The 121,896-nt window shown below is 35.5% G+C and overlaps 15 protein-coding genes and 3 pseudogenes across 23 annotated transcripts in view; 9 read left to right on the top strand and 9 right to left on the bottom strand.

Moving 5' to 3' along the window:
• Positions 1-255: 255 nt before the first annotated feature.
• On the top strand, positions 256-4,129 carry LOC147294230 (Major facilitator superfamily protein). The gene is given in 17 exon segments (XM_086232335.1): positions 256-462; positions 1,200-1,262; positions 1,350-1,439; positions 1,548-1,607; positions 1,709-1,774; positions 1,925-1,990; positions 2,096-2,171; positions 2,298-2,362; positions 2,478-2,570; positions 2,662-2,742; positions 2,847-2,931; positions 3,028-3,071; positions 3,154-3,321; positions 3,420-3,473; positions 3,566-3,625; positions 3,732-3,846; positions 3,984-4,129. Coding segments are annotated over 17 exon segments (1,539 nt in total).
• A 2,261-nt stretch (positions 4,130-6,390) lies between these two features.
• Positions 6,391-9,775, top strand: LOC147294229 (sugar transporter ERD6-like 16). The gene is made up of 18 exons (XM_086231181.1): positions 6,391-6,585; positions 6,807-6,869; positions 6,953-7,042; positions 7,143-7,202; positions 7,302-7,367; positions 7,508-7,573; positions 7,667-7,742; positions 7,868-7,932; positions 8,049-8,141; positions 8,234-8,314; positions 8,415-8,499; positions 8,596-8,639; positions 8,727-8,789; positions 8,884-8,943; positions 9,035-9,094; positions 9,194-9,253; positions 9,393-9,507; positions 9,618-9,775. Exons 1-18 carry the CDS (start codon positions 6,529-6,531, stop codon positions 9,773-9,775), a joined length of 1,362 nt encoding a protein of 453 aa, XP_086087307.1. The 5' UTR covers positions 6,391-6,528.
• Positions 9,776-13,918: 4,143 nt separating this feature from the next.
• LOC147294228 (LEC14B homolog) lies at positions 13,919-19,500 on the top strand. Of its 4 annotated transcripts, none has more exons than XM_086233809.1 (10): positions 13,919-14,053; positions 14,327-14,783; positions 14,925-15,044; positions 15,743-15,820; positions 15,997-16,170; positions 16,437-16,514; positions 16,958-17,130; positions 17,941-18,096; positions 18,561-18,621; positions 19,063-19,500. In XM_086233809.1, exons 2-10 carry the CDS (start codon positions 14,394-14,396, stop codon positions 19,252-19,254), a joined length of 1,422 nt encoding a protein of 473 aa, XP_086089935.1. In that variant the 5' UTR covers positions 13,919-14,053; positions 14,327-14,393; the 3' UTR covers positions 19,255-19,500. The 4 variants fall into 4 exon arrangements, with proteins under 4 accessions (XP_086089935.1, XP_086089934.1, XP_086089933.1 ...); XM_086233808.1 differs by having other exon boundaries at positions 17,938-18,096; XM_086233807.1 differs by having other exon boundaries at positions 16,958-17,133.
• An 800-nt stretch (positions 19,501-20,300) lies between these two features.
• LOC147294227 (Low-density receptor-like protein) lies at positions 20,301-21,034 on the top strand. Its single transcript, XM_086233963.1, has 2 exons — positions 20,301-20,509; positions 20,610-21,034. Exons 1-2 carry the CDS (start codon positions 20,362-20,364, stop codon positions 20,753-20,755), a joined length of 294 nt encoding a protein of 97 aa, XP_086090089.1. The 5' UTR covers positions 20,301-20,361; the 3' UTR covers positions 20,756-21,034.
• A 14,342-nt stretch (positions 21,035-35,376) lies between these two features.
• Positions 35,377-41,830, top strand: LOC147294226 (nucleoside hydrolase 3-like). The gene is made up of 12 exons (XM_086231540.1): positions 35,377-35,821; positions 37,093-37,272; positions 37,399-37,509; positions 37,945-38,280; positions 38,433-38,609; positions 38,780-39,064; positions 39,177-39,299; positions 39,475-39,672; positions 39,770-40,023; positions 40,218-40,422; positions 40,717-41,031; positions 41,378-41,830. The coding sequence occupies exons 1-12, from the start codon at positions 35,636-35,638 to the stop codon at positions 41,669-41,671; spliced, it is 2,664 nt and encodes an 887-aa protein (XP_086087666.1). The 5' UTR covers positions 35,377-35,635; the 3' UTR covers positions 41,672-41,830.
• Positions 41,831-43,006: 1,176 nt separating this feature from the next.
• AHP1 (histidine-containing phosphotransmitter 1) lies at positions 43,007-44,891 on the bottom strand. 2 transcript variants are annotated; one of them, XM_086231364.1, is made up of 7 exons: positions 44,610-44,891; positions 44,392-44,471; positions 44,083-44,213; positions 43,878-43,946; positions 43,589-43,660; positions 43,383-43,455; positions 43,007-43,287 (listed from the first exon to the last, which is right to left on the bottom strand). In XM_086231364.1, the coding sequence occupies exons 2-7, from the start codon at positions 44,449-44,451 to the stop codon at positions 43,228-43,230; spliced, it is 465 nt and encodes a 154-aa protein (XP_086087490.1). In that variant the 5' UTR covers positions 44,452-44,471; positions 44,610-44,891; the 3' UTR covers positions 43,007-43,227. The 2 variants fall into 2 exon arrangements, with proteins under 2 accessions (XP_086087490.1, XP_086087489.1); XM_086231363.1 differs by having other exon boundaries at positions 44,392-44,888.
• Positions 44,892-48,000: 3,109 nt separating this feature from the next.
• On the bottom strand, positions 48,001-51,336 carry LOC147294224 (2-oxoglutarate (2OG) and Fe(II)-dependent oxygenase superfamily protein). Its single transcript, XM_086231361.1, has 7 exons — positions 51,044-51,336; positions 50,892-50,949; positions 50,684-50,788; positions 50,392-50,449; positions 49,386-49,561; positions 48,830-48,905; positions 48,001-48,678 (listed from the first exon to the last, which is right to left on the bottom strand). Exons 1-7 carry the CDS (start codon positions 51,181-51,183, stop codon positions 48,383-48,385), a joined length of 909 nt encoding a protein of 302 aa, XP_086087487.1. The 5' UTR covers positions 51,184-51,336; the 3' UTR covers positions 48,001-48,382.
• A 934-nt stretch (positions 51,337-52,270) lies between these two features.
• LOC147294223 (Protein kinase superfamily protein) lies at positions 52,271-55,886 on the bottom strand. The gene is made up of 9 exons (XM_086231357.1): positions 55,580-55,886; positions 54,818-54,951; positions 54,244-54,732; positions 53,833-54,084; positions 53,581-53,735; positions 53,366-53,445; positions 53,144-53,279; positions 52,879-53,028; positions 52,271-52,759 (listed from the first exon to the last, which is right to left on the bottom strand). The coding sequence occupies exons 1-9, from the start codon at positions 55,645-55,647 to the stop codon at positions 52,565-52,567; spliced, it is 1,659 nt and encodes a 552-aa protein (XP_086087483.1). The 5' UTR covers positions 55,648-55,886; the 3' UTR covers positions 52,271-52,564.
• Positions 55,887-57,247: 1,361 nt separating this feature from the next.
• On the bottom strand, positions 57,248-60,433 carry LOC147294222 (PH-response transcription factor). 3 transcript variants are annotated; one of them, XM_086231359.1, is made up of 9 exons: positions 59,983-60,433; positions 59,823-59,891; positions 59,686-59,742; positions 59,528-59,609; positions 59,173-59,265; positions 58,795-59,016; positions 58,391-58,433; positions 57,800-57,878; positions 57,248-57,708 (listed from the first exon to the last, which is right to left on the bottom strand). In XM_086231359.1, exons 1-9 carry the CDS (start codon positions 60,259-60,261, stop codon positions 57,616-57,618), a joined length of 1,017 nt encoding a protein of 338 aa, XP_086087485.1. In that variant the 5' UTR covers positions 60,262-60,433; the 3' UTR covers positions 57,248-57,615. The 3 variants fall into 3 exon arrangements, with proteins under 3 accessions (XP_086087485.1, XP_086087484.1, XP_086087486.1); XM_086231358.1 differs by having other exon boundaries at positions 59,173-59,268; positions 59,983-60,425; XM_086231360.1 differs by having other exon boundaries at positions 57,800-57,856; positions 59,173-59,268; positions 59,983-60,424.
• Positions 60,434-61,525: 1,092 nt separating this feature from the next.
• On the bottom strand, positions 61,526-62,824 carry LOC147294221 (uncharacterized). Its single transcript, XM_086231362.1, has one exon. The coding sequence runs from the start codon at positions 62,628-62,630 to the stop codon at positions 62,073-62,075; it is 558 nt and encodes a 185-aa protein (XP_086087488.1). The 5' UTR covers positions 62,631-62,824; the 3' UTR covers positions 61,526-62,072.
• A 4,806-nt stretch (positions 62,825-67,630) lies between these two features.
• LOC147294220 (DNA topoisomerase 1 alpha-like) lies at positions 67,631-75,723 on the bottom strand. Its single transcript, XM_086232318.1, has 16 exons — positions 75,532-75,723; positions 72,555-73,714; positions 72,228-72,422; positions 71,284-71,364; positions 70,952-71,011; positions 70,705-70,799; positions 70,397-70,553; positions 70,156-70,281; positions 69,636-69,716; positions 69,443-69,533; positions 69,214-69,347; positions 69,019-69,087; positions 68,832-68,921; positions 68,485-68,588; positions 68,235-68,403; positions 67,631-68,011 (listed from the first exon to the last, which is right to left on the bottom strand). The coding sequence occupies exons 2-16, from the start codon at positions 73,677-73,679 to the stop codon at positions 67,943-67,945; spliced, it is 2,646 nt and encodes an 881-aa protein (XP_086088444.1). The 5' UTR covers positions 73,680-73,714; positions 75,532-75,723; the 3' UTR covers positions 67,631-67,942.
• Positions 75,724-80,371: 4,648 nt separating this feature from the next.
• LOC147294219 (protein DMP2 pseudogene) lies at positions 80,372-81,444 on the top strand (annotated as a pseudogene).
• Positions 81,445-85,884: 4,440 nt separating this feature from the next.
• Positions 85,885-86,942, top strand: LOC147294218 (protein DMP2 pseudogene; annotated as a pseudogene).
• A 7,458-nt stretch (positions 86,943-94,400) lies between these two features.
• Positions 94,401-95,471, top strand: LOC147294217 (protein DMP2 pseudogene; annotated as a pseudogene).
• A 3,367-nt stretch (positions 95,472-98,838) lies between these two features.
• LOC147294216 (protein DMP2-like) lies at positions 98,839-99,917 on the top strand. Its single transcript, XM_086233752.1, has one exon. The coding sequence runs from the start codon at positions 98,929-98,931 to the stop codon at positions 99,535-99,537; it is 609 nt and encodes a 202-aa protein (XP_086089878.1). The 5' UTR covers positions 98,839-98,928; the 3' UTR covers positions 99,538-99,917.
• Positions 99,918-100,415: 498 nt separating this feature from the next.
• On the bottom strand, positions 100,416-102,491 carry LOC147294215 (tRNA/rRNA methyltransferase (SpoU) family protein). Of its 2 annotated transcripts, none has more exons than XM_086233165.1 (4): positions 102,239-102,491; positions 102,039-102,140; positions 101,628-101,694; positions 100,416-100,973 (listed from the first exon to the last, which is right to left on the bottom strand). In XM_086233165.1, exons 1-4 carry the CDS (start codon positions 102,443-102,445, stop codon positions 100,747-100,749), a joined length of 603 nt encoding a protein of 200 aa, XP_086089291.1. In that variant the 5' UTR covers positions 102,446-102,491; the 3' UTR covers positions 100,416-100,746. The 2 variants fall into 2 exon arrangements, with proteins under 2 accessions (XP_086089291.1, XP_086089290.1); XM_086233164.1 differs by having other exon boundaries at positions 100,420-100,973; positions 101,628-101,754.
• A 3,815-nt stretch (positions 102,492-106,306) lies between these two features.
• PPDK (pyruvate orthophosphate dikinase) lies at positions 106,307-113,768 on the bottom strand. 2 transcript variants are annotated; one of them, XM_086230294.1, is made up of 21 exons: positions 113,624-113,768; positions 112,907-113,261; positions 112,537-112,593; positions 112,137-112,370; positions 111,627-111,764; positions 111,254-111,416; positions 110,916-111,151; positions 110,690-110,818; positions 110,396-110,575; positions 110,011-110,148; positions 109,411-109,575; positions 109,161-109,322; positions 108,986-109,075; positions 108,667-108,805; positions 108,281-108,458; positions 107,844-107,973; positions 107,506-107,634; positions 107,250-107,387; positions 107,048-107,125; positions 106,795-106,886; positions 106,307-106,636 (listed from the first exon to the last, which is right to left on the bottom strand). In XM_086230294.1, exons 2-21 carry the CDS (start codon positions 113,207-113,209, stop codon positions 106,585-106,587), a joined length of 2,931 nt encoding a protein of 976 aa, XP_086086420.1. In that variant the 5' UTR covers positions 113,210-113,261; positions 113,624-113,768; the 3' UTR covers positions 106,307-106,584. The 2 variants fall into 2 exon arrangements, with proteins under 2 accessions (XP_086086420.1, XP_086086421.1); XM_086230295.1 differs by having other exon boundaries at positions 113,548-113,677.
• Positions 113,769-118,072: 4,304 nt separating this feature from the next.
• The window catches only part of LOC147294213 (putative E3 ubiquitin-protein ligase RF298), a 4,596-nt gene continuing 772 nt past the window's right edge, over positions 118,073-121,896 (bottom strand). The window contains exons 2-3 of the mRNA XM_086230296.1: positions 119,604-121,896; positions 118,073-118,788 (exon numbers count right to left, since the gene is read on the bottom strand). The exon at positions 119,604-121,896 is cut by the window's right edge and continues 46 nt beyond it. Of these exons, the coding sequence (XP_086086422.1) occupies positions 118,246-118,788; positions 119,604-121,896 (2,836 nt within the window). The 3' untranslated portion in view covers positions 118,073-118,245. The remainder of the gene's footprint in view (positions 118,789-119,603) is intronic.

Here is a 121,896-nt window from a genome sequence, read left to right as displayed (position 1 = left end):
GTCCCACATGCAATACCCAGTTTCACATCAACTGCAACCTTCTAGCACATTTTATTTTAGTTCCTCAATCAATTGCTAGTAGACAAATTTGCAAAATATCTACATGCACTTTGACATGTGTATATATACCCCAGAAACACGTACATTACATATGCGTATCTACCACTGATCCCACCAAGTCCTAGCAGGGGCATACTTCTCTTGCTCCTGTTTTTGCTCACTTGGTGTTTGAGTTTTTGGAGCACTGAGAAAGATATGGCAATTGGGCAGTGCAGAGATGTTGAAAATGGGGGAAGTAATACTCTTCAGCATTTGGAACAGCCCTTTATCAGCCAAAACAAAATTGTTGTTGCCCATGAAGGTGATGACAATGAGAAGAGTGCTGTTGAAAGTGGATCCATTGGGATGGTTTTGCTTAGCACATGTGTTGCTGTTTGTGGCTCTTTCGAATTTGGATCATGTGTAAGTATTCTTAACATTTCTATAACTATATTGTGTTTCTAGGCAGAGTAGGCTATACAAAAAGTAGGCTTTCTGTGTTTGTTGTTAGATTTCCGTCATTTCCTGGTTTAAGAAAGTTTGTGGTGTACTAAGGTATTCTTTTTTGGTGTTTGTTGAGAGTAATGTGGAGCAATGTCTCACATCGGAAAACTAAGGCTTAGCATATGTGCTTATAAGTCTTGGGCCTCTCCACCCATTGCCAATTGGTTTTGGGTTGGATGCTCTAATTCTATCATGGTATCAGAGCTTGGTTATCCACGTGTGGCCGTTGGGCCTTACACGCGGATAACCAAGCTCTGATACCATGATAGAATTAGAGCATCCAACCCAAAACCAATTGGTTTTGGGTTGGATGCTCTAATTCTATCATGGTATCAGAGCTTGGTTATCCGCGTGTAAGGCCCAACGGCCACACGTGCTCCCACGTCACCCAATACAATTTGTTCACGTGTAAGGCTCAAAATATCGCCACACGTGCGGGGGCGTGTTGAGAGTAATGTGGAGCAATGTCCCACATCGGAAAACTAAGGCTTAGCATATGTGCTTATAAGTCTTGGGCCTCTCCACCCATTGCCAATTGGTTTTGGGTTGGATGCTCTAATTCTATCAGTGTTTGTGTTTTCTTCTGATTAAGGGGAAAAAAAACAAAATAACAAAAAAAAAAAAGGTTTGTTTAGCTTAAGTTATTCTTTTGGCAGGTGGGATATTCAGCACCCACTCAATCTGCTATCAGGGAAGACCTTAATCTCTCTCTAGCTCAGGTTTGCCTCCTTGTTCTTTTTGATAGCTTATGGAAATGAATTATAGTAAAGTGAGTGAGTTGTTAGTAATTCTTGGTCACATGGCAGTTCTCCATGTTTGGTTCTATACTAACTATTGGAGCAATGCTGGGTGCTATAACAAGTGGTCGGATTGCAGATTTTCTCGGCAGAAAAGGGGTATGGTAAATGTGACTTTCTGGTGCAAAAGAAAAATAGAATTGAAGTTTAGTAATCTCCATTGTACTAAACTTTGTACTAAGCTTCTTGACAATTTTATTGAAGCAGGGGATGAGAATGTCAGCTGGTTTTTGCATTACAGGATGGCTAACCGTCTACTTCTCTAAGGTATATATTTGCAACATTTTCAATCTTTTAATTTTTGTATAGATAATCAAACAGTTTCTTATTACCAAAGGTTTTACATATTTTTTATGAATCCTATGCAGGGAGCTTTGTCACTTGACATAGGAAGGTTTTTCACAGGATATGGAATTGGAGTTTTCTCTTATGTGGTAATTTTTTTTTAAACCCAAGCTCTTTTCTTTCCAATATCTGAGCAAGGCTATTTAATTTAGTCTAATGATAGCTTTCTTTCCAATATTTGGCATTATATATGATGACACTTCAAAATTTTAACAAAAATTGGAAAATTTGATGAACAGGTCCCAATATTTATAGCAGAAATCGCACCCAAAAATCTCCGTGGAGGGCTTACAACATTAAATCAGGTAGGAGAACTAAGAGCTTTCTTTGTACAAAATTTGGTCCCTCAATGAGAACTATATGATCATTAACTTACTGCTATTTATGTTTTCTTTATGCTTGTTCTGCAGCTCATGATTGTTACTGGAGCCTCAGTTGCATTCGTAATAGGAACAATTATAAGTTGGAGAACCCTAGCTCTGACTGGTAAATTCTGATTCCATTATCATAGGATATTTTGTTATTCTTAATAACAGAAGGTAGTTCAACTTAATTGCCTTCGGAAGGAACTGAAAATTTTGAAGGGACTGATTGTTGGGTTTCCATCTGAAGGAATTATTCCTTGCATTTTCCTGCTTTTGGGTCTATGGTTTGTTCCGGAGTCCCCTAGATGGCTGGTAAGAACTTAAATTAGATTAGCTTTCATATATTTTGTTTTCATGTTTTCACCACAATAGAGACAAAAATAATGAGAATAAGAAAGATATGTAAGGTTGAAAGCATTCTTTTCAGGCAAAGATTGGCCAAGAGAAAGAATTTCAAGTTGCACTACTCAGACTTCGTGGAAAAGATGCAGATATATCTGATGAAATGGCTGAAATTCAAGTACTTCTTGTCAACCAGGGAAACATTAATTGAATCATGTGTAAATTAAAGCCAACATGTCTAACAAATGGCCCTGTCTGTTTCTTGACAGGAGTATATTGTTACTCTACAAAGTCTTCCAAAAGCCAAAATTTCGGATTTGTTTCAAAGCAAACATATTCGCTCTGTGATTGTAAGAAACTTTTGTCTGTAAATTTTCATTATTTTCTTTAATGCTGCTAACCAAATGACTTCATGTTTTGTACTGAAACCTCTTGAACATGGTGATGGTTTTAGATTGGGGTTGGATTAATGATATTTCAACAATTTGGAGGGATTAATGGAATAGGATTCTATGCAAGTCAAACCTTTGAAGAAGCTGGTATTCAATCGGGGATTTCCTATACTTCATTTCATTTTATTTTTGTTGCTGATCTTTCCTGTGAAACTTACTCTATTTCTGTAATGCCAACTGCAGGAATTTCAAGCAAAATTGGAACCATAGCTTATGCATGTGTTCAGGTAGTCACTTTCTCCTATTTTCTGTTGAAGTTCAAATGTTTAAGTTTGTCCATCCATCAGTTCATGTAAAATATATTGACAGGTTCCAATCACTGTAGTGGGAGCAATTGATCTAGAAATCCTGACCTCTTAATATAAAATATTTCTATTGGAAAACCTTTTCATGATGGGTTTTTGTTTTCATATGAAGGTTTCAGCAACTGGAACATTCCTAGGCTGTTTTCTAGCAGGAACTTCTTTCTTTCTGAAGGTATCAAATGTTCAAAACCACATTCGGTAACAAAATATTTTCTGATTTTTCCTGCAATATCATGGTCTGAAGTTGTAATTATCATCTTTGTAAATCAGGGATATGGTTTGTTGCTTGATTGGGTACCGATAATAGCTGTGTCTGGCGTGCTGGTACGTTAACCATTACAACTGCAAACTCGAAAAGTATCATATATATAACTATCTGACTGCAGCTCCTCATTTTACTTTCCCTCCGAAATCAGATTTACATTGCGTTTTTCTCGATTGGAATGGGAGCAGTCCCTTGGGTGATAATGTCTGAGGTAATTTCGAAAAACCCGTGAGTTCGATCCTCAAAGCCATTATGCATAATGTAAGCATGTTGAACCAAATAGCCATTAAATTATACAACATGGTTCCCCTTTGCAGATCTTCCCAATCCATGTGAAGGGAGCTGCTGGGAGCTTGGTGGTGCTTGTGAACTGGTTGGGTGCTTGGGCAGTTTCCTATACTTACAACTTTCTCATGAGCTGGAGTTCCTCAAGTAAGTATATAGAACTTCTGAACTAATTTACTAAACACAGTACATGTTACTGATTGCTTTGCATTGTTTCAAAACTGAAGTCTGATTCCATATATATATATATATATATATACATATATGTTTGATTTGTTTTGCAGGAACTTACTGCATTTATTCTGGGTTCTCTTTATTGACCATCCTATTTGTTGCAAAGTTGGTCCCAGAGACCAAAGGAAAAACACTAGAAGAAATTCAGGCATGCATCAATTCATCAGATAGAAGAGAAGAGGATATCATCAACTGATAACACTTGAGAGTAGCTTAGCTGCTAAAAATAATTCTTTGGTACTATGGCTCTAATTAAGTGTCTTCTCCATTTTGATTTGGAAGTGAAATTATTTCACCTAGGAGAAATACAACAAGATCATTCCATGCAACCCCATATCATTCATTATGTGTCAAATTCTTTGGGCTTTCAACTTAAAATAGAAGATATGCAATGTAGCAAAATATGCTTGTATTCATGTTGGAAATTAATGAAATGAGTTATGCCTTTTTTTAAAATTTTGTTTTTTATTTTTGCTATGCATTCATTCTAAGAGTATTCTCTAAACACGAAATCAATGCAGAATGTGAGTGAGCCTATGCATGAAAGCTTGCGAAATAAGATTTCGCAACTTAAGCGACGAAGATTCTTCATCATTGTGGATGGGAGGATCCTACTAAACCAAGAGTTTAGGGGCGTGCTTAGTGTGATTTCATTGGGCTTATGCCACCTTAGTTTTGAACAATATTGAACTCTCCAAATTTTTTTTTTTTTTGCCTTTTGTTTTATCGAGCGGGGTCGTCGAAATTGGATAATAAAAGTCTGACTCGGTGACGCAGTTGCCGCCGGGATCGTCGAGAATGGAATTGAAGTCGTCTTCTTGTCCCATTCCTTACAATTCTCCACTAATTTCTCTCCTTCTCCAACCTCTTCACCCTTCAACTCAAACTAATTGTAAAATCACACGCATACATATATATACTCAATCAAATCACAACCCACAAAATTCCAACCCCAAATTTAAAGCAAGCAATTCTTTGCGTTAATCGAAGTAATAGGGGGATTCAATCGCCGCTAAACGTCGTCGTCGGGAAACCCACATTGAGGATTGCGAGTATTGCGTTGGGTGAGAATGGAAAATAAGGTTTGCTTGTTGAAGCTCTCTCCGTGTGCTTGTTTGTTTGCTCTTTCTGCTGCACTTAAGTGTTTCTTGAATTTATGCCACAAGCATGAATTTTTTTTTTGGCCTGCAAAAATGGAACTTATTTAAATAAAGAGCTTCTATAACATCCTCTTTCTAGAAAAAGTGATATATCTCATACTCGATTTAATGATTTAAACCGTCTATACTAATAGATTTTTAATATGACATTTTTTAGTTCGGAAGAAAAATTCTATTGTCATTCCAATTAAGCTATCCCAATAATTTAATTTTTAAAATGATTTAGATAATTAGACAATACTATGAGGTAGACTTTAATATCATTAGAAGGAAAAAATATTCGGTATAATCGTAATATTATCACATGACATAATCAATGTACCTATTGTAACATATGAATTGATTATCCCACGGACTGGTGTTATAGATATATCAATAATTCTTCTCCCATATGGGCAAGGCTAGTCCTACCATATGTATGTGATTTTGAAGGTTAGAGAAGATAGCAGAGCTCCTTATCATAAGGCTTTTAAAGGAAGTCCATGATATGGTTTGTTTCTTTTATTCGTAGTTTTCAAGACTTCTTCACAAATCTTGAAGGTCCCACTCCCAGTTGTCATATACAGTGACACCCAAATGGTGGAGGTTTGGCCAATTTGATGAAATGCAAATTAAGGATATATAAGGGTAGTGTAATACGAAATATCCAATGTTGTTGTGACAACCTCGAAATGATTGATCACTCAATAATAAAGCAAATAGTACACTTTGATTAACTTTATCATTCGATTTTAAAGTGTTTAATTTTGCTGACCACCTCTAATTATAATACATCTTTACCATTACTAATACACTCAAAGATGTTAAGCAAAATTGAACTCCAAATTCTGTTTTTGACAATATATCCAGTTATCACATATCCCCTGTCCAATATTTTCTTCTTCTTTTGGTCAGTGTTCTCCATATTAATGATTGCTTCATATCTCTAATAGCTTTTTAGTGATCCAAACATATTTTTATGATCTTGGTCCGATTCTACAAGTCTTAATGGGCTACCTTAGCTATAAGCCTATAATCACCATTTCAGTAACAGCTTTACCCCACATGCAATTCCCAGTTTCCCATCAAGTGCAACCTTCTATAGCTTCCAAATCATCCATTGCTAGTAGATAGATTTATCTACATGTACTTTGACATGTATGTATATATATATATGTACGTATATGTATAAGCACATTTTCCTATCACAACATGATGTGGGAGTTGATGTGTGCTTATTACCATTAGTTATACTGGTCAAGTGTTGGTTGGTCCTCTAGCATTACAATTTTTTTTTAGTACTGAGAAAGATGTGGCAATTGGGCAGTACAATGACGCTGAAAATGGGGAGATTAATAGGCATGATTTGGAACGGCCTTTCATTAGACGACAGAGAGTTGTTGCTCATGAAGATGGTGGCAGTGGGAAGAGTGACAAGAGTACTGAATCCTTTGGGATGGTTTTGCTTAGCACAGGTGTTGCTGTTTGTGGCTCTTTCCAATTCGGAGTATGCGTAAGTATCCTTAAAATTTCTGTGAACACTGTGTTTTTAGTCAGACTAGGTTATATAAAAATAGGCTTTCTGTGTTTTTTGACAATTAGCTTTCCTGCAGTTCCTGGTTTAAAAGGGTTTTTGGTTCACTAAGTGTATTCTCTTTTGTTGTTTGCTTTTTTTTTTTTTCTAATTAGGAGATAAAAAAAGGGTTTGTTTAGCTTAAGTTATTCCTTTGGCAGGTGGGATATTCAGCACCCACTCAAGCTTCTCTCAGGAAGGATCTTAGACTCTCTATAGCCGAGGTTTGCATTGTTGTTCTCTTTGCTTGTTTCTGGAAATGCTTTATAGTAAAGTGAACTATTAGTAATTTTCAGTCATCTGGCAGTTCTCCATGTTTGGCTCTATACTATCAATTGGTGCAGTGCTGGGTGCTATAACAAGTGGTAAGATTGCAGATTTTCTCGGCCGAAAAGGGGTATGGAAAATGTGATTTTCTGGTGTAAAAGAAACAAAAAAATGAAGCTTAGTACAATGGAGATTGCTAATTAAGCTTCTTGAAATTTTTATGGAAGCAGGCAATGAGAGTGTCTTCTGCTATTTGCATTGCAGCATGGCTAGCTATCTACTACTCTAAGGTATGTTCTGTTTGCAGAGTTTTGAATTCTTGAATTTATTTTAAAGATAATCAAACCCGGTCAGTATTAGTGAAGGCATTTGTTATAAATATTATGCAGGGAGCTGTGTCACTTGACATAGGAAGGTTTCTCACTGGGTATGGAATTGCAGCTTTCTCTTACGTGGTATGTGTGTATATTAAACCCAAGTTCTTTTCTTTGCAATATCTGAGCAAGGCTGTTTAATCTAATGGTGGTTTTTGCCATCATCTATATAATGATGATATTTCCAAATTTTAACAAAAATTAGCAAAGTGGATGAACAGGTCCCAGTATTTATAGCAGAAATAGCGCCCAAAAATCTTCGTGGAGGTCTTGCAACATTAAATCAGGTAGGAGAATTATTAACTTCCTGTGTATCATTGCTTCAAAACTACATGATCATTAACTAAACTGTTTTCCTTTTCCCTATGCTTCTTCTGCAGCTTTTCATTATTCTTGGGGCATCATCCACATTCATAATAGGAATGTTTATACACTGGAGAACACTAGCTTTAATTGGTAAGCCCTGATACCATTGGATATTTTGTTATTCTTAATTACAATAGGTTGTTCAACTTACTTGCCTTGGGAAGGAACTGTAAATTTTGAGGATCGGAGACTGATTGTTGGGTTTCAATCTGAAGCAATTATCCCTTGCATTCTTCTGGTTTTGGGTCTATGGTTTATTCCGGAGTCCCCTAGATGGCTGGTAAGAATCCAAATTAAAATAAGCTTTCATACCTTTGTTTTCATGTTTTTACCACAATGGATAAAAAAAAGAATGAGGATAATAAAGATGCATTAGGCTAAAAACATTATATTCAGGCAAAGATTGGCCATGAGAAAGAATTTGAAGTTGCATTACAGAAACTCCGTGGAGAAGATGCTGATATATCCGATGAAATGGCTGAAATTCAAGTACTTCCTGTCAACCAGAAAAACATTAGTTAAATCATTTGTCATTTAAAATGAACATGTCTAACAAGGCTAGTCTATCTGTTTCTCGACAGGAATATATTGCTACTCTAAATAGTCTTCCAAAAGCCACAATGTTGGATTTGTTTCAAAGAAGACATATTCATGCTGTGACTGTATGCGACTTTCATCTCTAGATTTTCGTTATTGTGCTCAATGCTCTTCACCAAATGACTTCGTTTTTTACTGAAACCTCCTGAATGGTGATGGTTTTAGATTGGGGTTGGATTGATGGTATTTCAACAATTTGCGGGTATTAATGGAGTACAATTCTATGCCAGTGAAACCTTTGAATCAGCTGGTATTCAATCGGGACTTTTCTATGCTTCATTTCACTTGGTTTTTGTTGCTAGTCTTTCCTGTGAAACTTACTCTATTTCTGTAATGCCAATTGTAGGAGTTCCAAGCAAAATTGGAACCATAGCTTATGCGTGTCTTCAGGTAATCACTTTCTTGGTTTCTCCTATTCATGTTTTAGTTTGCCCATCTAAACTTAGCACATGTAACTCATGTAAAATTTATTGACAGGTCCCAATCACTCTATTGGGAGCATTCTTAATGGATAGGACAGGAAGGAGAGTTCTTGTAATGGTAGAGATTGATCTAAAAACCCTGACCTCTTAAAAAGGAAATTTTATAGGCAAGCCTTTCATGATGGGTTTTTTTTTTCTTTTTGCGTATGAAGGTTTCAGCAGCTGGGATGTTCGTAGGTTGTATTTTGGCAGGAACTTCTTTCGCTCTGAAGGTATCAAAAATTCAATCTGTAACAAAAAAAATTCTGCCTTTTTCCTGTTACATCATGGTCTGAAGTTGTAGTTATCATCTTTGTAAATCAGGTACATGGTAATGGTATGGCTCTGGATTTGGTACCGATACTAGCTGTGTCTGGTGTGCTGGTAAGTTAACCATTACAAGTGCGAACTTGAAATTATCATGCAACTATGTCACTGCAGCTCCTCATTTTACACTGTCTATTTTTGTCCCTTTGAAATCAGCTTTACGTTGCGTTTTTCTCCATTGGAATGGGAGCAGGGCCTTGGGTGATAATGTCTGAGGTAATTTGGAAGAACCTGTCAGTTCCTCAAAGCTATTATTCATAATGCAAGCATGTTGAACCAAATAGCAAATAGACAGCAGAGCTGCAGAGAAATATTTTAACTGAATTATGTGTATATAATATGGTTTCCCTTTCAGATATTCCCAATTGATGTGAAGGGAGTTGGTGGGAGCTTGGTGGTGCTTGTGAACTGGTCAGGTGCTTGGATAGTTTCCTATACTTACAACTTTCTTATGAAGTGGAGTTCCCCAGGTAATTAAAATCTTTGAACCAATTCACACAGTGCATGATATATGCTGATTGGTTTGTATTGTTCCACAACTGAAGTCTGATTCTATATATGCATTTGATTTGTTTTACAGGCACTTACTACCTCTACTCTGTAGTCTGTTTGTTGACCATCGTATTTGTGTCTAAAGTAGTTCCAGAGACCAAAGGAAAAACACTAGAAGAAATTCAAGCATCCCTCAATTCAGGTAGAACTCAGAAGAGGACAAGATACAATGAAGCTAATATTTAGGAGTTTCACATTGGAGATACACAAGAAGATACCATGCAACCCATATCATTGTTTGTCAAATTCTTTAGGCTTTCAACTCAAAATAGAAGATGTAGTATAGCAAAATTTGCTTGTATTCATGTTTGAAAATGGTAGAAAACAGGTCTTATGCAAACTATAATAAAGAGTTATGCCTTAGCTTTGAATGACCTTTCCAAGTTTTTTCTCTCTGTTATTTTTGTTTTTCAAATTCTTACAAGGCATAATATCAACAGGACATGCTTACCTTTAACATTAGGATATCATATAAGTTGTATAATCAATGGGGGATTCAAGTTCTTTCTTTCAGATGGTACCAAAATATCTCTTGCTTCTACTGTCGAAAAATTGGCTTTGGCAGCTTCTTTCTATGTTCTATGGAGAGAGAAGTAATAGAAGATTCAGGGATGAGGCTCTGCCTCCTAATGTGGTTTTCAATTTGATTGTCTCTACTGTCTGAAGCAGAAAAAAAACTTACAAAATTTTATCCTCTTCTAAAAATAGCCAAAAAAAAATCGTACCAAACTAGAGGCATACGATATATTCATTTACGTACTAATTCTAAGGCTTAAATATCGATTTACCACCCAAAATTGTAACTCATTCCCACTTTACCACCTGAAAGTTTTTTTGTCCCAGATTACCACCTATAACTTACATCCGTGTCCCATTTTACCTTATTCCGTCAACAATTCCGTTAATGCTGACGTGGCGCGCTGGATGTGCGCCACGTGTCACATCTTTTTTGTATTTTTTGATTTTTTTGATTTTTCTATTTTTATAAACTTTGAAAATTAATTAAAAATAGCTCCGAACTTAGAAAAATACACGGAAAATTCCTACCGACTTGTCTTAACTAGTACTAATTTACTATGGGGTCAAAATGCCAATTTTCCCTCTAAAAATTTCCAAAAAATTTGGAAAGTCCAAATTTATTTCTAGAAAATTAAAATACTCTAGACTCTTTGAAAATTCATAGAATAATCTCCCGAACTCCAAAAAATATGAGGTCTGCACCGTTAGTCTTCTAAAAACTAACAATACCTTTCTCGTGAACACTTGCTACCCAAAAGACCTCTCGGTCTTAGAGAAAAATAAAATTCTCTATAAAATAAATTCTAGAAAAATTCTAAAATTTCTGTAAAGTCTCGAAATAATTCTCTAAAACAAGCTTTTAGTAAATTTTTAAAATATTTTTGAGAATTTGTCCAAGAGTTTACGAAAATTCTAGAATTTTTTCTAGAATTTATTTAATAGAGGAAAATTTATTTTAATTTTTTAGAAATAAATTTGGACTTTCTAATTTTTTTTGAAAATTTTTAGAGGGTAAATTGGTAATTTAACCTTATAGTAAATTAGTGCTAGTCAAGACGAGTCCGTATGAATTTTTTTTGTATTTTTCTGAGTTCGGAGCTATTTTTAATTAATTTTCAAAGTTTATAAAAATAAAAAAATAAAAAAATGCGAAAAAATAAAAAAAAGATGTGACACGTGGCGCACATCTAGCTCGCCACGTCAGCATTAACGGCCAGATCGTCAGCATTAACGGAATTATTGACGGAACAAGGTAAAATGGGACACAGATGTAAGTTACAGGTGGTAATCTGGGACAAAAAAACTTTCAGGTGGTAAAGTGGGAATGAGTTACAGTTTTGGCTGGTAAATCGATAATTAAGCCTAATTCTAAAGGCCTACGCACTAACGTATATGTTTTACTTGTTGCATGAGTGATTTAAATCATAGTATCAAGTGATCTGATGTGATTCATATAACATTTATCTTACAATATAATGTAATGCGTAAATAATTAGCGATAACATTCTTCTAAATATAAAGAAATCTAGTATTTATCTTTTACATTTCACTGAATTTTTTTTACTAAATAATTTAACAAAAAATGATATGCTATTAAGTTAATCACTTGATTCACCCATTGTAAATTTGTAATCACACAACAACATTATACATAAATTTACCTAACTAATAGGTTTAATTGATAATCCGACTGCCTTTCAACTCAGTAACAGTTTTATACACCCAAAAACACTAAACATGTCCTAGTCTCCAATTCTATAATTACTAAAAATAAATGAAATCTTCATTTGTGTTTCTAGTGAAGTTTACATAAAAGCATCTTCAAAAGGGCAGCCATTTTCCATTAGGGAGGTCAAGGCTTCATATATTGGTCAGCTTGTGAAGATATCAGGTATTGTGACGCGGTGTTCAGATGTTAAGCCATTGATGCAGGTTGCTGTGTATACGTGTGAAGAATGTGGTTTTGAGATTTATCAGGTAATAAGGGGCAAGCTTAGCTCAGATATCCTGAAATGAATCTCCTCAAATAAGAAGAGATTTTCCATGATAAATTTTTGTCCTATTTCCACCATAAACCAATATAATATTTTCCATTCAATTGCCAGGAAGTCATAATAAAGTGGGATTTAGAACTAGCTACAACACCAAACATATTCAGCATATTTTCTTACATTTCTTTTACCCTTCGGAATATTTTCTTTTAATGCCATTGGGTCTATACTTGGGTCTAGTTTCTTTAAAGCCACTTTTTTTATTCATTAATTGTTTTGTGCCTAACAGGAAGTAACTGCTCGAGTCTTTATGCCCCTGTTTGAGTGCCCATCCAGGCGCTGTTTTACAAATAGAACAAAGGGGAATCTCATTCTTCAACTCAGGGCATCAAAATTTTTGAAGTTTCAGGAGGTTTATATTTTATCCTATTTCATTCTTGAATTATACTATACCAAGGAGGACATCTGAATCTTTTGACAGTTTTACTATCTGCTTATGTGACATACATCTACATCAACTTGATTACTATAATCACCACAACACTGCCCATGCAGCCACTTTCACTAACATACATAAGAGATAATATTCACATAGAGGAGTCTGAAACAAACTAGGAGCAAAAATGGTGTAAAAAGTAAAACATGAATAAGTAAAATCCATTGTCTATGGGGTATCAATTGTCTTTCTCCGACATAATTTCAAACACTTAAACTGCAAACAAGCCACAAGCTAGCAAAGCCTCAAATTCAATAAACCTTTCACTCAATTCAATTACTCATCAATCATTTCTACACCAAATGAAAAGAAAACAAAAAATAAGATATGGGTTTTTTTTTTGGGAGGATTGTCAAACACTGCCATTCTCAGACATAATACTGCAAACAAACTACAACAAAGCAAAGCCTCAAATTTAATAACACTTTCTACATCTCAAACTAAACCCCATAAATCATCAATTCGCACAAAACCCATATGCACCAGAAAGATTCTTAATCATCCAATGCAACAGCAGCTGCTTATTAACACAAACACACTGCACTCACTATTGTAATGCAAGCACTAATTCAAAAAAACAAGATATGGGGTTTTTTTTTTTGGGAGGATTGATTGAATTTGTACCTGACTTTCTTGAGCAGGATGGCCTTAAGCTTGCGTGCTAGGTCTTGGGATATCAGCAAGCACTAATTAACTAAGATGAAATTCCCAAACAGAAATCAAAATTCAAACAACAAGCCTGGCCTCACTCACAGATATAAAAAATTTAGGAACCCTAAATCAAAAATTTAGGAAATTTTGACAGAGAGAGAGAAACATAGAGCACTAACCTATGGAGACGACGACAACAGACGATGGAGACGACGACAACAGACGATGGAGACGACGAGAAGAAAATGGCGATTGAAGGCTTTCAAGTTGCAGAGACTGTGAGAGAGAACGGTGGAGAAGACAATCGTGAAAATGTGAGGTATAACATGTAATTTTTCTAACATGATCGAGGGTATAATAGGAAATGTAAATATTTCATTAAATGACCGGTTTTTTGTAACTCACAGCTGCTTTTAAAAGCAGGGGAGGACCTGCTTTGCATAGTTATGGTCACTCACCTCCAACTTTCATACAAAGCAACTTAATTAATATTTACCAAACACCAATTAGCTGCTTTAATTGTGTGTCACCTCACAATTGTAATAAAAAGCTGCTTTTCCATGTTTACCAAACACACCCTAAACATGTCCTAGTCTCCAATTCTATAATTACTAAAAATAAATGAAATCTTGGTACCGTACATTTCCCGGCACTAGAAATCGGACGGTCCACATCCACAGCCAACGAACGTAATCACACAGTCGACAAGGGTGGTGGGTCCCAACGACCTCAACCTCAACGACCTCTCTAATTCACGCACAAACTCCCCTCTCCCAATTTCCAGGGCTCAAAATTCGATTGGCAGAGGTAAGTACGTAGCTCCGATTATCTTTCAACGCTTTGTTTGGTTGTCTTAGCCAGCAAATGGAAACAGGGAATTCAAAGTTCGAATCTTTTTTGGGTTTTCATTGATTTGGTTACTGACATGTTGGAATTGAGTTCCACTGTGCTTGGTTAAGCTGTTTGATTGAGTTGAATTGTGTTTGATTGCGTGTGTGAAATATGAATTAAGATTGTTCAGGTTTAAAGCTATGGCATTTTTAGGTCTCAACTCTGAAACATACACTACAAACTGTGCAGGGTAACCTTAGTCAAAACTAAATTATAGTGATATGAAGGCCAGTTGAGTATTGGGTAGAATTGAAAAATGAGTTACAGAACGAGGTTTGGCAAAGATAATAGCACCTGTGATAGTGGAAATGCTGCCGAAGGGTCTGGTGCAAGCAAAGGACCCAATGAAGTATCAAATGTTCTTGATCACGAAATTGCTCAAGTCACTAAGCTTAGATCAGAACCCCATGAACTTTTGAGCCGGGCCATGCCTGGGAAGTTGAGGTCACCGGTTTCAACAATGAAAATGTTGGTTGGCCGTGAAAGTAATTGTTCGGGACGAGGGAGATTCTCGTCAGCGGATGGTTGTCATGTTTTGAGCCGGTATCTGCCCATCAATGGTCCTTGGGGGGTGGACCAGACAAGAAGCCCTGCTTATGTTTCTCAATTTTCCACTGATGGTTTGCTTTTTGTTGCTGGATTTCAGGTATATTGTCATTTATTAGCTTAGTGATGTAATTCAGTTATTCTTGTTGTGATTTTCAATTGTTGTGCTTAAAACCCAATTTACCCAGTATACATGCATGCAGTTTTGTAGTCCTCATTTCCTTCTTTTTTAATGGAACAGGGAGGGCATATTAGAATCTATAATGTTGATAGGGGATGGAAAGTTCAGAAGGACATTCTAACCAAAAGCCTGAGATGGACAATTACGGATACATCTCTTTCACCGGATCAACGTTTTCTTGTGAGTTTGTGATGATCTATTGAATAAGAAGGAACTTGGGTAGATAACTAGGACTTTAAATTGTACGTTATCTTGGTTAATGAAGGTAGGTATGCTTCATGTTTTGTTGACTTGATAGAAAATTAATCTTTGTGATTGCTTACCCGATTCTCTAATTAGCAAATGCAAAATAAACCCATGTGGGCTCTGAATCATCATGTGAATTATTCTACTCAACTATTTTTCGTGCAAATACCTTAGCTTGTGCATATTTAGTTCTTTCTCCTCCCTTTAGAATAGTTTTAGACGTTGTGTCTGGGTTGATAAAGATAAAGTTATCATGATTTATTGGATTTTTCGTTTAGCTGTGTTATTGATAGTTATGATGATCTAACTTATCATTCCAGTCTCCAGACTAGTTGTAGAGGCTGGCTGTAAGGATAAAGATACTGCACTCATATTATTGGATTTTATGCTTGTCTTTTGTTGAATAGTTATTATCTGAACTTATTGTTCCTTGATCTAAACCTGCTGACACATACATGTGAATATTGTAAGATCTCCCTAGTTCTGAAGCCATATTGATTTTTAATGTATTATTGTTGCAGATTGATTGCTAATAGAAATTCTAGTCTTATATATAATTATCATCTTTTCTAGTGATTTTAAGCGTCTCTTCACTTTATTAATTACACTTGATTTGAATATAAAATTTGCAGGCTTATGCTAGTATGTCACCTATTGTCCATATTGTCAATGTTGGTTCTTCTATGACAAAGTCACTTGCAAACATTACGGTATGTGCCACTAGTGCTATTATCAATTACTTATTCACCTATAAATTGTAATAATCAAGTTTTTCTTTTTTCATTATATATAAAAGTTTTATGATGATGGTCTGCATCATAGAATCACTTTCTGGTTCATATTTTTATCTTTTTACATTAAAAAAAAAAACCACCATTTTGTTCAGGAAATTCATGAAGGTCTGGATTTTTCTGTTGATGGTGATGATGACGAATTTGGAATTTTCTCTGTTAAGTTTTCTACTGATGGACGAGAACTTGTAGCTGGAAGTAGCGATGCTTCAATATATGTTTATGATCTTCAATCAAATAAAGTTAGCCTCAAAATACCAGCGCACATGGTATGATTCTCTTTTGTTTTTGTATCATAAGACAATTACTTTAATTTACTAGAGCTTTTATTATTACTATTAATAACAAAGTACATGGTAGAATTTTCTTTGATCTCTCTTCTGTGATTGTTCAACAACAAATCAGTGCTTGTTGAATTTTTAATGATTTGTAAGATTTTGGGTTTAAGTGTAGAAACTGAATGTGGGGCTGGAGTTTGTATTTGAGCCCTGATGGCACTTAACAAGCATCAATTGATTATTTTTTTTTTCTTCAGTCGGATGTGAACACAGTATGCTTTGCCGATGAGACTGGCCATCTCATATATTCTGGCAGTGACGATTACCTCTGTAAGGTAAGCCACATGTTCGTTCCTTATATCATATTAGATATAGAAACCTTGATCTCTATGTTGTTTGGTACTCTTTTTTAATTGTGGCATTTCGTCATTAATTGTAGTCACTGAAATGCCATACTCTTACATATTGTTATGTTAAAGTAACTCTTTGCAAGAGTTTGGATTGAATGGCTCAATGTAAATCTGGCTCAAGAATGTTGTCATTTATGAGCACCCCTACGTTTTTTTATTACTAGTAGGACCAAGGTATTATAAAGATGTGTACTATTAACTAATGGGGCACTTTTTAGTTTAATGTGGTCATAAATGTTCTTTTTCCTTTTTAGGTGGGGAGTGTGGCTGCTTGCTGAAATTGACATGACAGAAGTTTTGATCTCTGCTTAATTGCTTATTAGATTGTTCAGTGAAGGAATTTTCGGCTTATTTATTTGCTTGTGCAGGTGTGGGATAGACGCTGCTTTGTCACAAAAGGACAAGCAGCTGGGGTTCTGATGGGACATCTTGAAGGCATTACGTTTCTTGATAGTCGGGGAGATGGGCGTTACTTATTATCAAATGGGAAGGATCAGACTACCAAACTCTGGGATATCCGAAAGATGTCCTCTAGAGCCATGTAGTATGTCTGTTTATGTTACTTGTTTCCCTTTTCTGCTCATGTTAATTTATTGGCTTTCCATTGTGGTGCAGAAATATGAGATATTTTCTTTTTATTGGCATGAGATTTACTATATTCTCATATTAATATCTGCCCTTTGTCATGGGTATGGCAGTCTTATTTCAATAAGTTGACCTATGATGTTATGTATGATCTTATGTCAGTAGTATAAAGAAGATATTTAGTTACAAATTTATAGAGTGCTGACAACGCAATAGAACTCATATCATGATATTTTCTGTCTAGGTGGCAATTGTGAAGCAATCCTGCCTCTCTGGAAAACCCATGGTTTAGGGACAGTTTCTTAATGTTTTTGCACCTTGTTTATATGGGTTGTGTTTCCAATTTGTCCTCCCATTCTTTTGCTTTTTCTGGATTTTTTTTTTTTTTTTTTAATTTAGGGCTAAGAATAAGAAGGTTAAGTGAGAAGGCTTCATGATTTGAATTTCTATGATACAAAAAGGTTAGGGGACAAGTAGAAGTGGTGAGGGAGGACCATTTGTGAGGTTAAGCGAGTAGAATTACGATTGTTAGAGTATGGTGGAATATATTTAATAACGCATGCAGTTCATGTATCTCAAGTTAATTTAAACCCTTCTTGTTCTTTTTTTTTGTTCTTTTTTTGAGTTGGAATGAACATTGTTGTCAAATGAGCTCGTTATTCAGATACTGGGTCAATGCCTAAAGTCTGTACCCTCTTTATTATAGTTAAATATTATGTATGAATTTATTTTTGCGGCCACTAATTTTTAATTCTTGAACCAGCAGTCCAAGGCTTAGAGATCATGACTGGGATTACAGATGGATGGAGTACCCAGCTCATGCAAGAACTTTTAAACATCCCCATGATCAGTCATTGGCTACATATGCAGGCCATTCAGTCTTGCGCACTCTAATTCGGTGTTACTTTTCTCCAGCATATAGGTAATTTTTATTAGCGAATTCTAGTTCTATATTTTGAATTTGGCTTAACATGTATGTAATTTCCAAAGACGCAGATAGTTATACTGGCTTGAGTTCAGTCAGTGCAACAGACCTTGTTGTAAATACAAGGTTGAATGTGTTGAGCTTTACTGTTCATGATGTCTTGACTTGAGCTCAGAGCTCAAGTGACTTGTTGAACTGCTGGACTAGGTGGATGCTTCAATTCCTACTTTTCAAAGTTGTATTCTGGTTTTGGTTCTTTATTATGTTTGATGCTAGAGGTCTGCCAAGTCCGTTTATTAGATTATATAATCACTTGGAATTGACCGAGCCCACAACCTTGTTTGCTATTGGTCTGCTTCTGGGCATCCATTTATCTTATGATATTATACAATCAGTTGGCTGTGCTGACAGTGTTTAGGAGTATTGGATAATATTTCTAATTTGTATTCTGCTTCTTACAGTACTGGACAAAAGTACATCTACACTGGATCTAGTGATCATTCAGTCTATATCTATGATCTGGTACGTAACAAACCTTTTACACTTCTCACCATCAAGATCATGTTTTTCTCATGCCATTTCTGTTAAATAGTTTATGTAATTGGATGAGATAGCCTTCATCTCATTAGTATCCGTCTGTACAACCCATGAAAAGGATGGAGATATACAATTGGTATCTTTGAGACTAGTTAGGATAAAATAAACATGATTTCAAAACTATACGATGGGATGAGAGTTCTCTGTGGCAAAAGAAGAACCATGACTGGCAGCTTTTCTCTTTCTTTGTCTCTAATAAAGAACACGACCATGAAAAATTCTACTACTTCAGCTTGTAGGCCTGCCATGACATGACTCATCACTACAAAGTCCAGTAATAGGTTATCGTGTTCGCTTCTTGAAATATGCTTGCTTGTGAACATGCATGTGATGCTGAATTTCTAGTGATTTTTTCCTTGTATAAAGGTGACCGGAGCTCAAGTTGCGAAACTTGACCATCATGAAGGACCTGTAAGAGATTGTAGCTGGCATCCTCTCTATCCTATGTTGATCAGCTCTTCTTGGGACGGGACAGTCGCCAGATGGGAATTTCCTGGGGATGACCAAACACCTACCCTGGTCAAGCCGAAAGTAAGACGGAGGAGGGATTTCTATTGAGACATTACAAGATGTTTTTGGTATTTAAACGGTTACATGGTTTTCACTTTTCATACAGTCTATAATGTTATACTGCCTTTTTTAAAAAGGTGCAGTCAGTACAGAAAAATTATAGGATCTTCACGGCTTTATAATGGCTGTATATATATGTAAAATATGCATGTTCAAACTCAAAATGTTGTATAAGGTTGCACTGATTATGTTCAGAATAATTTATCAGTGCTGATACATTTTCCTTCTAGCACATATTCACCGTATGCAGTTTTTGTGCTTCTTAGCACTCGTTCTTATCGTAATAGTCAAGAGGGGTGATCATTCTCTATACCACACGGTTTGAGTTCAATACAAAGTTAGTGAGTTTAGTGAGTTAAAATTAGTATTAAACACAAATAATTGATTTTTACGCAAACCATTCATATAAAAAATGACTAAATATTTTAAAAAGAAAAAATCTGAAAGAACAAAGGATAAAAAGTAATTCTATACAAGAAAAACTCTTGAGTGAGTTTAAAAAATAAATTTTGAGGTTGAAAGAATCACCCCATTTGGTTGTGAAATTTAAGTACTAGTTAACTTAAATTGATAAATTTAATTAAAAATGACTTAACACTAACTAACTCATTTATGGTGTTCAAACTTATTCACATATATTAATATATTATAATACTACAAAAGCATTATAAAACTCATATAAGGGTACAATGACTTATACAATAATAAAATAAAATTAGTCATTATTACACTAACTTGATCTATTTATTATTCATGTTAATACTTAGATTATGTTATATTTACTTTCATGTGAAACAATGATCGATCTAAATCTGCTAACTACCCCTACCTCTAAAGAAAAAGCAGCCATTAATAAATGACAATTGGCCCCTTGAATTTGATGAGTAAATGTAAATTCATTAGTCGTTTCTTCATTAAAAGTTAAAACTAAAAAACGCAAATTTCTACAAACAAATTTGATGTTGCTTGAATCTTTCTGCGGCTCGATGACCTGGCAATCGGCATAAAATGACAGATTGCAATCAAGCTTAGCGATAACTCAACCTTCCTTGTCTACTATCACACGCACACACACACACCAAAGAAGCAACGAAAATGGCGTCGCCTGCAGCAAGGGTCACATTCCGCTTGGCGATCGTAGCTCTGATTCTTCTCTTCCTCTTCTACATGGGTCGCCCTCTTTACTGGAAAATCTCAGCCACCATCCACGAGATTCGCGAAAACAGACAGACCGTTAAACAAGGTACACTCTTCACTATTTAGCTCTGTTTTCTGTTCCTTTTTCTTTCATGGGTATCAATTTTTCTGAGTCTTCTTTCTTTGGGCCGAAATGGGTTGTCCAGGTTTGTCGCAGATTGTTCTGGAAGCTCAGAAAACGGTGGGTTGGTACCACGACGAGTCCGACTCAGGGGCCAGCGAAGATCGGGTCGCGAAGAAGGTCGGGTTGGCCAAGACCCGGAGGCTGCTGCTGCTCCACCAGGTTTCATGAAAGCATGCCCCTTTATTTCATTCAATTACTGCCCTGTAATTCTGAGGTCTCTGTGTGAGGCAATCTCAATGGTGGTCCAGTGGGTTTGTTCAGATCTGGGTCACTTTTCGAATGAATTGTTGGTTAATTAAGTTAAATTAATATACATATCTTTGAGGAAAAGTAAAATTCTTCTCTCTTAAACTGGTAATTGATAGAAAAATTTGTACAACTGCAATGCTGGATATTGTACCGTTTTGGGCTATATATAGAATTGTACTGAGTTTGATTATGGGTGTATTTCATTGACTTTTGATTTAATTTTTTTTATACATTGGATTATGGCTATATCAACTTGTTTGTACATATCATTTATGAATGTCATGGATTAGAATACCAAGTTAACAGTGATGACTATGTTCATTGAAACAATTTCCATTTGCAAGTTGTTATGTTAAGATTAGGAGATTTTTCGAATATGAATGCAGTCATGTTCTCTTACTCATCCATGCTCACTCACTAACCATTGGATTATGATCCAACGGATGTAACTTACTCAAAAACTAAAAATACATATTGGCATTTGAATGTAATTGTTGGATTTTGATCCACAAATTTCGTGTTCACTGATGAGTGGGGGATCAAAATTGTGTTGGTAAATGAAGTGATTCAGTTGTTATTTAGGTTCCCATGATGGTGTCCTTTCCTATTGTGTTAGGGTTGCACTTCATCTAAACCCTTTTCGGGTTATGATTAATGAATTTGTTTTTTCTAATATATAATATAATTATACCAAAAAAAATCTAGATCTTCAGTGTTTTTTAGGCTGCTATCAGTCATATGGTTGAGTTTTGAAGTGATAAGCTTTTGACAATTACTATGTTCATGATGCAAGCATCTATAAATGTTAAGTTTACCCTTTAAACCGGGCTTGGTTTGGATGAGGCGCCTTTTGTTAACATCACATTGACTGATTGTTAGCTAAACCATAATTAGAAGCTTCATTTCCTGCAGTACAGAAGTCCTAGTGTTCTTTCCTTCATGTGGGTGCATGTGTAAACAATGCTAGATAGATATCAAATGTTTGGAGGCATTTTTTGCAAGACCCTCTTATATAGATTGGTTTTGAAGAAACTGAGGAAGCCAACGAGAAGTTACTAGTCTAGGTTGATGTATTATCTAGCTGTTGTACCTGTATGGGTAATGGGTTACCAATTTACCATCTACCTATTTATGCATCTTTTCTTCTCTCTGTCATTTTTTTTTTGGTCTGGAGGGAAGGGGCTTCCTTATATATCTTGGATTTCTTTAAAAAAAAATTTTCAAACATTAAAATGCGCACTTGACTAATGTCTTGGATGATATAACTCTTGTCGAGTGTTTCAAAGATTAATAAATTACTCCCAAAGACAAAAAATTTAAGGTTCTTAACTGGAAATCCACCTAAAACAAAAATTAAGTTAAAGGCCATTTTATTCGCAGATGCGCGTCTGGAGTGAGAAAAAGGCTACCAAGTGCTTGGCATGGAATGACATACAGAGCACTCGGCAGATGCAGATGTAGATGCATCCTTCATCTGCAACTACTAAGTGCTCAGCAAGAACTACCAAGCTCTTATCGAGTGCTTGGTAAGAATTTTGTCCTGAAAGTTAATTGGGCCGGGTGAATTATGAGATAAGTTTTTTTCTCATTTTGACCGTTTAGGTAAAGTATCCTTGAAATAACCTCTTCTGATCTTGCCAATTCTGCTAACTTAAATCAAAGAAAGAGTGAGCTTCTTGGCCCTTGGCCCCAAACTTTATTTAATTGGGTATATATAAAATAGTTGTGGCTTTTTTTTGTTTTTTGGCCACTTAAAATAGTTGTGGGCCTGTGGCTTAGAGATGAGGTTTTGGAGCCTTTTTCAGTGACTGTTAACTATGGGCCGTAAGGTACGTGGACTCAAAGACAAAATTAAGGCCTTGATTAGCTGTGAGCTTCATGGTAATATGAGTTTAGGTTCATTGGGGTATGGATCTTATACCCTCCCAAATGGGCTTGGACCTTTCCCTAGTCCCTTAGCTTGATTTGGATCTACCTAGTAAGTAGTAACTAGCATATATAGTATTAGGCTATTAGCTTTGGAATATGAACCTTTTATAAACACTCTTTTACAAATTATAGATGTGATCATGCGTATTCATTAAGCTCACAATGTTTAAGTGTCTAGAAGATAGTCAACTACTACGTCGTATGTGTTGATTTCGTGCATTAGTAGCAATACGCATGACTCCCCATTCACATACTAACCACATGCTTATTTGTTTCCTAGATTTCTTGTGGTTTATATAAAAAACTGAAAATGGATCTAAGTACATCTATATAAAAATGAATGGTGATGGAGACACCCATCACCCATTATCCATGCATTAATTGACTATGAAGTTTTGATTCTTTATCGTCACATTGTCAACGACTCAATGGGAACAGCTGCAGCTTGCCCTCGCATATCAGCTATATACTTGACGTTGACAATTTTCGAGTACTTGATGAATAGTACTAGGGGCTTGGTAGGTTTCGTGTCGCACATATTTTATTAAAATAGACTGGGCTGATATTTATTGTAATGCGTGAACTGAATTATTAGTCTTAATTTTTAATTAAATTAAAAAAAATAGAAAATTAGGATTAAATACTAAATTTCAATAATTTTTTGGTATAACATGAAGACCATATAATATTTCAATTGAATTACCAAATTTAAATGTAGTTTTTTAAATTATGCCACAAATATGTTGGCCCCTTTGATTTAAGCCTTTTCCATTTGACATTTTTATTCTTTGGCTCATATATGATGAGTGTTAGTTAAAATTTATAAGGTTTAGACAAAATTGTCTTTGAGGCTTTTATATTTTCTTGAAAATTTGCTAATATAGTCTCAACTTCACATTTAGTTGTGACTGTACGAGACTCACAACTTTAAATTTAGTTGTGACTAAACGACAGTCATATCTAAGTTGTGAGACAGTCACAGTTAAGTTGTGACTTAATTGAATTTTTTTTAGAGAAATTATACTACAATATAGTATAAATAGAGGTCAAAACAATACTTTTACTCAAAATAATATATATAGTATAGTGATGTGAGTTGTCTCTTTTAATTTATTAAGACAGTCACAGTTAAGTTGTGACTTGATTGATTTTTTTTTTTTTTATAATACAATATGGTATAAATTAATGTAATATTTGTGATGTAATATTACTTTTATTTTTTTATTGTAGTGGCATGTGATGTAATATTTGTAAATTCTAATACTTTTTACTTTATTAATTTGCTTGACTTTTCAACTAGTACCCAAAGAATAAAATTTCGGGTTTCGAGGAAATTTCGACGGAAATTTCGAAGATTTTTAAATTTCGACAGAAATTAAACGGAAACGATGAAAATTACTATCAAAATACGGAAATTTTGAATGAAACTTTATTATATGTTTATTTAACATATTATCTACTACATTGATAAAAAACATTGAAGAAACCAAATTATATAGTAAGTTTCATGTGATATAAGATGAATATAATGCGCGCTGAAGGTAAATACTATGAAATAAAATTAGTATAATGAATAAATAAAATTAATATATTATTTATACTCTATAATATATACACTAAATTATATATACTTTATAATCTATACTCTATATTATTTAAGATATCGTATAGAATATTAGGGTTTAGGTCCTTTAGGATATTTTTAATTATTTTTTATATAAAAAGGTATTAGAGTTTATTGGTTTAGAGTTTAAAAACAATTAAATGAAACCTCAAAACGGCCAAACGAAATCTCAAATCATTTTTTTTTTTCAATTGCCCAAAAACCTCAAACTAGGATATGATATATGATATTAGGGTTTAGGCTCTTTAGAGTATTTTAAATTATTTTTTATATAGAAATATATTAGAGTTTACAAATTTAGGGTTTAAAAACAACTAAATGAAACTCCAAAAAGGCCAAATAAAAACCCAAACTATTTTATTTTCTTTACAATTGCCCAAAGGCCCCAAACGGCCAAACCCCAATCTACCCTAAACCTTTTAATTTTTTTTCTCTTTCTTACTTTTTTTTTTTCTTTTTTTCTTCTTCTTTCTCTTTCCTTCTTTTTCTTTCCTTCCTTCCCTTTCCTTTCTTTCCCCCCCGAATCTCCAGCAAAACTTCTTCCACTGTTTTTCTTCTCTCTCTCTCTCTCTCTCTCTCTCGCCCCCCTGCCGCGCCCTCGATCTCCCTCCTGCCGCCCCCCCCGGCCACCCCCTACCGCTGCCCCTCCTTTCTCCCTCGATCTCCCCCTGCCGCGCCCCCCCTGCAGCCGCCGGCGAAAACTTAGGCGAAATTTCAAAAATTTCGCCGAAATTATTCCCAAAATTTAACAAAACTAGGTTTCGATTTCGACCCCTTCTCAAATCGAAAATTTTGGCGAAATTTTCGAAATTTAAACCCTTGCTAGTACCTAATTTAAAATACTATTTAATTTTAATACTTAAACTAAAAAGTTATTAAAATTTAGTAGTTAAAATCAATAGACCTAAAATAAACCCATTAAAAGTTAAAAATGTATTTATATGTTGTACTATTGAAATTTTCTGTTCAGCATCCAAATATAAGTGTCAGCTTTGCAACTAAATCCTAAACTCATGGGTCATCCCGTGTATGGATGGCAACGGGGCGGGTTCGCCAATAGCATACCCGACTTATCGGGTAATCGGGTCCCCATCGGGGGTATTCGGGGCCCTATTAATTTTTCTATAAATAATTTTTTTATTAATAACATACTAAATTAACATAAATATATAATTTAATAGATGAAATATATTAAAATTCATTATACTATATTATAATAACACTAAATCATAAAGATAACACTATTAAATTTTAAAGACATGCAACAAAAATTAAGATAATAAATTAAAATATAATTATATAATATAATATTTTTATTAAACGAGTATACGGAATGTGGCACGGATGAAGATGGTATTACCATATCCGCTTAATCGGGGCAGGCCCCACAGGGATTTTTGGGGGCGGGGAATTTTGCCATCCCTAATCCCTTGCAAATGAAATCATCATTGCCGGCATGCTCTTTAATGACCAATATTGTTCTTTCTACATTGCAATATATTAAAATGGGGTCATCTAGAAGACTATAACTGGATTGGCTAATCAATTTTTAAAAATTAATAAAAGTTAACGATTAATTAGGATTGGAGGCTTGGAGCATGCTACATATACAAGTGCTGTTGCTTTTTTGTGTGAAAAATAAAAAAGTGTTGTTGCTTTTTTGTGTAAACAATTAAAAAGTGTTGTTGCTTTTCTTTTATCTATAATGGCTTTTACATTGACTTTAAGCATTATATATATAGGATATATATATCAAAAATTTCTAAAATTAATGTGTGGATTTCCATATCTTTCTAAGCGTTTGCACGCTCTAAAATATCTGGAATTTCTAACGTTTGTTTTATAAGGTTTTATTATACTTTATTCACCTGAATTAGGATGTCGATCTCACTTTATCATTTAAAAAAAATTGTGTCAGTTTATCACCAGAATTATAAATTTGTTGCAATATACAACTTTTGGCTCATTTTGTCTAAGATTTTGTTGAAAAAAAAAGATGTTTTGATCTTTTCAAGTTAGTTTTCTATTGTGCTAAAACGGGTAAAATGTAATAGTTTTAACAAAAGTTTAGACAAAATGAGACATAAGTAGTACATTGTAACAAATTTTTAATTCGGGTGGTAAATTGATACAATTATTTTTAGGTGTTTAAGTGAGATCGATTCCATAGTTCAGGTGGATAAAATATAAAAAATCCATTTTAAAAACTGCCCATATATGTATATTAACTTGTATAAGTTAATTAATCACCCAATTGACTTAAGTATAAGATTTAATCTTAGTATTTTCTCTTATCTAATGTGGGATCAGTTATATAATCCACAACTCTTAACAATATGCACCTTGGATCAAATTGTGACCTTAATTTCCATTATTTTCAAGCATTAAAGCATACTTTCGCGTTCTTTGGAAAAAATGAAAAATTACAACCACATGACATTGTTAGAATAATCAACACAAGCTTAGAATAATTATTCAACTTCTTGAATCGAGGGATAATAATTTGGAGCCAACTCCACCTTGAATCGAATTTTGTGCTTGTTCCCTTCCATACAATATATAGGTTGACTTTCAATTCTGCAATCATCATGCACTGCTATTTTATTTAATCAAATTATTGTCTATAATTCTATTTATTGGGACTATAAAAGTTAAATCATCACGTTACTCTTGCTCCTGTTGGGATAAATTAATCTGACCCTTTCTTTGTTCAGGCTATATGAGATATTTTAAGAAGTGAACATTTTTTTTATTAGTGGGGTCCGAGAAAAAATAGGAAAGATGATTTTACTATATTTTTGACCAGAAATAGGACCTATTACAAGAATATTTTTTTTAATAGAGCAATAGTTCTGAAAAAATATGTTACGTGATGTTATAATCACATAAAAAATTCTCAATCAGCCCCTATTTTAATTACACTACTATTATCTCTAATTTAATTACTTAGACTTAAATGTGAGGTTTTCATTCAAAAAATGTACTTAAGTGCAACTTAAACAGGTGTCATCTAATATAATCCTCAATGTTGGAGGGTGACTTAAGAGTTAAGATTAATGATTCAATATTTTCGATTCATGGTTGCTAATTAGTTAGCCTTAAAGTTAATTAGGGTTGGGCCAAGGAGTATGATATCTATATATGTGTTTGTCCAAAATCGGTCAAACGCCATGGGCGTGCATTCTTTGTATTGGAATATAATCATATAAAATCACTTCATATATAGAATAACTAAGACCTGAATCCCTGTCTTGCTTCCCTGCAAGGTTGGTACCAGGTTCAAATCTGAGCCTTTGAAAACAATCTTTCTCTCTCTACTTTGTCTTCAAACATTCAGATTTGAGCCTAATATCAACCTTACAGAGAAACAAGACAGGAGATCCAGTTTCGAATAACTATATACTTGTTTAGCTATACTAATGAGATGCCCCATGAATAATGAATTGAATTATCTAGTTAAATGATAGATGTTTTGCTGATCTTTTTTTTTTTTTTTTTTGTGTGTGTGTTTAATGATGCTTATATTTAAAACTACATAAAGCATTTTTAGATACAACACAACTTGTGACTAAAAATGTAAATCTTATGACTAAATGTATTAATCATAAAAAGTGTTGTGACTATGTTGCGACTAAAATCAGTAGATAAAACTTAAAAGATATAATTGTGACTAAAAACACTATTAGTTACAAGTTATGCGCCTAAAAGTTTTTGCCACAACTAACGTTTGAGTAATGGAAGTATATTTGTCAGCAAATCTACTTTTACAGTTTTATCGACGAGCTAAAAACGCCTCATTTCATTTCGTTCCCTATTGTGACAAGATATAGCATTAGGTACAAGGTCTTTTAGCTAAACAATTAAGACTTTGTACCTAAATATCCGTGACTAAAACACTTTTTTTTTTTTTTTTAAGTGATACTAAACTGTATACTCAAAATAACTTTATTTGAACGTAAACATAATATCAACACAAAAAATATCAGTAATCCTATTTTTTCGGGTGGCCAAAGCTAACTCCATTTGAGCTACATGTCAACCTTAAATACATATGAATGGATGAAGATCCTCTGCCTTTCAAGGCATCTGAACCACTACATTAATCTAATGATCTTTATAAGGCCACCTCAGCATAAATTATTTTAAGATCGAAACTCACTCTTTGCAACACTTACCGATCTCCACCGTCTTCTCCATTCCTAGCTCTCTCTTCTAATTTTTAAGAGAACCTCTAGAAAAAGGAAATAATTAAAGCAGTAAAAAAACTTCATCTTGAGCCATTTTCTTCCAATATTCTCTCTATCGGATCATGAATGTTGATGACTTAAAGGCCATGTGAGAGGAGACAAAGATCCAAGAGAGAGAGTGAACATGGTAACTTGGTAACTGTTAGGTTGTAAAAGTAATTTTGATATAAAATACTTTATGCTGAGGTGGCCTTATTAATACCACTGGATTAATTAGCTGGTTCAGATACCTTGAAAGGCAGAGAACTGCACGTTTGCGAAAGGCAGAGGATCTTGATCCCATATGAATATATTAATTTAACCTAATTTCTTTTTAATTTATACGCAATATTGTTAATAAAGGGGGGACCAACGACCAACTTCGAATTTCTCATATTATTATATACATATGGATTGGATTTGTTTTGTAGTGGTGGTTTGGAACCAACGACTAGTCCTCACTTTCATAATTAATTTGTGACAACTCCATTGCCAGAGCCTAGCTAGAGATCGAGGTAGCTAGCTTCAATATTAGGCAACCTCAAATTATTCCAATTAGGTATTTAAACTATTATTTACTCTAATTTTATACCTAAATTTTTATTTTGTCTCACATTAGTATGTAATGTGACTTTTGTGAAAAATATTATCAAAATTAATTTGGTCATATATGTTGCTCATGTCTTATACCCATGATCAATTTGGTTTATTCATGATCTTATGTTGACTAAAATATCCCAATTTTGATGCATTATTTGAAAAAAAAAATATTATATTATATACTAAATTTATACAAAATAAAAGTTGAAGTATGAAATTAGGATAAATAATAGTATAAGTACCTAGTTGGGACAAGTCTCAAAGTTCAAGTAACATATATAACGGAAACTATATAGTATAAGCAGCTGGCATGACACTGTCACAAAATATGAATTATAAGTACTTCTAAAATTTCTTTACTACTAATGTTAAGGGTCACAAAATTTGTTCACAAACAATGTGGTAGTGTATGTTTTAATATTTTCTTAAAAATAACTAAAGTTTATATTTTATAGTTATAAATTTATATTTGAATAAATAAAATGTCAACATATTATTTGATAAACTCCGATACATAATACATAAGGGATTAATGCTATTTTGCTCCCCAGACTATTACACATGTATCACTTTGCTCCCCAGACTTCTAATTTGGAAAATTAAGGACCCTGACTTTTTCAATTTTGCCAATTAAGACTATTCCGTCAATTTATACATTTTTCATCTAAAATGTTGAGATGATCAACCAGAATTTAGCGAAAAATAAAAGAGGAAAAATGATGTATGAGGAAAAAATGATAAGATCTAAATGGAAGGGACCATTTTGCCCTCAAGATTTGGATAAAAAATGTGTAAATTGACGGAAGAACCTCAATTGGCAAAATTGAAAAAAGTCAGAGTCCTTAATTTTCCAAATTAGAAGTCTGGGGAGCAAACTGATACAAGTGTAATAATCTGGGGAGCAAAATGGTATTAATCCCTAATACATAATTGTGTGTCCGAATACCAATTAAATTTGAGAGCAAATTTGCTAATCACCCATATCTCCACATGGCATCTGTCCTATATACTGACCATAGTTAATTACTATTAATAAATTCATTTAAAGTGATGAGAGAGGGAATTATGAGACAATAAAAAATATAGAAAATTAGGATTAAATACCAAATATCAATAATTTTTTAATAAAGCAGTAAGACACTAATTTTTTTTAGTTTAGGTACTAACCTAGAGTAAAACATTTTGGATTAGGTCACAAATCAGTTTGTTATATAGTTGTGACTGTCGAACAGTTACAGTTGTAATTGTCGAACAGTCACAGTTGTGACTATTTAAAATTTATAAAAAATCAAAATTTTTAAGGGTTTCATACTTTTAATTTAGGTTTGGGGGATAAAGTCCTATAACCCAAAGACTAAATATTAAAGTTTAAGCCTTGCAAATATTGAAAAAACAATAAATCAATAAAAAAGTAATGACTGTTAGACAGTCACAGTTCGATATAACTATGTTTTTTAAAGTTGGTACCTAAACTGAAATTTAGTACATAAAGTGAAATGACATAAATGTTTTAGTAGTTGAACTGAAAAAATATTATAATTTGGTACCTAAAGTCAATGGACCTTAAAAAATAGTTATCTGAATTTTTTTTTTTGGTCTGAAAAAAGAAACTCTTTAGCTTCCATACCCATCCATGCAGGAAGCCCACTCTCTCCCATATCTCATCCCCTCTCTTCCTTTGTCGTCTATTTTTCTTCCTTTTTGTTTTGTTTTTGGTTCGTGTTCACCGCTAGAGGAGGGGCCGGTGAAGACTGGTCAAAAGTGGTAGAACCATAGAATTAAATTTTGAAAATTTTTATTTTTTGAGGTTTCAAAATATTACTAAATCGAAATTGTTAAAATTTTTAATTGTTTTAGTCTAAATTTCCAACAAAATTAAAATGCTTTTGAAATTTTTATATTTTTGAACCCTCGACATTTTCTCAAAATTTGAAATTTAATTCCTTAGGTAGACTGTAGGAGGAGAAAATGCATTTTGGTTAAAGCGCCTGAATTAAAAATTTTAAAAATTTTAAAATATGTAAATATAAAAATTTGACCATAGTTAGCTAACATGCCACATGTCAGTTTTTTTAATTAGTGCATAAATACTCATATCTTCTTTTCACTTAATATCTTATCAGAAGTGGGATATCTTTTTCTTCCCCAAAATCCCAAATCTTAATTAATTCTTCTTACTATTGCTTAAGCTCAAATTTAAACTTTTCATTCTAACAGTAATAGACCAATAATTTATTGGCCTAATTAGTAATATTGACTGATCAAGCCCTCCCATCTTTGAGCACGTACTGCACAAGATAGCTTTAAATATTAGCTGTTTCTTAAATTTTATAATTAATTAATTACTTTTTGCTTTGCTCATATATACATTAACCAATCACGTACCAGCTAGCAAGCTCAATAGTCAATATATATACATTCTACTTATCCAATATACATAATGTTAAAGTTTAACTTTTCATTCTGGAAAAATTAAATAATGGCAATTGGTGTGGGGTCTCCCTCAACCATGTAAAGTTCATGCCCATTCAATGGCTGCAAATTAAATAGGATCTTAGTGGTGGGGTTCCCCTTTCTCAAATAGGAGGTGGGTATATAACTATATATAGTGCATTATGTTATTATATATGTATGGAGAACAATTAATCAAGAATACAAGATTCCCGGCCAAAAAAACAAAATCAAGAATACTAAATGAGCCATATATGTGATGTGATGGGGTCACCTATATCTATTGTCAATCAAAATTTTTATAATTAAGTTTAAATTTGTTTAAAGTGAGAGAGAGAGGATGAAGATAGAGTGAATATTTTTGTACATTAATCTTTTTTTTTGTTATATTACGAGAGAATCAAACCCTAAATCTAATCTAATTCATACTTTTTATCTCACAAACTATCACTACTTAAACTAATCCATCACCTTAATAAGTCAATTCTTAGATTAGATTAGTCATCCACATTGTTTGACTTTAAGTACATTCTACGTAATTGCCCCAAAATATGTAAAAGCCACTCATTAATTCTATATATTCAAATTGGAATAGTCTTCTCAATCTTGCTCATTTGGTGAGTCCAATCATCTATCTCTAGACTCTAGCTCATGAAACATTAATTTATTAAATGGCATCCGTCCACGTGTCCACTCGCAATCCCAATTGATTTGAAAGGGGGATGACTTTGTCCTCTATGGGCCCGCTCTCAGTCACCGTTTTTCACTTTTTCATTAACTTGATTCGTCGCCGTTTTTGTCGTCTTTTTGGGGATTCTCTTGTTTGCACGGAATAATCTACTTTAGGATCCAAAATAGTGAATTCGTCCAATCAAAAGTCCTATTTGATTCTTAGAATTATAATTGAGTTCTTGAGAATATTTTTGAAGAAAGATAATGCAAACTTTCTATTGTTATTTTTAGCAATGCTAAGAAAGTAGTCAGGAAATTTCTTTTTAACAAACAAATCGAATTAGAAGTAAAAAATAATTAAGATAATAAGATGATCCAAATTCTTAAAAATTATGAGTCACATTCAAAAAAATTGTATTTACTCATTGGGATTAGTTCAAAACTTCAAATGGTGAAAAGTTGTGAGGTAATAAGTTATGATTAGTATAAATTAAGAATTTTAATTTCTCCAATGTAATAAAAAACATTATACATTTATACCTTTATTTTAGTATTTTGTTGAAAACACTGTGTTCAGTTGAGCAGTAAAATTGGAGGATATATATCTTAAGAAATTGATTTAAAAGAGTGATCCTCTGTTGGGGATTTTTGTGAAAGTTTATGTCTGCTACTTTTGGATCATTAATATCTCTATAGGTCCCATTTACTGTGGTGAATATATTACAGGCTCAATTATATTTACAACCACCAACTATAGGGTTCATTTTAAGTTGGTTCACAAATTATAAAATATTTCAAATTTTCTCATTAACTATAGGGTTTATTTCAAGTTGATCCACAAATTATAAAATATTTCAAATTTCCCCATTAACTATAGGGTTCATTTGAAGTTGGTCCACGAACTAACAAGAAACATACATAATAGTAGACAAAATCGGGTTGACAAAAAAATCGAACCGAATCGGATTATTTATATATTTTATTATATATTTTATCTTATATAAAAGTTTTATATATTGAATAAAAAAGATGTAAGGTGTTTTTTGCACATACTAGGGTTTGAACCCATGACATTGTGAGGAGAGTCAAAGTATGAATTCCTAGTACACCACTTAACCACTTATGAAATTAAAGCACATGCAATATATTTATAGGTTTACTAATACTTGAAATATAATAATTTATAAAATTAAATATATTTTATATATCATTCTTTTTTTTTAGATATTATTTTAGATTTCTATTTAAATATTATCATTACAAAAAGTCTAAAAATATTACTAGTTTATATTTTATATAATTTATAGTTTCTATATTGTAAAAATATTACTAAAAGTCCAAAACTATAATTTTTAATTTATATACTAAAATTATTAGAATATAGGGTTAATTTTTAAGGTATAAGTTTTCAGACTTTATGGTTTAGTGTATAAGATTATGGTGTAGAATACCAATTATAATTTTATAAATTATTATATTTCAAGTATCAGTATGTCTATAAATATATTGCATGTACTTAAATATTATAAGTGACTAAATGGTGTAGTGAGAATTCACACTTTCACTCTCACAAAGCTTTTATGGGACCATCTGATCAAATTTTATAAAAAATTAACACAATGACCTTTTATTTAATAAATATATATAGACCCCAAAATCTTTAATAAATGCTACTCCAAGTCCAAGTCCAAGTGCCCAACATTCATCAATTCAACAACCAACAACTAAGACAATGACAAGAGAAACTTTTTTATCACTGGAATAAGAAGAGGCGGCATCCTACTTTCTTTTCATTGACTCTTTCTCTTTTCTCTCATTCTATTTTTTTCTCTTTCCTCTCCTTTTTCTCTTTTTTTTTCTTTGCCGTGACACCAATCTGTCTTTATTACGGAAATATACAAGTTATTTTCGACAGTTACATAGAACTCCATATTTACATGTGTGAGGTGAACTTCTAGAATAATAAACCAAATGAGATACACACATTATTAGTACAATATGATCACATTTTTCTTGGTTTTGCAACCTCCACATAACGACATTATAAGCTGTTATCAATACAATTTGGCATTTTTTGTTTTTGCTGAGAATAATTTGGTATTTTACATTTTTATTTCTTAAAAGGTACGATATGCATGTGCTAATTTGGCTAATTAGATCGTTTTAGACTATAGAATTATCTTCTATATATCTTAGCCAACACATAATGTAAGAATAAGCATTTTAGGTGTGTTAAGTAGCATAATTATATAGAATTCTAAAACGATCTAGTTTTAAATGGGGTTATTTACAAAAAAGTCAATAAAATATTTCAAAATTATAAATAGGTCAATGAATATTTTCTAAATTCCAAAATAGTTACCATTAACTAAAATGAATTAAATGAACAAATATTAGAAATAACAGTCACTGCCATTATCATGGAAATTTCAAAAAATTATAAAAATGTCAAAACTAATCAGAAGTTGACATGTGTCTAAATTAAAGATAACGAACTAAAATAAAAACAATGAACTGAGGTAAAAGGGTAAAACGAACTCAAAGAAAAATCAATAATGAGCTGAAGCCCGTAGGGTTATTGATCAAAACATAATTTATGAAATTATGTGATTGACTAAAATGAGATAGAAAATTTGATATTAACCTTTTTATAATTTTGAAATATTTTATTGATTTATTTGTAATTATCTATTTTAGATATTATACATTTACACATGTATAGTATGCATATTGCATATGTGATACTTTTAATATTCAGAACGAAAGAATGAAATACTACATGTCTATAGGACCTCTCCAATGTTAACAAGTATTTTGTAGAGTTTGGTGGACTTTGAAAAATGAAAACACAGCAATAATTTGATTGGACCATTAGAAGAGTGTAAACGTTCTTGCTACCTTCCTTTTTGGTCACGTGACCCCGGCATGTGTTACGTACGTGTGTCCCATCCCTCATTCGTTTATTTGTCAACTTTGCTCTTGCAGCTCCCGCTGACCCCCTCTCTCTCTCTCTCTCTCTCTCTCTCTCTCTCTCTGTAATTCTTAAAAACTACTTCACTTGATGGGTATAACAAATTAACAATTGCTAGCTAAACCTCTCTTGCTGCGTTGAGTGTACGTCTTTGGTTTTGTTCATCTTTGCTTTTGTGTCTTCCTTTTGTTTGATATTGGTCTCTCAGGAATATTGAGCTCCTGATTTGATTGAAGGCTCAAAGCACAGTTTCATATATATAGAGATTTGTAGCTTGAATTAAACAAAGATTTCTGGGTTGTGGTTGAAAGAGACAGAGAGATAAAATGTTGCTGCAGAAGCACTTTTGGGTAGTGATACTTATTGCAGTAGTACTTGTTGGAGCTGAGAGTAATTTGCAGACTGTGGAGGGCAAGCCTCGCCGGATTCTGTTGGATACAGACGTCGATACCGATGATTTTTTCGCTCTCTTGTACCTCTTGAAGCTTAACAGATCAGAGTTTGAGTTGGAGGTAAGTTCATGATGTTGTGTTTGTGTTAAATAATTCATCTTCCAAATCCCAATATATATATATATATATATAAAATTTTTTTTGGCCAAAAAGTATGTAGTAGCCCAAAAGTTGGGTGTGTCAAAGCCTTCTGTTTAAGCTCCCTGGGTGAGTAAGTCAGAGTGCTATACCTTCCAAATCTGCAAATGCTTTGAGTTTTGAAATTTTACATTTGTATATTTATATATTTCATTGTTTACCTCATAAGTGTAAGCAAGTGATGATCAAACAGGAAAACTAATCCAAGTTTTGATTGTTTTTTATATGGTACAAGTTTTGGTTGATTTAATTCAAAAGAATCCTATGAATATTGTTGGCAGTGAAGATGCAAAGTAGTTCTTCCTTATTTTTGGATGGCTATGAGCAAAAGTTGTGCAGTTCATACTAACTATTAGTCCTTGAGGACTGAGTCAAATAATTCATTTAGTTGAGTGGATTCTATATTTGAAAAGGGCTCTACTATTGAAAACTCAAAACCATGTGCCTTTGACCCAAAAAAAAAAAAAAAAAAAACCATGTGCCTTTGCATATTTAGTGTGTTTTTTTGTTGGCTAAAGTAGTGCTCATGGAGTTTATTTTTGCAAGCTAACTTTTGATTTTTACCTTTTTGGTCAAATGGTAAGAGACAACTTTTTTTTCCTTGGACCATTATATAAAATTGAATATTTATTTCTTTTTTACTTATGGTAATTAACAGTTAAATGTACACTGTAAACTTGTGTTCCTACAGTATCACAGTAAGTCACTCTCTCTGGAGTCTGGACCAAATGTACCTTCGAAAGCTCTTTGTTTTTGTACCAAAAGTCTCTGGCTATAACTTTTTAAGGACTAACAGGCTTTCAGTACGTAGTTGTAGTACATGGTATTGTATTAGACTCTTAGCTGTTCCAAAAGCTGCTTTCTGCCAACTACACAATTTGTCCTCCTTATCATGCATGATTTTATGGACAGTGTTAGTTTCATATACATTGTTGCCCCATTCCCTAACAACTTAAGTTTTTGGGGATGTGGTTGTCTAACATGGTATCAGAGCCTTGTTTGCATATGGCTTGAGTTCGAATCCTCCATCCCCCAATTCTGTGTGTTTATGTCTGCTCTCCGCGTGCAGGTTGGGGTTGCATGTGAGAGAGGGTGTTAGCTTGATATATATTTTTGGCACATTCCTTAACAGTTTAAGCCTTTGAGGCCTAGTGGTTGTCTAACAAGTGACCCTGGAAATTTTGTTACCACAGGCAGTCACTATCAATGCAAATGCTTGGACCAATGCTGGGCATGCTGTGAATCAAATCTATGACATCCTTTACATGATGGGCCGTGATGATGTTGCTGTTGGAGTGGGGGGTGAGGGTGGAGTACTAGCAGATGGTACCATACTCCCAAATGTTGGTGGATATCTTCCAATAATTGAACAGGCATGAAATGATGAAATTGTCTCAAATCATAGATATGCTTAATTATGTGAATTGATCTTTGCATTTTCTGATAATTATGTGCAAGCATGACACTAATATACATATGAGTTCAAAATTGAATATCAGGGGACTACAACAGCAGGAGGATGCAGATATAGACAATTCATTCCTGTAGGTTCTGGAGGTCGACTTGATATTGATTCTAATTATGGCATTAGAAAAGCTTTCCTCCCTCAGGTATGAACAAATTACAAATCATTAAATTTTATGAATCATTAATTTGTTTTGGTTTTTTTCGAGTTTGCCTTTGTTACAAGTTGTTGCAGAGTGGGGTTATTCTATAATACTAGGCTGGTATTAATACATGGCTTTTATTCCACTCATAATTTGAACACACGTAGAAAAAGTGTTATGAATTCACCACTCTCTTAGTTACACACATATCTTAAGGCACACAATTCTGGGACACTTAAATGACCTTGCAGAGTGATAAGCTGAAGATATGGTGGCCCAAGTGGCTCTACATAGCAGAAAATATATATATTCTCTAGTTTATTTGTACATTCATACATGACAAGTGAAGACCTGTTTTTTTTTTCTTTGTTCTTTTTTTATCACTACATTTATGTATCTGGCTCAGAATTTTTTCTTTTTCTGTTTCAATGAAATTAGGGGAGCAGGAGATATACTCCTCTTCGACAACCTACTGCTCAGCAAGTGATGATTAACAAAATATCTGCAGGTCCCATCACTGTATTTGTCATAGGAGCACATACAAATTTCGGCATATTCCTTATGAATAATCCACACCTAAAGAAGAATGTTGAGCATATTTATGTCATGGGTGGTGGTGTGAGATCAAAGAACCCAACTGGTTGCTGCCCCAAAAATGCTAGCTCATCTTGTGTACCGAGGCAGTGTGGTGATCCTGGTAATTTGTTCACAGACTATACAAGTAATCCTTATGCAGAGTTTAATATCTTTGGAGATCCCTTTGCTGCATACCAGGTAATACAATTCCTTGCATGTGTATAATAATAGTGATCACATCATTGCAGTCTTTGAAGTGTATATTTTTGATTTGTTATAAAGCCATCTAATTTGACATTTTCTTTAGGAGATAAAAATGGCTGAGATTGAAAATGGTATTTATTTTTCAGGTTATTCATTCTGGAATTCCTGTCACCCTTGTTCCTTTGGATGCAACCAACACCATTCCAATTAATAAAAACTTCTTTGAAGCATTTGAACAGAATCAGGATACATATGAGGCACAGTATTGCTTCCAGTCCTTGAAAATGGCTCGTGATACTTGGTTTGACAACCAATTCTATTCGGTAAATCCTGGATTATTTTTTGTTTTGAGTTGCAGCAATAGTGTCATTACATTCTTCCTCTTTCAAGACTTTCCCTTATATATTAAATCACTCACATATACATTATATAATTTGCATACCATTTTTAAGGTATCAAAAGATTTGATATGACACAATTGAACGATTTGCAGAGTTATTTTATGTGGGACTCCTTCACATCTGGTGTTGCAGTCTCAATCATGCGTAACTCACATAACCCTCATGGAGAAAATGAATTTGCTGAAATGGAGTATATGAATATAACCGTGATTACTTCAAACAAACCTTATGGGATATCTGATGGCTCCAATCCTTTCTTTGATGGCCTTAAAGTTCCAAAGTTCAACTTAGAGAAAGGTGGTGTGCATAGTGGTCATGTTGAAAACGGACTTGGAGATCCATTTTGCATTGGGAAGAATGGAAAAGGGAAATGCAAGGTAGTTTCCTTGTATAGTTTTCTTCCTATTTTAATGTAATTAGCAGCATTGCTCATGTTGCATATTCTCTTCTTGAAATGTTAATGCACTTTTATTGCCACACAATCAACAGGATGGTTATACAGCAGAGGTAACAGGTCCGGAGGCAGTGCGCGTGCTTGTTGCTACAAAAGCAAAACGAAATCAAGATGTTGACAGCCCACTTAACAGAGAATTCTTTAAAAACTTTTTGGAAGTAGGTTCAATATGATACCTTTTTGACTTAAATTTCTTGAATAAATCCTATTCTGATCTTTATTCTATGCATTAACACATAAACATCCATGTGCACACATACACATTCCATGTACAATTGGTGTCTGTGACTGATATTAATGAAATCATAGCACCTTTTCCATTTGGTTTTACAGGTTCTAAACAACCCTCAACAAACAGGGAGATTCAATTTTACAACCCAATTTCCTTTTTACAAGGAAGTGACATATAAACCAGATTTTGGAAATAATAAACTGGGTAAACCTGTTGTCTTTGACATGGATATGAGTGCTGGAGACTTTCTAGCACTGTTTTACCTCCTGAAAGTACCTGTTCAAGTGATTAATCTCAAGGTAGATTTCTAAGTTGAGGACCTGAATGTGAACTATATATGAGCAAAAAGGTTTAACTAACCAAATGAGCCAAATATCCTTCTCTCCTTGCTTTCAGGCAATAATAGTGACCCCAACTGGCTGGGCAAATGCTGCAACAATAGACATCATTTATGACTTACTGCATATGATGGGCCGTGATGACATTCCAGTAGGTCTGGGAGATGTATTTGCTGTGAACCAGTCTGATCCAAATTTTCCACCTGTTGGAGACTGCAAATATGTTAAGGCCATCCCACATGGGAGTGGTGGATTACTGGACTCGGACACTCTCTATGGCCTTGCTCGCGATCTGCCACGAAGCCCAAGAAGGTACTGGAAAATTGCTTTTTGGCCCCTCGGAACTGCATGCAACTTTTGGCTTAATTAGGCATTATGCACATCTTTGTTGCCTAGTCACAATCATATGTTGGTATATGGGCACCTGTAGTATGTTGATGTAGTTTTCTATTCTGTGGGAATGTTTTGGATAGACTGGAACTGAAATGTTAAGTTCTTGTTACCAGGTATACAGCAGAAAATTCTGTGAAATATGGAGCACCTCGGGATACAGACAATCCTGAACTCAGACAACCACAAGCATTGGAAATTTGGGAGTCTGTGGTAAAAACACTGGATCCAGGATCTAAGATTTCTGTATTAACCAATGGACCCTTGACTAATTTAGCAAAGATCATTTTGTCAGAAAAGAACTCTACCTCTCTAATTCAGGTTGGTTGCTTTCAGTTCATAATCTCTAAGTAAAGTAACAAATATGCTTCTATATCAGGAACATAGTACAGATTAGAAAGATATATATGTTTCAAACTACTATAGTGAAAGAAGAGAAGAGAAGTTTGGGAAGACATTGAAGCATTCTTACTATTCAATAAAGAGAATTATTATATAATTGAAAGCCTTTCTTGCTAGACTTGAAGATTGTAGCCAGATCTCTGCCTTTACTTCATGTTTTTCCACCAAAAGAAGGTAATAACATTTATCCAATGATGCCAATGCTCATTACAGGATGTATATATTGTTGGAGGCCTTATCAGCCGGGGTCACAAAGGTCACAAGGACAAAGGAAATGTGTTTACTATTCCTTCCAGTGGATTTGCAGAATTCAATATGTTTCTTGACCCTTTGGCTGCAAAGACAGTCTTTGCTTCCTCACTTAACATCACACTCATTCCGCTTGGCATCCAGCAAAAAGTTAGTTCATTCCCAAAAATCCTAGAAAGCCTGCGCAGGAGGAAGAAGACACCTGAGGCATTGTTTTCCCAGCGTGTGCTGTCAAGGCTGTACCGGTTGCAACAAGAGCACCAAAGATATCATCATGTGGTAAAGCTTCTTATCTAAGAACATGCCTGGATCATTTTTTAATCTCTCCTCCCCTTCCATTCCACATAATATATGGTGGGGAAGTTCTTCTCCAGCAGTAGTATAACTGTAACAGTGGTTTTATGCATGTATTGGTTTTAATATGGATTTAGATGACATGCATTCAGGGCACTTGAAAATTTCAGGAGATGATTTTTTAACTTCATCCATAAGTATTTTGAACCACCCTTCAATGGATGATCTTGGTTCTCACTGTTAGCTTGCTATACATTGTTAGTTCATTATCTAACAACGTAAGCTTTTGAGGCTCAAGTGGTTGTCTAACACTCATGTTACCAAGCTGCAGGAAACCTTCTTGGGGGAAATCCTTGGTGCAGTTCTCTTGGCTGGTGATTCCCATCTGAATCAAACCTTGCAAGTCAAGTCCATCAAAGTTGATGCTGAAGGAATTGAATCCAAAGATGGACGATTTTTGATTGATGAAAAACAAGGAAAATTAGTCAAAGTATTGGACAATGTAAATCCTAAGGCATATTATCGTCTTTTTGCACAACGGTTAAGCGAATCGAAGCAGTCTGCTGTAGTAGGAAGTTTTGAAGAGCAAACAAAATTGTGGCGTAAGCCTCTAAATCAAACTTAGATTATGCAATAAGGCGTAGAAATTTGTATGGATGTTATGTGCAAAGTAGGCATTCTGCTTTTATTGTAGCTCAATGAAGGCAAAACAAAGAAAAAGGATACAAAACCAGAAAATGCCATTGGAGTTTGTTCTTTGGCTTTATTTGTTTAACAAAGAAAATTGTCAAAGTTATATTGCAATATGTCATTAATTATTATTTGTAGCAGATATGTTTCTGCCTGTTTTGTTGACAAGGATGGTTTAGCTCTACATAGAACACTAATTAGATCACATCTTAACAGTATAAGTGTTTAGGATCGGGGTAACAACTTTGCTTACCATCTTTAACCTAGTGTAACATTATCACTCTACTCAATACAAGTCATGTGTTGACTCGAGTTTAATTTCACCGTCCCATAGCGCGACACCATGTTTGGCCCTCATTCTTTTGCATAAACAGAGCACGTGGCTGCATGGCTGCTTTAGCTGCACAACACCCACCCATTTTCAAGTGAAAAACTTCCATGAGACCATCCCGTCATATATGTTTATGTGTTTGTCTCTCTCATCACATAAAGTTACGTGATTAGATATATAGACACATTGGGCGTATAAAACTGTCCCAAGGAAGTTTTCTCCATTTTCAAGCATAGCTACAGTATTCCAAAGTAGCACCTTCTTTAACTACTTTGTTTGTCTTAGTAGCATTGCAAACTAACCTTCCTTTTTCTATAGGAGAACCAATGTTGTTGCAACCGCATTCATCTCATAGTTTAAATTTGTTTGGTTGGGCTGCCAAGAGAATTTTCTTGTTTGTCTTTATTCTCAGCAATCAAACAAGGATAATTTTGATAACATGACCAATCGTTATTGTCCATTGATGGTGGTTGACCTTTTCTTTATAGATTCTCCTTCTCTAAAAGATGATAAAATTTTAAGAGAACAAAAAGAAGTACCCTGTACTGCTACTAGGTTCCACGTTTGTGTCCATATTTTAGCAGCAGACAGAGAGACAGCAAAAGCAAGATCAAGATTGAAGAATCAAATCTTTCAAATGGATTTATTAAACTAGATGAGGGTCCCCATGATCATTTATTTAATCTCTGCTAACATGGATGACAACTGATGTCATATAATAACCAACAAAAACAGCAAAACCAAACTTGATGCAGGGTTCCACGAAGCTAAAATTGCAGGCTAGACATTTTTCACGATCTAAATTCTAATGTCATATACAAACTCGCAATGGATTTGCGTGGTTTTTATCACAATCAACCCTTTTCTTAAATCTGAAACACACAAGACATGAATGGGATACAGTGTAATTAAGCAATGAAGTATAACACCAACTAAAACTAGATGGAAAACACCTTTTCATTAATAACAAGGTTATTTGAGCCTTCAAAGTTCATTAAGAAGTGGCAGAAGAAGAAAAACTCCTCATAAATTTCATACAAGCACAAATTCATTAGTGAAAGGAGAATTTTCAATCAATTAAGAGAGGTGTTATACAGTACTAGTGAAGAGATTCTCTACAACCACCCCAACTTTCTTGGTTTCTTTTCACAATTGTAGCCTTAGAAACTTAATTCCACCGTTGGAATTGACCCACCAGCTGCCACAATTTGTTGCTCCATCTGCAATCAACAATATTTAATTTGGGAAAAAAATAAAATAGAACTAAGAGTTTTACATAAACCAGCAACAGCAAGAGTCTGTATATTCTACTAACCGCGAAGAGAGTTTCGAGCTTGCTCTTCACAAGGTAGTACTCTTGCTTTACTTGTTGAACACATCTAATGCACCTGTTAACAACAATCACTCAGTTTTCATGGTTCATGAATGACCTCTCAGCTTTCAAAAGCTGATTAAGAAACAACTTCCAAGTAAATGCAAAAACTATACTCTATATAAATGCTTAAGAGTAAAGTAACTCGCCCTTCAATGTTCTGCCCATCACAGAAGTTGCGGAAAGCAACGCAGGCATTTTTAACTCTTTGAGCACCAATACTGTCAAACAAAAAAACTTCCTCATCAGACAAAACTGAGCTAAACATGACCAACAATCAGCTATTAGATCAATATATGTCCTAGATCTGAACTAGACTGAGTTTATTGTAAGATTTAATGTGTATCTTGAGGTGTAGAAATTGGATTTAACCCAAGTTGGAGAAAATGCAAAGATGGTCACACTAACTATAAAAAAGAAGGGAAATTTATTGTGTACCTGGAGCTGCTACCCTTCAACTGGTGAACATGGGCATCAACCCTTTTGAAGTCTACACTTGACTGTTCTCTGTGCAAAGAAAAGTATCCAAAAGCAAACCATGAGCACCAAACAAAGCAATCCAATCCAAGAGAGAAAAGACAGAATGAAAAGTAAAGATAGGAAAAAAGAAAAGAAAAGAAAAGGAAAGATCTTGGATCCGCACAGAGCTCTGGTGAGATCATTCAGAAGCTTCTCAGAATCTTCAAAGAATAGAGACACCACTTCAACAACAAATTCTGGGTTGCTCTCATCTTGCAGCTGTTGAAGCTGCAAAAACTGACCATCCAGAAAACCCTGCTCTCCCCTCAAAAAAGAAACAGAAAACAAAAGTCCAACAAATCAAGAACAATACAAACAGAATATAAAGGCAAAACCAAGGGAGTGGTAGATGATCAGACACACCAAAAACAACAGAAACAAAACAAACCCATCTGTGATTTTATTCATATATTTCACATTTCCCGTTCTTTACCTCCAGAAACAAGGACTTTGTGTAGTCAACCAACTGTCTCTGCATCTGCCCCACCTCCATGTTTTTGCTTTTGTTCCTCTCTACACAGACACAGAAAGAGAGATAGAGAGCACAGTGTTTAAGGAGGAGCTGTGACCCAGCAAAAGCTTGTGCCTTGAATTGCAGATCTTGAGGAATTATTGCACAATCAAAAAGTATAGTATAAATGCTTGGGAAACCTTGAAAAGGATTTGATGAATTCAATGTGCAAAACAAAATCCAAACTTTCTTGCTTTTGGGTATGTCTACTGTCAATACTAGTACTAGTACTAGTAGAGTCTAACCCCACTTTTTATCCCCTCTGGATATGTGCTCTGGTTTTAGTATTTTTTCACAGAATCACAAACCCCACCATCTGCTCTTCCTTTACATCATTTATGACCATTTAAGCTCCCTCTTATGCTTGGCCAAAAAAAAAAGGTCCATCTTGCGCTCTCTCTCTCTCTGGCTTTTATTTTTCCTTCTAATTTTTTTATTTGTTTTTCATGTCTTTAGCTCTCTCTCTCTCTCTCTCTCTCTCTCTCTCTCCTTCTTTTCCATTCATTTTTCATTTTAATTTTTATCATTGTGCTGAAAACTATTGATTCTGATTGAAAGGTGTGTACATGGCTTTGACGTAGAAGTGACTTCACCTTTTCCTTCTTTTTATAATGAGAGTTAGAGAATGTGTTTTTTTTTTTTTTGGCTAAATTGTTGACATGCCTTGAACCTAAAACTTCTTGATTGAACTTCTTTATATAATGAGTGTTAGAACTTTGATTTTTGACGAGAATGTAACATTCATAAGGCATGAAAAAGTGAAACAATACACTGCGGATTTTATTGAAGTAATGAAAAATCAACACTAAATTGCAAAAAAGAAGAATGAAAATTTAGCACTTATCTTTGTACATAAGTATTAGTTTTTAAATTGTGAAGGGAAGGCCTGTAATTGTATATTTAAATCTAGCTAACTTTCTACAACTTGATAAAATATTATTGTTAGGGAACAGCCCCTGTCATAACAAGCTGTTAGTGCTACTTTGCCTGTTAGAACTAAAGCCAAAGCCAACTCGTTAGAGATTTTTCCCTACTGCCACTGACTAGAGTGAAAAAATAATTATAATTAATCCCAAGTCCCAACTAATCCGTGCACTCCCATATGGCAGAAAAATGGTAATTTGCCAAATGGTGAGAGCACCTGATTTTGAGGCTGAACTTCTGCCAATAACATGTGTCATCTACTTTTTGTCCATTCATTGATCTTATTGATTCACATTTAACTATTTAATCAATATTGACAAAAGTTGAAAATTCCTTTCCTTCCTAAAGATCAAAAGGAAAACAAAATTATTTGCTCAATGTATGTTACTATTTTGTTTTCATAATTAATATTAGGATCAGTCTGGTACAATTACAAGGAATCTAATATAGGATGAATTTTGTAACATTGTATGGGGTCAAATATGTACTGGCGGGTATTGTATTACATGTCCCAATATTAATATGGACAAAATCTTGATTAAGGCACACCAAATCTTACAGCTGTTTGTGTTGTAATCAATTGTCAATTGTGTATTGTGTTTTGTCAACCAAGAAGGGCCAGTTGGGCAGGAAAATAATATGCCCTCCCTCCTTAAACCTTTTTCAATTTAAGTAAAGATTAATGGTCTGTGGGGTTTGGCTTAACCTTTGTTGGGACACCATAAACGTTAAGACGGTTCAGAGAGAAAGAATCCTCATCAATGTTTTCATTTTATATAAAAGACCCAAATGAGGTGTCTCTGGATACAGTCTTATTCTTCTCTTTCGTTATTGGAAATGATAGTTGTACTGTTTCCGTTAGAAAGATATTCCTATAGATAGAAGGAATACATTCTCCTAGTTGTATTCTTTTTTTTTATGGGTGGAGCTTATTTGTGCTCTATCCATACATTCACATTTATGGATGAGATAGTACAAATAACAATACATCTTCACATACATAGATATAGGGCCCACATTATTTCTATGAGAAGCGGGCACAATTTGTGTCTATAATTTGAATACAATTAGCAAATTATATTCAATTTTGTATTACGCTTATTCTAAATCAAAGAAAATTCTACCGTATAATCACTGTAGGTGTCAAATGTATTTGTATGACATTAAGGGCCCGTTTGACACTGCTTCTTAGAAGTACTTTTATTTAGTAGCGCTTTTATCAGAAGCGCTTATGTTAAGAAGCACATATAAATTTTTATAAAACTTCTAAATTATTTATGCAAAAGCACTTGAAAGTGCTTCTTGAGAAAGCACCTGTCAGGTGCTTCTCAAAAAACCTCTTAGAAGTGCTTTTGAGTTAGCTTTTATAACTCAAAAGCACTTCTAATTATTTTTGCCAAACGCTATCAAAAGTGCTTTTACTAATTTGAAAGCGCTTTTGACAATTTTAAAAGCAGTGCCAAACGAGCCCTCAGTCAGACACTCAAACTGAACTATACTGGGCAAACTCCTCAACCAAGCCATGGGCTCAGTCAGACACTCAAACTGAACTATACTGGGCAAACTCCTCAACCAAGCCATTGTAAATTTGTAATTGGTTCCTAGGTTGTCAATTCATGCCTCATGATTGATGAAAGATAAGGAATCTACTTGCATTTTGTTCCTCCTTCTTCAAGTAGCAGTTTTGTGTGAGATTCACTCTACATATGCCCATGAGCCACCCCTTTTATTATAAATAAGAAAAGAAAAGTGTCTTATTATAATTGCATTACAAGGTTTGGTCCGGTGGCCTAAATTTGTATACATGTTCTCATTTATCGAATATTTGACTGGGGCTGAAAATAACATCCGTCTGTCACGCTTTCATGAATTACCAAACAAGATTTATAGCATGCACATCTTGCCAAAATTTTACAGGGACAGACAAGCTTGGAGCAAGGACCACTACTCACTCGGGTCTCCAGCTTTGTTCTGATTTTGATGGGAATCTCAGTGTGGTCCTTTAAAATTGCAGACAGAAACCATGGCACCACTGTTTCATGGCCAATCAACGAGGAATACAACTATACAAGTACGTTAAAATTTGTAGGTAACAGAATCAAAGATCAATAAATAACAATAGTCCACAGCACTAATAAGGTCAGGGCCTGCTCGGACCCTAGTTGTGCAACTGAAAACATCATCTTTTTTTACCCCCCAAAAGAAAAACAGTAAAAAACAGTTGTCCAATGTTTATGTCATACTTTAATAGAAACATAGCATATGACAAATCCTAAACACAATTGATATAAAAGAATGATGTCATTTTGACAGTCTAAATAATTTACAGCCTAAAATGGTGCTTATCTAGCCCAACTATAATCTATCTGTACTATCAAACAAAAAGGCTCTCAGTCATTCATCCCTCCATCTAAAACAAAAAAATCTTTTGAGAGGACATCCAAAACAAAATTATCCAAAATTTACTCCACTTGTTCTCAAGAAACACAAGCACGCACATATATGAGCGTGCATCATTGTGTACACGTCTTGATTCCCAAACTTCAAGCATGTAGAGAGTGACATGGAAAATACAATAACGTTCCCGTCTACAGGGCAATAAGAGAATGGTCCCAAACAGCATATAAGAATAACATAGGGTTATAATCCCCACAATTGGCTAGATCATATTCTATTTCTATGCTACAAAATAGACTTCAAGTCATTATTTCAGGTCTCAATTATATACATTGGCACTTTCTTTTTTTTTCGGTGGGTTTCTATTGTCGCATATCGTTTAAAAAGAAAAAAACAAGGGTAGAGTTTAAAACCAATACAATTAACAAAGATAGACTTAATTACTACCCAAAAAGCCAAAGGTCAATTCAGCTATCTTAAAATACTTGCTAACGAAAATTAGCATTACAATCCACTAAAAAATAAATGAATAACCACACCAGGAACAGGATGCCTCTAATGGATGCTCCACGTGGAAATCATGAAGTGAACTCTAACATACCTTACAACTCCTCCTACAGTAGCCAGGAAGGTCAGGAGATCCAACCATATACTCTAGGTTCTTGGTGCATTCCCCAAGGGCAGCCCATCTCTTACAACTCTCATGCAGATCTGAACAGTTCCCACCGGCTTCCAAGTTCTTGTCAAATGAGTCAACATGAATCCACTTTGTTGCTGACCATTTCTCACCTTCAATCACTGGGCACCCAGCATGGAGGCTTCTTTCGTCTGGAACAGCATTTGGGTTGAGACTGAAGAAAAGAAGGGCATCTCCTCTTCGTGGTTTCACTAAGTATTTCCAAGGTGAAGATAAATTTAAAAAAAAAAATAAAAAAATAAAAAAATAAAAAAAAAAACACAACAAGAAGAACAGAATCAACTTTGCCACAACAGTTCAAATTTTATTGATATAAGCTATATTAATTTCTCTAGAGCTTACCTGCAATTCCTTCCTTTGCACACTCGGAGAGATTGCCATCTGTCTCTGGAGCCTTGCGGTTGCGGTGTGGAGTTTCCTGCAGACAGATTGGTTTACGAAAAACAACTATTAACAAAATTAACTAAATGAGATAAGAAAGTTGGAAAAAGTTTCTTTATGCTCTACTACCCAACCCCCCTCCGACCAATTAACACAGCTAGTAATACTTGTACTTTTCTTTGGCTTGGTATCCTTTTAGCCTTTTCCATTATTTCTATTGCAGACAATTGATTGAACCAACTATATGTAATACCAGGGTTTTTGTTAATCCAAATGTGATCTAGAACAAGGCAGTGCAAAATGAGGAGCATGTCAGTCATGTAAACTGGACCAATCCAAGGGCTGCCAGGGGGAGTTTGGAGAAGAATATCTTATCAGGAAATAACATTTGCATAAAGAAGATTAGTTCTAAGACCTATATTAAACAAATATCACATAGAAGTTCTGTTGACATTATTCTGTACAATGGTGCTCAAGTTAGCTTACTGGAATGCAGAAGGTGAATACTTCAACTAACCTCTGCTGAAGGGAACACTGTTTCACCACCTTTGGCCACATCAGTAAGATACAGTAGCACAGTTGCTATGCGATGTCCACCCCGGGCAATGTTGACCTTGTCAGCAAAGTAATCGTAGTGTGGTTCATATTTCTGCCCAGGCTCATATCTCAATACTTGTAAGTCTTCACCATTTTCTGAAATCAAGAAACACATATTACATGTAGGCTTGTTCCAGAAAAAGGAAGAATCATTGTTACTTTTCATCATATCATTCTTTGTCAATCACTATGGTCAATGATTAGTTCATGATGTAAGAATAGACATCCTCTGTGATATTACCAACATGGCACCTAAACATTCAAGTTTAGTATCTTTTTTTCTTATGTTTTACACCATTAAGTAGTAATAGCCATATTGCTAACCAAAAGTTCTACTCATGGCATTTTGACTATCTTCCCTATTTATATTCAGTTTTCATTTGAATCTTATTCATAACAACTGTAAATCCAGTTATAATAAAAAAAAAAAAAAAAAGGAAGAGAAACATATCATACTCTAGATGTATGGCCCCATCATGAATCTAGGTGGTTAAACAGGAAAAACAGTATATGAATGTGAAACAATGAACAAGACAAAAAGCAGATCAACATGTAGCTTCACATAATTGTCTCGCATATATCACATATGTTTAGATTATTGTGATGTATGAGTGCCATCTTTACCAAAACATTGCTGGGTTTACTTTCCTTCCAAGCCTACCACCACCCTCTATTTAAAAATCGAACATGATGAAGCCTTAGCTTCAGGTGCTTGGGCTCTCGGCAATCAGTCAGCCAGCAGGGGTGGCAATTATAGTACCCCTTTGGAGGGCCGATGGTACTCTTTTGGGTGGATGCCAAGGAGAAGCTCTTAAGCATTCTAATTGGAATGAAATCTTTAGGATATTGTATTATTTAAGGCTAACAACACATTGAAAATGATTAAAAATAATAATTCAAATAGTATTCATCTACAATGGGTTTACCTTTAGGAAGAAATGTCCATGTTGCAATCTTGTCCTCTATTCCAGCAACAATAGAATCCTACACAAAGAATTCAAATTGTACAAACACATTATAAACATATTTATGTGCATTTCCCCTAAAACCTGTTAATTGTGTTCACTTGCAATCAGATTTATAACCCATGATGGTCTGCAACGATTCGCGACATCCCACCATTGAATATCCACGCGTGTGTGTACATCAGTACATCAAATTGAATGGCAAAGCCTAACAAAGATAGTATATAGTTAAAAGTAAAGCAAAGAAGCAAACCTTGGCCTTGGGAATGAACATGCCGGAGCTGGTCCGTACCTCGCTGAGCTTGCTCTGACCGGACAAGTTATCGGCCACGGCCGATCTCTTGAGCTCCGATTTCGCCTATTCACAAAACAACCAAAGCGTAAACAAACCACATTAAAATCACAATCGACGAAAAAAAAAAAAAACAGATTGAAAAAGTAAAAATGCGAGAACAACTCACGATGGAGATCAAGTGATCGCACTCCAAGTCCGTAAGGAAACCTTCGTACACGAAAGCTCTGCAACAAATGATCATTCATTCAATCAATCGCATTAATTCAAGCAAAAATAAAATTGGTTTTTTTTTTTTAACAGAGAGATTGAGAGAGAGACCTAGGAATCCATGAGATCTGTTTAACTTTGGAGGGGTTGACGGTGAAGGTGTGAGAGGCAGCGTAGGAGGTGGAAGAGATTGAGAGCACGAAGAAGAAGACGAAGAAGACGAATAGGTTCTGAGAGCAAACCCTAGTCATCACTCACAGAGATTCTCAGGTGGAGAGCGAGTGAGTCAATTGAAGTTGTTGGAGTAACAATCCTAATTCCTAATCTCAGTGTTTGCCGCCTCTAACTGTCTGTGGCGCCATCTATCTATTTTATATTACTAACCTTTACTTCACTGTTATTACATGCCTTGTCTTCTTTTTGCCCTACCCAGAATCACCTGTAGTCGTTAGCTATATTATCAAAATTACTATTTTGACTTTTGACATTGACCCTGGAGCTCATTGTGATGAGCATTTCTAACCGTTAGATTGGTGTGCGTTTGCTGATTGATGTGGAATGGTCGCTGATTAGCTCGCACCAATCAGGGACCGCGAGTGGTTGGAGTGGAATATTGTGGAATTTTGTATAGATTACTATATTAAAGAATAAAGATAAAACTCGATAACTCACTCACCTAAATTAAAGAAGCGATTAGTATGGTAATTAGTAAATGTGGGTCAAATCTCATTACTCAAGTAGTTGAGTGGTCGATTATTTATTATCTATACTATAAATTATAATTAAGAGCTATTATTTAGAAAATCTCAAGTATAGTTTTTAAATTTACAGCCAATGACCATATGATTTAGTATTTAGCTCCTTTTTTGTCGGAGAAGGTCCTAAATTTAAATCTTATAGACCACAATTATTGATTAAACAAAAAAAATTACGAATAGTATAATGATTTCAACTAATTCACTGTCATCCAGCATACCCCATTTTCTTTCAAACCTCTATCATCATCTAGTTTTTATTTAGGGAAAACCAGTAAAATGCAATGATATGAGTGCATAACCACTTTTAAAATTTACAAGTCCAACAGGTGGTGCTATTGCTATATGGAAGGTGAAACTCAAGTTTTATAAGTTGTTTCCCAAACTGGCACTTAAGAAGAAAGGAACTAGAATCATTTTCAACTTGTCTCACTTCATGGTAATCACTTTACAGAACTCTGGTAAATGAAAATGGGAAAGTGGGAATCACAGAAAGCATTCATCCTCACTGAAACCCAGCCTTAGCTTCCGGCAGCTATGGCTCACTACATGCATCCTAAGTTTGTCAGTATGTCACCAGCCCTTTTCTTCTTCCACAATATTCATTTTTGATACCATTATAGTACAAATAAGTAATTAACAAAGCATATATAACATCACAATAATGTTCTCCCCTCTTCTCTTGCTTGCTCATCTTTTTGTGCTTCCAAACTGTCTAGTTTCTGCATTTTGGGTCCATGGTTTGGATTTAAACTCAATATGAATCCCGCGTAAGAGACATAAGAAATTTAGACCATAATATACAGGTTGAGGAAAGAACAGAGTTCCCCAAACTATCCCATGAATCTTAGTGTTGGGACTTCTTCAACATAAGAATTTAGACCTCATTACAGGGGCCTAAAACAAACGCCAGATGTTTATCCAGATCAGTTAAATACTTGGTTGAGTTGTACTCGTCTGCATCGAAGAGCTCCTCAGAATATGTCCTTTGAAGTTTAGAATGAAGTTTAGACCAATGAGCTTTTTTTACAAGTTCCAAACTGTCTTCGTCACATTCTAAAATCTGGACAACCTGCAATAGATATAAATCTAAATCAGAAGATATGTATTATTATGCGTCTGTCTGTCTGACTGTTAAGTCATCACAGTGACACTGAAAAATCATAAACTTTTTAGTAGATAAAGACATGCCTGGCGCATTTGTGGTCGATTCACTGAAGACTGATTTACACACATCGAAGCTATCCACACCAGACGGTTCATTTGTTCCACGTCATAGGCAGCACCAAGGCATGGATCAACTAGCTCTTTGAGATTGTTTTTAGAGAGTAAAGGTTTGGCCTGAAAATTATTGTTTAAAACAGATTGGAATTGTCAACAACATTTCAATGTATTACTAACTTACTACTACCTTCAAATAAAACAAGAAAGCTGGGGTATACAGAAGCAAACGTACCCACATGACAAGGCTTTGATGTGAGCTATCCAAAGCTTGCCGACCAGTGATAAGCTCTAATAGTAGCACCCCATAAGCGTAGACATCAGTTTTTTCATCTACTATACCATGCATGAAGAACTCAGGAGGAACGTAGCTGTTATGATTGGGGAATGGAATGATGTCAAAGATCTAAAAACGAAAAAATTATTTAGTAAAAATCTAACTTCTAGACTAACGAACCCAAATGTGCCTTCAAACTTCGATACAATATGGTGAGTCCATTGATCTGGTAGCCACTTTGCAAGCCCAAAATCAGATATCTGGATTCAATTTGGAGTGACGGAGAGAACCATTAGAACTTTAATATACAAATTTGATCTGGTGTTTTACTGCATTCAACTAGTCAAAATGGAGCTTTTTACTAGTCTGTAAGAGCCACTGATCAAAGAGGGTACCTGAGGCTCAAAATCCTCCGAAAGCAATATATTAGAAGCCTTAATATCTTTGTGGATAATTCTCCTCTGGCACCCCTCATGAAGGTATACAAGGCCCTTAGCAGTCCCTAAAGCAACTTTATACCTGATGCCCCAATCCAGTTTCTCTCTCGGGCCTAGAAATATGTTCCAAAGTAGCAAAACCAATGAATCAAAATGTTTGTGAATGTGTGTGAACTTTGAAATTCAGAAGATTCATAATGATAAACAAACCATAAAGTATAGATGACAGGCTCCCATGGGGAGACAAATGAAGAACAAGATGCATCCCTCCTTCAACCCCATATCCAATCAATTTGGCGATATTGGGATGGTCAACATGAACTATAACCCCAAGCTCAGATAAGAAGTCTGCTGTCATTTCTTCTTGGGTACCCCTTGACAGACGTTTAATTGCAACAATCTGCCCATCTTCTAATGTCCCCTTATAAACTTCAGCATAGCCTCCCTCCCCAATCAAATTCTCTTCACAGGAGACAAACAGCAGATGTTTATGAGGCCAAAAAGACAATGAAAGCCTTAACAAAAAGAACATAACTATATCGAATTACTATCAAATCAGCTAAAACAAATTATTAACTCTACACTCCAATGTAATGTAAGTTCTGAAATGAGAGTACAGACCATTGCTCCAGTTGTTGGTAGCAGCCTGGAGCTCAGAGAGTGAGTAATTCTTCCAGGAAGATTTGAAGCAGCAAAATTCAGTATCAAAAGAAGACTTGAGGATAGGAGAGTTCAGAGGTGGGATCATGTCCTCTCTTATTCTTTTGCTTTTCCTTCTGGTGAGTTTTGGTTTTGGGACACCTTTTAGAGGAGGGAAGGGTTGGAACGGCATTTGGGGTCCTTTTTTCAAAACACGAAAGAAACCACGCCAGTGATTGCTAGCTCTTCCGTCTGAGTCTGCACCGCTGGTGACTCTTACATCTGGTTCTGAAGTGTAAGTGGCTCTTACATCTGATTCTGAAGTGGGGGTGGTTCTTAAATCTGATTCTGAAGTACTGGCCTTGGGAGAAGATGTTTCACATCCTAAGCTTCTTGGGCAGTCCTCAACATCTTCTCTTTCAGAAGAAGACTCGTTTATGATACCCTCCTCCAAGTGCAATGATCTTAAGTCTATTATGACAAAATCCCAACATAAGCACCTCCAAGCATGAATACAAGCTGTGCCTATAGGAGTAAAAGAAAGTAAGGTTCTCACCATGACTTGAAAAAGATTCGGAGAACCCAGCTCTTGATCTTCTCGATCCAACAGGTGTAGTGGCCTGCCCTTCTTGATTTCCTCTAGCCTGCTGCCCCTCTTGATTTACTTTGGCAGTCTCGCGGGAGCCATTGCTGCCCATGCAAGCCTCTTGTCAGCAAAGAACAGAAAATATGACGAAATCCAACAGAGCAAAGAGCAAATTCAGACAAACCGTGACAGCAAGTTGTAGTACTAGTACTAGTACCGACCTTCCAAGTGGGGAAATAGGAAGGAAGGGCCAAAAGGATATGGCACATGCACAAATATCCAACATATACAGAATCAAACAAACGATTGATTGCATACATTACAGAAGAACCACTGAAACATCATCCCTTGAGAAAGAGGGAGATTCAAGTTAAAACAAAATTAAAAACAAAAAGCAAAAAACCCGTGAAAGCGACATTGTAAAAGTCCAATTCCCAATTCCCCATAGTGTTGTAGATACCAGATAACAATGATTCATGGCCAAATGAATAAGTAGCTACCTAAGAAATTGAAAGGGCAGCAACATGTGTAAACAAACAATGACCAATCCAAACCTCACCTGTTAGAATGCAATGTGACAAGTAAAAAGGCAGGCTAGCAGCAAATGCCTTATTGTGAAGCATATATGAAACAACTAAGGAAGGCATTATTATACAATGTGGGTATGAAAGTAAATAATTACCATGAAATGAATGCTGAGAAAATTGAAAGAGATTACTGCTTAGTGCTTACTGCTTAGAGACAAAAGCCGCTAACCCAGCAGCCAAGAACTGAAATGCAGGCACGGTGGTGATTACCATGAAGAAGAACAAGGGGTTGTTGTTTTGCGTTCTGGGAGGGCATCTTCCATGAATTTTCTCTCTGCCAAAACAAAACAAAGGAAATGACAGACAGAGAGAAAGCGAGCAAGAGATGGAAGAGAACAAGTAGCGGTTGGCATGAATTTCCTGCTTTCCCCTCTAATATTCCAACATTTTTTGGGCCATTCAACCAATCTCCATGCCCGAAATTCGGGTCTTCTCTGTCATTCACACCTCGTAGCTTCGCAAACCAGTCTATATTTGTCAAATTCAAACCATAAAAATTTTTAAAAATGGTGTAATTTTAGCATATTTGTGTTGGGTGTGTTGTTCAAGGGCTTGTAAGCGAGCACGTCGTCGTGTGGAGCTTCCCGCCTTCCAACTCAGACTGACGTTTTTTTGGGTTGTATTTACTATTTAGTAATCTAGGGCCTCGAACAAAGAAAAATTATTTTACGTGACCATAACACCACGTAACATAACGTACCATAATAATGTGGTGTTACCAATTCATTAAAATTATAATACGTAGACCATTTTAAAGGTTTTTTCCTAGATTTTAAGGTTTTTTTTCTAGATTTTAAGATTTTAGAAATTAATTAATATACACGTGTTATAATTTGAGTGCATTGATAACACCACATCATTATATTACATAGTATTATGGACACACATAATAATTTCTCATAAAAAAGAACAACATTACTGAGTGCAACTAAAATTGCGATATAACCACCTCTAAAATCATGTTGCCAAAAAAACTACATTATTTTGATTTTTTTTTCCTCTTATAAAGATGAGTCATTGGAGAGTCCTCATATCATATGATATATATATATATATATAGGAAGGCTCCATTGTAAGATTCTACAAATAAAATTATTTGTAGGATACCTCACGGGGTCTACTCCCATATATTTTTAACAATCTGAATCGTTTATTTTTTAGATTTCTATTTATAGATCATTCTTGTAAAAAATTAGCCAAATCGGAAATCATTTGTCTATCTAACCTTGATCAAACAAATAAATGTATAAAAAAATTTCAATAAAACCATCCAGTTGTTTGATCAAAGTTAGATAGACAAATGATTTCCGATTTAGCTAATTTTTTGCAATAATTATTTATAAATAGAGGTATAAAAAATAGGCGATTTGAATTGTTAAAAAACTTCATGGGAGTGGGCCCCATGAGATATCCGACAAATAATTTTATTTTGTAGAATTCTATAGTGGAGCCTTCCTAATATATATATATACATATATATATATATATACAACTTGTAAAATTTATATGTATAATATATAAAAATGCTCTAAAGTTAATTGATTAGCAAGTTAATATAAAATTAACCACATTTTTTAGTCAACCACATGATATAATCTCATAATTCAAACTAGTTACCTAAAAATGATTTTTTGCAATGATAATTATTGAAGATGGGATTAAAAAATAGACGATTCGGATTCTAAAATTACGCATGTGATGGGCCCAATAGAGTGGTTAGCCTCATATTATCTTACTAACTAGTAACCATTATATATATATAATCCTTATAGTTATGTAATCATCACTACTATTAATAATTTTATATAGAAAATGATATAGATTATAGACTCAGGGAATAAACCTACAACTGCATTGCAAAAAGCCTTTCTTGACGTTGTGAAAAGCCTAACTTGAAGGAAGTAATACTTATGTTAAGGATGGAACCTCAAGCAAGTAATACGAGGCTCCATTGTTTTAAGTTTTGTGCTGAGGAATCTTAGCCATACAATATGTTCATGGTTTTTTTCTTTACTTTATGCTGAGACCAAAGCAATTAACGATCTCCTAGCCCCACTTAGAGCAAGTCATTTTCCAACACTCTCGAAAAGTTACTACTACTCGTACCAACAGGAGTTCAAAGAATGGTTTTATCACACATTTGATTTACAGCAAAAACATCTCAAATTGTCAAGAAAAAGTTCAATGGACATTGCGACTGATCAACCCTTCAAATATAGCATACAGGTCCTTGTTATCTGGGCCAAATATTTCATCAGCCTTCTGTAGAGTCTCCTGAAATGTTCAAAGTATACAGACAAGTAACAGTCGTTAGCAAAAAAATTACACACAAAGGAAGAGAGATGGGGAGGAAGGGAGCACATACCTCTTTTGTTTGCTTGTGGCCATTTAGTTCCTTAACACTTGCCAGAAATGCACCAAACTGCTCATAAGACAAACGACTCCTGAGGCAACAAGAGAAAAAAAAAAATATATATATATATATATGATATATCAGAAGGTGAGAATTTCAGTTCCTTAAAATTGATAGAATGCGCCAAACTGCTTATAAGACAAATGGCAAGAAGAGAAAAAGCAACCATGAACCCTCTTTATATGACTAGCCAGGAAAGCAATTTGTAACTTGCAAGCACGTAATAACTAAATTTGTGTTCTGAGGCTGGTATCAAATATTGTTATTCATAATTAAAGAATCAATTCAATACTGAGCATATCACTCAATTAGAACGAAAATGGGATTGAAATGCATCAGGGAAATGTAAGCACTCAAATTGGAGGATTACTCCTGGCCAATGTGTTGGGGTTCAAAGGTCATGTCCAGTTACTTGGAAGTTGGAACCACTTGAAATACAGAGCATTTGGGAATGGACAGTTTCGGGTCAGGTCAGTGCTTAAAAGAAAAATTGTTAGTAGGGCTACATTAGACTGGAATTCCAAACTCAATCAGTTTCTTTACCTGACTTGGCGGAAAAATTCTTTCCCGTCCACCCGAGTTCTTCCTGAAACAAATTAAGAAGAGAATTAATGAAAATAGAAGTAGGCACATCGAATTACATTGCACGATCAGTTTTGTACAGGTGCACCTGGTGCACAAATAAGGAAGAGCAGTTCCCACTAAGGGTAGTTTCCAGAAACATGGAATGATAATTTTAATCAACTTTGCTTCAAATCCTCCCCCAAGTACACTATAGTCTGGCCCAAACTGTTTTCTATGGCCCAAACAGGAATTGGAGCATTGCAACTGGCCAGTGGCCAAACTGTTTAACAATGTAGCAGAGATACACCAAATCCTGCCTTGAAGAAGAATAATTAATTAAACTGTGATTAAACATTTTCTTCAAAAGGTTTCTCGAAACTAACCATGTTCAGAGCTGTGATGGCTTGAGGGCACAGAAGATCTATCATCAAACATGCCTCGTGAGATGGCGAATGACATGGAGTGTCGCCTTGGGGACACAGGTTTTGATGTTCTTGTTGGGGACGTGGATGCAGATAGGGAAGGAGGAGAACCAGGGGGAGTAAGCCGAGGTGTGGTAGTTTGGGACGCTAACAGGAGGCCTGGTGAAATGCGAGGTCTTGAGGCTGCCATCGCAACAATAAGAAGCAAGAAATACAACAAGGTTAAAATTGACATGCTATACAAGCATAACAATCAACACTTATGGCTATAGAAGCTTCTTCATTGCATGGCATAAATGGAAGCATTTTTCATGACTAAGATCGGTATTCAAATCGTACCATCTGTGTCACGGTCCTCTGAAAATGTGCTTCCTGTTTCGGAGACCTGGCTCCGGATTGAAGATGTTCGAGAAGGTGGTAATGTGGCATAATCTTCTGAAATTACAGTCAAATTATCGTTTCATTTTACACTTAAGTAGAGAACCAAAAGATTAAGCAAATTCAAAGAAGAGGCCACAACTTCACATTCAACAAGTGACGAGCAAAAAAGCTATTGCACCCATTAATGATTAATCTCTTTTCATGCACAACTACAACATGGGGATGATATTAATTCTCTAATCAAGTCTTTCTCAGCTATTCTATCATATATATGATTAAAAAGAATGAAAATTATATAATTAGATTAGCAAACCTCCAACTCCAATTTGTGATATAGAAGATGAGCGCTCTTGGGTTTGTATCTTAGGCTTAGCAACAACCTCCGAGGCTCCTGTCTGTGCAATCCAATCCAAGAAAATCAAACAAGTAAAGCAATGCAATCGAAGCTCTTGGAGGCTCAAAATTACTTACAGAATTTTCGTCATCTTCTGACAGTGACTGCATAAGCGTCTTTCTGAACACCTCCAACTGCGCACATTAGCAATTAAGCTAAGCTAAATAAACGACACTGTTTCAAATTGCTCACTGTGAATTTCGAATTCACGTACCTTCGAGACATCTCTATTCAGCTTCTTGACGGTGTTGGAGAGTAACGCCTTCTCTTTCAGTAACCTCTCCTGCAATTTCGGAATCGAGTCAACGAATTACAGAAAAAGAAAACAAATTAAAGCGGTTGAGATTAATGGGCTGGGCCGGGCCGGGTCGGACCTTCTCTTGGTCGGCGAGGGCGAGTTTATCGGCGGTCTCGGAGAGGGAGGCGTCGAGGGACTCGACCTGCGCCTGGAGGTCGGCGACTAGCTGGTCCTTCTCGGCGAGTTTGGCGCGCAGAGCGGACGCCTCTGATTCCAGGGCCGAAACACGTGTCGAGAGCGCAATGGACGTGATTTTGCGGGCCACATCAAGCTGCTCGAAAGGATCGGACGGCAGTACTTGCACCACTTCCTCGGGAAGATCGAAGTGCGACCCGCCCGATTCCTTCGCAAGCATCTCTCCTTCTCTTTCTCTCTCTCTTGCTTTTTGTTATTAATTTTTTTCAATTTTTTTTTTGTTTTTTATTCAAAGAATGAGAATATTGGATAGTGAATACTAGATCTGTCACAAGTGATATGCCATATGAGTCATATGACCAATTAAACCAAATTCATTATTTTATTTTCATTATTTTTTGGTTTTTTGGGATTGCATTTGCATGGGGGTGGATAGAGATTTGGGTTGGGACTTGGGAGGAAACATGTGGTTTGTGAATGGATAGGAGTTGAGAAATGGACAAATAACAGCAGAAGATGCAAAAGACTAGTGGTTTTCATGGGGAAGAGGCTTTTGGGCCTAATGGTAACCCACTTTGGTTGGGACAAAGTAATGGGTAGTATTGGAATATTTATGGTGTTTGTCGTTTTCTGTGGTGAATGGGGATCAAAGACAAACCAAATCTGTGGATGTAATGTAATTGAATAAGGGGCCAAACAAATTAAAGATGAATGGATCATTCATGTGGTGTTGTGCTTTAAATTAGGTCCTATTATTCAAGTTTTTTCAGTTGGTCATTCTATGTTAATTATACATATATGCGATTAGATGCGATAATACAATCACATACAATTGCGGGGTAGATGTGTGAAGTGTAGTAGTTTAGGAGGAGAAAAGAAAAGGCACCAGGATGGAAAAGTAGGTAAGTGAAGTGAGTAATTTGAAAGGTGACAAATGACAATAGTATTCATAATTAGTTATGGGAACCGTTTGTTTGTCTTCAACTTCTCTAATCACATGGAGTAATTTAGCATGACCATAACATCGTTACTTGACGTTATTAATTCATATTTTTTAGGCTACTTTCATTGACATACCACCTTATGTCTATTCACCTATCACCTTATATCTGCCTCTTTTGTGAACTCTAACTCAGTTAAATCGTGAAACATATTCTATTATTGATTGATACAAGACTCGGCTTGTAAAAAAAGGTACCTAAAAGCTCACCCACAAATTAGTTAGCAAAGCCAAAAAACTGTCCTACACCAACCATAATATTTACATTTTGCATGAGAAGATTAGATGCGTCACTGAAATTTTTAGTTTTTGGGTTAGAATCTGTGACTTTGATTGAATGGTTTTTTCATTATCTTCTACCCGTATTAGAATCTTTGATTGAGGAAATATCAACTTTGTTTCTGGGATTTTTGGGTTTTTGCCCTTGAATTTTCCTCGCTTAGAGAACTCAAAGTATTCACGCAAAATCAAAACGACACAGAGATTAAAAATAAAGGTAAAATTATTAATTCTGCCCAAATATTTCTTTATCTTCCTTTACAATAATACATTATACAATACCCACCTTACAAATTCTCAACAGAGCAGAAACATTCTCATTTCACAGCCCACACATCCCAATACTCACTAATAATTAATAACCATCCCAAATTCCCAGCCCAAACTAATTTCCCAAATATTACAAACCACCCCCATTTCCCACCTTTTTTTCTTCTTCGTCCTCCCATTTTCCCCCATCCTAGATTAATTTACCCATAAGCCCCCATTAACAAACCCCATAAACAAGGTGACAGCTACCGAGTACCAAACAGCAAGTAAATTACTAATTCGCCCCCGTCTTTCCCCGGATTTCCAGATCCACCACCGTTTAAAAAAATCACGGACAGATCCGACCTCGAAACCCGAGATGACATACGAGGGTCGCCGAAAGGGACAGTGCGAGACTTGTTTTTAGGATCCGAATCTATTTAGGAGCCTTATTCGGGTCCTCGGATCCGGAACTTCCATTTTTGCAATCGGATATTTGCTTGTCAATCGAGCCGGAGCAACCGTCTCAGATCTCTAGTCGCCGAATCGTCCACGATCACCGCCACCTGCTTCTTCGAGAAAGACGGGAGCGGGAGCGAGCTCGGCTCCGGCGACACCGCGAACGCCGATCCAGCGTACATGTCAGACTTTCCGGTCACCGGGGTCCTCAGATCCACGACCCGCACCTGTCTCCGCATCATTTCCGAGTCCGGACCCAACCTCTCGGTCCCGGTCACGACCAAACCACCTCCCTTCTTCACCGCCAAAGCGTCGATTTTGGCCTTCGAGTCCAGCGAGTCCCCCCGCCTCAAGATCGTCACCTTCTCGGTCTTGAACCCCCGCCGGCGCAGGTCGTCGTCGGAGCTTGATCTCTTCGAGACCGCCACTGGCCTCTCGGCGCGAACCGCCGGTTTTCTAGGTCTAGGGTTAGAGACGTAGTAATTAGGGTTAGGGCTTCCGTAATAGTTACTCTTCTGGTGGCGCGAAAACGACATCGTCGCCGGAGGGACTCTGATCCGGTCGATCAGACAATCCTGAGGCCGTAAGATCTCCGTCCCCATAATTTCCTAAAATTAAAAATTTCAAATCCCTAAGAACCAAATTAAAGAAAAAAATGAAAATTTCAAAAAACAGAGAAGAAACGCTAAGCCTCTTTTTTTTTTTTTTGGCCTCTTCTTCCTCACACGGGGGAAGAAGGAGGTTTTTTTTTATTGTGTTTTCCGCTCTGCTTTTTTTTTTTTTTTTCTTTTATTTAGTCCCGAACCTGATTTCGTTTCGAGGTGTGTTTATGGGTTTATATAGAGCGCTCGTTTGCATTCGCACTTTCGCAGTGACAACAACCGAAATGACGGAAATGCCCTGCCCACCTTCTCTAGATGACGCGTGAGGCCGCCACGTTTTCATTTCCGAGACGACTGACTGGGTCTCCCTATTTCCCCCTCCCTGTGGGCCCCACTCGTCGTCCATTTTAACGGGGACATTAGGCTCCTGGTCTGGTCTCCGTTATAACGGCGTTTGGTGTTGTATTGTTGTTGCCTCGTGAATATCATATGGAATACGAAGATCTCTTTGGCTTGGCAATTGGCATGTTGGAATTATTTTAATACTTTTAAGTTGTTTAGGTTTAATTTTGTGATTAATTATTTGTTTGTTTGGGTTTGTGGTTTTTTTTTGGGGGGGGGGGCCGTGGGGTGGTATCAAGTATCAACCATTCCAAGAGTTTGATTATCATTTTTGTGTTTTACAGGCAAGATCAGGAAGGTACAACGAAACTGAAGGGGCATGTTTGCTTGCTTGGTTGACCAAATTATATTCCACACATGTTTGTATTCTACTAAATTCTATTTAATTTTAGGTGAGAGAATAGGGTAAATTAGAAATGTTTTAAAGTTAATTGATTAATAAGTTAATGCGAAATTAATCACCTTTTTGGATCCACCACATGATGTAATCTTATAATCTTAATCATTTATTTTTTAGATCACACTTTAAAAATCATTTTCATAAAAAATTTCCTAAATCATAAGTTTTTTAATCATTTAATTATAATAACAATCATTTATATTTTTTTGTTGAAACATAGTATTCGTCTATTTATTTAAACACAGTTAGATAATTAAGTAATTTCTTATTTTGTTAATTTTTTATAATGATAATCTTTGAAGTGTGATCTGAAATAATGAACGGTTTGGATTCTAAAATTACTCATATGTAGTCCCAAAAGATAATTAGCTTAATATTAATTTGTTAATCGGTTAATTTTAAAGCGTTCTACTAATGTAAACTATTATTTACAGAGATTAAGAAGGGAGTTGCAGCAAAATAATATTAGAAGCACAAAGCAAATAGCTCCTTACACACACACACATATATATACATATTGAATCAAATTTGTCCCACCAAATACAATAATAAGTGAATAGTTGAGACTTGTATAACTCAGCTGGTCTGCAATGGCGGATCTACAATGGGGTCAATTGACCCTATGAATTCAGAAATGCTGGGCTTGAGAGAAATTTTTGACCCCATGAAGATTAGGTGTTACTGGTAGACGCAAGGGCAAGAGAAGCAAGCATGTGTGAAAATGGCTAAGAAAGAAATGAAGAACAGATATGTGAGGAAGAGAAAAGTGGTCACGTGAAATGCATATGTTTTTTTTTTAAATTCTAAACTTGCCAAAACAATGTCGTTTTGGCAAGTTAATTAAAACAAAGCCTGAGTACCAAACAGTCACACAAAATGACAGAAAACGAGTGAACTGAAACTTGAACATTTGAACAAAGCAGTGTCGCCCTCGCCCAGTCGCCTCTGCTCCCTTACTACGTGCTGACGCCTGCTTGGCTGCTTTTCCCTCGCGACGCGCTGACATGACGTCGGCCCTTTGCTGGCCTGCTCGCTGCCTCGCTCTGTCATTCGCGACTGCCGTTGTGTGGCTGTGCCTACTTTGTCATTCACGACTGATGCTACGCGATTGTGTCTGCGCTTGCTCCTTAATCTTGCCTCTATAACAGAAGATTTATGGATCCGTCATTGCTGGTCTGTATTAAAAGATGAAAGAATAATTTATTTTTTTTCTAAAGAAAAACAAAAAAATAACCTTCACATGTCATTGTTCTTGTATATATACTGTGATTATTATTATTTAATTTATCAAGAACTTTGTAAACAGCAATTTACTTAAACCTTAAAAAATTAAAGAAGATATATCCTTGGCACTTGATTATTACAAACCCACTAACATGCAATTAATTAACTAACTATTTAATCATTAACTTAAATAAAGTTATTCTTTCTTTTTTAAAGTAATAAATCATTAAAGATGACTCAGCACTGTATCATATTATAGAAAAAGGTCCAAAATCTTTACATGTGGTTTATGATATTGTGCATTGATTTTGTCAAGGATTCTAAACATCTGATCATTCTGCTACGCCAAATGAGACATGTAAACCAGCTTATGTTTATCTAAATTTCTAATACAAACTCTATTTGAAGATTGATGAAGATAATACAGAATAATAAGCAAGAGATCTTTAGGTTCGATACGGGTTGTGCTTTCTTAATTAATCTTAATTCTTAATTTCAGTGCCTGCCAACAAATATACACCATTAACCCCATTAACTAGTTGCATCAAGATTGTCTTCTTTAATATCTACTACTACTCCCATATGTGAAGCTATAGCTACCCTTTTTTTCTTTGTCCCCTCCAAATTAACAGGTTTGTCTCTACTCTGTAATAGCTTGTTAGTATTGTTGCATTCATCAAATAGTGCGAGTACATACTTTTATTCATTAAATTATGTTTATGAAACATAATTTGATGAACAAAATTTAATAAGTATAACAGTGCCATTTATTTATTCAAATCTAGGCATATAACCTAATGTCTTTAATTAACAATTAAGATACATATATGTCTTGATATGATAAATTTGATAACTCTAATATTAATGTCTTATGTATTCTAGTGATGGAATCACATGCTAGTTGTGAATGATACAAATATATAGATACATGCAAATTATTGATTTCAAAGAGATCATACTGAGTGGACAGTGGACCTTGTTTTTTCTGGTCTAATAATTATCCACTAAAAGAAAAAGGAAGGGAAGTAGAAAGAAAAGAAAGCAAGCTTTTATATATGCTTTAGCTGTGGGGTGAATGCCCTTTTCATAAAGAAGTGAATTGCAATGAAACAATCATACTATATGCTATCTTGTCTGATGTTTCCTAGATGTGTATATGCCTTTTTTTGTTGGGAAGGGTAGTGGAAACATCCTCCCAAATATATAATATATAACTGATTCGGGTCCTCACCCACCAAATACAATATATAACCAAAGCTAAATTAGTTTATTATGTGAAGAATCATTGAAGCTTTATACATGTTCATTTTTTAATGCTTTTAGAAATTGTTTGGTCACACCTGGGAAATATGGAACTGTTTTTAATCTGTGAAAAAATATATATATTTTATATGTCTATATATCTCTCTTATTACGTATTAAATTATAAAATAAAATCACATCCTACATATATGAGCGGATTTGAATTATATGTTTTTCTTGTTATACTATGTAATATAAATCTAAATGTTTATGCAACTCTAATCATGTAGTGGTGTGAATCTATTTCATTTTTTACTCTATACTCTTAAATAGTAATACATAATTAATATTAAGAATCAAGTAAAGAAAAAGCAAAGACAAGATGAGGATCTTGTATGAGCACCCCATTTCCTTCTATAATTTTCTCCTCCATGAGAGTTAAGTAGTTGAGGTACATTTGATTGAGCCAATTATGTCCCCTTGGGGTAAGGTTATTGTCTCTTTGCAAGTCACTTTCGGTGGTCTATGACCCACTTGACCAATTTTATAATCTTTTGTCACAAACCATGAGTATTGTGTGGTTGTGTAAGAGTTCGCCGAAGCTGTATGCATATTGCATAGCTATGAACATGTTGCAGTCAAAAGAGGCTGCCATGGCCATGGTTGACTGCTTCATTTCCAGTTAAATTCTTCCTTTTGTTTTTTTCTTTCTTCTTACTCCTTCTTCTGAGGCTTTGTCACTGCCTTTTACAAGTACTTCAAAAGGAAAAGGAAGCACTACTACTGTACAGAGGCTTCCAATTAACTCCTCTGCTGCAATAATATTTGTTTGGTATCAAATACAATGTGCATTTTAAATATAGCATTCCTTAATATATCAATCTGAGTTACAACGCATGTCAAACAGGGGTGTTCTCAATCTCCAAAATATAAAAATATAGCCTACGGTGCCTACCCTACAACAATTAATTAAACGACTAAGTTTCTGTTGTCTTAATATTTAATCTGTGATATTTGCCCCAATTAATGATAGCAATACTCTTTTGTTTATGAACCAATCCAGCACGGTTGGTCATATGGGTCAAGTGACTCAGGTCCGGACTGCACTCGAGCTTTCAACCCCAATGAGCTGACGCAACCCATATTATATACCTATGTAATTATTCTGATTAAAAAAATTTACATGCCATGTCGCAGTACTGCTTTAGCAAACTTCAAAAATATAGTAAACACGAAAATGAATCAGAAACAGAAAAAATAAAAAAAAAAAATAAAAAAATAAAACTGCATTCCTATAAATTAGTGATCCAATTGATTAATTAGATTTTAGATTTACAATGTGCACGAGCCGTAGTAGTAATATACCCCAAAGGGTTTCCTTTTTCACTAAATCTATTTGTGTATCATACTTACAGTATTCATATCATAGTCGAACTCCACATCTTGACATTTACATCTCACATCCAAACATCAGGACTGACACCAAAGAAAAAGAAAAGAAACAAAATCTTATATTCTTATGCATCCTTTTGGTAATAACAAAATATTAAATTAAACAACCATTACAAAAAAATAATTGCAACAAAAATGTTGACATGCTTAAATGAAAAGCCTCACAGGACTAGAGCAGTAAGAGAACTGAGTAAGAAAACAGGACAAGTCAGATTTTGATCTCAAATTCTCAATATACATGTCAATGTATCTTTGCATCTGAAGTTCTGAACAATTAGTATGGAAGGATTTGAAAGTTCAAATAAACAATTGCTGCTACAATCCAGGAAAAAGAAAAATGAAATGAGAAGGGAACTCAGCCAATCATTAGATTAGATGAACATACAACAAGAATTTTCCGCAGAAGGAGAAAAAAGGAAAAATAGAAAAAGTTGTGAAGTTCTATAATGGAACAAAGAAATGCAAGGTTGGTTTTTTTTTTTTTTTTGGAGGGGGGGGGGGGGGGGGGGGGTTTCCTTTTTCCTTTTTTTTTTCTATTAAATTTATAGGACGGTGGAAGGCATGGCGGCCATGTGAGCAACATCTCTAAATATCAGAATCTGAAGTCAGGGTCCACATCCATTGCCCAAGCAAACTTTGCCAGGAGAGACTTGTTGAATATCTGTGGCAACAGCAAATGGTCAAGCTTTACTAGCAGCTCTTACAGAACAATTACCAAATCTTAACTGTAAAATGCATATCTAATGGTAATAAAATTTCTTTCGACAGAAATTTAGGATAACTCGGGACGCTTGGTTTTTTATTCAAAAAATTTATCCCTTATATTTCATCTATAAATATCAAAGATAAAAACAAAAACCAGCTTTCGGAAAACACATCCTCACCTTCTCAATGGGAACTTCATGTCGCTTGCACCATGCAACTGTGATCCTAGGGTCAAGATAGTTGATTTTGGACGTTCCCAATGCCACTGTTTTCAGATCATCTTTGTTTCTCATATCATTTTCCATTTTTTTCTTCTTTGCAGTCGTCGAAGCTATCTTCTTCTCCAACCTGTATCAAATCAAAAATTACAATGAACCACCATATCCACACAGATGAAATGGTTCGAAGAAGCAAAACAAGTCAAATTACGCTTCTGGGGTCAAGTTTCTCTTTTGTTTTCCATCAGCATCTTTTAGTGGGGGCTTTCCTTTTTTGGCCCTGTCCAAATCTGTTTTCAGCTCTTTCAGAACGCCCTGCAACCCAAAAAGAAAACTAATTACAGAGCAAGAAAAAGACTGCATTTAGAGGGCCACACAGACAGGTTTTTTATTTTCCTGTGTCCTTTCTGGCAAGGTGAGAGAGAAAGGGTGGTTGGTCAGACTCCCCAGCATACCAAACAAGACATTTTTCCCCAAGAGCAAGTTACACCCTCACCTTAGTTTTCAGACATGAGCACCTAATGAGTAATTCAATGAAGTTCCAGATAAGGTCATTACCTCAAGGTCACCAATCTTCTCCATTAACTTGGACATTTGTGTATCATGAGACTTTGAAACAGTACGCTGATGATTACAAATGATAGCAACCTGCAAAGTGAAATGCCAAAAAATGTAGATTCCACAAAGTCCAAAGGAGCAGTATAATTAGTTCAGTACAAATTCTCAAGGGATGGACTGGCTTCACCTCCTTGTTTGCATGATTATAAACAACAACTTTTTCTGAAACATCTCCCTCTTTGGTTTCCTTGTTCAACTGCCATCAAGCCAAGACAAAGGAAAACGAAGAATCATCACAACAGGAAATTGAAACAGGGAGAGTGGAAGGACACCATGAAAGGGAACTACACAAGATTCAAACTTGTCAAACATATTAACTTACTATGGTGTCCAATGTGATAGATGCATTGTATGTACGGAACACTTTTGCTGTAAGGCCAGGCATCAGTTCCTTTAGATGAGCATTCAATTTACTGGTATCCAACTTGTCAAAGAGATCATCACTGCCACGTTTCCCTGAAGCAAATAGAAAAATAAAATATATAATATTCATGGGCTTCAATCACCCAAAAAAAGGACATCCTATAATTAGAAAACCACCACCTACTCACCAGTCTGAAACTGTATAATTGCCTTGTAAACAGGAAGCTCAACTTCAACAGTATTTTCATATCTGATTGAATCTTTACCAAGGAAGTTAAACTGATTTTATCAAAAACAGAGTTGACTGGTTATTTACTGGTGACAACATACAGACAAATTACCTGCAATCATTTTAAATTTCTACAAAATGCAAGACATTACCTCCAACGAGTTAGGAGCAATTGCTTTTACGTTCTCTACTTTTAATGTGCAGCAACCAACAGTCTCCGCTTCATCATCATCCTGCAGGGAATCGACCAATAAAGATCAAGCAAGCGTAAATCATTCTGTCCACCTCTGTGGATAAATGGTTTCTCTCTCTCTCTCTCTCTCTCTCTCATTTGGAATTAGCTACAGAGATCCTATAACACCAATCTGTTGCTACTGGAGGGTAAATTTCCAAGGCCTGGTGAAAAATAAGATGCTAAAAATTGAAAGGCCAACTGTTTCTATGTACTCAGAAGAGTGCTTGACTAACTCCAGAAGCATTCTCTGACTACTCAGAGATTAGCAATTAGCTACACTTCTTTTTTTCTTTTTTTATAAGAGCTACACTATCTTTCAGAAACATTTATTTCATAACATCCATCCATTAGGGAACACACTATCATGTGTGGAGGCACACACAAGCCTGTATGTGTTTGCAGAAATCTATTTAGCTCAGCTCAAGTCTACACTATACCTTTTCATTTCCAGCCCTCAGAGCAAGTTTATCAATGAGATAGGTAGCAACTGCTATCTGCTTCTTTGCACCATCTTTACTTGTAAAATCCCTAGTGTAAGCAGCCCTGATGTTTCCTATGTAGTCCTGCACTCAAAATACCAGGGTTTCATCAATAAGATGATACACTTCTTCTATGTTGTCTGAAAATAAAACAAACAACAATCTTCAAAAGCTTATATGCATATCTCCATCTAAGCACCTTCAGCATCCTTGCTTTCTCATATTTCTCCTTGTCACTTTGTCCCTTCAATTGACTACTAGGTGCCAGAAACACGTATTTGAATTCCTTTTGATTAATTGGATCATTCCAGAAAGCTAACCATGTGACAGTATTGTCATGCCTTATTTCTTTCCAGCTGCATAGACCACATATATAAGTTTAAACTCAAAATAGTCCCAGAAAAGCATACTAAGAGATAAATTTATAAGAAAAAACATTATCCTTTAAATTTTAAGACGGTAAATGAGTTCTTTTGTTTTCCAATTGGATATTGTGAAGAACAAAACCTTTCACCAGGGATGGGGCATTCTGGAATCGGGGCATCCTTTCCTATATTAATTGTAACATCATTTGGACGAATCCGCCTTTTCAGCTTTCCCGACTGATACCACATATAGAAAGAATTAACAGTAAAACCAAGCAAAGAAAATTCAGAACCAATGTGAACACTTCAACAGAGATGGCCACAGCATGTCATATTATCTCATAGTGGACAACTCCAAAATCCGTATAACCAAAAAAAATCAAACAAACCTTTGGATGCTCTCCACGGCCTCGGAATAATCCGGGTGGTTCAACCCTGAAGTTCCCAACCTGTATTGAGATTTCAACATGGAACACTTGTAAGGTAATGGTATAATGTAAACAACAGAGCAAATGTTACTATCACCTACATTCATATAATAATCAAGAAAACTAGTTTATATAATCAAACTAGGGGAAAATGGATTGCTACAAGCATATCTGTCATATTCACAATTATCAGAAAAGCACCAATGCACCATAAATTTTGAAGATATATTGCAGATGGGCTAACCAGATTGCAAGCTAGGGTAGAGGGGAAAACAATAAAAGCTAGACATAACCTTCTCTTTTACACCATCAACAATAGCCCACATATACTTCTCCTCTTGTTTCAACTTCTCTTCCTTCGCGGTATCCTTCTCCTGCATCAACAGAAACACTTCAAAAAATTTCCAACAAAGAGATATAAGAAAAATCTTCTCCAAAGCACTTAACATTAGTTGATGCATCAGTTTTAACCATAAATATATGAACCAGTGTAGGAATTATGGACCACAACTGATGTATTATATAAGGAAGGGATCATGTGATACTAAATGAATCTCTCATTGTAAACCACCAAGGATCAGAAAGTATGGCTCTTTATTGGCAATAAATGTGCCAACAGTAAGCCCATCGCAAAGTGTGCTTGGCAGAGAAATACATGCCAAAAAGCACAATTTGGATAAAGACTGTCAAGGTCACTAACCAAAATCCTATCGCGTGATAAAAATCATCAACGCATCTTTCAATAAATTTTTAACCCAAGTTAAAATGTACACGGAGCTGATAATCCCTACTGTTAAAGACTTCTTAAAAATTCTATGACAGCATCTTTATTGAGTCTTTCAGGAAGAAGCTGAAGTTTTAACTCCAACGAAAATACCCAGTCTCATACATAATTCTATATTATAAATCCCTAATAATAGTAGTGGATAACAGAGGTGTAGCCAGCATAATAACATCAAGATCATACAATTTGACACTCAGGAGTGCTGCACCAGAAACTATATCAATGAAAAATAAAAATGGGAGCTGAATACAGCTGTGATGTTTGTCAAAACAACTTAGCCTCTGCTTCCCATTGTTGCTTAGTACAAAAACTAAGCAAGAAATGTAGAAAAAATAATCACGGAAATAAAACCAATTATTGTATACAATTCACTGGTAGGGTATGTAATCAAAGTCATAAGGTTAACTTTATTCATCATCAGATAATGGATATCCATTAGAGCCACCCACTTACTTCCTTACTCAATTGTTTCTTCTTCTCCTTTTCATTCTGATACCAATCATATATCGGGGTGAAATCACAAGCATCCAATTTCTGAATCACATGGTTTTTCCCAAGCAACTTATGCCAATCATTCCAGAAATTGTCTCTGAATGTTTTTTTCTGCACATATTCTGTATCTTTCATCACTGCATACATTGTTGCAACCTGCAATCAAAAAGTTGCAAGTGTAAATCTAATAACTTGAAGAAATTAACCTGAATTATGCAAAACTTAAGTCGGGAAGAAGTTAGAATATATGAAGCAGAGAATATAGATCAGTTTGAGAGATAGAGAGACCTCCTCTTGTACAGGAGTCAAGTTGACTGGCTTCCCATTATATAGCATCTTTACCCCATGAGGCTTGTATGGAGGTGGAAAAATGACACCGTTGTGAATTAAAGTAGTCCATTTCTTCTGCCCATCATTAGAGCTAGGTGGCACTGTTGTCGACTTAACATACTTTGAAAATTTTCCCTTCTTGATCGTTTTCTTGATTGAGGATGAACCAACTTTTGTTACTTTTTGCTTTGTCAGAGATGATTTATTATCTGATGTGGCTTTCATAAGTCTCTTGGAAATTGGAACGAAGTCATCATCATCTTCCTTCGGTTCTTTTTTGGCTAATACCTGCGTATTCTTTATAGATGTAGAAGAATCTGAAATTTTTGGCCTTTTAACTGAAGACTGCTCAGAAATATTAGCCTTATCTAGAGACCTCTTACTTGACACCAAAGGAGAATTTTTCTCTTTATCTGTCGTGCTGGAACCATTTTTCTGAATTTTTGAAGCCAATGGCTTCCTTTCTTTAGAGTCATAAGGCTTACTACCTGATGTTCCCACATTGGACTTCCCTACAAACCTTAATGACAACGGTTTATCATCATCATCATCATACAAATCTTTCTTCGACAGGGATGAGTCAGTAGCAGGTTTGCTGATCCCTTTATTAGCATGGTTCGAGTAACTCTTCAGTCTGGAACTTAAGGGTTTCCCATCTTCGGAATCACTATTTTCTTCAGCAGCATTCTCAATATAATTAGTTTCCTCTTTAATAGAGATAGACTTATTCTGTTCTGATATCTGTTTTGACTGACCATCTAATGAAGTCAATACTTTTGAATTTGATACAGATGATGCCCTAACAGATAAAGTTGAAGCTTTTGGGCTTGCTATGGGAGATTTCACTGGCGATGCCTTTGTAGATGGAATCATCTTACCCTTTTGAACACTTGAGTTTAGACCATTGGAAGAATGTACATCAGAGACCTGTCTTCCTGGTTGTCCATCACGTCTTTGACTTGGTAATTTCTTTATGTCTGCGTTTAATTGATTTTGTTTAGATGTATTACACCGTTTGAAAGTTATAGGTCCATCATCTTCATCGTCATATAGAATCGGTTTAGTAGAAGTCTGAACAGCCATTATCCAACTATGTACTCTGTTGGCATGTATATCACCTAAATTTATGTGAAACATAATTTATCTTTCAAAAAGGGTACAGGGCCCCAACAATTACATTGAAAAACCAAATATCTGAGGCTAAATGATTATCTATAGACAACAAAAGAAATATTATGATTGTGATAATTAAAATAAGCAATTATATATGGCAATAGAAGACCAACTCTTATACACATTGTCAAAAAACCCAAGGCATGATGCTATTATCAGAATCCACTTCTGTCTTTAATTTGTAACAATTTCTGTTTCTTTTACATTTTAAACTCTTATGTGCATCGTGTACTTGGGATGCACCCTTTGGCATGCTTTCAATAAATGTCCTATATATATATATATATATATATATTGAGTAATTATCCAATCCGGACGTCCGGATTCTTATTAACTTGGTTGTGCTGTTTCCTATATCTGTTGCTAATAAGTCAACTCACTACACTGTCTATGACTTTGTGTCAGGGCAAAAGAAGTATAAATCAACTTACTACATCTGTTCAACCAATTTTGCACTGTTTTTATAATTTTGCCTGTGGTTTCAACCAATCCATTGGCATGTGCCTAAGAATCTATATCTTCAACATTGTTTTAATTTATAACTTTGCCTTTTGAACTCAACAATCAGCAGTAGTGTATAGAAGTTGTGAGTTATCTAAAACTAGAAAATAGATGTGTGAAATATAGCTAGTTATCCACAAGTTAATAATCTCTATCTCTGTCTCTCTCTCTCTCTGTCTCTCTCTCTCTCTCTCTCTCTCTCTCTCTCTCTCTCTCTCTCTCTCTCTCCATATATATATATATATCTAATATATTCTATTTGAGTTGAATGCACTGGTGGAAGCACATTTGGAACATCAACTCTCCTAGCCCAACTCATCCATGTTTAGAAATTACTTGGTCTAATTACAGCCATACTGTAGGGCCACATATATAATCAAGTTGCTTAAAAAATTTTCAAACCCAAAAAACACACACTTTATACAGAACACTCTCCAAATCAATAAAACTACCCTATACAAGAAATATGTTACATTCTTTGAACAGCTTTACATTCAGCCAACCCTCTTCACAATTGGTTCAACATGTGATCCAAACTAACTAACAAGACCATTTGAGATTCTCCTCAAGCTTCATTTAAAGTTCAAATTACTGCGCATATAAAGATTGGAACTCTCAAAGTAAGTAAAATTTTCCTAATCGGTAATGGGCAAAGTTATTCAACATTCACAAGCCTTACAAATCCGAGCCCAGCATTGTCTCGCAGTTAAGGCACATATTGAATTTCTAATTTCACTTATTAATATGGAGCCGCAAGAACTGCAAACAAGCAGCTCAATTCCCTATAATTGCCCCCCCCATAAATTAAAACTATAGCATTTATTTTATAAGCCAGACAGCTAAAGTGAGCAACGCTACAAATTACAACAGTCTAGAGTTTTCAACTATTTTTGCTTCAGAAGAAACTGAAAAAAGCTCAACCTACTTCAGCAGTTCAGCCAAATAACTGAACAAACTTAGCTAACAATGAATAAAAGGAAAAAAAAAAAAAATCAAACCCATTATTCCGTTTTCACTCTTTCAATTCCCTCTACTTTCTCAGAACCAAACAGAATGTTCAACTTAATTATAACAGAAGTAAAATAAAAATAAAAATAATTAAAATAAAATATTGCAAAAAAATCTAATAGAGAAACCCTAAATTCCTAATCAGCATAACCAAAAAAACAATCAGAGGCGATATCAAAGGCACATAGGTACATGCACAGAGATCAAAACCTAATGGGGGCAATTAGCAAAGGGCAGGGACACCAGGACGTACTTGTTCGTCAAAAAATGAATTGTGTTGTTTGCAGCTTCTGATCTCTGAAATTTCGGGCGAATACGAGAGTAGATTGAGCTGATTAGAAATTAATATTGGGGAAAATTGCCTCCACAGTCTCCGTTTAGGGTTAGAGAGAGAAAGGGAGAGAGCTTCGGATTCGTGATATCTCTGATTCTGATATGTAGGTGAAACAAGTTTTGGCCTTGTCCTTGGGCTTCAAGGACAATGTTTTACAGAAATGGAACTCAAAATATATAATTGACAAAATCGCCCGGATTTTTCTGTTTCTTTGGATTTTGACCCTTGTGCCACGTTGGCAGGCTTTATCCTTCCCGAAACACAGCGTTTTAAGAAGAGCGAGAGAGAAGGATAATGAAATGTGCAAGGGCCTAATCGGGTTGCTTCCCAAGACTTGCCACTAGGGGTGGGCATCAAGCCGTCCGACCGCACCACCGACCGTTTAACCTCAAGCGACCTACCTCGATAGAGGCGGCTCGGGTGACGGGTTCCGTTCTCTACCGCCCACTGAAGCCGAGCTGAGTCGTGAGAGAGAAAGAGAGTTGCAGATGAGAGAGAGTGACAGGCGAGAGAGAGAGAGAGTTGCAAATGACAATCGATCTTCCTCTCCGACGCCCCCTCTACCCACAACACCCCCTACGGCGCCAGTTAATCTTCCTCCCCACACCTTCTCTTCTCTCCTCCTTTTCAGCCAAGCCGTTTCCGACTACTCCGACCCATCTCCGACAAAGACCTGAGCCGACTCCCACTCGACCCGTATAGTCAGAAATGGTTTGGGCTCTAAGTTGAGCCGCCCACCCGATGCCCAGGCCTACTTGCCACCTCCCTTTTGGGCCTAATCGAGTTTAAAAGATAAATCTTGGGCTTATAATTGGGCCTAATGGACTCAGTTTTTTTTTTTTGGCCATGAGCCTAATGGGCTCAGTTTAACACAACATAAATTAAAAACAAAATTAATAGTAAATTAGGTTATAAAATTACCACACCAAACCACTAATATATTTTGATAAGAAGGACATTTGCGTGAAGTAATCTTCTTAATTAAGTCTTTTCCGATGTATATAGGTTTAGAAACATCTCATCTTGCAGATCTATAAGATTGCATCAAGGAAATAGTTAAAACTACTTTTTCTTTTTTTGGCCACTTAAAACTACTTTTTATTAAAGGTGTAGAAAATACACTTTTTTCTTAGAAGGTAATTTTTCTGCCTAGTTAGAACTTCTGTCACAACTAACAATATTGAACAAGGCAAAACTGGTTTTGGTCAAGAAAACTTCTTTCTATGAATGATCTTCAAAATTAATTTGATTTTATCGATGAACAGTGCCCTCAAAGTTATAAGGTGTGTTTCGGACTAGCAAATATATTTATTATTGTTAAGAAATTGAGAAAGTGGTATAATGTAATATAGCTTGCTACTACATATAATCCTAGTAACATCATACATATATGCATTTATCGGAATCGTTTGTATACATTACATACAAAATTTATAATGTCCGAATTTTGAACTCACTTTGAGCATTCATAACACCCAATATCAAATATTCGAACACTCATATATATAGACTCCAAATGTCTGTTGTAGAAGATACCTCTTTCTCTCTCTATATATATTTATATTTGTCATCTTGATCATTTTGTAATGGTATATATAAATTTACAGCTAGCTAGCTAGCTTTGTTCAACCATCATGCTCCTTTCATGCATGTCCAACGAAATCGATAAACCGAGCACTACTTTATGCATTGTCAATAAAAGGAAAAATATAAGAAATGAAATCACATGAAATGATGAGTAAGCATGCATATTAATTAATGCTAAAATATTGGGTGTATCCGTGTATGTGTTCCATATCACGTACGGCATGACCACAAATGAAAAGAGCCTCCATATATAATTGTTCATTTGTTCAGGACATGTGCATGCGTGCATGATCCCTTGCAAGTTGCAAGCCAGCCCAAATTCATAAACTAAATTTAATTCCCTTTCATTAAATTCCTTGATGAATTAGGCTTATATATATGGGACTGGTAGTTGAAAGTTAGAGCATCTTTAATAATGTGGGCATAGTAGGTGAAAAAAATTGGAGTATTTAATCTAAAATCAAATATTAATGGGTTGAAATGTTTAATATTTTATAAACTACTAAATACGGTTAGATTTTTTCAATGTATGATCTTTATCTTAATATGTTTTCGCACGTGTATCGTCTTTCAAGTCTAATACGTGAACAATACATATTAGGTGACGTGAGATGATGTGTAACCGTTAGACTTGACACGTTTATAATCTAGCTATGGTATATTATAAAAAAAAATTAAAATATTAACTCAAAATCAATTGGTTGAACTGTCCAACATCTTATATATATACCACTAAACTTTAGAATGTTAACCAACTGAAGATATAGAGTAATATATAATTAGATGTCCTAGGACTCTAATTATATATATTCAACATACTATAGCTTTTTTTTTTTTTTTTTCTTTTTGGCCACTTCAACATGCTTTAGGTTTAGTCATATTATATTGAGAAACAAATTAAGATTTGATAACAGACAATATCCTGTGCATCTTTTCAAAATTTGTATGTACTGATTGTTTATTGCAGTACCAGCTGATTGTTAACCAAATATCGTATTTTGGGAATCGATAGATTAATCTCTCTTTCAATAACTAAATAATAAAGTACTATATTTTTCAATCCATTTTGTCCGAAAAGGTTCTTTTTTTTTTTGGCCAAGTCCGAAAAGGTTCTAAATTTCGATTTTCTCTTTTCAAACCATATTGGTATTTGAACATGTTAATTATCCATGAGCCCAATTAAGGATGGCCCAATTACTCTAAAGTAGCTTAAATAGACCTCAGCAGCAGTTGTAGCTCATGATACCCCATAGATGGCCCAATTACTCTAAGAAGCCCATTCTAACTATCTGTAGTAGGTGGATTGTTCCCGCTCTCTTTCCTATCTTGTGAAAGAGTCTCGGTTTGCTTTTATTCGATCATATTCAAAAATGGCTGCGAATTCATTTCATCATTTGCTTTTTACTCTCTACTCTTAGATAATAAATACATGACTATAATTAAAAGTCAAGTAAAAACTAGCAGAACATTCGAATTTCCTTAGTTAAATTATTCTAGAGTACTCCGTATTATAGTTTGCATGTCTTAGTCTATCAAATCTAAGACACATAATATTCATGCCCTATGTTGTCCAGTCCCAAAAACTAAAGGAGGCCTTAAAACTTTGCTCAACCATCATATATAAGCATGGTCGATCATGCATTTCATGTGGTTGATGATGATGGAAAGAATGCAAGTTTAGTACCCATATATCCCTATATATGTAAAAGGTCCTAACTAAAATAAAAGTTGATAGCACGCAACTAGGTTGAGGTTGGTAATCAAATTTCAGTTCTTGCTAGCTCAGTACTCCAAAAGCTAGCCATGAAGTTTTCAAGCAAGTCCAACCAAAATGACCCACCACAAGTTGTTATATGCACTGCCAAAAGAGGAAAAAGCCAAAGATATATGAATAAGCAGCAACTTCCTTTGAGTTGCTTCACAACTGAAATGTTTGTAAGCCAGCAATTGCTGAGATGACAGTGAGTGACATTGAGTCTTTATAGCACATACGGCAATCGGCATGACTACAAAATGAAAAGAGCCTCCATTGCACGGCATGATGATCATCAATTCATCATCCCTTGCATACCCAAACAACTAATAAACTTCCAAATTTAATTAATTTCCTAGATTAATCATGAATTGATCGAACTGGACTTATTGTATAATAACATTATAAATAAGACTATATATATGATCTGGTTGTTGGACATCATTTTCCAATTCCTAGTAGTACACATATATTTATATGTTATCATCAATATTTAGCATTTCCAAAGTTTTTGAATTCTTCATTTCTACAGTTAATTGGACTGGTAGGAAACATAATTGGAAATTTCTTCATGTATACCATTAATTCTCCTATATATTAATGTGAAATCACTAGATATTAACAGCCCTTAATTTTTTTTTGATCGCAACACCCCCATAATTAAATACAGTTTATTCCAATACTCCAAGTATATGCTTTAATTAGTTAATTATATACTTTAATTAATGTGAATAATTATATATGGTTTCCCACACGCTTCATTAAAGTATATACTGATGTATATATATGCACACATGCATCTATCATGTTAAGATCAAATGTTGAAAAATAATGCAATCATAGGAAGGTTGACTTGGAAATTCACTTGTTTGTTAAATAATCACTTTAAGCTCGTAATTCCAAGTCTATTTCTTTATTAAAATAAAGTTTTACATGCAAGTAGTTCTGCACAATGAACACAAACAACTATTTTTTACAAGAGAACACCAAAATTTTAGATTTGTATAAAACCCTATAGATTGATGTGATTATTATAAAATGTGACAGTGACAATAATTGAATATATACTCTATATTTTTTAGTATACAAGATTTATGTACACAAAATTGCCACAAAGCTAATCACTGTACCTATGTGTGTATATATATTTTGTTTAGGGCTTTTTTGGATATGTTTTTTTTTTCTTATAATTTTTGTTATCTTGGTCTTGGGAGTACAGCAAATTCAATCCTCTAAACTTGGATTAGAATTGAAGCCCGGCCTCCCTTTTGAAAAGTAAAAGCCACCTTTCCAATTCCAACTCAACACGACAACCACTATTTTTCATTTCATTTAACTTGAAAGCAATCTTCTATATAACCATATATTTATATCTCTCTCTCTCTCTCTCTCTCTTTCTCTATATATACAACAATTTTTTGTAGCAACAAGAACCACAATACAATTCCACAACACAACACAACATAAACAACAACACTTCTAAACTCCCTCCCTAGTGATCTCAATTGATTAAATTGATTCCCAAATGGGGGCTTCAAGCTCTGCCTCTAAATCAAAGACAACATCCTCCAAAAACAAAAGTGTCAAGGACAAAACACTCACAGGAGTAGGCAACCTCATCAAGCTCCTCCCCACAGGCACAGTGTTCTTGTTCCAGTTCCTCAACCCTGTCCTGACCAACACTGGCCAGTGCAAGCATCTCCTCAACAAGTACCTAAGCGCCATTCTTATTGCCCTCTCTGCCTTGTCTTGCTGCTTTGCTTCCTTCACTGACAGCTACACTGGCAGTGATGGCAAAACCCACTATGCGATTGCCACAAAAAAGGGCCTCTGGCCTAGTTCTGACAAGTCCAAGGACTTGTCTGGATATAAGCTCCGGTTTGGGGACTTTGTGCATGCCTTCTTTGCTTTGATTGTGTTTGGGGTGGTGTCACTTTTGGACACCAACACTGTGAACTGCTTCTATCCAAAGTTTGAGTCTACTGAGAAGGTGTTGCTGCAGGTGTTGCCTCCTGTGATTGGTGCAGTTGCCGGGACTGTCTTTGTTGTGTTCCCTAATAAACGCCATGGAATTGGGTACCCCTCATCAAGTTCTGATGATGATTCTAATTCACAAACTTCGTAAGTTTGGAGAGAAACTTTCCTAAGTATACACCTTATGTGTTTATCTCTTTCATCCATCGTACACGTGATGAAAGAGATGAACATAATAAGTATATATACTTGTTATATGAAAGTTTTACTCTTTAAGTATAACGGTTTGCTAATAATTTGCTAAGAATTATGTATATAAATGCATATACGCTTGATGCTTCAATTCAGTTGTAAGTGTAATTGCTAAATGAGCAAGCTTGGGCTCTTTTCATTGTTTATTTTGGTGGTTTGCCCAAGTTTGATTCATTTCTTCCCTCTTGATCCCCTTGGAATATGTAACCTGTTCTTACTGTGGCACCAAATTTTCTTTTATTAATGATAATTTGTGTATATATCTTACCCTGTGATGTTGAACATGTATTCCAAAAGCATATGTCTCTACACAAAGATGAGTGTACCGTGTACAACAGTACAAGTGCACTAGGGTATAATTGTGCATTCATTTTGATTTAATAATGGGGACTCTAGAGCCCCAAAAATCAAAACAAAACAAAAAGTCAAAGCTTTTTAAACGTGCACATTTACTTTCAAAAAACAAATAATAATAAAGGCCTTGGCTGGCCACCCCATCATCTCAGATGAGGGTGAGAGACTGAGAGGGATCCGGGATGGGGTGACTGGCAAGGTTTTTAATTTTGTTCTTTTTTTATAATTGGAAATTTCAGAATGTTTTTAGGTGCAGCTTTACCTATTTTGTTTCCTTTTACCTGGGCCTCCTTTTGGACCCTTTCTCATCTGCCCTTCTTTGGGCCTTTAATGAATTCCCCTTTGCCCAAAAAAGGTGCGGGGTGTACTTATCAAATTGTTTGGTGCATTTAGAAGCCCCAACTAGTTGTACTAGATCTGATAAGAAACAGGCCAGGCCCGACTTAACAACCAAAAGCTAAGGCCCATTAATAACCTTGCTTTTGGGCCTTTTAACAAAGAATTCCAGTACTTAGCATCTCGCGGTTCTCAACCATGCAGCAACTGTGAGGCAGAAAAGCACATGTGAAAGGAAACAAGTTCGAAGTGGGATTATCACCAACAATATCATCTGTTATTAGGGACAACAAAAAAAACAGTACCAATCCTTCCACTATATCCTTGAATGAAACACAAACTGAAGAAAACTTGTCATAGTTTACATCTGCAGTCATGCCAATGGCAACAAATTCTAACAGTAACTTCCAACACATTCCTACAAATTCTAACAGTAACTTCAACACAAGCCTTGCCACTAACAAATACATTCTATTAGAAACTGGATCTTCTGCTGTTACAGGTCATGCATGAAGTCATAAACTGTTCCTTTTCTTTTCTTTTCTTTTTTCCTCTTTACACCAGTTGAGGAATGTATACCGGAAATCCAAACCATTCTAACAGTTTCACCAATTACGCAATCTTTCTCAGACAGCAACTTGAGCTGCTGCTAGCCTAGCAATAGGTACCCTGCCAAAGCATTTAGAATCAGGAACTTAATCGACTATAGGAGATAAGTTAGGGTTGTTTCCGAATAATCTAACAATTAATATATATAACATGTCAGATTGTCTAGTAAGAAAACATTTCCGATCATGTTAATTTCACCTCAAAAAACAAAGAAAAAAAGAAAAGAAAAACCTGAATGGAGAACATGAAACATAGTCTAGTCCAGCCTGTGGACTGGCATATGACTAACCTCGAATGGATCACTTTGAAGAATGCCTTTGGAGAGGTAATAGGTAGAAACTTGCCCACATCATCTCTACTGTACCCAAAGGTCATTTGTGTGAGATCATTGGTCCCAAAGGAGAAGAACTCTGCTTCCTTTGCAATCTATCAACATTGATGACAACATATGATATCAATCAGCATAATATGAATAACATGTTCTTCCTTCTATGTTGAAATCAGTAGTAACAGTTATACAGAAAAACATATGAACTTAGCCTACCTCATCTGCAATCAGAGCAGCTCTAGGGAGCTCAATCATAGTCCCAACCTTATACCTCATCCGAATTAAACTCACTTGATGCCCTAGTTCCTGACATGCAAAAGTGTCAATGATTCCAGGAAGATGGAACTGTGTGCTTGATTATTCTATAAAATGTTATGAGATGAGTGTAACTAGAATTCTAGATTTCGGAAGAAGGAACTAAAACAAAGGCATGAATGAACCTAGTATTGCAAATAAATAACAAGAATGGAGAAAGTGAGGAACAGGAGTGCAGGTTCATACCTGAGGTGTTCCCACAAGGGGAACCATTATCTCAGGAACAACTTTAATACCATGGTTGTTCATTAATGAGACTGCAGCCTGAAAGATTGCACGCGCCTGCATTTCCGTGAGTTCTGGGTATGATATCCCTAACCTGTTGACACACAAGCAGAAGCCTTTCATCAACACAACAAGAAAGAGATAGTCTTTGTATATATATCAAGTTCTTCACTTGCATTTCATAAACTAATTTTAACATGTAAACATTCATGCAACGAAAATATGTCAGTGAGATTTTCAGACTTGTGCCATATTTCCAGACAACATTTATCATGGATTCAAAGTGATAGGCAATTAACTATATTATTCTTGTTTCAGACATGTGGGTGGTGATTGGTGAATGATGATGATCATCAATTCATCATCCCTTGCGTAACCAAACGACTAATAAACTTCCATGCAAATTTAATTAATTAATTTCCTAGAGTCATGAATTGAATTGGACTTATTGTATAATAATTAACATTATAAATAAGACTATATGATCTGGTACGTTGTTGGACATCATTTTCCAATTCCTAGTAGTAGATATATATATTTATATATTACACTCTATAGTCTTTGCTTACTATGGTATAGCCAATATTTAGCATTTCCAAAGTTTTTGAATTCTTCATTTCTACAGTTAATTGGACTGGTAGGAAACATATATAGTTGGAAATTTTATGCAATGAGCTAGTCATATATATGCAATAAGCATTTTCCTTTGGGGTAAATGTATACCATTAATTTTCCTATATATTAATGTGAAATCACTAGATATTAACAGCCCTTAATTTTTTTTTTTTTTTTATCGCAACACCCCCATAATTAAATACAGTTTATTCCAAGTACTATATACTTTAATTAATGTGAATAATTATATATGGTTTCCCACACACTTCATTAAAGTATATATATATATACAAAAATGCTCTAAAGTTAACTGGTTAGTAAGTTAATACAAAACTAACAACCATGTTGGGTCCACCGCATAATGTAATTTCAAAATCTGAACCGATCATTTTTTAGGCCTTACTTCAAAGATCATCTCTGTAAAAAATCTCATAAATCGGAAGTTATTTAGCCATTTGATAATAATAATAACTACTTATATGCTTTTATCGAAAACAGTGATCGTCTATTTATTTGATCACAATTAAATGACTAAATGATTTCTGATTTAGTTGATTTTTTACAATGATGATCTTTGAAGTAGGACCTAAAAAATAGACTGTTCAGATTATGAAATTAGTTATATGGTGGGTCCAAAATTATAGTTAGTTTCATATTAACTTACTAACCAGTTAACTTTAGAGCACTCCTCTATATGTATATATATATATATATATATGCACACATGCATTCATCATGACAAGATCAAATGTTGAAAAATATATTGAAATCATACGAAGGTTGACTTGGAAATTCACTTGTTTGTTAAATAATCTCTTTAAGCTCGTAAGTCCAAGTGTAATTCTTTATTAAATAAAGTTGAGGAAATTATAAATAAGGTCCACTTATTTTATACCTAATTTAATTTTGGTTCATGATCTTTTTTAAATTATTATTTTAAATCATTTTGGTTATGTTTTCTTCAATTATAATAGAAGAATAAGTTATATTTCATCATTTCTTAGTCATAGGAACCAATTTGGAATATTATAATCAAAGAGAATTGAAGTTTGGTGAAGTTTGAAAAATCTGAAAATTTTCTAGAAAAAATTAGTAGTTTCAGGTACCCTACTTTGAGGTCAATTATCTTAAGTTTTAGAACTTCGATTTAAATGATCTTTATATAGTTGTAAAAAGAAGATGCAGAGCTTTAAAACAAGTATATGTTTGCTGAATTTGGCTGAGATTTGATAGGGTAAAAAGCGAGACAAATTTGAGAAAATAAATATGGACATTTATTGAACAAATAGAACAATTAGTAGACCAAAACAAAACTTAAAAAAGATTGTGGATCAAAATTGAACTAGATATAAAATGAGTTGACTAAATATGTAATTTCCTCAAATAAAGTTTTACATGCAAGTAGTTGTGCAAAATGAACACACACAACTACTTTTTACTAGAGAACACAAAAATTTTAGATTTGTATAAAACCCTACAGCTTGATGTGATTATTATAAAATGTGACAGTGACAATATATAATTGGACATATATATACTCTATATTTTTTAGTACACATGATTTATGTACATAAAATTGCCACAAAGCTAATCACTCTACCTATGTGTGTATATCTATTTTGTTTAGGGCTTTTTAGGATATATTTTTTTCTTATAATTTTTGTTTATCTTAGTCCTGGGAGTACTGCAAATTCAATCCTCTAAACTTGGATTAGAAGTGAAGCCCGGCCTCCCTTTCGAAAAGTAAAAGCTACCTTAATTTCCAATTCCAACTCAACACGACAACACCACCATTTTTCATTTCATTTAACGTGAAAGCAATCTTCCATATAACCATCATATATATATATTTATATCTCTCTCTTTCTCTCTTTCTCTATATATACAACAATTTTTTGTAGCAACAAGAACCACAATACAATTCCACAACACAACACAACATAAACTACAACTTCTAAACTCCCTCCCTAGTGATCTCTAGCACACACACATTAATCAATTGATTCCCAAATGGGGGCTTCAAGCTCTGCCTCAACATCGATGTTATCAAACACAACATCCTCCAAAAAGAAAAGTGTCATGGACAGAACACTCACAGGAGTAGGCAACCTCATCAAGCTCCTCCCCACAGGCACAGTGTTCTTGTTCCAGTTCCTCAACCCTGTCCTGACCAACACTGGCCAGTGCGCCAAACCCCTCAACAAGTACCTAAGCGCCATTTTCATTTTCCTCTCTGCCTTCTCTTGCTGCTTTGCTTCCTTCACTGACAGCTACACTGGCAGTGATGCAAAAACCCACTATGGGATTGCCACAAAAAAGGGCCTGTGGCCCAGTTCTGACAACTCCAAGGACTTGTCTGGATATAAGCTCCGGTTTGGGGACTTTGTGCATGCCTTCTTTGCTTTGATTGTGTTTGGGGTGGTGTCACTTTTGGACACCAACACTGTGAATTGCTTCTATCCAGAGTTTGAGTCTAGTGAGAAGGTGTTGCTGCAGGTGTTGCCTCCTGTGATTGGTACAGTTGCCGGGACTGTCTTTGTTGTGTTCCCTAATACACGCCATGGAATTGGGTACCCCTCATCAAGTTCTGATGATGATTCTAATTCACAAGATTCGTAAGTTTGGAGAGAAACTTTCTTATATATACACCATGTGTGTTTATTTCTCTCATCGTACACGTGATGAAAGAGACAAACATAATAAGTATATACACTTGTTATATATGAAAGTTTTACTCTTAAGTATAACAGTTTGCTAAGAATTTGCTAAGAATTATGTATATGAATACATATATGCTTGATGCTTCAAGTCAGTTGTAAGTGTAATTGCTAAATGAGCAAGCTTGGGCTCTTTCCATTTTTTATTTTGGTGGTTTGCCCAAGTTTGATTCATTTCTTCCCTCTTGATCCCCTTGGATATGTAACATGTTCTTACTGTGGCACCAAATTTTCTTTTATTAATGATAATTTGTGATATCTTACCCTGTGATGTTGTACATGTATTCCAAAAGCATATGTCTCTACACAAAGATGAGTGTACTGTGTACAAGTGCACTAGGGTATAATTGTGCATTCATTTTGATTTAATAATGGGGACTCTAGAGCCCCAAAAATCAAAACAAAACAAAAAGTCAAAACTTATTATACGTGCACATTTACTTTCAAAAAACAAGTAATAATAAAGGCCATGGCAGGTCAAGGTATTAAATTTTGAAATTTTCAGTGAAATTTTGTCGAAAATTTCGTTTTTTTAGGATTCTGAAATCGAAACACATATTTAACAATTTTTCGTGAAGATTTCGCCAAAATTTTCAAAAATTTTGAAATTTTGGCGAAATTTATCAAAATTATCGAAATTTTCCTATTTTCTATTTTCTTCAGCTTCAGAAATTCACCAAAAATAGCTCGAGACTCCAAATAATTCACCGAAAAATTTTATAGACTCGTATTGATGAGTACTAATTTCCTATGACCTCAAAATAGTCAAATTGCTTTCAAAAAAATTATGAAAAATCCTACTCTCATAATTTAATTATGAAAAAAATAATAACCGCCAACAACTAAGCTCTAGAACCACAACCAAATGTCTAAGTTAGTTAAAATAAACTTAAGAAAATTTTCTAATTCCTTTAAACAAACCTTAAAACAAGTTTGAAAAATTTAAGTAACAAAATTACCGTAAGCCAAAATTTGGAATGTTACACTCAGTGAAGAAAAAGCTTAGCTGGGTGAGAGGCATGAGAAAAAAAAGAAGGAAAGATAAAAAAAAAAAAAAAAAGACTGAAGAGAGAGGCACGGGGAAAAAAAGTAAGGAAAGAGAAAAAAAAAAAAGAGAAAAAAGGAGGGGGGGTGTGTTTGGGGCCTTTGGGCAATTGGAAAGAAAATTTTTTTTTTGAGATTTCGTTTAGTTATTTTAAACCTTAAATTCTAATACATTTCTATATAAAAAAATAATTAAAAATATCTTAAAGGGCCTAAAACCTAATATCCTAAAGAATATAGAGTATATAGGGTTTAATGTATAGATTATAGAGTATAAAAGTATTATGGTATATAGAGTATATAGAGTATTAGGGTTTAGATTTTAGTTTATAATTAAATTATACAGTATAAAGAATATACTAATTTTATTTATTCATTATACTAATTTTATTTAACAGTATTTGCTCCAACGCGCATTATATTCACCTTATATTACATGAAACCTACTATATAATTTGGTTTCTTTAATATTTTTCTATCAATTTAGTAGATAATATGTTAAATAAACATATGGTAAAGTTTCATTAAAAATTTTCGTATTTTGATAAGAATTTTCGTCGTTTCTGTCTAATTTTTGTCAAAATTTAAAAATCTTGAAATCTGAAATTTAATTCTTTGTGGCTGGCCACCCCATCATCTCAGATGAGGGTGAGAGGGATCCGGGATGGGGTGACTGGCAAGCCATGGTTTTTAATTTTGTTCCTTTTTTATAATTGGAAATTTCAGAATGTTTTTAGGTGTAGCCTTATCTATTTTGTTTCCTTTTAGCTTGGCCTCCTTTTGGACCCTTTCTCATTGTATTTCCTCTGCCCTTCTTTGGGCCTTTTGATGAATTTCCCTTTGCCCAAAAAAGGTGTGGGGTGTACTTATCAAATTGTTTGGTGCATTTAGAAGCCCCAACTAGTTGTACTAGATCTGATAAGAAACAGGCTAGGCCCGACTTTAAGAACCAAAAGCAAAGGCCCATTAATAACCTCGCTGTTGGGCCTTTTAACAAACAATTCCAGTACTTAGTTAATCGTGTCAATCTAAATACTTAGTTCGATCTAAATAATAAATGGAATATACATATTGTATTGTATTCTACATTAATGATTATATTGTGTTTGTTTTAAGAAAAATCTAATCATATTGTATTCTAGCATATGCATTTCAACCCCAACACAAATACGACAGGGGAACTAAAATTGCCACCCTTAAATTAGAATGGCATGCGAATATGTGATTAGGAGCCAACCCTCAATGTGCAAGTGTTACATCCATTATCCATTAGAGTTTGAGATTACAAATGAGAATTGCAAATTGAGTAGTAGCTTTAAACCCACTATATACTGAACCCACAAAAACAGGAAGAAATTTTGCAACCAGAGGAGGAAAATTAGAAAGGAAATAAGGTTTTGGGAAGGAAAAAAATCCATACAAAATAAACAAAAAGGGTCCAATGTTACATATACATGCTATCATATGTGATCAACACAACTTGCACCAAGTCACAAGTTGTTCAATGTTGCAACTTACAAATAATTTATTACAAATTAAGATTGAATCCCAAAAATTATTCACATTTCCTACTCCTTTTTTTTTTTTTTTGGTCCTGTTCTTTTGACAAATAATATATTTTTCTTTTATTTTGGGTTTCTATAATGATCGTATGGCTTTGTATGAATAGATAAAATGCATTTATTTACAAGTGCCAAGTCACCAATTACGCAATCTTTCTCAGACAGCAACTTGAGCTGCTGCTAGCCTAGCAATAGGTACCCTGCCAAAGCATTTAGAATCAGGAACTTGATTGAGTATAGGTGATAAGTTAGGATTGTTTCCGAATAATCTAACAATATAACATGTCAGACTGTCTAATAAGAAAACATTTTCAACCACGTTTCACCTCAAAAAACAAAGAAAAAAAGAAAAGAAAAACCTGAATGGAGAACTTGAAACATAGTCTAGTCCAGCCTGTGGACTGGCATATGACTAACCTCGAATGGATCACTTTGAAGAATGCCTTTGGAGAGGTAAATAGGTAGAAACTTGCCCACATCATCTCTACTGTACCCAAAGGTCATTTGTGTGAGATCATTGGTCCCAAAGGAGAAGAACTCTGCTTCCTTTGCAATCTATCAACATTGATGACAACATATATATGATATCAATCAGCATAATATGAATAACATGTTCTTCCTTCTATGTTGAAATCAGTAGTAACAGTTATACAGAAAAACATATGAACTTAGCCTACCTCATCTGCAATCAGAGCAGCTCTAGGGAGCTCAATCATAGTCCCAACCTTATACCTCATCCGAATTAAACTCACTTGATGCCCTAGTTCCTGACATGCAAAAGTGTCAATGATTCCAGGAAGATGGAACTGTGTGCTTGATTATTCTATAAAATGTTATGAGATGAGTGTAAGTGTGTAACTAGAATTCTAGATTTCGGAAGAAGGAACTAAAACAAAGGCATAAATGAACCTAGTATAGCAAATAAATAACAAGAATGGAGAAAGTGAGGAACAGGATTGAGACTGCAGCCGGAAAGATTGCACGCGCCTGCATTTAACTATATTATTCTTGTTTCAGACATGTGGGTGGTGATTGGTGAATGACGATGATCATCAATTCATCATCCCTTGCGTAACCAAACAACTAATAAACTTCCATGCAAATTTAATTAAATAATTTCCTAGATTCATGAATTGAATATTGGACTTATTGTATAATAATTAACATTATAAATAAGACTATATGATCTGGTACGTTGTTGGACATCATTTTCCAATTCCTAGTAGTAGATATATATATTTATATATTACACTCTACGAGTCTATGCTTACTATGTTATAGCCAATATTTAGCATTTCCAAACTTTTTGAATTCTTCATTTCTACAGTTAATTGGACTGGTAGGAAACATAGTTGGAAAATTTAGGCAATGAGCTAGTCATATGCAATAAGCATTTTCCTTAGGGGTAAATGTATACCATTAATTTTCCTATATATTAATGTGAAATCACTAGATATTAACAGCCCTTAATTTTATTTTTTTTTTATCGCAACACCCCCATAATTAAATACAGTTTATTCCAAGTACTATATACTTTAATTAATCTGAATAATTATATATGGTTTCCAACACGCTTCATTAAAGCATATATATATATGCACACATGCATTTATCATGCTAAGATCAAATGTTGAAAAAATCATACGAAGGTTGACTTGGAAATTCACTTGTTTGTTAAATAATCTCTTTAAGCTCGTAAGTCCAAGTGTATTTCTTTATTAAAATAAAGTTGAGGAAATTACAAATTTGGTTTTACTTATTTTATACTTAATTTAATTTTGGTTCACGATTTTTTTTTAAATTATGATTTTGAATCCTTTTGGTTGTGTTTTCTTCAATTATAATTGAAGTATAAGTTTATATGTCATCATTTATTAGTCATAGGAACCAATTTGGAGTATTAGAATCAAAGAGAATTGAAGTTTGGTGAAGTTTGAAAAATCTAAAAATTTTCTAAGAAAAATTGGTAGTTTCAGGTACCCTAGTTTAGGGCCAATTATCTTGAGTTTTAGAATTTCGATTTGAATGATCTTTATATGGTTGTAAAGAGGAGATATATAGCTTTAAAACAAGTATATGTTTGCTAAATTTAGTTGAGATTTGATAGAGTGAAATGCGGGACAAATTTAAGAAAACAAATCTGAACATTTATTAAACAAGTGTAACAATTAGTAGACCAAAACAGAACTTAAAAAAGATTGTGGACCAAAATTAAACTAAATATAAAATAAGTGGATCAAATCTGTAATCTTCTCAAATAAAGTTTTACATGCAAGTAGTTGTGCAAAATGAACACACACAACTACTTTTTACTAGAGAACACAAAAATTTTAGATTTGTATAAAACCCTACAGCTTGATGTGATTATTATAAGATGTGACAGTGACAATAATTGGACATATATATACTCTATATTTTTTAGTATACATGATTTATGTACATAAATTTGCCACAAAGCTAATCACTCTACCTATGTGTGTATATATATTTTGTTTAGGGCTTTTTTGGATTTTTTTTCTCTTATAATTTTTGTTTATCTTAGTCTTGGGACTACTGCAAATTCAATCCTCTAAACTTGGATTAGAAATGGAGCCCGGCCTCCCTTTCGAAAAGTAAAAGCTACCTTAAATTCCAATTCCAACTCAACACGACAACACCACCATTTTTCATTTCATTTAAGGTGAGCAATCTTCTATATAACCACCATATATATATATTTATATCTCTCTCTCTCTTTCTCTATATATACAACAATTTTTTGTAGCAACAAGAACCACAATACAATTCCACAACACAACACAACATAACTACAACACTTCTAAACTCCCTCCCTAGTGATCTCTAGCACACACACATTAATCAATTGATTCCCAAATGGGGGCTTCAAGCTCTGCCTCAACATCGCTGTTATCAAACACAACATCCTCCAAAAAGAAAAGTGTCAAGGACAGAACACTCACAGGAGTAGGCAACCTCATCAAGCTCCTCCCCACAGGCACAGTGTTCTTGTTCCAGTTCCTCAACCCTGTCCTGACCAACACTGGCCAGTGCGCAAAACCCATCAACAAGTACCTAAGCGCCATTTTCATTTTCCTCTCTGCCTTCTCTTGCTGCTTTGCTTCCTTCACTGACAGCTACACTGGCAGTGATGCCAAAACCCACTATGGGATTGCCACAAAAAAGGGCCTGTGGCCCAGTTCCTTAGTTAAATAATAAATACATGACTATAATTAAAAGTCAAGTAAAAACTAGCAGAAAATTCGAATTTCCTTAGTTAAATTCATTCTAGAGTACTCCGTATTATAGTTTGCAGGTCTTAGTCTATCAAATCTAAGACACATAATATTCATGCCCTATGTTGTCCAGTCCCAAAAACTATAGGAGGCCTTAAAACTTTGCTCAACCATCATATATAAGCATGGTCGATCATGCATTTCATGTGGTTGATGATGATGGAAAGAATGCAAGTTTAGTACCCATATATCCCTATATATGTAAAAGGTCCTAACTAAAATAAAAGTTGATAGCACGCAACTAGGTTGAGGTTGGTAATCAAATTTCAGTTCTTGCTAGCTCAGTACTCCAAAAGCTAGCCATGAAGTTTTCAAGCAAGTCCAACCAAAATGACCCACCACAAGTTGTTATATGCACTGCCAAAAGAGGAAAAAGCCAAAGATATATGAATAAGCAGCAACTTCCTTTGAGTTGCTTCACAACTGAAATGTTTGTAAGCCAGCAATTGGTGAGATGACAGTGAGTGAGTATGGGTCAATGGGACATTGAGTCTTTATAGCACCTACGGCAATCGGCATGACTACAAAATGAAAAGAGCCTCCATTGCACGGCATGATGATCATCAATTCATCATCCCTTGCATACCCAAACAACTAATAAACTTCCAAATTTAATTAATTTCCTAGATTAATCATGAATTGATCGAACTGGACTTATTGTATAATAACATTATAAATAAGACTATATATATGATCTGGTTGTTGGACATCATTTTCCAATTCCTAGTAGTACACATATATATTTATATATGTTATAGTCAATATTTAGCATTTCCAAAGTTTTTGAATTCTTCATTTCTACAGTTAATTGGACTGGTAGGAAACATAGTTGGAAATTTCTTCATGTATACCATTAATTCCCCTATATATTAATGTGAAATCACTAGATATTAACAGCCCTTAATTTTTTTTTCATCGTAACACCCCCATAATTAAATACATTTTATTCCAATACTCCAAGTATATGCTTTAATTAGTTAATTATATACTTTAATTAATGTGAATAATTATATATGGTTTCCCACACGCTTCATTAAAGCATATACATATATATGCCCACATGCATTTATCATGTTAAGATCAAATGTTGAAAAGTATATTTCAATCATAGGAAGGTTGACTTGAAAAGTATATTTCAATCATTGAAAAGTATATTTCAATCATAGAAAAGTATATTTCAATCATAGGAAGGTTGAAAGTATATCATGTTAAGATCAAATGCATTTATCATGTTAAATAATCACTTTAAGCTCGTAAGTCCAAGTTTATTTCTTTATTAAAATAAAGTTTTACATGCAAGTAGTTTTGCAAAATGAACACAAACAACTACTTTTTACAAGAGAACACAAAAATTTTAGATTTGTATAAAACCCTACAAATTGATGTGATTATTATAAAATGTGACAGTGACAATAATTGGACATATACTCTATATTTTTTAGTATACATGATTTATGTACATAAAATTGCCACAAATTAAGCTAATCACTCTACCTCTGTGTGTATATATATTTTGTTTAGGGCTTTTTTGGATATGTTTTTTTTTTTTCTTATAATTTTTGTTATCTTGGTCTTGGGAGTACAGCAAATTCAATCCTCTAAACTTGGACTAGAATTGAAGCCCGGCCTGGCGGCCTCCCTTTCGAAAAGTAAAAGCCACCTTTCCAATTCCAACTCAACACGACAACCACTATTTTTCATTTCATTTAACTTGAAAGCAATCTTCTATATAACCATATATTTATATCTCTCTCTCTCTCTCTCTCTCTCTCTCTCTCTCTCTCTCTCTCTCTCTCTCTCTCTCTCTCTCTCTCTCTCTTCTCTATATATACAACAATTTTTTGTAGCAACAAGAACCACAATATAATTCCACAACACAACACAACATAAACAACAACACTTCTTCCCTCCCTAGTGATCTCAATTGATTCAATTGATTCCCAAATGGGTGCTTCAAGCTCTGCCTCTAAATCAACGACAACATCCTCCACAAAGAAAAGTGTCAAGGACAGAACACTCACAGGAGTAGGCAACCTCATCAAGCTCCTCCCCACAGGCACAGTGTTCTTGTTCCAGTTCCTCAACCCTGTCCTGACCAACACTGGCCAGTGCAAGCATCTCATCAACAAGTACCTAAGCGCCATTCTCATTGCCCTCTCTGCCTTGTCTTGCTGCTTTGCTTCCTTCACTGACAGCTACACTGGCAGTGATGCCAAAACCCACTATGCGATTGCCACAAAAAAGGGCCTCTGGCCTAGTTCTGACAAGTCCAAGGACTTGTCTGGATATAAGCTCCGGTTTGGGGACTTTGTGCATGCCTTCTTTGCTTTGATTGTGTTTGGGGTGGTGTCACTTTTGGACACCAACACTGTGAACTGCTTCTATCCAAAGTTTGAGTCTACTCAAAAGGTGTTGCTGCAGGTGTTGCCTCCTGTGATTGGTGCAGTTGCTGGGACTGTCTTTGTTGTGTTCCCTAATAAACGCCATGGAATTGGGTACCCCTCATCAAGTTTTGATGATGAGTCTAATTCACAAACTTTGTAAGTTTGGAGAGAAACTTTCCTAAGTATACACTTTATGTGTTTATCTCTTTCATCGTGCACGTGATGAAATAGATGAACATAATAAGTATATATACTTGTTATATGAAAGTTTTACTCTTAAGTATAACGGTTTGCTAATAATTTGCTAATAATTTGCTATATAAATGCATATACGCTTGATGCTTCAATTCAGTTGTAAGTGTAATTGCTAAAGCAAGCTTGGGCTCTTTTCATTGTTTATTTTGGTGGTTTGCCCAAGTTTGATTCATTTCTTCCCTCTTGATCCCCTTGGATATGTAACATGTTCTTACTGTGGCACCAAATTTTCTTTTATTAATGATAATTTGTGATATCTTACCCTGTGATGTTGAACATGTATTCCAAAAGCATATGTCTCTACACAAAGATGAGTGTACTGTGTACAAGTGCACTAGGGTATAATTGTGCATTCATTTTGATTTAATAATGGGGACTCTAGAGCCCCAAAAATCAAAACAAAACAAAAAGTCAAAGCTTTTTAAACGTGCACATTTACTTTCAGATGAGGGTGAGAGGGATCCGGGATGAGGTGACTGGCAAGCCATGGTTTTTAATTTTGTTCTTTTTTTATAATTGGAAATTTCAGAATGTTTTCAGGTGCAGCCTTACCTATTTTGTTTCCCTTTACCTGGGCCTCCTTTTGGAGTTTGGACCCTTTTTTATTGTCTTTCCTTTGCCCTTCTTTGGGCCTTTCAATGAATTCCCCTTTGCCCAAAAAAGGTGCGGGGTGTATTTATCAAAGAGGGATGCTATTCAGATCACCCAAAACCACTAAGTTGACCACTACCACAAATTTTTGCCCATTTTGCCCCTGCATGCCCATTCTCTAATTTTGGCCGGTCACCCCTCTCCACCGCCGGCGCAACCCCACCCCCTCCCCATCGCTGGAGCGACCCCACCCCTCCCCTTCGCCGATCGACCCCACCCCTTTCCATCGCCGGCGCAACCCACTCACCCCCATCTCCCTTCTCTCTCTCTCTTCCCTCTCTATGCCGAATAAATAAAATGCATTTATTTACAAGTGCCGAGTCACCAATTACGCAATTTTTCTCAGACAGCTTGAGCTGCTGCTAGCCTAGCAATAGGTACCCTGCCAAAGCATTTAGAATCAGGAACTTGATTGAGTATAGGTGATAAGTTAGGATTGTTTCCGAATAATCTAACAATATAACATGTCAGACTGTCTAATAAGAAAACATTTTCAACCACGTTTCACCTCAAAAAACAAAGAAAAAAAGAAAAGAAAAACCTGAATGGAGAACTTGAAACATAGTCTAGTCCAGCCTGTGGACTGGCATATGACTAACCTCGAATGGATCACTTTGAAGAATGCCTTTGGAGAGGTAAATAGGTAGAAACTTGCCCACATCATCTCTACTGTACCCAAAGGTCATTTGTGTGAGATCATTGGTCCCAAAGGAGAAGAACTCTGCTTCCTTTGCAATCTATCAACATTGATGACAACATATATATGATATCAATCAGCATAATATGAATAACATGTTCTTCCTTCTATGTTGAAATCAGTAGTAACAGTTATACAGAAAAACATATGAACTTAGCCTACCTCATCTGCAATCAGAGCAGCTCTAGGGAGCTCAATCATAGTCCCAACCTTATACCTCATCCGAATTAAACTCACTTGATGCCCTAGTTCCTGACATGCAAAAGTGTCAATGATTCCAGGAAGATGGAACTGTGTGCTTGATTATTCTATAAAATGTTATGAGATGAGTGTAAGTGTGTAACTAGAATTCTAGATTTCGGAAGAAGGAACTAAAACAAAGGCATAAATGAACCTAGTATAGCAAATAAATAACAAGAATGGAGAAAGTGAGGAACAGGATTGAGACTGCAGCCGGAAAGATTGCACGCGCCTGCATTTAACTATATTATTCTTGTTTCAGACATGTGGGTGGTGATTGGTGAATGACGATGATCATCAATTCATCATCCCTTGCGTAACCAAACAACTAATAAACTTCCATGCAAATTTAATTAAATAATTTCCTAGATTCATGAATTGAATATTGGACTTATTGTATAATAATTAACATTATAAATAAGACTATATGATCTGGTACGTTGTTGGACATCATTTTCCAATTCCTAGTAGTAGATATATATATTTATATATTACACTCTACGAGTCTATGCTTACTATGTTATAGCCAATATTTAGCATTTCCAAACTTTTTGAATTCTTCATTTCTACAGTTAATTGGACTGGTAGGAAACATAGTTGGAAAATTTAGGCAATGAGCTAGTCATATGCAATAAGCATTTTCCTTAGGGGTAAATGTATACCATTAATTTTCCTATATATTAATGTGAAATCACTAGATATTAACAGCCCTTAATTTTATTTTTTTTTTATCGCAACACCCCCATAATTAAATACAGTTTATTCCAAGTACTATATACTTTAATTAATGTGAATAATTATATATGGTTTCCAACACGCTTCATTAAAGCATATATATATATGCACACATGCATTTATCATGCTAAGATCAAATGTTGAAAAAATCATACGAAGGTTGACTTGGAAATTCACTTGTTTGTTAAATAATCTCTTTAAGCTCGTAAGTCCAAGTGTATTTCTTTATTAAAATAAAGTTGAGGAAATTACAAATTTGGTTTTACTTATTTTATACTTAATTTAATTTTGGTTCACGATTTTTTTTTAAATTATGATTTTGAATCCTTTTGGTTGTGTTTTCTTCAATTATAATTGAAGTATAAGTTTATATGTCATCATTTATTAGTCATAGGAACCAATTTGGAGTATTAGAATCAAAGAGAATTGAAGTTTGGTGAAGTTTGAAAAATCTAAAAATTTTCTAAGAAAAATTGGTAGTTTCAGGTACCCTAGTTTAGGGCCAATTATCTTGAGTTTTAGAATTTCGATTTGAATGATCTTTATATGGTTGTAAAGAGGAGATATATAGCTTTAAAACAAGTATATGTTTGCTAAATTTAGTTGAGATTTGATAGAGTGAAATGCGGGACAAATTTAAGAAAACAAATCTGAACATTTATTAAACAAGTGTAACAATTAGTAGACCAAAACAGAACTTAAAAAAGATTGTGGACCAAAATTAAACTAAATATAAAATAAGTGGATCAAATCTGTAATCTTCTCAAATAAAGTTTTACATGCAAGTAGTTGTGCAAAATGAACACACACAACTACTTTTTACTAGAGAACACAAAAATTTTAGATTTGTATAAAACCCTACAGCTTGATGTGATTATTATAAGATGTGACAGTGACAATAATTGGACATATATATACTCTATATTTTTTAGTATACATGATTTATGTACATAAATTTGCCACAAAGCTAATCACTCTACCTATGTGTGTATATATATTTTGTTTAGGGCTTTTTTGGATTTTTTTTCTCTTATAATTTTTGTTTATCTTAGTCTTGGGAGTACTGCAAATTCAATCCTCTAAACTTGGATTAGAAATGAAGCCCGGCCTCCCTTTCGAAAAGTAAAAGCTACCTTAAATTCCAATTCCAACTCAACACGACAACACCACCATTTTTCATTTCATTTAAGGTGAGCAATCTTCTATATAACCACCATATATATATATATATATTTATATCTCTCTCTCTCTTTCTCTATATATACAACAATTTTTTGTAGCAACAAGAACCACAATACAATTCCACAACACAACACAACATAACTACAACACTTCTAAACTCCCTCCCTAGTGATCTCTAGCACACACACATTAATCAATTGATTCCCAAATGGGGGCTTCAAGCTCTGCCTCAACATCGCTGTTATCAAACACAACATCCTCCAAAAAGAAAAGTGTCAAGGACAGAACACTCACAGGAGTAGGCAACCTCATCAAGCTCCTCCCCACAGGCACAGTGTTCTTGTTCCAGTTCCTCAACCCTGTCCTGACCAACACTGGCCAGTGCGCAAAACCCATCAACAAGTACCTAAGCGCCATTTTCATTTTCCTCTCTGCCTTCTCTTGCTGCTTTGCTTCCTTCACTGACAGCTACACTGGCAGTGATGCCAAAACCCACTATGGGATTGCCACAAAAAAGGGCCTGTGGCCCAGTTCTGACAACTCCAAGGACTTGTCTGGATATAAGCTCCGGTTTGGGGACTTTGTGCATGCCTTCTTTGCTTTGATTGTGTTTGGGGTGGTGTCACTTTTGGACACCAACACTGTGAATTGCTTCTATCCAGATTTTGAGTCTAGTGAGAAGGTGTTGCTGCAGGTGTTGCCTCCTGTGATTGGTGCAGTTGCTGGGACTGTCTTTGTTGTGTTCCCTAATACACGCCATGGAATTGGGTACCCCTCATCAAGTTCTGATGATGATTCTAATTCACAAGATTCGTAAGTTTGGAGAGAAACTTTCTTATGTATACACTTTGTGTGTGTTTATTTCTCTCATCGTACACGTGATGAAAGAGACAAACATAATAAGTATATACACTTGTTATATATGAAAGTTTTACTCTTAAGTATAACAGTTTGCTAAGAATTTGCTAAGAATTATGTATATGAATGCATATATATATATATATATATATATATATGCTTGATGCTTCAATTCAGTTGTAAGTGTAATTGCTAAATGAGCAAGCTTGGGCTCTTTTCATTGTTTATTTTGGTGGTTTGCCCAAGTTTGATTCATTTCTTCCCTCTTGATCCCCTTGGATATGTAGCATGTTCTTACTGTGGCACCAAATTTTCTTTTATTAATGATAATTTGTGATATCTTACCCTGTGATGTTGAACATGTATTCCAAAAGCATATGTCTCTACACAAAGATGAGTGTACTGTGTACAAGTGCACTAGGGTATAATTGTGCATTCATTTTGATTTAATAATGGGGACTCTAGAGCCCCAAAAATCAAAACAAAACAAAAAGTCTAAGCTTATTATACGTGCACATTTACTTTCAAAAAATAAATAATAACACAGGCCATGGCTGGCCACCCCATCATCTCAGATGAGGGTGAGAGGGATCCCGGATGGGGAGACTGGCAAGCCATTTAGAAGCCCCAACTAGTTGTACTAGATCTGATAAGAAACAGGCCAGGCCCGACTTAAGAACCGAAAGCTAAGGCCCATTAATAACCTCGCTTTTGGGCATTTTAACAAACAATTCCAGTACTTAGCATCTCACGGTTCTCACCCATGCAGCAACTGTGAGGCAGAAAAGCTCATGTGAAAGGAAACAAGTTCGAAGTGGGATTCTCACCAACAATATCATCTGTTATTAGGGACAACAAAAAAAAGAGTACCAATCCTTCCACTATATCCTTGAATGAAACACAAACTGAAGAAAACTTGTCATAGTTTACATCTGCAGTCATGCCAATGGCAACAAATTCTAACAGTAACTTCCAACACATTCCTACAAATTCTAACAGTAACTTCAACACAAGCCTTGCCACTAACAAATACATTCTAACAGTAACAAGTCATGCATGAAGTCATAAACTGTTCCTTTTCTTTTCTTTTCTTTTTCCCTCTTTACACCAGTTGAGGAATGTATACTGGAAATCCAAACCATTCTAACAGTTTATGATGCTAAAAATATTAAATTCTTACATCACCAAACAATCCATCCAAAAGGTTGGAAGTTGAATTGTCATTTCCACTCTCATCAAAGAAACCATTAGACGCATTCTCTTTTCTAGATTTTCGCTCTTCAATGATGGAATCTTCTGTTTCTGCGCAAAAATTCCGTCTTGCCTGTTTTACAGGTTTCTCTGTCACAATAAACTTGTTCCCATCACGGGTTCTCTCGGGGAAGCCAGCCCAGACTGAAGATATAACCATGGGTGAAAAGTTTCAGAAGTTATGCACAAGGAGGATCTTAAAAAGATAGATTCTATTAATTTTTTCCCTGATCCTTTTCAAAATTGTTTTTTTCCCTCATCAAAGTTAATAGAAACCTAAATTGTAAGCAAAACTGTAATTAAATGCAGTGGACATAGTTCAGAAGGAAACATTCTAATTTATTTGTGGTGGTTATGAGGAACTTAAAATCATTTTCTACTCAAGAATGAAATAATCAATGTAGAAAGAAACAGATCATTATTGCATTCAAAGTTAAAAGTCTTAGACTGGCATGCCAATAAAGCAGTTTTGCTCATTAAGGAAAATTAGGTAATCCTACAGAGTGATACTCATTTCAATTTTTCTGTTTACTTAAGACTTAAAAACTAAAGGCCTAACCAACCCCACCTCTCCCTTTACCAGTTGAACCAATGCCTAGTGGACACCAAGTGAAACAATAAGAATCCAAGAACTTATATTCATGATCATAAGTTCAATAGATGAAAGTAGGGACCCGGGAGACAAGAAGGAAGAGCACAAAGATGAATACTAGAGAAGGATAAATAAGGTCTGTTCATTGAACATAAGAAATGCGAAAATGATATTCACACTAAGTATTAGTCAGTTTTGATAGTTACCTCCAAACTGATGCAGGACAATAGAAGCTGCTACGGTGACATTCAAGGAAGCAGTGCCACCTCCATACTGTGGGATATACACAAAGAAGTCACATATCTCACATTCTTTAGCAGAAAGGCCTGTCCCCTACAAAGCAAAAGAAAAATACAAAGGTATCGCCAAATGTAGCTTATTTGCAAATGCCTAAATGATTACAAAGTGAAGTTTAGCTCAAAGAATTGAAACATAGAACACCAGATTGTTAAGTTGCAACAGAAAATCTCTACTCAAACTACCAAAACATATCAAACCAACCCCACCAAGCAAACGTCCAAGAACCCATTAAAGTTAGTGATTCTCAACATGTTGTCCAAATTTCCCATTCAATAAAAACAAAACCCAGATGGGTACTTGTGAAAAATGATAATCACCTCGTTTCCAAGAAGAAAAGCAGTGCTCTTGGTGAAAGGGTGGTGATTGACAGGAACAGCATCATCCGTAATCTCAACGCCGCATATATCACAGTCTTTCTCCTAAACCCCATATATACAAACACGAATACTCAGTCAGCTCCACACCCAAAACAGCAAGAAAGCAATAGAGAAAGAAGAAGAGCAAAGAGAGAGAGAACCTTGAGAAAGAGGCGAGCTTCATTGAGGGAGTGGAAATGGCGAAAGCGAAGGTGGGAAGTTGAGCCGTGGCTGCCAAAGGCGTTGAAGTCTCGGCGGCCGACGAGTATGAGCTCGGAGACACCGAAGGCGGTGGCGCTTCGTGCGAGTGTGCCGACGTTGTGCCTCTTGGCTATGTTGTGCACCACCACATAGCTTTCGAACCCCATTCTTTCCCTTCTCGCAGATTTCAGTGAAGCCTCACTCAGCCTAGAGTCCTACCGTAACAAAACCCACCCACTAAACGGCGTCGTCTAAAGACATTTTTTTTTTTTTTTTCTTTTACCCCTTTTGGTTTGTCAATGAAATCTAGGCTTTTAATTTTAAAGTTAATGATTATAAAACCCAAATTTGGGCTCTTAATACCTTTAAGACCCAGGTCATTTTTTGGTTTTTGAAGAAGGCCCAGTTTATACCAAACCGGTCCTCTCTTCCGTCTCCATCATTCTCTGTCTGTCACTCCGTCTCTCTGCCTCTCCCTTTCTCATTTCTCTCATTTCTCTCATTTATCTCTCCTCACCCTCATCTCTCTCTTCTGTATAGGACCTCCGTAGGTGGCGACTTGAAGAAGAAGATCGACGGCTTGAGAACCATTGCGAGAAGATGAGCCACTGTGAGAACAGTTTGAGAACCACCAGTGCCGACTGTCATCTCCGGTGATCTGCAATTTCTGGCGACACCAAGGTGTCGAACCACCACTAGTCGATTCCTCTCGTCAATCTGAACTCTATGGTGCCATTCTCTCACCTCCACGACCTCTGTAGGAGGCGACTCAAAGAAGAAGATCGACAGCTTGCCGCCATCAACTTGTTTTCCGATGACGGTGCGACTGTTGCTGACCACCAGAATATTCCTTGCGTTGAGAGGAGTCTGATGGTGTGGTTAGATCGTTCATTCGACCACTAGTTGCAGCAAATCGAAGCTTGGAAGTCAGCGCCTTCTCTCCCTGTTTTCCGACGAGGCCGATGGCGGCTCCGGCCGATTTTGGTATGTACTCTCTCCCCTTGACATCTTCTACTTGTTAGTGTAATTGATTTGAGTTTGATTGTTGGTAACTGTAAAATTTCTAATTTGAAACCCTAGGCTACCTTAAATAATTCTCCAAATCCTATTCCTATCATGACAACTATCCTTTTTTTCTGGAAATATCAACCATTACAAACAAATTTCAGCAAAAACACTTAAGCTTTACACACAGAAAACCAATAGTACAAATATTGACTATGAAACATTTTCACAAGCATTTTCGAGGTGACTGTCATCACACCTACTAGGCCTGTGTATACAATGAGTATGCTTTGAAGAGCCAATATGATACAAGCATACACCTCCAGGTGATATATTAAGATTGTTATGTTGGATTGATATGACAAACTGAGATGTTGCTAATAAAAATATAGTTGTGCAATCGTTATCAGAGCATGAGTTTGTTGAGTGCTGCTAATTATTATTAGGTGATAATGGATTTGTGTTGCAAACCACCATATGGTAGATGTCGGATTATTTTGGGTTTAGTTGTAATTAATTGAAGTTGATAATGGTATAGAACATGGAAAGGTTTAATTCCAGTAGATTACAGTATCTCATCCTTTGGCCCTTGTTTGCATTATCTTCTAGTTAGGTATCACAATATGATGGCAATTTCTCACATGATCATGCATATTTTGAATCCAGTTATTATTTTAATCAAGTTATCCATTGACCAAGAAAAATTAGATTATTGTGCCTCTGCCTGAACCAAAAGCAAGAAGAGCCATGTTTGAGCAACCAGGTAGCTCTCTCTACATATTTTTTGCGCATTCACACACTTGTTTTAATGTGCTTGCATTTATCAGTCTTGCTCTTGCTGAGTACTTAACTTTCTATTTTTCTTTCGACAGAAATGCCATGTTAAGAACAAGGATATCCGGAAGTTTCAAGTTATTTTTCTTTTTCAACGGAATTGTGATTCTGTTTTAGTTTGTTGTAATTGTGTCATAAGTTTATAATTCATTTAGTTATTTATGCTTTCACAGTGATTGTATTAAGTTTAAATTATATTATCTAATTTATTGTTATTGTTATTATCAAACAATAACAATACTTGATTGCCACTGTTGTGCAGTAGCAATAGGTGATTGCTACTGTCGGACAGTAGCAATAGGTGATTGCTAGCAATATGTGATTGTTACTGCCGGGCAGTAGTAATATGTGATTGTTATTAGCAGTAGGTGATTATTACTGTCAGGCAGTAGCAATATGTGATTATTACTGTCAGACAGTAGCAATAGGTGATTGTTACTATTCGATAATAACAATTATATTTATTATTAAAACATAAAAGATTACTGTGTGACAGTAGCAATCAAGTGATTGTTACTGTGTGACAGTAGCAATCAGGTGATTGTTACTCTCTGAATTTTGTAATTTTCTATGGTTTGAATTTTGGTGATTGTTATTGTATGACGATAACAAGATATATTAGTTATCTTCAACAAGTGATTGTTACTGTAAGACAGTATCAATTTCTGATTGTTACTGCCAGACAGTAGCAATAAGTGATTGTTATTATCAAACAATGATAATAATTGATTGCCACTGCCCGACAGTAGCAATAGATGATTGTTACTATTCGATAGTAACAATTATATTTACTATTAAAACGTAAAAGATTATGGATGCCTCATCTTGATTTTTTGTATTTTATATTGGTTATTATTTAACATGTTTTATGACATGAAAATACATAAATTATTATTTGTTTTTTTTGGGTAGTTTATGTACCAATTGGTACTGAAATGGAAAAAAAAAAAAAAAAGGGAAAAATGGCATTTTAAAAACACTGTAGCGCGCTACAGTAACGGCGTCACTGTAGCGCTGTTACTGTAGCACCGTTTTTTAAAAAGTGGGCCGCTACAGTATTTTACTGTAGCGCTTGGACCGGATGAATAGTAAATTTTAAAAAATGGACTTTAAAAAAAAAAACCCTTAATTTTATGCTCTAATAACCCATTTTTGAAAGCATTGAGACTTTAAGAGTAAACAAGAAAGCATTATATAAAAATTAATAAACTAGTTAATCATGTCAATCCAAACACTCAATTCAATTTAAATAATAGAGGAAATTACAGATTTAGTCCAGTTATTTTATACCTAGTTCAATTTTGGTCCACAATCTTTTTTAAGTTCTGTTTTGGTCCACTAAATGTTCCACTTGTTCAGTAAAGGTCCATATTTGTTTTCTCAAATTTGGCATGCTTTTTATCCTATCAAATCTCACCCAAATTCAGCGAACATATACTTGTTTTAAAGCTATGTATTTCTTCTTTACAACCATATAAAAATCATTCAAATTGGAGTTCTAAAACTCAAGATAATTGACCCCAAAGTAGGATACCCGAAACTGCCAATTTTTCAAACTTCACCAAATCTCAATTCTTTTAGATTATAATACTCCAAATTTGTTTTTATGACTAAGAAATGATGAAATATAACTTATAGTTCAATTATAATTGAAGAAAACACAACCCAAAGGATTTAAAGTCACAAATCTGGACCTTTACTGAACAAATGAAACAATTAGTGGACCAAAACAGAACTTAAAAAAGATTATGGACCAAAATTGAACTAGGTATAAAATAAGTGGACCAAATCTGTAATTTTCTCTAAATAATAAACGGACTATATATATTGTATTATATTCCACATATAATCATTATATCGTCTTTGTTTTAAGAAATCTAATCATATTATATTCTAGCATATGCATTTCAACCCCAACACAAATACGACATGCGAGCTAGAATTGCCACCCTTAAATTAGAATGGCATGCAAATATGCGATTAGGAGCCAACCCTCAATGTGCAAGTGTTACATCCACTATCCATTAGAGTTTGAGATTATAAATGAGAATTGCAAATTGAGTAGTAGCTTTAAACCCACTATATACTGAACCCTTAAAAACAGGAAGAAATTTTGCAACCAGAGGAGGAAAATTAGAAAGGAAATAAGGTTTTGGGAAGGACAAAATCCATACAAAAAAAAAAAGAAGGGTCCAAATGTTACATATATTAATGCTATCACATGTGATCAACACAACTTGCACCAAGTCACAAGTTGTTTAATGTTGCAACTTACAAATAATTTATTACAAATTAAGATTGAATCTAAAAATTATTCACATTTCCTACTCCTTTTTTTTGTCTTGTTCTTTTGACAAATAATATATTTTCCTTTTATTTTGGGTTTCTATAATGATCGTATGGCTTTGTATGAATAGATAAAATGCATTTATTTACAAGTGTCGAGTCACCAATTACGCAATCTTTCTCAGACAGCTTGAGCTGCAACTTGAGCTGCTGCTAGCCTAGCAATAGGTACCCTGCCAAAGCATTTAGAATCGGAACTTGATTGAGTATAGGAGATAAGTTTGGGTTGTTTCCGAATAATCTAACAATATAACATGTCAGACTGTTTAGTAAGAAAACATTTCCAATCACGTTTCACCTCAAAAAACAAAGAAAAAAAGAAAAGAAAAACCTGAATGGAGAACATGAAACATAGTCTAGTCCAGCCTCTGCAAAAAATGCAACAGATGAAGGCTCCCCACCATGCTCTCCACATATTCCAACCTGTTTGTTAATCATCACCATCCAAAACTATCAAGAAGAATGAAACAACAAAAATTTTGATACTATATATTGCTCACAATCATATCAAGTTGACACCTAAATTGTGATGAAATGCAGTTAATTATAAGCTATGTAGTTCCAGTACCCATGTTGTCATTTACCTTTAAATTAGGCCTGGCTGCGCGACCCTTTTCTGTGGCCATCTTGATGAGCTGCCCAACACCTCTTTGATCAAGTACCTGAAAGCAGTGCATTAATTTGGAGTTTTGGACTATTAGTTGTAATAACTTTTCAATCCCTTAGAAGATGACTCTTGGGGAAAACCTATCTGCAGGGAAGCCTGTGGACTGGCATATGACTAACCTCGAATGGATCACTTTGAAGAATGCCTTTGGAGAGGTAAATAGGTAGAAACTTGCCCACATCATCTCTACTGTACCCAAAGGTCATTTGTGTGAGATCATTGGTCCCAAAGGAGAAGAACTCTGCTTCCTTTGCAATCTATCAACATTGATGACAACATATGATATCAATCAGCATAATATGAATAACATGTTCTTCCTTCTATGTTGAAATCAGTAGTAACAGTTATACAGAAAAACATATGAACTTAGCCTACCTCATCTGCAATCAGAGCAGCTCTAGGGATCTCAATCATAGTCCCAACCTTATAGCTCAAGGAGGTACCCATCTCCGAGAACACTTTCTTTGCGACTCTCCGAATTAAACTCACTTGATGCCCTAGTTCCTGACATGCAAAAGTGTCAATGATTCCAGGAAGATGGAACTGTGTGCTTGATTATTCTATAAAATGTTATGAGATGAGTGTAAGTGTAAGTGTGTAACTAGAATTCTAGATTTCGGAAGAAGGAACTAAAACAAAGGCATGAATGAACCTAGTATTGCAAATAAATAACAAGAATGGAGAAAGTGAGGAACAGAAGTGCAGGTTCATACCTGAGGTGTTCCCACAAGGGGAACCATTATCTCAGGAACAACTTTAATACCATGGTTGTTCATTGAGACTGCAGCCTGAAAGATTGCACGCGCCTGCATTTCCGTGAGTTCTGGGTATGATATCCCTAACCTGTTGACACACAAGCAGAAGCCTTTCATCAACACAACAAGAAAGAGATAGTCTTTGTATATATATCAAGTGCTTCACTTGCATTTCATAAACTAATTTTAACATGTAAACATTCATGCAACGAAAATAGTCAGTGAGATTTTCAGACTTGTGCCATATTTCCAGACAACATTTATCATGGATTCAAAGTGATAGGCAATTAACTATATTATTTTGCACATTCATCAAGGAGATTAAACTAATACAAGAAATGATACCATTGAAGCCATTAACTTGAGTGATATTTAGATGTGAAGAGCCATCAAACCTGCAGCCTCGGAAACCAAGCATGGGGTTTACTTCTGATAATTTCTCAATTCTTGAGAAAACCTCATCCTCAGTCATGCCAGTCTCTGCAGTTAGTTCGCCGACAATCTGTTCTAGGTCACCTTCTGGAAGAAATTCATGAAGTGGAGGGTCTAACAGTCGGATTGTTACTGGAAGACCTGGAATTTCAAAAACTTATCTTACATATAAGTAACATTAACAAATTTATAGCAGAAGATAGATAAAATCTTAGGAACATATAGACTTAGAGCCTAACAATCCGCAGTACTGAGCTATATATCAATCTCACGGTAGTCATTTCTAATGGCATTTTTAAAAAATATTGCATAAATTTCAATAGTTTAAAGCAACAGTAGTGCAAATTACCATCCATTGCGCGGAAAATTCCCTCAAAGTCAGATCTTTGATAAGGTAGTAAGAGGTTCAATGCTGCCTTCCTCTGTTCAGGTGTAACTGCCATGATCATTTTTCTTACTGCCTTTATTCTCTCATCTGAAGCAAAGAACTGAAACATAAAAACACAAGAAATATCAAAAGAGTTCCAGTACTTGTTAAACATGAAATAGCAAGCAAAACTACAAAAGTTAAAGTAACACTGTGAACATGGGACTTGCGGCCACCCATTTACACATCCTTCAAAAAGTTTATCGCAATGAAAACTTATTTTGATAGGAGAAATGGTTACCATGTGCTCTGTCCTGCAAAGTCCAATCCCTTGTGCACCGTTATTTCTTGCTCTTAGTGCATCTTCAGGGGTGTCAGCATTTGCCATAACCTGTTACAGCATTACCACAAATGTTTTTAAGAAACCCAATAGGTACTAGTACAAGTGAAAACCATAGAGCAAGAAAATATGGAACCTTGAGACGCCTCAATTTATCAGCCCAAGACATAAAGGTTTCCAAATCGCTACTTATAGCAGGAGGAGAAAGTGGCTGTTTTCCCAATATGACTTCACCAGTTGATCCATTGAGGGAGAGCCATTCTCCTTCACTAATCACTGTGTTCCCAATCACAACAACCTGTCTCATCAATGAAGAACCCCCATTTATACCATTTTTTCTTTGGAATTTACTAAAACAGATTGTTTAAAAAAGCTATTAAAACCACCTTCTCAGTGTCATTTACTCGGATATCAGAGCAGCCAGAAACACAACATTTACCCCACCCACGGGCTACAACAGCTGCATGAGATGTCATGCCACCTCTAGCTGTCAAGATCCCAGCAGCTGCATGCATACCCCCAACATCTTCAGGGCTTGTCTCTGTCCTTACCTAGAGTTATGCAGAATAACAATTATCAATGATGATGAAACAGGAACATGACTCCAATATAAGTCCTGTGAGAGCTAATAGTGTTGTGAATGAGGGACCAAAAGTTATCTCTTTTATCAAATCCTTTTCAGTAGCAATACAATATGTTTAATAAAACTTTAAGAGTGCTGGCAGTCATATCCTAACTAGATATCATGATTGTTCAAATGAATTTCCTTGGTATAGACTATTTTGGAATTCCTTAAGAACTGGGATTCGTCATCCTCAGATCAATTCCATATCCCTTTATGTATTCCATCTGTTTGTTGAAGCCATCATTATGGATTTTCCAGAAAAGTAAGGATGACCTTTCTGACTGGCTTGAACTGAATTATCAATGTGTGGGAAAAAGAAAAAGTTAAAAGAGAAAAAAGATGAACATTGATATTAGTTTACCAAGATGGCACTCTTTCCTTGAGCATGCCATGCTTCAGCATCATCAGCACTGAACACGGCTTGTCCTACTGCTGCTCCTGGAGATGCAGGCAAGCCAGTGGCAACAACTTTGTCTTTGTAAGCAGTTGGATCCTCAAACTGATCAGAGAAATTATACATGTCATAAATCCTGAATGTAAACATACATAAATGCATAGGCTAGTCCAAAGTGTTATCGGGGGCACATTAATACCAAACTACAAATGGGAAAGGCAGATATATTCACTACATATCGCAGCTTAAGCAATATAACTCTCTCTCTCTCTCTCTCTCTCTCTCTCTCTCTCTCCCTTCCCCCCACCCCGACCCCCTTTTCTTTCTTTGTGCTAGAAATGAGCATAAATACCTGTGGGTGAAGTAGTTGGTCAAGGTGCTGTGGCTCCACCATCTTGATTGCAGTGCGCTTATCAACAAGCCCTTCATTAGCCATGTCTACAGCTATCTTAACCGCACCTTTACCAGTACGCTTGCCAGAGCGGCATTGTAACATCCACAACCTATTTTCTTGGACTGTGAACTCGATGTCCTGTTTTAGATTTTGAGGAAAAAATGAAATCAAGAACAATATGTTCCCATAAGTAAAAAACTGTGAATGGAATACTGATAGGAAAGTCATGTATGGAAATGTAAAAATTTTTACCATCATATCTTTGTAATGTCTTTCTAGAATTTCACAGTTCTCCACAAGCTCCTTATAAGCTTCTGGCATGCAATTTTTCATAGTATCCAAGTCTTCGGGTGTCCTAATACCAGCAACTACATCTTCTCCCTATTCAACACCATTTTTGAGCTACTCTCATAAAACAATAACAAAAATAGTCTATACTACTATCAGCTTAGAAAGAGGTAACAGTGATGTAAAAAACCTGAGCATTGATTAGAAACTCGCCATAAAGCTTCTTTTCACCAGTGCTTGGATTCCTAGTGAATAGAACACCTGTCCCTGAAGTATTTCCCATGTTCCCAAAAACCATGCATTGAATGTTAACTGCAGTTCCCTTTAAACCAGTTATCTGATTGATGCTCCGGTACTTATTGGCCCTTGGGCTGTCCCAAGAATCCAAAACTGCTTTAACAGCCAACAATAGCTGTTGTTTTGGATCTGCACGTATCCATGGGCAAAAGGACATGTTAACATACAGAATTGTTATAACTAGGAAAAAGGTTGAAAATAAGAAGAAGTTGTTGGGGTTTTACTTAGTACCTGAAGGGAATTTTTCACCCTTAGTTTCAAGATAGACATTTTTGTATTGTTCTACCAGCTCTTTAAGATCAGAAGCTGTTAGCTTTGTATCAAGTTCAACCCCTTTTTCATTCTTTAAATTTTCCAACTTCTCCTCAAATGATGAGTGTGGAATTCCCATAACCTTCAAATGAAAAATGGATTGATTCTCAATAAATTCAGATTACAACTTGAAACCCAAAAAACAGAGATTGTACTGATTTACAATAAATTCATAATTTGGTGGCTAGCTAGTTGCATCCACTTTCAATTGCCTATAAGTAGATGGTTGAGAAGCACTGCAGGTTAATTAACATATACCAATATCATGAAATGCATCAACAGAACCACTTACAACATCTCCAAACATGTCTAGAAAACGTCTGTACGAGTCATAAGCAAAGCGCTCTCCACTTTTTGCAGCCAAACCAGCAACCACCTCATCATTGAGTCCAAGGTTGAGGACTGTGTCCATCATGCCAGGCATGGAAATCTAGGTATATAGCATGCAAATCAGTTGATGCACAACATCTACTAATTCTTGTTAATCAAACTGAGTTTGAATTTGGCCTTTGTTTAAAATAAGTGTTTCTTCATAAGTAAAATGTCATATACATGTTGGAAATCCTACCAAGAATAACTAATGGTGGCACCAAGACAAGTTGTAATTCCTTGTGAATTTATGTCAAAATGCCTGTCTAAATACCATACCACTATTTTTTTTCCTGCTGGTGAGTACCATTAACAATTAGTCCATTGACCCAAAATTTTTAATGTTGACAACATGAGGGAGGGTGTACATTAATTTTGAAGATGTAAAGTACTTGAACAAACCCAGAAAAATTGAAATTGAAAGAGCTCTTACTGCGGCACCAGAGCGAACAGAGAGGAGGAGAGGCTTGGAAGGGTCACCAAGAATAGCACCCATGTCCTTCTGCACACTCTCCAAGCCTTCTAATATCTCCTCCCACAAACCTTCTGGTAACTCCTTGCCATTCTGCTGATACTCTTGGCATGCTTCTGTTGATATAGTAAGTCCAGGCGGGACGGATAATCCAATGCTAGCCATTTCTGCCAGGTTTGCACCCTTCCCTCCCAACTACAATGCACAGGCATGATGAACACAACCATCATTGATCATTAAACTTAAATTTATTAACATTTGGACTGTTTTTGTACTGGTCCACTAATTTCGTGTTCAATATACATGCCCTTAACTTGGACCAAATCTCATGGTTTCTGATGTGGAGAAAGTAAAAGCTTACCAATGACTTCATCCCCTTGTTGCCTTCACTCCTTCCTTTTCCAAAAGTAAATACTCGCTGTATAGACAAAAGAGAAGGCTTTCAGGCCAGCAACACTAGAAGTACCATGAACAAAATGCTTAAACTAACAACAGTCCAACGGTATTATATTGCTTAGGTAGGTAGCACCAATTGTCACCTACATAGTACATACTTGATATCTATGTTGAAGATGTTTACTTACTATATTGGATGATCAGTTTGAGCTTGACACATGGATAAATTGCTCGGAATTATGTTAAAGTTGAAGCATCCAATCCAAAATTAATTGGCAACGAATGAAAAAGTCGATGATTTTATATTCTCAGAAGAAGAATAAAGTATGGAGTACCTTTTGGGTTGTTGGAGTAGTTGGGTCTGAAACAGGGGATAGTATGGCTTGTGCTCCAATATGGCCTGGGGCTGGCGGCTCATGTTTCTTTGGCTTTGGGTTTGTGATCCCATTTACTATGGCATGCATATCCGGCCGGCGATGACGTGTTTGGCCAACTCGGCCGGACCAGTTGAGGCCATGGAAGGAAGGGTTTTCTCTAACAAGATCAAATTGATGATCCACATGTTTCCCCTTGAACAATCTCTGTCTATAAACCTCAGGTGGAGTCCTTATGAGCATCCCTTTCACTGTGGATGACATTGATACTCTCCTTGCTTTAAAACCCAGGTATTACAATCTACACTTCTCACTCCTGTCACATGGAAATGCACACAATATTTCTCATCAACAAAATCCAACCATGATCATATGCTATATAAATAATACTGCAAGAAAAATACAACTTAACTGAACAGTACTATATGTACTTATAGACATCACTCTAGTTGAATAAAAAAATTGGTTGTTTATGAACTATGAAAGTGTGATGTTTCTAATGGGAAACAACATAAACACAAAGAGTGCTAAAACAGATCAAGATTATTTCATTGCAAAATTGTTGAGATGGTGATCACATATGCATATATAGAAATATATACCTGCAGAAAAGTGAAGTACTATTTGCAAAAGTTGCAAATACATCAAGGATATGAATGATAGTAGATGTATTATTACCTGGGCCTTGAGGTCCAGAGCTTCTTCAGAAACCCAAAAATGGCGGTTGGTGTTTTCTTGTTTGTCGGTAATAGTGTGTGATTGGTGACATGAGTGGACGAAATTACAGTTATAGCGCTAAGTCATGCTTCTAACTGAACTTTGAATATACTGACCCCATAGATGATTCATAATTAAAAAATGCTAAGGAAACGACAAGATGACACGTGGCATATTGCTTATGACATGTCATAAACTTATGGGATACCCATTGTAATTTGTAGGTTTCAATTTAAATTTTTCCACTGGGTAATATAATTTTGTTTAAATTATATATATGCATTTGCAGTTCAGTTTATAAAGAAGAATATATATTTATGTATCTGGAATTTCTCAAAATAATTTTATTTTATTTAAAGAATTATTTGTGGGGTCTATTTTATATTGTATTTCAAAGATTTGAGTCGTTTATTTTTTAGATCTTATTCATATATCATCTATGAAAAAATTTAGATGAGTTGAAAATTATTATAATATTTAATTGTGTTCAAATAAATATACAAACATAATATTTTAATAAACACTTAAAATGATGATAATTTAATAAAATAGTTAAACAGTTTTTAATTTGTCTAATTTTTTACATATATAATTCTTGAATAGAGAGTTAGAAAATAAATTGTTCCAATTATCAAACTGTAATGCAGATTGAGTTTCATAAGAAATCTTTATTTACTTTGAGAAATCTCATATTAGAAGAGCATATATATATATATATATATCCATATATATATATCAATAGATTGAATATCGAACAATGAACAAGGTTTTTCAGTCGAACGAATTCCTTCTCTCAACTTAATACTTGAGTATTAAAGTAAAAAATTAGAATAATGCTATACTTACCACATTCTTATACCACATTTTTATACCATCTGACGTGTCATTACTTTATTGGACAAAGTTTTTCTTTTTCTTTTTGGGTTTTTCTTTTTATTTTTTAGTATCCAATGTATGAATGCCATGTAAGTTGCCACATAAGGTGGTATGAAATTATGGTATAAAAATGTGGTATATGTAGCACTACTGAAAAAATTATATATCAAAATAAAAGTTGTATTTTGGAACTACATAGAACTATAGAAGTATTGAACTGACCCAAAAAATTTGGGATTATTTCTAAAAATAAAAATAAAAATTGGGAATTAGGAATTAGGAATATGGCACACATTTCAATAATCATATCTGACAACAGAGATGATAGGCTCCTGCCAAAAAAAAAAAAGAGATGATGGGATCATAGGAGGATATTTTAGTTCTTTCTAGTTAACAAATAAATTATTAAAAAAAAGAGGGAAAAATCGGTTATTATGGTTGACGCTGGTGAGCGGTGGGGGGTGATGTGATGATGAATTGGCAAAACCAAAAAAGGCGGGTACGGTGGGGTCGTCACTCCTTCGCAACAAGAATAAAATTTGAATCCAAAGAGGTCATGCCACGTGGCTCGCCCTTGGACACAAATAGGAGTAAAGGACAGCAATTGCTCATTTGCTTACAAAGTCACAATTCACAATGCAATCCTCCACAGCTCCACTCTCTTTTCTTATCCGGACAACGCTTGCCTCGGTCCCTGTCTACGTGGCAAAATCACAACCTTTCATCTTCTTCTTTTTTTTTTATTTTTTTTTTATCGTTTTTAAACCAAAAAATAAAAAACCTTGAACCCAAAAGAGAGGGGGAGATTGTCAGCGCAGGGAAAGAGAGGGGGAGGTGGGGGAGTCGTCGGCGCAGGGAAAGAGAGGGGGCAGGTGGGGGGTCGCCGGGGCAGGGAAAAAGAGGGGGGAGGTCGCCGGCGCAGGAAGGGGGAGGGGGGCCGGTCTGTGTCGGGGAATGGAGGAGGGTCAGGCTAGGTGGTGGGGGGGAGGGGTTGGGTTAAAGGTCTTTTTGCTGGGGTTAAAGGTTGCTTGGTTTAAAAAAAGAAAAAAAAAAAAAAGAGATAAGGGGATGTGATTGTGCCACGCAGACAGAACTGAGGAGTTCCTCAGACCACGGTCTGAGGCAAGTATTGTCCTTCTTATTCACTGATATACGACAGTCTCCTTCCACTTAAATTCTCCTTGAATTATTTTTTTCTATTATAAAAAATATATGAGATAAATTTTCAAACAGGACACCTACTTTGAGGTCAATCTTAGTTTAGAATACCAGTTTGAGTTTGTCTTAGTGTATGATACATATTTAGGATTTTTGTTAGTTTGAGACAATTCGTCAACTCCGTTAACTTTTCCGTCCAAAAAGAGATAATTTGATTATTTTTATATTTTTAAAACAAATAAAAATTAAAGAAAAAAAAACTAAAAAACAAAGGTTACTACCTAAAAAAATCAAAAAAATTTTTTTTTTAGGAAAAACAAATCATTAAAAAGTTTAAAACTAAAAATTAATTTAAAATAAATTAAAACTAATAACAAAAAAAGCAAAAAAAAAAAAAAAAAAAAAAAAGATGCAGCAGATCTGGGATTGCACTAACCTAACCCACACTGCCCAACCTACGGCCTATTGTCGACGGCAGCTTATTCGTCGGCGAAGGCCTCACTTACCGACTCGACCCCAAGCTCTCTCTCTCTCTCTCTCTCTCTCTCTCTCTCTCTCTCTCTCTCTCGGCCTTTTCCGCCCCCAGCCTGCCCGACCACCTCCCCAACTTAGCAACGTCGCACCCCATTTAACCCAACCCCAACCCGGTTCGCACCCCTTCCCCTAGCCCCTAGCCCCTAGCCCCCGTCGTACCCCCTACCCAGCACCAGCCCCCCCCGCCCGCTTTCTTCTTCCCCACCCAGAACCACCCCAGCCTCCCCCGCCTCACCCCTTCGTAAGCCCCCCTCACCCAGCCCCCGTCGCACCCCCCACCCAGCACCAACCCCCCCGCCCGCTTTCTTTTTCCCCACCCAAAACCACCCCTGCCTCTCTCCCCCCAACCCAGCCTTCCCCGCTCCGCCTCTTCGTAAGCCCCCCACCCCCAGCCCCCGTTGCACCCCCTACCCAACACCAGTCCCCCCACCCGCTTTCTTCTTCCCACCCAGAACCATCCCTGCCTCTCTCCCCCCAACCCAGCCTCCCTACCTCGCCCCTTCGCAAGCCCCCCTACCCAGCCCCGACGACTTCCAATGAGCTAGTGTCGCCACCGTTCGAGTAACCATCCGAGAGAGAGAGAGAGAGAGAGAGAGAGAGAGAGAGACTGAGATAGAGAGAGAAAGTTTTTTTTTTTTTTACATTTTAATTTTTTTGCTTTTTTTTTTTAGTTTTTAATTTTTATTTGTTTTAAAAATATAAAATGACCAAATTATCCCTTATTTGGACGAAAAAGTTAACAGAGTTGATGGATTGTCCCAAACTAACACAAATCCTAAATATGTGTCATACACTAAGACAAACTCAAACTAGTGTCCTAAACTAAGATTGACCCCAAAGTAGGTGTCCTGTTTGAAAATTTTTCCCAAAAGACATTCATCCAAATAAGGCAGTTTTGGAGGTCTCAAACCTCGAACCCCTCTGACCAACTTTTCCGGCGGCCCATCCGACCAACTTTTCCGGCGGCCCATCCGACTAACTTTTCCGGCCACTTTTCCGGTGACCTTCTCCGGTCACTTTTCTGGCCAATATATATTTATCATATATTGCAATATATATATATATATATATTAAAATTTTAAAAAAAATCAAAATCCTTATATTTCATTTTTTTTTTGGATTAATGTCATTTTGTTCCCCAGACTATTACACATATATCAGGTTACTCCCCAGACTTCTAATTTGGAAAATTAAAGACCTTGACTTTTTCAATTTTACCAATTAAGGTTATTCCGTCAATTTATACATTTTTCATCTAAAATGTCGAGATGATCAACCAGAATTTAGCGAGAAATAAAAGAGGAAAAATGATGCATGAGAAAAAAATGATAAAATCTAAATGGAAGAGACCATTTTGCCCTCAAAGATTTGGATAAAAAATGTGTAAATTGACGGAAGAACCTCAATTGGCAAAATTGAAAAAGTCAGAATCCTTAATTTTTCAAATTAGAAGTCTGGGGAGCAAACTGATACAAGTGTAATAGTCTGGGGAGCAAAATGGTATTAATCACTTTTTTTATCCAAACAATAGAATTTGAAATCTAAGGATTTGAAATACATGAATTTGAAATCCAAATCCAAATCCCCAATCCAAACGGATCCTTAGGGTATTTCAAACTTCATTCATTGTCTACTCCCATAATTTGGGATGGGTTTTGCATGTAGTTTTACTTACTCAAGTGAAGTTTGTGTGTGTGTATATATATGTATATATAAAACTTCAGTTGCCAACATTCTCTTTGGATTTGATACAACACTCTTTTCTAAATATCGAATCTCCTATGAGAGAACAAAATTTAGAGCCAACAACAAATAGCCCCCTAGATTCCAATCTAGTACATTGTTGAGAAAATGATGATAAAATTATCAAACCACCCAGAGCATCAACCTCAGAATACAAGGCAACGTAACTGTCAAAACTCTTAAAAGGAGTGAGCCAAATGCATTTATTCAGTTCATAGGTGTCTCACAATCTTTATTCAGAACACTCTGATCAACTCGATTCTATAAAATAATTAAGAACGAGCATAACGTACAGAAATACGCCACTGTATTGGGCTCCTACAAGAAGGACAATCCTTCATACCCTGTTTCTCATGGAGCTCATTGCAAGTTCTGCAAACCACTTGATGCGCACATGGGAGGAAAACCACAGACATCTCCTCTGAGAGGCACATCACGCACTCCCGTTCACGTTTCACCCCTCCTGTCTCAGAGTAGTCATGAAAATCCTTCACTACTTCTGAGATATATGGCATCTGAGATCCCTTATGATCCAGGCCATTTCCAATGTCTGTTACTTTGCTGGCATAGCTTCCATCAACCCCCCTCCGAAGTGCAGCAATTTTTGAAGAATCACTCTTGAGTCTCAGTTGGGAGATTTCCTTTTCGAGCTTCTGGATATCATCTTTGTACTTCTGCAGATTGTTTTCTGCTTTCAGTTTAATCATATCCTCCTTGGATTTTGCTGAAGCCTCAATTTGTTCCCTTTCTTTTCTTAATGAACTGACCTGTGTAAGTAGTTCTTCCTTTGATTTCTCCTCCTGTTGCCATCTAGCCTGCAATATTTTTTTCACCCTTCAGTGAGAACTCAAAAGTAAAACCTATGGCAGAAACTAGGAAGGAAACTAGTGTAAAACCAAAACAACAGAACATTTTCAAGATTTTATCAAAATGAGCTGTTCAACAGTGCTATCTACATACTCTTCACAAAGTTCATCCAACGGTCCATGGATCCCTTAGTCTAATTTATTAGTTTCACACATCCAATGTGTGATGGAATATTTCAAGTTACAAAATTGTGTTTGCACATGTGCACGCATGTGTACTAATATAAGATAATGATACACTCCAAAATGAGAAAGAAATTGATACTAATAGTTCAAATCTAATTGGCAAAAGTATGATAGTACTGTATCTTCTTTATTACATTGCATGCACAAGTACCATTTTATTTTGCAAAGACTGCATAATTGCCATCCCAAAGGGGTAGCATGTCATACTTATAGGTTGTGTAAATGGCACACAGTAACTGAATCATAACCTGGGCTCAAATCATTCAATTGGAAAACTCCTACACAACAACCTGATTTTGTGATTTTAACAACCCCAACTATGAAATTCATTTCTGCAGCAGTCCCATGACCTCCTTTGAGGTCTAAAAGATAATACTGATGATGCTAGGATATCCAATCAGGTCAATACCTTGGCAATAGGAAACCTCTCGGTCCAGCATCATTTATTGGTTAGCCTTATCCCTCTACCCACCCATTCTATGTGCATGCCAAATTTACAATCAAGTCACATATAGGCATATATCCCCATGCATTAATTTTCTATTTGGAGAGGTTGGAAAAAATTATTTAAAACATACCTCCATTTGTTCCTGGAGATCTTTGGCCTGCTCTAGTTCCTGTAGCAGCTGTTTTAACTTGCGCTTTTCTGTCACAAGTTCTTCATTGAACAAGGTTTTCTGCTTCTCCCATGACTGAAACTTCATTAGTGTCTTCTTCTCCCGCTTTGATACCTCCTGACAGCTTGCAGCCGACTCTGCAGCACGTAATTTAGCAGCCTCCATCTCCTGCCTCAACCCAGCATTCTCCACCTCAAGCCTCCGGACGGCAGAATTTGCTCGTTCAACCTGGCCACTAGCCTTGCACAAAGCATTTTCCATCTCAGAAAGCTTCTTCATGGTGTTTTCTTCAAGAGTTTGCTTCTCTTTCTTCAGTCGTTCAACTTCTTCTTTCTCTTGCCTTAATGACTTAAGTTCAGCCTTGTCCTTACTCAACCTACGGGCAGCCTGCATAACTTTCTGATTGGCCCACTCTGTCCACTCTTGGAGCTGATTTTGCAGGTCCCGCGCTCTTGGAACCAACTTCAGAATCATTTCATCTTTTTTGTCCCTGGGGACCCACTGCCCCAAGGACTTATCATATGGTATCCCAGCAAAAATAGAATTGGGTGCATCAGAATTACAGCTAAAAGGCACTGGAGTGGAGTTGCTTTTTGTAGGCAGCGAAAGAGAAAGTTCAGTATCAGCAGCTGATAATGCAGGTAGATTATTGGCTGCAGGTAATGCTGCTGAACTATTGACTACCGGTAATGCAGTGGAAGTATTGACAGCAGGTAATGCTATCGAAGTATTGACAGCAGGTAATGCTATTGAAGTATTGACAGCAGGTAATGCTATCGAAGTATTGACAGCAGGTAATGCTATCGTATTGACAGCGGGTAATGTGGTTGAAGTATTGATGGCAGGCAATATGGATGGAACACTGTTCTTAGGCAAAACAGAAGCAGTATTGTCAGTATCCAGGTTAAAAGCTCCAGGGGAGGAAGGTCCAGCACTGGTGGAAAGATTGTGGTTCCCGTTTTCTTGAGGCACATCAACTCCCATAGCCTTGCTTATCTTCAAGGAAGCATTCTTTAAATTAACTGCGGTAGAATCTGATACAGATTTTAGTTTCTTATCCAAGATTAAACCACCCAAACCACTCAGCTTCCCTGCTCTTGAAGACCCTTTACATCCATAAGTTCGGTAACTTTTCTCCAGATGAAGTGATTTCTGCCGAAGCATGTATTCTCTCTTGGTACTAACAGAATGGACCTTTCTACTGCCTACAAGCTTTTCCTCTACTGCAGGAGATTGAGATGTTCCAGAAACTCCAAAAGGTTTATCCCCATTATCAGACGTGGAATTTGTGCCCTCTTTCTCTGAGACTGAACCACCGGGAGCAACGGAATTTTTTGGTTTAGCTATGTTGGGAACCCCTGCGATGGTTGGTGTCTCAGACTGTGAACTATGAGAACCAGGAATTGAAGAAACTGACTTACAAGCATTCAAAAGATTCAATTCAAAACTTTTGGCTTCTGTTTTTGCCTGGGGTTGATTCGAAATGGAGGAACTTCCATTTGAAGCGCCATCATTAATGAAACTACTCAAGGGGTCACCGTCCATTGCACAAGCATGAGATACATTCATGTCACAAATCAACAAGCACCACATTGCATCGCCAGTGCTGAAGAAAGGCCTAACCTCTCGAAGAACACAAACCAGCTCTGCCAATATGTACTTCTCCAGCTGCTGTAGATCTTCAAAACAGTGCTCTCTCGAAGGATCAATTTCTTGGCCACTTCTAAGAAAAACTAAAGTGTTATCCACTATATTAGACATGGTGTCTTTACACCCATAACAAAGGCCAGATCTCAAAACAGCCTTTGTAGCAACTTCTTCTGTGTAACCACAAGCAACAATTTTTTTAATTGCACTCTTGAAAATTGTGTCCAGATTGCTTAGAACAAGTTCTTCAAGCTGGGTTTCCGTGAGGTCACTCCAATCAGCATCTTGGAATTCATCTGCCTCTAATTCCTCTCTAGGCCGGCTTGGCCCAACCTCAGATGAACCTACAGCACTAGACAATCCGAGGTCAAGTTTCAACCCATCTGAATGGTCTTGATTAACACTACACAGGTCACAGACGCCGGTTTGTCCATGACCCTGTGTGATTTCAAATTTTTCAGCTGAAAATTCATAACTTGTGCATTCAGTTTGTGGTAAAGGCAAAATCTTATTCAGGTCACCTAAAGGTGGATCAGCCCGGAATTTCCTCTTATTCCTACTTCCCTTTTCTTGAACAGTTATTGAGGGAGAGACTTGAGTGCTACAA

Source organism: Dryas octopetala, chromosome 2 (genome assembly GCF_963921425.1).
Source record: "Dryas octopetala chromosome 2, drDryOcto1.1, whole genome shotgun sequence".
Classification (NCBI taxonomy): Eukaryota; Viridiplantae; Streptophyta; class Magnoliopsida; order Rosales; family Rosaceae; genus Dryas; species Dryas octopetala.
The sequence above is the reverse complement of the archived record's forward strand: the minus strand, read 5'-3'. Positions and strand labels throughout refer to the sequence as shown.

Coding starts and splice junctions, on each gene's coding strand:
- LOC147294228 (XM_086233806.1), top strand. CDS start 14,394: ATGAGTTACAGAACGAGGTTTGGCAAAGATAATAGCACCTGTGATAGT. Junction 16,171..16,436: donor TCAAAATACCAGCGCACATG/GTATGATTCTCT, acceptor TTTTTTCTTCAG/TCGGATGTGAACACAGTATG. Junction 18,097..18,560: donor TACTTTTCTCCAGCATATAG/GTAATTTTTATT, acceptor TGCTTCTTACAG/TACTGGACAAAAGTACATCT.
- LOC147294224 (XM_086231361.1), bottom strand. CDS start 51,183: ATGACTAGGGTTTGCTCTCAGAACCTATTCGTCTTCTTCGTCTTCTTC. Junction 50,950..51,043: donor CAGATCTCATGGATTCCTAG/GTCTCTCTCTCA, acceptor CATTTGTTGCAG/AGCTTTCGTGTACGAAGGTT. Junction 49,562..50,391: donor ATGGACATTTCTTCCTAAAG/GTAAACCCATTG, acceptor TCTTGATTTCAG/AAAATGGTGAAGACTTACAA.
- LOC147294226 (XM_086231540.1), top strand. CDS start 35,636: ATGTTGCTGCAGAAGCACTTTTGGGTAGTGATACTTATTGCAGTAGTA. Junction 35,822..37,092: donor GATCAGAGTTTGAGTTGGAG/GTAAGTTCATGA, acceptor TTGTTACCACAG/GCAGTCACTATCAATGCAAA. Junction 40,024..40,217: donor CTGCCACGAAGCCCAAGAAG/GTACTGGAAAAT, acceptor TCTTGTTACCAG/GTATACAGCAGAAAATTCTG.
- LOC147294221 (XM_086231362.1), bottom strand. CDS start 62,630: ATGGGGACGGAGATCTTACGGCCTCAGGATTGTCTGATCGACCGGATC.
- AHP1 (XM_086231364.1), bottom strand. CDS start 44,451: ATGGAGGTGGGGCAGATGCAGAGACAGTTGGTTGACTACACAAAGTCC. Junction 44,214..44,391: donor CAAAGTCCTTGTTTCTGGAG/GTAAAGAACGGG, acceptor AGGGGAGAGCAG/GGTTTTCTGGATGGTCAGTT. Junction 43,661..43,877: donor TTGAAGGGTAGCAGCTCCAG/GTACACAATAAA, acceptor TTTGTTTGACAG/TATTGGTGCTCAAAGAGTTA.
- PPDK (XM_086230294.1), bottom strand. CDS start 113,209: ATGTCATCCACAGTGAAAGGGATGCTCATAAGGACTCCACCTGAGGTT. Junction 109,323..109,410: donor GAGTAAATGACACTGAGAAG/GTGGTTTTAATA, acceptor TTGATGAGACAG/GTTGTTGTGATTGGGAACAC. Junction 107,635..107,843: donor CCCTTGTGGGAACACCTCAG/GTATGAACCTGC, acceptor TTTGCATGTCAG/GAACTAGGGCATCAAGTGAG.
- LOC147294215 (XM_086233164.1), bottom strand. CDS start 102,445: ATGGGGTTCGAAAGCTATGTGGTGGTGCACAACATAGCCAAGAGGCAC. Junction 102,141..102,238: donor AAGCTCGCCTCTTTCTCAAG/GTTCTCTCTCTC, acceptor TATGGGGTTTAG/GAGAAAGACTGTGATATATG. Junction 101,755..102,038: donor CTTTTCTTCTTGGAAACGAG/GTGATTATCATT, acceptor TTTGCTTTGTAG/GGGACAGGCCTTTCTGCTAA.
- LOC147294227 (XM_086233963.1), top strand. CDS start 20,362: ATGGCGTCGCCTGCAGCAAGGGTCACATTCCGCTTGGCGATCGTAGCT. Junction 20,510..20,609: donor CAGACAGACCGTTAAACAAG/GTACACTCTTCA, acceptor TGGGTTGTCCAG/GTTTGTCGCAGATTGTTCTG.
- LOC147294222 (XM_086231358.1), bottom strand. CDS start 60,261: ATGCTTGCGAAGGAATCGGGCGGGTCGCACTTCGATCTTCCCGAGGAA. Junction 59,743..59,822: donor TGAATAGAGATGTCTCGAAG/GTACGTGAATTC, acceptor TAATGTGCGCAG/TTGGAGGTGTTCAGAAAGAC. Junction 57,709..57,799: donor GCCACAAGCAAACAAAAGAG/GTATGTGCTCCC, acceptor TGAACATTTCAG/GAGACTCTACAGAAGGCTGA.
- LOC147294229 (XM_086231181.1), top strand. CDS start 6,529: ATGGTTTTGCTTAGCACAGGTGTTGCTGTTTGTGGCTCTTTCCAATTC. Junction 8,500..8,595: donor TGAAACCTTTGAATCAGCTG/GTATTCAATCGG, acceptor TGCCAATTGTAG/GAGTTCCAAGCAAAATTGGA. Junction 9,508..9,617: donor TATGAAGTGGAGTTCCCCAG/GTAATTAAAATC, acceptor TTTGTTTTACAG/GCACTTACTACCTCTACTCT.
- LOC147294223 (XM_086231357.1), bottom strand. CDS start 55,647: ATGGTAATCACCACCGTGCCTGCATTTCAGTTCTTGGCTGCTGGGTTA. Junction 54,085..54,243: donor TACCAACAACTGGAGCAATG/GTCTGTACTCTC, acceptor TCTCCTGTGAAG/AGAATTTGATTGGGGAGGGA. Junction 53,736..53,832: donor CCTGTCATCTATACTTTATG/GTTTGTTTATCA, acceptor ACATATTTCTAG/GCCCGAGAGAGAAACTGGAT.
- LOC147294216 (XM_086233752.1), top strand. CDS start 98,929: ATGGGGGCTTCAAGCTCTGCCTCAACATCGCTGTTATCAAACACAACA.
- LOC147294220 (XM_086232318.1), bottom strand. CDS start 73,679: ATGGCTGTTCAGACTTCTACTAAACCGATTCTATATGACGATGAAGAT. Junction 72,423..72,554: donor TGACTCCTGTACAAGAGGAG/GTCTCTCTATCT, acceptor TTTTGATTGCAG/GTTGCAACAATGTATGCAGT. Junction 70,554..70,704: donor TGCCCCATCCCTGGTGAAAG/GTTTTGTTCTTC, acceptor TGGTCTATGCAG/CTGGAAAGAAATAAGGCATG.